The 144179-nt window shown below is 44.0% G+C and overlaps 2 protein-coding genes across 6 annotated transcripts; both read right to left on the bottom strand.

Annotated features, from left to right (window-relative positions):
• Window positions 1-10489: 10489 nt before the first annotated feature.
• Window positions 10490-11590, bottom strand: LOC130277431 (beta-1,3-galactosyltransferase 2-like). The gene has a single exon (XM_056528100.1). The coding sequence runs from the start codon at window positions 11588-11590 to the stop codon at window positions 10490-10492; it is 1101 nt and encodes a 366-aa protein (XP_056384075.1).
• Window positions 11591-40744: 29154 nt separating this feature from the next.
• On the bottom strand, window positions 40745-122769 carry LOC130275560 (beta-1,3-galactosyltransferase 2-like). Of its 5 annotated transcripts, none has more exons than XM_056523667.1 (4): window positions 122709-122769; window positions 122517-122618; window positions 115668-115824; window positions 40745-42645 (listed from the first exon to the last, which is right to left on the bottom strand). In XM_056523667.1, exon 4 carries the CDS (start codon window positions 42591-42593, stop codon window positions 41508-41510), a length of 1086 nt encoding a protein of 361 aa, XP_056379642.1. In that variant the 5' UTR covers window positions 42594-42645; window positions 115668-115824; window positions 122517-122618; window positions 122709-122769; the 3' UTR covers window positions 40745-41507. The 5 variants fall into 5 exon arrangements, with proteins under 5 accessions (XP_056379642.1, XP_056379641.1, XP_056379640.1 ...); XM_056523666.1 differs by having other exon boundaries at window positions 115720-115824; XM_056523665.1 differs by lacking the exon at window positions 115668-115824 and adding an exon at window positions 105594-105684.
• Window positions 122770-144179: the final 21410 nt, after the last annotated feature.

The following is a 144179-nucleotide window of genomic DNA, read 5'->3' as shown; positions in this document are numbered from 1 at the left end:
GGTCCGCAGGTTGAAGACCACTGCGGCCTTCGACATCATCCAGCCCCCTCTCACCCCCTTTAGTTCTGTACAGTACTCGCCTCCGCTCGGCGCTGGTCCGGTGCTGCAGGACTGTCCGGTGGGGAGGTGGTCCGGTGGGATAGTGGTTCCGGGCTGCTATCTTCACCGGGGAGGCCTCTTCTAAGCGCTTCGGGCCCGGCCCCAGAATAGTCACGTTGCCTTGACGACGACGCAGAGGTACGTTCATTACCAACGTACTTCTGCGTCATCGTCAAGGCAACGCCTCTATTCTGGGCCCGAAGCGCGGAGAAGAGGCCTCCCCGGTGAAGATAGCAGCCCGGAACCACTATCCCACCGGACGACCTCCTCACCGGACAGCCCTGCAGGACCGGACCAGCGCTGAGCGGAGGTGAGTACTGTACAGAACTAAAGGGGGTGAGAGGGGGCTGGATGATGTCGAAGGCCGCAGTGGTCTTCAACCTGCGGACCTCCGGAGGTTTCAAAACTACAACTCCCAGCAAGCCCGGACAGCCGATGGCTGCCCGGGCTTGCTGGGAGTTGTAGTTTTGAAACCTCTGGAGGTCCGCAGGTTGAAGACCACTGAGGGCGGATGATGACAAGAGGATGATGAAGGGGGGTGTGGGATGATGACAAGGGGATGATGAAGGGGGGTGGGGATGATGACAAGGGGATGATGAAGGGGGAGTGTGGGATGATGACAAGGGGATGATGAAGGGGGTTTGTGGGATGATGACAAGGGGATGATGACAGGTGATGATGAGGGTCTGGATGATGACAGGGTGATGATGATGAGGATGTTAATGACGGGGGTCTGGATGATGACAGGGGGGGATGATGTATTTCCCACCCTAGGCTTATACTCGAGTCAATAACTTTTCCTGGGATTTTGGGTTGAAATTAGGGGCCTCGGCTTATACTCGAGTATATACGGTATCACCAACTTTGCCCCTCATCCCATGATGATAACCAATATTTAAGAATGTTGGTACACCCTAACAATTAAAATAACTAAAAATAACACCTTAAAATAAATAAATAAAAAATACAATTGTATTTAGTTTAATACTTACCTTAATCTAATATCCTCTATATTACAAGTTGCTCCATTACATCTTTGCCTCATATTATCCTACATAAATTCTTGGATCCCCCCTGACTACCCTGAGCACTTGATTGGGTTATTCAGCTTGTTCTTCTGTGTAAGATTTTGGATATGAGCCGGTATTGCAGGGGTTAACCATGAGTGGAACGTGGAGGAGTGCGGACCTATGCGCTTGCGCACTCCGCATAATGAGAGCTGGTGACAAATTACATACACTAGCGCGGCCGAGCACGTGACCACAGTGACGGTCATGTGAGCAAAGTGCATCACATGACCGGCCGGATGCCTTACGAGCGGATGTAAACAGCTAGCAAATGGCTGTCAATCACACGTCCGGCTCGCAGATTGGCCCGCAAGATATCAATGCTGAATGGGCAATTACAAACTTGGCGTGTGACGCGCTATATACCTTCGACCAGTATTGGTCAATAAACATTCCTTGTAACAACAGAGTGAGTTATTGGTGTTATCCTTTGGGTGGTTTTAGATGTGGATTGGCTCGCAGTCTGAAATGCTGTGATTGGTTGCAAGCACCTTACACACATAGTGACATCATATAAATAGACTAATTTTGCCCTAACACTCAATGCTGTCAGCTGTCTCCTTTTTAAAGCCACACTAGTAGCAGCAAACATGTCGGGTGGGACAGTACTGTATTTTAACTAGCAACTCCACTGCAGTCTATGCTTAGTAATAGCCAATAAACAAGGTCCAGACTGAGCCGATCACACCTGCGGTGCACAGCAGGTTCGGGGTGCCAAGTGGTCATAACATCTCTGATACACAGCACATGTTTCAACACTGACTAGTGGTCACCCATATAAGTGGCAATATAGTAGAGAGTCACTATCTCAATTTGGGTAACAATACGCTTTCCCGGAATTTTCAAGTTATCCCTTCACTTATAAATCTAAAACAAGTCATTTGAGCTCAAGTGAATTGACTCATCAGTATGGAATGACCAATAGAGGACCTAGGCATAATCGCATATATCTATGACAGCAGTGGAATTGTAATTTTAATACTTTTTTTGTTTCCTCACCTATTATACATTTGGTTTGAATAAAAGTTACGTTTTAGTATGACACATGCTATACAGAGGCTATTTCTTTAACCCTTTGGGTTAATTCGTTGTAGCTACACTACCTCTGCATGTGTCATTGGGCCGAAAGCTAGTAGTTTTAGTGAGCCTTAACACCCCACAGCTGTTTGAAGAATTTTCATTCAAGTTGGACGTAAAAATAAAAAAAAATTATGTTTTCACAAAAATGCTGGTGTTATCCCATATTTTTCATTTTTCACAAGGGGTAATAGGAAAAAAAGCCCCCAAACTTTGTAACCCCATTTCTTCTGAGTGTATAAATACCCCATGTGTGGACGTAAAGTGCTCTGCTGGCGAACTACAATGCTCAGAAGAGAAAGAGCGCCATTGGGCTTTTTGAAAGATAATGTGTCTGGAATTGAACGCCACGTGTGTTTACAAAGCCCCCATGGTGCCAGAACAGTAGACACCCCCCCCCCCACATGTGGCCCCCATTTTGGAAACTACACTCCTCATGGAATGTAACAAGGGGTGCAGTTAGAATTTATTGAACCGTGGTCCATGAAAATGAAAAATTTAATTTTTCATTTGCACAGCCCACTGTTCCAAAGATCTGGCAAACACCAGTGGGGTGTAGATGCTCACTGCACCCCTTGATACGTTCCGTGAGGGGTGTAGTTTCTGAAATAGGGTCACATGTTGGGGGGGGGGTCCATTGTTCTGGTAGCAAGGGGGCTTTGTAGACACACATTGCCCCCTTCCTCACTTCCATTCCAAACAAATTCTCTCTCCAAAAGCCCAATGGCGCTCCTTCTCTTCTGAGCATTGTAGTTCACCCGCAGAGCACTTTACATTTAATTATGGGGTATTTCCATACTCAGAAGAAATGGTGTTTGTTACGCCGAGCGCTCCGGGTTCCCGCTCCTCCCCGGAGCGCTCGCTACACTCTCGCTCCCGCAGCGCCCCGGTCAGATCCACTGACCGGGTGCGCTGCGATACCGCCTCCAGCCGGGATGCGATTCGCGATGCGGGTGGCGCCCGCTCGCGATGCGCACCCCGGCTCCCGTACCTGACTCGCTCTCCGTCGGTCCTGTCCCGGCGCGCGCGGCCCCGCTCCCTAGGGCGCGCGCGCGCCGGGTCTCTGCGATTTAAAGGGCCACTGCGTCGCTGATTGGCGCAGTGGTTCTAATCATTGTGTTCACCTGTGCACTCCCTATGTATACCTCACTTCCCCTGCACTCCCTCGCCGGATCTTGTTGCCATTGTGCCAGTGAAAGCGTTCCCTTGTGTGTTCCTAGCCTGTGTTCCAGACCTCCTGCCGTTGCCCCTGACTACGATCCTTGCTGCCTGCCCCGACCTTCTGCTACGTCCGACCTTGCTTCTGTCTACTCCCTTGTACCGCGCCTATCTTCAGCAGTCAGAGAGGTTGAGCCGTTGCTAGTGGATACGACCTGGTCACTACCGCCGCAGCAAGACCATCCCGCTTTGCGGCGGGCTCTGGTGAATACCAGTAGTGACTTAGAACCGGTCCACTAGCACGGTCCACGCCAATCCCTCTCTGGCACAGAGGATCCACCTCCTGCCAGCCGGCATTGTGACAGTGTTAAACATTTTGGGAGGCTTTTTCTCCTATTACCCTTTGTGAAAATGAAAAATTTGGGGTAACACCAGCATTTTTGTGAATAAAAAATTAAAGTTTTTCATTTCCACGTCCAACTTTAACGGAAATTTGTCAAACACATGTGGGGTGTTAAGGCTCACTGTACCCCTTGTTACGTTCCTTGAGGGGTGTTGTTTCCCAAATAGTGTGCCATGTGGGGCTTTTTTTGCTGTTCACCATAGGGGCTTCCTAAATTCCCCCCAAAAACAATTTCAGCAAAATTTGCTTTCAAAAAGCCAAAATTTGACTCCTTCTCTTCTGAGCATTGTAGTGCACCTGCAGAGCACATGACGTCCACAGATGGGGTATTTCCATACTCAGAAGAGATGGGGTGACAACTTTTGAAGGGCATTTTCTCCTATTACCCCTTGTAAAAAATGGTAAATTTGGGGGAAAAACTGCATTTTTGTGAAAAATAAATAATTTTCATTTACACATCCGACTTTACCGAAAAGTCGTTAAAAACACTCTCCAAAATCCCATTGTCGCTCCTTCATTTCTGAGCCCTCTAGTGCACCCACATGAGGTATTTCCTTACTCGAGAAAAATTGGGTTACACATTTTGGGGGGCTTTTCTCCTTTTACCCCTTTTTACCCCCCAAGAAATGATGCAAGTATCAACGAAAATTTACCACTATGTTAAAGCAGAATATGTCACGAAAAAATTATCTCGGAATCAAATTCATAAGTAAAAGCATCCCAGAGTTATTAATGCTTAAAGTGACAGTGGTCAGATGTGCAAAAAGTGCTCTGGTCCTTAAGGGGAAAATGGGCTTGGTCCTTAAGGGGTTAAAGGGATACTCCGGTGAAAATCAAATTTTTTTTTAAATCAACTGGTGCCAGAATGTTAAACAGATTTGTAAATTTCTTCTATTTAAAAATCTTAATCCTTCCAGTACTTATCAGCTGCTGTATGTTCCACAGGAAGTTCTTTTCTTTTTAAATTTATTTTCTGTCTGACCACATTGCTCTCTGCTGTCACCTCTGTCTGTCTCAGGAACTGTCAAGAGTAGAAGCAAATCCCCATAGCAAACCTAACCTGCTCTTGACAGTTCCTGAGACAGACAGGGGTATCAGCAGAGAGCACTGTGGTCAGACAGAAAAGAAATTGAAAAAGAAAAGAACTTCCTCTGTTTAACGTTCTGGCACCAATTGATTTAAAAAAAAAATGTTTTTCACTGGAGTACCCCTTTAAGTTGTAATTACTTTTAAATGGTCTTACTAAGCAAAAGGGAATCTGTTATTATTTTTCCATGACAGTGCTAAATTTTTGCTGACTTAACATAACGTGGATTGTTTGAGGATTTTGATAATTTTATTTACAGAACATACCCACAACTTTGAAGGTGTTTTATTTTTTATTTATTGTGAAGCAAACAACAAATAGGACAAAATAACAGAAAAACTCAATGTGCATAACTATTCACCCCCCCCCCCCCCCTAAAGTCAATACTTTGTAGAGGCACCTTTTGCGGCAATCACAGCTACAAGTGGCTTTGGATAAGTCTCTATGAGCTTGCCAAACCTTACCATTGGGGTTCTTGTCCATTCCTCCTTGCAAAACTGCTCCAGCTCCTTCAAGTTGGATGGTTTGCTCTTGTGAACAGCAATCTTTAAGTCTGACCACAGATTTTCGATTGGATTGAGATCTGGGCTTTGATCAGGCCATTCCAACACATTTACATGTTTCCCCTTAAACCACTCAAGTGTTGTTTTAGTAGTGTGTTTGGGGTCATTGTCCAGCTGGAAGGTGAACCTCCGTCCTAGCCTCAAATCATGCACAGAGTGGTAAAGGTTTTGCTCAAGAATATCCCTTTAGCACAATCCATCTTTCCCTCAACTCTGACCAGTTTCCCTTTCCCGACTGCTGAAAAACGGTGTTCTTTGGGTGATGTGATGTGTTGGGTTTGTGCCAGACATGGTGTTTTCTTTGATGGCTGAAAAGTTCAATTTTAGTCTCATCAGACCAAAGCACCTTCCTCCATACATTTTGGGAGTCTCCCACGTGCCTGTTTGCAATGGCTTCCTTCTGGCCACTCTGCCATAAAGCCAAACTATATGACAGAGTGGCCATAGTGTAGGTCCAGCATAGGTGCCTGATCGCTAATGGGGATCCAGGACACTTGTACCAGATGCCCAAGCACACAAGTGTTTGAGCAGCCTACACAGAGAGTAGACGTGACCTCTACCCCCCCCGGAGCACGCATTGGCGCCTCAACTGTAAAGGGAGAAGAATGCGGCGAGCCTGCACTGGGGAGGTGACTGCTGCATGGGACATGGTAAGGTAAGCATAACTTTTTTTTTTTTTCTTCCTACCCTCTTGGGTTGGCTACCTGCCTGGCTGCCTACCTCTATAGCTCCTCTTGGCTACTCCTATAATAGCTACCTCCTGGCTACTTACCTACATAGCTACCTCCTGGCTACTTACCTACATAGCTACCTTCTAGCTACCCACCTACATAGCTACCTCCTGGCTACCTACCTATATATCTACCTCCTGGCTACCTACCTACATAGCTACATCCTGGCTACCTACCTATATAGCTACCTCCTGGCTACCTACCTATATAGCTACCTCCTGGCTACCCATGTACATAGCTACCTACCTATATAGCTACCTCTTGGCTACCTACCTACCTAGTTACCTCCTGGTTACCTACCTACATAGTTACCTCCTGACTACCGACCTACATAGTTAGCTACCTGGCTACCTACCTTCATAGCTATCTACCTGTCTACCTACCAATATAGCTACCTTTCTGGCTACCTATCCTACATAGCTACCTACCTATTCACATATTTACCTGCCTACCTATTTGATTACCTAGATTTTTACACAACTACTTGCCTGACTACCTGCCTACATAGCTGCCTACTTATTTACCACCTACCAACTTATTTACCTACCTTCCTACTTATGTATCAAGCTACCTACCTATCTACATAACTACTTACCTATCTACCTGGATACCTACCTACAAAGCTACATACCTATCTACCTAGCTACTCAGCTATCTAACTACCTACTCACCCACATATTTATTTATCTTCCAGCTAATTTACTTACCTTGGTGGGGTTGATCTACCTATCTAAGGACGTATTTACCTGCCTGCCTATATTCAATCCTATTAGGGGGGGGGGGGGGGAGCTAGGTGAAGAGGAAACTAACTGATGTGGGACATATCCACCTGCATACTAGGGGTATATACCTACTTCATTGGGGACCTACTTACCTAAGCACTTTTACTGTTCCGGACACCAAGGAGGGCATTATTAAAATTCAGGGCCTATTTTGTAGTGTCCAGTAGTGTAATAACCACGTAGTTAACTGACAGTTCCACTAACCACTACTTCAAATAAGCAGCTATCTGTATCAAAGCCCCAGGAAAATAACATCCTCAAAAGCCAGGAATTATGGATAATAGCTTGAACTTTACTTATGTTGCAGAATCCAATATTACAAAAAACAGTGGTAATGATACAGACTGGAGATGTCACACTTGGTAGAAACAATAGGTAGATATAGCCTGTAGCATGTCACTGTTGCAGTCCTTGTAGAATTTAGAATAATATAGACTATATAGGGAATTGTTTGACTTTAGTACTCCTGAATAGACTTGATTTTTGATTGACTTGACTTTAGACTGACTTAATTTAAGATTGACTTTAATGGGCACTCTCATAAAAAAATTTTTTGCTGTTGCACTCTATATGGTAAATCAAAAATCTTTCTAATGTACTTTGTTTAAAAAAAAAAAAAATGACGTTTTATATATTTTTTTGTGTTGCAGCCTTAGGCTGCATTCACACTATGGTTGCAGCGTATGGCTGCTGTATCCGGCTGGGGGAGGGGAAAACCGTGCGCTCCCGTACCCCAGCCGTCCCGGTGCTGAACTCCATTGACTTTATTGAGCCGACCGGAGTCACACAGTGACTCCAGTTGGCTCATTTCTGCCCCGTATCCGGTTTTGTGACTGGACCTAAAACCATAGTTTACTATGGTTTTAGGTTCGGTCACAAAACCGGATATGGGGCTGAAATGAGCCGACCGGAGTCACCGTGTGACTCCGGTCGGCTCATTAAAGTCAATGGAGTTCAGCACCTGGCCTGCTGGGGTACGGGAGCACACGGTTTTCCCCTCCCCCAGCTGGATCCGGCATCCGTATGCTGCAATCGTAGTGTCAATGCAGCCTCAGCCAATCATAGCTCATCTCACACTGGGCTGTGTGTAGCAGAGTGAGGGAGGAAGTTCTCCCCTGTATGGCTTCAGATGATGTCACGCCTGCTGGGGAACGCCCCTTCCCAGTTTGCGAATCTGACTGAGACTGAGCAGAAAATACAGAGCAATATCAAGGTAGAAAACTAAAATGATAAAAATAAAGGCGGGGGGGGGGGTTATCATGATGGGGGCAGTGAACCGGGAGGATGGGAAAATTTAACAAGTTCATGAGAGGTACTCTTTAACTGGTGACAGATTTAATTTTGGGATAGATTTAACTAGTTACTGACTTAGCTCAGCTTCTCCCTTGATGCACGATCCTGCGCAGAGGCTTGCGGTCCCGAAATCTACTGCTGTGAGTAACATCTGTGAGCTCCTGGACACCACAAACTCCCCCTCTTAAACAAAGCTGTCCTCGGCATAGCATTAGAGGGTGGATTTGGCTAAAAATAGTCCTTGTGGCATAAATACATTCATGTCTGGGACAAGCTTTGTAACATTGTAGCATAAGAAAATAGTTCATATGTATGAATACATTAATGTCTAACACACAATCTGTAGAATTGTAGCACAAAAAAAGAGTTCTTGGGGCATAAATACTTTAAAGTTCATAATAAGCCCTGTAGGGTCCCACTTGTAACTGGTCCACGCCACTGGAACAGATGTGAGGAAGAGTTTGGTTTTTGCAACAATAGGAACACAATATATAAAGCTCTTTTGTAGGAATAAATAGAGACTGAAGCGCAATACATTTTGTAGTATGTACTGACAAGGAAAATATGACAATGACAATACATTTTTCTGACAAGACACTTTTTGTGAGAGACAGACTCCATAAAGAAAGCATATTTCTAGTGCATACATATTATCTAAAGTGCATAAATAAGAATACAAGATACAGCTAATGTGGAAACTCATCATATACTTCTGTTGCGCCTAATGCACAATACAGAACACTTGACGTTGACGTTGTGTATACATTTTGAGACTCAAGGCATGAGGACGTCTTCCTTTACCTAGTACACATTTGGCATATTTTTTTTTTCAATAGACATGAAAAATAGACATGAATGTAGTGCAGGTTAAACTTTCAAGGTGTGGCACATATGTGTAGGGCCCCTCACCTAATGCATAGTAAAAAAGGCATAGAAGTGGCAACAAAGGAACATTTGAAGTGAACTCTGCAACACAGGACGTAAGAATGCTTAAAGGGATACTCTGGTGGGATAAAAAAAAATCACATCAACTGGCTCCAGAAAGTTAAACAGATTTGTAAATAACTTCTATTAAAAAATCCTAATCCTTCCAGTACTTATCAGCTGCTGTATGCTCCACAGGAAGTTGAGTTGTTCTTTTCTGTCTGACCACAGTGCTCTCTGCTGACTCCTCTGTCCATGTCAGGAATTGTCCAGAGTAGGAGCAAATCCCCATAGAAAACCTTTCCTGCCCCAGAGAGTTCCACAGCAAACAACTTGTGTTTTCCTTGCAATAAACATAGTTCTTTTTCACACTTGGGTCTTTTGAAAAAAAATAAAAAAAGGTGCCCAGCCGTAATCCTGTTTGTGATGCCAAAGTTGTGGTAAGTGAGATAGAGCGGTAGACAGTTAGTATGGATCCTTGGCTGGCAGGTTGTCAGGTTAGTGATGCCATAAGTAGGGTTGTAGCTTTATTCTTCATTTTCTTTTGCAGTGTACTGACATATACCATCAAGACAGAGGCTTCTAAGACAATATTTTTGCCTCTATAAGGCTATATACACTATAGGCACGCTTAGCGTATACAGTGGGAGCTTTCTTGATGAACAATTAATGTGAAAAAGGCCTTAGAATGATGTTGATAATGAGAAAAAACTATTGCCCTAATTTACGGGGTGTAGTTGTTAGTGTAAAGTCTAAAATACACCAGATTTGTTAATGTAGTTAGTGCTGTTAGATAAATATGTCTCATCCTTAGGATAGTATATATATATATATATATATATATATATATATACATACATATAGTATTTCGGTCAGTGTATCGGTCAGTATTTTTATCCAAAATCAGAAATGGGTCCACATAGAAAAAAGATGCAATTCTCTCCATTATAAATTTTCCCTGTATTGGTTCTACTCGTGGTTTTGGCTAAAATACTGACATAATTACTGTGCGAACCTAGCCTTAGACTGTCTAGTCTAGGTTTAGACCAACTACTAGGTGGCTTAAAAATGCGCACAAAAATTCTGATGCTTTTGTTTGGCACCTGAAGTTACAACAGGGCCACCCCCCCTTTCCAATAAGTCATGCCCCTTTCTGCTAGGCTCTGCCCCCCTTGCCAGGCATTGCACTAAATTTATCTAAAACACATAGGAAATGTGCAAAGAAAGTGCATCAGTTTTTGGTGCAAATTGCAACATAATTCTGGCACATTCTGCAATAGTAAATCTTGGCCTATGTGGGATGTTTTACGCACAAAGATGTTTAGTCCTTTCTAGTCTGTCCCAATAATGTTGTAGCATCCCAAGACTCGCGTAATGTGATGTAACAATATTGTGGAATTCGCAGTCTGAATACTCCACATACCAGATATTAAAATCAGATGTTTTAGGTGGAGCCACTGGCTGAACTCCTAACTTATCCAAGCACAAACCAATAAACACATCCTCCAGGTGTATCCATCTAACGCTTGGAGAGATTTTGACTATTTTGCGGGCCAGGTCTCCTGAGAGCACGTATCCGGTCCCGGAACAAAATGGAGGATACTTTTTGTAAGGATATAGATTTGGTGACACATACCACTTACTATCTCTGTCCCGAATGGGTAAATTGTTTAGCATTAAAAATCCTGTAATATAATTTGTTTTGGGTTCTTGATCTGGTTTCAGAAGCTTGTTGACCAAATACCCAATATTAACAAATACATCGCTGTCTATTTTCATTACATACAAGGCGTTGGGACAGTATGTGGTTATCCAGTTCATGGCCATAATTGTTTTAATTGTGAGGTTTTTGTACGAGTCCAAGTAATCTTGTTGGATAATGTCATGAAATTCCTCACTTTCCTGTAAAATGTCCTGTTGAGCTTCAGTATTCGGCTTCATTTCTTTACCTAAGAAAAATAACCTAAGTATCCTGACTCCTGGCAAGAGATCCTCTTTCGCCCATGTATTTCTTATCACTTGACGTACCTCTTGCTGCCATCTTTCTACAGTTATAAGCAGAACCAGAAATGGAACATTCTCCTTGCATTTATCAGGTTCATTGATAATATAGTCATATATGTGTAATGTATTGTAGAGATTATTAGATATTTTAGTCATAGGATTTTTTGAGTCATTTTGTGATTTTTCCATGTAGTAGTCATTTACTTTCACTGGATTATATTCCTGAAGTTTCCATGAGAAATTAGGAACCACATGTAAATTACTAACCGATCTTACTAAAAACAATAAAATCCATAGGGACTTGCTTAAAATCAGCAAAACAGGAGTCAGAAGAATAAAAAATAAGCACAATTTCTGTATTATAGTCAACTTGGGGAATTTTGACCTTTTAAAAGGAATCATTTTGGAATATGTTAGGATGCAGATCCTTGACTTCTATTCTTTTTTCACCACCTGAAAAACAAGGTTAAATCTTAAGAATTAAATCTGAATTAAACCAATGCACTGTGTTATGTCTAGGGTGTGATGCAAGAGACTAGGATTAAAAGGGCAGCAGAATGTAAGGAGTAGAGGAGACATACCTCATAGAGAAAGTTGAAGGCCACCGTAGTAAACTTATGCTGGGTGTGTATATACTGTTTATGCGTACCTTATGGACTTACGTTAACCAGCCTGACAGGTCAGGTAGACCAGAAGGGCAAGTATCCACTACAGCAATGTGTTGTATATAATTGTTAAACTTTATTTGACCCTTGGTATGGTACATGTGCTGCCATGTCAAATTAGACATTGGCCCTGATTTACCAAGATTGTTTGTTTTTTATTAGTGTAGAATGTTGTGTAAGACTTGCAGTATTCCACTCTATTTACTGTAGAAATTCACAGGTCGGAAAGTTCTGACCAGCTTTTTCTTGGTGTGAATTTCCAGTCATTTATTCACAGGATTTTGTATGAATTTAATAGTCACCCCCCTTTTTCAGGTTTGTAGGTTTATTTTGGCACACTATACTACAAACTCTGGCGCACAACCCGACAAAAGCAAATGACTCAAGGCTATTGTGTTCTGAAATTATTTTCTGTATTAAATTTCATATAATTGGAGGTATAAAATATTATGTTCCATGTCACGTTTTTGCAAATGCATAACTGTGTACTAAAAAGTTCAATGGTATATGTTTATATATATATATATATATATATATATATATATATATATATATATTGTGAGACTCAGGCAGCAAAGGGGTGTTTTCAATCACTGAGGCCGGCAGATTCACCTTCTACATGTTTAATGAAGTTATAAGTTCAGGAAGTGTGGTCTTAATGGGGTATTCTAGGATTTTCTTCATTTGACTATGCTACAGGGGGTTGTAAAGTTCATGTAGTCCAAAATATAGTGTCTGTACCTGTGTTTCATTTTGGTCTTGCAATTCTGTGATTTTTGCCCCAATGTTTATATTTAACTGCATAAAAATTGTCATCTCTGTTTTTCCAAGGTTTCAGTGGGGCCTGAGACATTACTTCACTAGTCACCTGTTCAGAGTGAGCCTGTCTTTGCTTCAATGGGAGGAGTGACCGCTGGGTGAGAGGGAGATCATTCTGCAAGGAACTGTAGTTTTGCAACAGCTGGAGGTCAACCTGGTTAGAAAACACTGGTCTATTGCATGGAAGGGATCACAGGTGTGTTTCAATGAGTGGGGTGGCTGATGTGTGGGAGGGAGTAAAATGACCTCACACTGACAAACAAGAAAGCATGGGACTTGTAGTTTAAATGGGCACTGTCATTAAAACATTTTTTGCTATTGCACTCCTTATGAAAAATAAAAAAAATCTTTCTAATTTATTTTGTTTAAAAAAAAAAAAAGTTTTCTATGTTTTATTTGTGTTTAAAAAAGCTGCCACTAGGTGTCTCCCTGCTTGTCCAGAGCGCATTTTCCCCCATCTTTTGCATAGACTTTGGACTCCTGCTGGCCTGGCAGAAGTCCAAAATCAGGCAATGCAGTCTGGAGAGCTTGGGTGTGTGTATGTGCAGTCTAAGCAAATCATAGCTCATCTCACACTGAACTGCTTGGGGCTGTGTGTAGCAGAGGGAGGGAGGAAGTTCTCCCCTGTATGGCTTCAGATGATGTCACACCTACTGGGGAACGCCCCTTCCCAGTCTGTGAATCTGACTGAGACTGAGCAGAAGATACAGAGCAATATCAAGGTAGAAAACTAAAAAATAATAAAAATAAAGTCAGGGGGTGGTTTATCATGATGGGGCAGTGAACTGTGAGGATTATAAAATTTAACAAGATCATGACAGCTACTCTTTAAGGGAACAAAACAAACTCCAACAGGAAATAGCCAGTTCAACATAGCCATTTAGCCCCAAGACAAGCGCAAATCCTTCCTAAACATGTCCATTACTGTCTGACAGTTAAGTACTAAAATCACCTTATGGTGGATAACCCCTTTAAGGAAGCCAGTGAGTCAGTTTAGTTGCTCTCCCCTAGATCGCAGACTGGTGCAAGGGGGGAAACACTGTCCCTTTGTGAGATGGATACACAGCAAGAGGCTGTGGTGGACACACAAAGAAACACCAGTGACTAAGTGAAGGACTGTGATCTTATGAGTAAGAGCTGTGGCTCTGAGGACACATGGCAGGCGGCTGTGTCTGAATGGGACTTTTTGTTTTTGTGAACTGTGCTTTATGTTACCGTGACAAGTTGTGGAAAGATGAGTGGCATACACTTTCTCCAGTAATGAGGCCCACATAGTCAGTCTGAGGAGTCCTATGAAAACCTAAGTGTGTCTTATAAAGTTGAAGGTCACATGTTTAAACTGGCAGGGAAAAGCTCTCCAGTTGATAGAGCATGCTATATGCATAGTAAGCGGCCTGACAGGCTTAGGAGTTTATTCATGGTTTTTGTTACAAAGTGGTCCCACGGCCAGACATGCTGGCCACGGGCACACTTATACCCCACCGCCCCGTGCTGTCTCTGGCACGGGCAGCAGTGCTACCTCCTTGCCTGTCCCTGTCTGCAGCCTCCCGGCCGGCGGACACGCTCCCGGCTCCGCTGCGTTCCTGGCTCCACTGTGCTCTCTCACTGCCGGCGTGAGAGTCCCCACTCTCTGAGATTTAAAGGGCCAGCGCACCAATAATTTGGTGCTGACCCTATAAGTAATTCTCACTTCCCCTTGACCCCTGCCAGATCTTTGTTGCCTAGTTGCCTTAGAGAAAGCGTCTTCCTGTGTCTTGCCTCGCCGTGTATCTGACCCTTGCTACGTATTCTGACCTTGCTCCTTTGCTGCCTGCCTTCTGACCTTCTTGCTACGTGACCAGACCTCGCTTCTTTGCCGCCTGCCCTGATCTCCTGCCAGTCCTGACTATGTCTGTGCCTTTACCTTCCTGTGCCATATTATTCCTCGGCTGCCTGAGGGGACGAGTCGTACCAGGGGTTGCGACCTGGGTGCCGCCTGCCGCAGCAAGTCCATCCCACTTTGCAGCGGGCACTGGTGAAAACCAGAAGCACCTTAGACTCCGCTCCCTGGTACGGCCCACACCATCATCCCCACAGGTCAGTGGATCGACCTTACCACAGCCGTTACAGTTTTGTTTATTTTGTAAATCTGCAACCTTTGTATGAAAAAAGCTGCCAGGGAGACAGAATTGCATGCAGAAGTTGGTATAAACCTGGTTTAATAAGGTAAAAACCTGTCCTTTTGGATGCGGCAAAGGACAATTCCAGAGCTAAGAAACTGTTTTGCGTAAAAGGATTTTACACTGACATATACATTTGGTGGAGTTGTGTGTATGCCTATTAGATGGGTATGAGTGAGTGCTAATAAGTATTGGGCCTTATTCAACAAAAAGTGAGCTAGGAAGCTATAAGTTGCAGGATGTCTATATTCAATGTGCAAAAATCAACTACCTATGATTTTAACTTATCTTTATTTTTGTAGTCCAAAGTGAACATGACAGCACCTCCAGAGAAGTTCAGTGTGGAAGAGCACTGGATCATAACCAAGTTCCTGTTTCTCCAAAGGAAAGGTGCAGAGCCGAATTATGATGAAATGTCACAAACTTTGGGTAACAGTAGCCCTTCATATGCAACAATCAAACATTGGGTTATCAATTTTAAAACTGTCCGTTTTGGTGTTGAAAGTGAGAAATCCAGTGGAAGACCTGTTTCTGTCTCTGTGCCTCCAAATGTGAAAGCCATCCATGACATGATCATGGAGGACCACCAAATATCAGACAAAAGTATTGCTACATCTCGGGGAATATAATGCGAGAGAGTTGGTGCCATTATCCACAACGACTTGAAAATTAGAAAACTTGCAGCAAAGTAGATCCCAAATCTTTTGAAAACTAAACAAAAGAGGACAGGTGAAACAATTGCAAAACTGACCTCCTTTGGCTTTCAAGTGATGACCCATCCACCCTTTTTACCCAACCTTGCTCCTTCTGCTTAAAATCTGTTCCCTAATGTCAAAAAACCTAAAAGGACAACAATTTGTGAGTGTTTTGGAGGCAACTAATGCTGAATATGAGTGGTTAAAAGGTAGGTTTAATGGATTAATCCAGTGGTGACTCAGTGGTTTAAAACTTATCCCCTATCTTAAGGATAGGGGATAAGTTGCAGATCGCGGGGGGTCCGACCCCTGGGGCCCCCCGCGATCTCCTGTACGGAGCCCCGACAGCCCGCGGGAAGGGGGCGTGTCGACCTCCGCACGAAGCGGCGGCCGACACGCCCCCTCAATACAACTCTATAGCAGAGCCGAAGCGCTGCCTTCGGCAATCTCCGGCTCTGCCATTGAGATGTATTGAGGGGGCGTGTCGGCCGCCGCCTCGTCCGGGGGTCGACACCCGCTATCTCGGCGGAGAGCCGGGGCCCCGTACAGAGAGATCGCGGGGGGCCCCAGCGGTCGGACCCCCTGCGATCTCAAACTTATCCCCTATCCTTAGGATAGGGGATAAGTTTTTCACCACTGGACTACCCCTTTAAAAAAACAAGGTAGGTTAAAATTATAGTAGTTAATTTTTGCACCATTGAATAAAGATAAATTAGCTGCAAACTACAGCAATTTGTTTTCTGGGTAAGGCTCAATACTTATCAGCACCCCCTAGTACATAAAAAGGTGGTAAACTAGTTTCTTTTTATATTCACCACACTTACCATTCCCATTTGCCTTCCACTAGGGTCACTTTCACTTTTGTTTATTATACATCATTCTAAACTAAGAGTGGAACCTACACAATACAATGAAAAAAGATGTGCACCAGCAAAATTAACAAAATACTGCAAAAGTAGTGTGAAGGTAGCTTTAGGACACTTTTGCACATCAGTATTTTTTTTTAATCAGTATTTGTAAGCCAAAAGTAGGAGTGGGACAAACACTGAAATAATATAATGGAAAGATTTTCACTTATTCTGTGATTTGAACCCAATCTTAGTTTTGACTCAAAAGTACTGATGACAAATGTTGCCCAAAATACTGTAGTTCCAGCCTTCCTGTATCCTCATTATAATGTGATACAGTCACATATTCGAGAGTTGGATTCTCTAAGCTATAATCCATTTGGCACTGACTAAATTAAGTTGTGTAGTGTTAAAGATCTTCGGGTCTTCACCCGTAACCCCCACAAAAATTTTGCTTCAGGGACACCCTTAGGTCGTAGTCTTAAGAAGTAAAAGAAGAACTGCAGCAATGGAGGCTGACTGCCCTTAATATAGATTGCTAGTCCTTAAAGGGGTATTCCGGCTTTATGCATTTTATCCCCTATCCAAAGGATAGAGGATAAAACATATGATCGCAGTGGTCCTGCTGCTGGGGACCCCCACGATCTCGTTGCAGCCCCCGGCATGCCGGGGGCTGCACCGAGATCGCGGGGGTCCCCAGCGGCGGTACCCTTGCAATCATACATCTTATCCCCTATCCTTTGGATAGGGGATAAGATGTATAAAGCCGGAATACCCCTTTCAAGTCATCAGCAAACAAACAGTGGAAGAAGTACCTGTCGCCATCAACCAGATGCAACTTTTAGGAGAAGACCCTTTCTCATTGTGATGCTGTGCTGGACCCCTGCAACGTCCATCCTAATACAGTGTTTGCCAAAAAGATTTCCATTAAAGAGGCAATCACAAAAGTTGTTGCCACAAAGCCTAAACTTGGTCAAGTCATTCTTTTTTTCCAATCTCAAACCAAGTAGACGAGGCTGAAACTTAAGATGTCACTTTACCTCTGGTGGTGTCATTTGAAGAAGCAGACAGACAAGAGAGTGTGGGAGCTCCATGCATAATGCCTGACGACTTACTCTACTCTCAGATTCTCAAGAAGATTACAGATTTTATAGATTAAGAAGCTCCCCATACCTTATATTTGATGAGCAGTGTGGTCCCCGCTGGCTCCGGGCTCGAAGACCAATGTGGGTGTGCTGGATTATTGTCTTAGTGAAGCTGCCGAGAAATGATCATATACCAACTGGAACTAATGAACAGCATGGTTTGAGATGACAGCACAGGTTAATAATCTTACTATATAAACAATGTTGGGCTCCATATCACCAGGGTGTCACCAGCAATGTGCAGTAAAATCATGGAATAACTATAATTATTCCCTACTTTAGTGTTTTATGAGTAGAACAAAAAACCTGCAAGTGAACTTTGACCATCCAGATAATCCACCGAGATAATCGTGGTGCTGAGTTCCGTCTCTCGACTGTATATATCTCTGAGACTACCTAAGACAGTCGGCTGAAGCCTCCCAAGGCAGCAGGTTTGGATGACTTTAGTAGAAGGTGTGTGGGCACCTTTACTGTCCAAGGTTCTTGAGGTGTTTGATATTTATCCCCAGTAAATCTGTAACTTGCAAACTGTACAGAACCGGCCCTTGATTGGAAGGTGCCCTACTGGGTACATTTTATTGATGTCTGCCTTCTTTATATTGGACCATTTTGTGCCAAAATAATATACTAATACAGTGTACAAATGATCATACCATATAGTGCTTGAAGGAAAACTGTCACATGTTCACTCCCACACTAACCACAGGTACTGACGGATAGTGCGGGGGACGTTGATTCATATGATCCCTACCTTGCCCGGATCCGTCCGCCCGCAATCTTAGTTTTTATATATGCAAATGTGGCTGTAACTGGCACGGGTGGGGTTTTCAGGAGCCTAGTGGCACTGTGATGTCAGCGCCGCCCATCTGCAGCACCGCCCGCTTATGAATATTCATCCCCCCTCCCTCCATCTCTCCCTCCCCCTGCCGCTCCTAACTGGTCTTTATTGTACATGTGCCGCTTCCTGACATGCACAGTGAAGATCAGTTAGGAGCGGCGGGGAGATGGAGAGATGGAGGGGGGATGAATATTCATAAGCGGGCGGCACTGACGTCACAGTGCCACTAGGCTCCTGAAAACCCTGCCCATGCCAGTTACAGCCACATTTGCATATAAATATAGAAAAACTAAGATTGCAGGTGAATGGCCAGACGGATCCGGGCAAGGTAGGGATCATATGAATTAACGTCCCCAGCACTATCCATACTATATATTGCTCAAAAAATATGATATACTGTATATGTAACCATATAATAACAGGATACATTGTACACATAGCCATACTATATAGTGCCCAAATGGGTTAATGCATTGTACAAGTGGCCATACTGTAAAGTGCTTAAATAATGTAATACGTTATTCAAGTTATCATTCTATATAGTGCTCAAATAATATAATACATTGTACAAGTAATCATAATATATAGTGCTCAAATAATAATAAATTATACAACTAATCATACTATACAGTGAAAAAAAAATAATGTATACAAGTAATAATCATACTTCATAGTGCCCAAATAATAATAAAGTATACAAGTAATCATACTATATAGTGCCCAAATAATAATAAAGTATACAAGTAATCATACTATATAGTGCTCAAATAATAATAAATTATACAAGTAATCATACTATATAGTGCTCAAATAATAATAAATTATACAAGTAATCATACTATATAGTGCTCAAATAATAATAATAAATTATACAAGTAATCATACTATATAGTGCTCAAATAATAATAATAAACTATACAAGTAATCATACTGTATATATATAGTGCTCAAATAATAATAAATTGTACAAGTAATCATACTGTGTATATATATATATATATATATATATATATAGTGCTCAAATAATACATTGTACAAGTAATCATACTGTATATATATGTGAATTCGGGTAGAAAACAGACATGGTGCACATCTACAATCTTGTATAATGATCTGATTGCTTCTCAGCATAATATCAAAAACTAACAGCTTGTTAGTATACATTTTTGATCAAAAAGTACAAGCCCACTCGCCACATCAAGGTCACCTATTTAGAATGGGTCCCTAACGTCCCTAGCATAAAATGGTGCAGCTCCGGGCGGCGACACCACCGCCGCGACACCAGTGCCCACAGGGGGAAAACGACCCACCGGCAGAGGGCCCCAATGCCACTCAAACCAGTCTATGGGTCACACCTCCCCGCAGACACGGCAGCAACAGACGCCGCACAGCACCACACCAGTGTGAACGAGGTATATATATATATATATATATATATATAGTGTATACTGTATATATATAGTGCCCAAATAATAATACATTGTACAAGTAATCATACTGTATATATATATATATATATATATATATATATATATATATATATATATAGTGTTCAAATAATAATACACTGTACAAGTAAACATACTGTATATATATATATATATATATATATATATATATATATATAGTGCTCAAATAATAATACACTGTACAAGTAAACATACTGTGTATATATATATATATATATATATATATAGACAAAGAATAAGTCAGCCAGCACTTTAGTTGATACCAAACTATTATATGGACCTGGCCTACAGGTGCACGCTACTAGGCTAGATATACAGCAACAGGAGAATACAGCAGCACGCTGCCAGCACAAAGATATAGTTGAAACATGAATATGCAGTTAAAACATGGAGAGCTATACAGCTATGGTGTAATAGATGCAAATGTGAAACTATGAAATAGTGAGGCACTTAGCTCGCAAATTTGTCCCCGCCGGCGGTCAAATAGCTTGGACCGTCCCACCGCGATAAGGTGGCCTCATTGGGGGAGTGGCTACCTCCATGTTGGCCTTGCACCCCACCCACCTCTATCAGGTGTGTATATAAGGTGGCTTGGATGTTCCAGATCCTGCCATGCTTACTGAACTGTTCACACAGAGGCATATTCAAAGTGTAGGGTCCATCCCAATGAGGCCACCTTATCGCGGTGGGACGGTCCAAGCTATTTGACCGCCGGTGGAGACAAATTTGCGAGCTAAGTGCCTCACTATTTCATAGTTTCACATTTGCATCTATTACACCATAGCTGTATAGCTCTCCATGTTTTAACTGCATTTTCATGTTTCACCTATATCCTTGTGCTGGCAGTGTGCTGCTGCATTCTTCTGTTACTGTGTATATATATATATATATATATATATATAGTGCTCAAATAATAAGACATTGTACAAGTAATCATACTGTATATATATATATAGTGTTCAAATAATAATACATTGTACAAGTAATCATACTGTATATATATATAGTGTTCAAATAATAATACACTGTACAAGTAAACATACTGTGTATATGTAGGAAGCCTTTTTGGCTGTATTTGTGCGAGGGGGCGTGAATTCCCACGCCCCCCCCCCCCCCGCACTTACAGGCGGGGACATGCAGGAGGCACCACTATAAAACGCCCCCGCTACAGATGGGCGGGGCGTACGTGGTTCCAGGCACCCTCCCAACCCTCCCTTATTTCATCAATTCACCATAGGGTATGCCCTCTATAGGCGTGCCCTTATACGCGGTTATGGGCACAACTCAACCGCCTCATTAGTCACTTATTTATAGGTACATAGGTTTGTATGTAGGTGCAATCTCAAGTAAGGAACAACTCTAACCGCTTGGTAAGTCAATGTATGGTTTGCATATTTGTGTATTCAGCGCTCGCTACCACAAGCTTGAATGTAAGCCCTGAGCACAATATATATATATATATATATATATATATATATATATATATATATATATATTGTGATGATCCGTCTTCGGGATTAGCTCTGGGATCGTCCTGGACCACGCCACAAACGCTTATAATGCAAATCTGGCACCTTGCCAGGTTTATTAAACGGGGTGCAGGATAAATAAAATAAACAAAAAAACATAAAAATAACTCCTAGGCCGTCTAGCCACTCACTACACATGTAGCATGCCCTGACTAATAACTGATGGGCTTTTCCCTGTCAGTTTAAACACAATAAGTCCTGCAGCCTTATAAGACACAGTTCACATTTGAACATAAAGTCCCATTCGTACAGCCACCTGCTATATGTTACAGGAGTCCACGCTTGTGTCCTCAGCAGCCCTTGCTGTGCCCGCCTGGCACTGGACACGGTGTCTCCCCCTCTAACAGTCACTTCTGTCTAGGGGAGAGCCCAGATTATTCTGTTTCTCTTGCTTTTAAGGACCCTTCCCCTTTCTGCTGCCTCATTGATTAGTCCACAGGTGGAGATTTCTGCAGGATCAGTGTGGGAAATGCACCCTTTCCTTGCCACACTGTCACAATATATATATATAGTGCTCAAATAATAATACATTGTACAAGTTATCATACTGGTTCCTTCTCACTTATGTTTGAAAATGTGAAAAGTGTGAAAAGAAATACAAAGTAAGGCTGTGTTCAAACTACGGATTTTACTATACGGGAACTGGCATGAACTAAAGAAAAGGAAAAATGGAGTCACTTGGATGCAATAAAATTATATGATTTATTGGTATGCATTAAAAACAATCACATTTCATGATAAAAAGGAGAAACATCATCACAAAAAACATAACAGTGACATCACCGATACATCTGCCGAAGAACAGAATGGTAGTGTGTGGGTAAATGTATCACTAATACACATTAAAGTGCAGAAAAAAAGAGCAGCAAATGGCACACTATATAGCAAAATGTAAACATAAATACACAGTAAACAGGTATAAAGTGCCATGCAAATAAAGTGCTAAGTTACATGAGACACATCAAACTATGATAATGTATAGATAATACCCACTAAATGGTAGTAAGGAGTTGCATGCCAGGGATCGGGATGGCGCCACTCCAACGCGCGTTTCGGCACGCAAACCTTCGTCCGCTAACCCTCGTTCCTCCCGGACGAAAGTTAGTGTGCCAAAACGTGCGTTGGAGTGGCGTCATCCCGGTCCCTGCTGTACAACTCCTTACTACCATTTAGTGGGTATTATTCACTGCATCCTATACATTGACAGCTGTCACGCCCCCTCCCATAGACTTGCATTGTGGGGGCAGGGCATTACATCATGAGGGGGCAGGGCTATGACATCGCAAGCTCCCGGCACCGGCTCCAGCGTTCAGAATAGTTTATTCCAAACACTGAGCAGAGGAGTACCCCTTTAAAGGGGTTGTACATAGAGAAATGTTGCTCCTTTGTTTTTCTTTTTCCAAAACAGCACCATTTTTGTCCATAGGTTGTGTGTAGCGCTTCAATGGAGCTGAGCTGTAATACAAGACAAAACATTGGGGGCAGAGGGGTGTTTGAATACTTATGCATTCAGCTGATGTCATTTTTTTGTTCTCATTTTTGTTTGTGTCACAATAAAAGGTATTTTCCACTTTCAAAGTATTATATATATTTTGTGTTGACCAAATGGTAATAGTTTCTAAAAGGAGCAAAATGGAGAAAAAGTCCAAAGGGGTGAATACTTATGCAAGGCACTGTAGATTCTGTTTGCCTGTAATTGTGACTTAAACAACAATCATACTATGTTTTATTAGTAAGTAATGCAGATATCCAAGTAAATCACCAACTGTGGCTGTAAAAATGTGAACTGTGTGAATTTTATTATTGCATTTGAAGCTTTTTTTTTTTGCGTACACTGGGCGCGCAAATGTTACACATGCGCCTACATGCTTGTTTTTGTGACGCAACTGTGACTTTTTTGTGCAGAAAAGCCGCAGAGAAGAGTAGGAAACATACAAAGTGGTGTTCTGAAGTGAGTTATTGCTTTTTGCTTATGTGCACCAAATTTATCAACCCCCATTGATAGTATGATAAATGTGTTGCACATAAGCAAAACCAATTATATGTGGATATGTGGACGGGATATGAGGACAAAATAGGACAGGATATAAGGACATAATATGAGGACAGTAAAGGAAAAAAGTATTTGATCTTGTACATTTGCCACTGGCTTAGCGCTAAGTTAGACTGAGCACTGACATGGGGAGTAAAGCTCACAGCTGTGCGCTTCACCTGGCTATATTTCATGATCGGAGGGGGTATTAGCATTGAGACCCTGACAAATCTAAACTTTTGACATGTCTGTGCAACTTGTCAAAGTTTTTTTTTTAAATGACAGTAACGCTTTAATGGTTCCTTGTACAACAAGCAAGGTCACACTTTACAGTAACATGCAGTTTGGATAAAGAATCACTTGCCCCATCTAGTGGTGCTATGTGGAATTGCGGCGTTTTCAGTCATGTTGTACTCTACATCAGTGGTTCTCAAACTTTTTTTGCTCAAACACCCCTTGGCAGTCATTTTCAAAAATTTTATTCCCCATGTTAGCGACATTTTATGTCATCCATTTATTGTTATTAATTTATTGTAATGGAGTGATCACAGTGCAGCAACATCCAGTGAATCATTGGTGACTTCTTCTCTGATCGTAGTCGTTCACTTTTCATTTTCTTCACTTACCTAAACCACCATTAAGATTTTTCAAAATGCTACCTCTTTGCAAACTCCCCATGTGTAATGCCCCACACAGTAATAGTGCCCACTTTGTGTCCCCAAATAGTTATTATTCCCCTCTTTGTGCCCCCATATAGTTGTAGGCCCCCCCATACTGCTTCCATATAGTCATAGGCCCCCATACTACCCTATATATAGTTGTAGGGCTCCCCATAATACCCCCATATAGTTGTAGTCCCCCATACTGCTTCCAAATAGTTGTAGGCTCACATACTGCCCCTATATAGTTTTAGGCCCCCATACTGCCCCCATATAGTTGTAGGCCCCCTTACTGCCCCCATATAGTTGTAGGCCCCCATACTGCTTCCATATAGTTGTAGGCCCCATACTGCCCTCTATATAGTTTTAGGCCTCCATACTGCCCCTATAGTTGTAAGACCCCTCTGTACCCCATATAGTTGTAGGCCCCTATGCTGCCCTCATATAGTTATAGGCCCCCTCTGTGCTCCCATATAGTTGTAAGCCCTTTTCATGCCCCCATATAAATGTAGGCAACCCTTGTGTCCCCCATATAGTTGTAGGTACCCTCTGTGCCCCCATATAGTTGTAGGCCCCCATACTGCCCTGCTTTGGTGCTCCACTACTCCTCCAGTGTTGGGATCCCGGTGTATGCATTCTCCTCTGCTGTTCACCTGCCCTGCACTTTTGGGCAGCAATGTCGGATAGTATGCAGAAGGACCTTGTGGGCACTACAAGATTTTACTTCTTCACAGAATAATGTGTTACCAATTGTTTTCTTGGTGACTATGGTCTCAGCTGCCTTCAGATCATTGACAAGATCCTCCTGTGTAGTTCTGGGCTGATTCCAAACAGTCTTCATGATCACCGAGACTCCCCGAGGTGAGATCCTTCATGAAGCTCCCGACTGAGGGAGATTGACTGTTTTTTTTGTGTTTTTTCCATTTGCAAATAATGGCACCAACTGTTGTAAACTCTCACCAAGCTGCTTAGTGATGGTCTTGTAGGCCATTCCAGCCTTGTGTAGGTCTATAATCTTGTTCTTGGACAGATCTTTGGACTTGGCCATGGTGGAGAGTTTGGAATCTGATTGATTGGTTCTGTGGACAGGTGTCTTCTATACAGATAACAAGCTGAGATTAGGAACACTCCCTTTAAGAGAGTCCTCCTAACTTTATACCAGTAAAAAGGACACTTGGAAGCCAGAAGTCTTGTTGATTGATAGGGGAACAAATACTTATTTTAGTAAATAAAATACAAATCAATTAATAACTTATTGGAAATGGATTTTTCTATATTTTTTGTTGTCATTCTGTCTCTCACTATTCAAATACACCGACCATTAAAATTATAGCGATCATTTCTTTGTCAGTGGCAAACGTACAATATTAGATCAAATACAGTGACCCCCCCAACCTACGATGGCCCCGACATACGATCATTTCAACATACGATGGTCTCTCAGAGGCCATTGCATGTTGAAGGCAGCATCAACATACGATGCTTTTCTATGTCGGGGCCATCGCATAAACGGCTATCCGGCAGCGCAGACTGCTTCAGCTGCCACCGGATAGCCGTTTATGGTGCCCCGTGTGCTTCCGTGATGGTCTCCTACCTGTCCTTGGGGCTCCGGCGCGTCCTCTTCGGGATCCCCTGCATCGTTGGCGCTCTCCATCGTCGTCACGTCATCACGTCGCGCGCATGCTGTCCCGTCATCCAATAGGAGCGGCATGCGTAACGACATGATGGCGGTAGCGACGGAGAGAGAAGATACCGGGGAAGCAGATGCCTTACCGGAGCGTCGGGGACACCCCGGGGACGCGGCAACAGCGATGGAGGGCGACATCCAGGGCAGCGGTGACGAGCGGTGACGGTCCGGAGCGGCGGGGACAGGTGAGTACAACTTCCTCTACCAGTGGTCTTCAACCTGCGGACCTCTAGATGTAGCAAAACTACAACTCCCAGCATGCCCGGACAGCCGTTGGCTGTCCAGGCATACTGGGTGTTGTAGTTTTGCAACATTTGGAGGTCCGCAGGTTGTAGACCACTGTCCTATACTCTACATTGCACGGATCCCTCAACATACGATGGTTTCAACAAACGATGGTCCATTTGGAACGGATTACCCTCGTATGTTGAGGGACCACTGTATTTTTTTCCTTTATTGTAAATCCAGCTCCTGATGCTTTGTAATATGCCGCCTGCAGATCAGACAGCAATGTGTCACATTCCCTTAAATGTCAACTGCATTGTGATCAGACAGGAAAATAATACTTAGAGGCCACTGTCCTGGCAATAACAACTAGCTGCTAGAGAAGAAAATGATTACCTCTTTGAAGACAACATCAATTAAAGGGAACCTGTCACATAAAAAATGCAGTCTGGCCTACAGGCAGATGGTTAGTTTTGTATGTATAGATTAAGTATAACATGTCATTTATTAATGTAAATCTGTGTCACCTGGAGTTTATGAGGTCAGTGGGAAGTCCTACTGCATTGCTGTTAGCCATCACTGCAGGCACACTCATAGAGGGCAGGCTGTCAATCACTGAGAAGGACCACCCGCCGGACTCATAAACTTAGAATGAGCAGTTTTTAAATCAATACATTTTATTTTATGTGAATTCGGGTAGAAGACAGACATGGTCGCACATCTACAATCTTGCACAATGATCTAATTGCTTCTCAGGATAATTTCAAAATCTAACAGGTTGTTAGTATATACGTTTTGATCAAAAAGTACAAAGCCCACTCGCCACGTCAAGGCCACCTATTTAGAGTGGGTTCCTAACGTCCCTAGCATAAAATGGCGTGGCGCTGTGCGGCATCTGTTGCTGGCGTGGCGCCGTGTCTGCGGGGAGGTGCGACCCATGGACTGGTTTGAGTGGCATTGGGGTCGTTCCCCCTGTGGGCACTGGAGTCGCGGCGGTGGTGGTCGCCGCCCAGTGCTACGCCATTTTATGCTAGGGACGTTAGGGACCCACTCTAAATAGGTGGCCTTGATGTGGCGAGTGGGCTTTGTACTTTTTGATCAAAACGTATATACTAACAACCTGTTAGTTTTTGAAATTATGCTGAGAAGCAATTAGATCATTGTGCAAGATTGTAGATGTGCGACCATGTCTGTCTTCTACCTGAATTCACATTGTGTTTTCTATCCCCTCTTTTATTTTTTTGAACATGTTATCTTCACTCTTCCCCACCCCCTCAGCCCAACCCTATATAAGTAGTAGTTAGCTACACATGGGCCATTTCTTTCCTAGCAGCCTCCCAGTCTGACTGGGAGAGCATGGTAAGTGAGCTGTAGCATCCTGTTCACACTGGTGTGGTGCTGTGCGGCGTCTGTTGCTGCCGTGGCGCCGTGTCTGCGGGGAGGTGCGACCCATGGACTGGTTTGAGTGGCATTGGGGCCGCTCTGCCAGTGGGTCGTTCCCCCTGTGGGCACTGGTGTCACGGTGGTGGTGGTCGCCGCCCAGTGCTACGCCATTTTATGCTAGGGACATTAGGGACCCACTCTAAATAGGTGGCCTTGACGTGGTGAGTGGGCTTTGTACTTTTTGATCAAAACGTATATACTAACAACCTGTTAGTTTTTTTAATTATGCTGAGAAGCAATTAGATCATTGTGCAAGATTGTAGATGTGCGACCATGTCTGTCTTCTACCTGAATTCACATTTTATTTTATGCTGAATCTTTTCCCACAAAACCATACAATATTCTGCTTCTGCTCTAAGTCATGATGCCTGCAGATGAGGCTGCATTTTCAATGTGTCAGGTGCTGTTTTAGCTTTGTTTGCATGGGCCTGCTTATTTACATGAGCCTGCCTGTTTAAAAGGGTAACTTTGTTCAGAACGCTCTGAGCCAGAGGCCGAGATCGTGATGTCACGGCCTCGCCCCTTGTGATGCCATGCCACCTCCGTTCATGTCTATGAGAGTGGGCGTGTCGGCTGGCAAGCCCACTCCCATAGACATGAATGAAGGAGCGTGGTCAAGACATCGGTTGCTGCAGGAGAACGTGGCGGCCCCAGCAACAGGACCCCCGTGATCAGACATTTCATCCCCTATCCTTTAAATAGGGGATAAGATGTCTAGCAGTGGAGTACCCCTTTAAGTGGTGACATCAGTCTGCTGAGCTAGTGTTTGCAAGTGTTCACAAAACAGGAAAGTATGTTTATTTTCTTAATAGATGTAATGTCGTCTACCATTTTCTGGGACTGGATCAGTCACTTTTACAGGATAAAAACACTATGGAAAATATTTATTATTGCCTGTGTAAGGCCCGTTTCACACGGCCATTGCGCCCCATCAAGAACGGCCGTAAACGTCTCTCTTTTTTCTTTCTTACTTGTGCCTTTAACGGCTGTTCTCGTCACGAGGCACAACTGGCAACAATGGCTTCCGATGTCTCCCATTTACTATTATGGCGTCCGTCAGGTGCTGTTTTTTTAATATGGGAATAGTGGGGGAATAAGACGGAGCAGGCAGTATTTTTTCTCCCGCTATTCTCCCCGGCTCCCCCAATGGATGTTACACTGCAGTGTCAGAACGGCAGTGTGAAAAAATCCTAAATCAAGTTTGTTTTATCCCCTTTTGCCTAGGTGTACATCATGTGTACTTTCTCTACATTTATAACAAAGGTTTCTTCATTAAAGGGGTAATCCGGCGCTTAGACATCATATCACCTATCCAAAGGATAGGGGATAAGATGCCTGATCGCGGGGGTCCCACCGCTGGGGACCCCCATGATCTTGCACGCCACCCCTGTTAAAATCAGTCCCCGGAGCGTGTTTGCTCCGGGTCTGATTACTGTCGATCACGTGGCCGGAGCATTGTGACATCACGGCTCCGCCCCTGTGTGACGACACGCTCCGCCCCGTGTGACGTCACGCCCCCTCAATGCAAGCCTATGGGAAGGGGCGTGATGTCACACGGGGGCGGAGTTGTGACGTTACAGTCTCACGTCACCGTGGTCGGGAGCTGAAGCCACCAGCGTTTCCTTAAGCCGCAACAGGTGGGTCCTTCAGCCGAGATCCCGGGGGTCCCCAGCGGCGGGACCCCCGCGATCTGACATCTTATGCCCTCTCCTTTGGATAGGGGATAAGATGTCTAGGGGCGGAGTACCCCTTTAATATCTAAGTAGCTATTGTGGACAAGGGGTGGACAAGTACTAAAGTGTCCTGAGCTTTATCACCTCTCCCTGTTCCTTTTGCACTGCCCTCTATGCCCCTCAAACCATGATTGACAGGCCTGTCTCCCTGAGCTCTGATGAAATCCCTTGCAGGTGCCATTCATCCAGCAGCAATTTCACTGCCCACAGTCCTGATGAATGGCATTTGCCTGATATTTCAACAGAGCTCGGAGCTGGGAGAGGCGATACAGCCCAGTGCACTACAGCAGTGCCTTGACCAAGCCTCTGTGACTCTTTACACGGCCAGACAAAAGCCACGTACATATATCACTCTGTGATTAAAAACTTGTTGGATATTTGCTATCCACTTGTTCATTACAGTCAGTTTGGAACTACACATCACATAAGGAAATAAAAAAATAAACATGGGAACAGAAAAATGTGATTACCGTAGTTAATGTTTTTTAAAATGATAAATATCATTAAATAATTTCTGTCATTTCGGGCCACTTGGAACCAGTGTATTTAATTCATACATCAAGACGATTTCCCTTTCTCTTTAAAGGGGTACTCCGGGGGAAAACAAATTTTTTCAAATCAATTAGTGCCAGAAATTTAAAGGGGTACTGCCGTGGAAAACTTTTTTTTTAAATCAACTGGTGCCAGAAAGTTAAACAGATTTGTAAATCACTTCTATAAAAAAATCGCAATCCTTCCAGTACTTTTTAGGGGCTGTATACTAAAGAGAAATCCAAAAAAGAAATGCATTTCCTCTGATGTCTTGACCACAGTGCTCTCTGCTGACCTCTGCTGTCCATTTCATGAACTGTCCAGAGCAGGAGATAATCCCCATAGAGGTCAGCAGTGAGCATCAGAGGAAATGCATTTCTTTTTTGGATTTCTCTTTAGTATACAGCCCCTAAAAAGTACTGGAAGGATTACGATTTTTTTATTAGAAGTGATTTAAAAATCTGTTTAATTTTCTGGCACCAGTTGATAAAAAAAAAAAAAAAAGTTTTCCACAGGAGTACCCCCTTTAAAGGGGTACTCCGCTGCTCAACAGGAACAAACTGTTCCGAACTCTGGAGCCGGCACCGGAAGCTCATGACATCATAGCCCTGCCCCTACATGATGTCACGCCCCGCCCCCTCAATGCAAGTGTATGGGAGGGGGCGTGGCGGCCATCACGCCCCCATCCATAGACTTGCATTGAGGGGGTGGGGCGTGGCATCATGAGGGGGCTGGGCTATGACGTCACGAGCTCCTGGTGCCGGCTCCAGAGTACGGAACAGTTTGTTCCAAACGCTGAGCAGCGGAGTACCTCTTTAACCCCTTAAGGACCCGGTCTTTCTGGTTTTTCATTTTCAATTTTTCCTCCTTCACTCTAAAAAATCTTGTTCTTGTCTCCAAGGGTGGGTGCCAGATGGTTCCGAGTAGGAGGATACTCAGGGACCCGTTCTTGGTATTATGGCAGCAAGAAATGAGGATGATTTTTCCAAATTCAAGACAATGCAGTACCCCGTCATTTTAAATTGTTTCACTATTGCAACAGGATTTTTATGATATATATTATGCACATTGGGTTAACATACTTGTGTGTGTGTGTGTATATATATATATATATATATATATATATATATATATATAGATAGATACACACACACACACACATATATACAGTGGGGCAAAAAAGTATTTAGTCAGCCACCAATTGTGCAAGTTCTCCCACTTAAAAAGATGATAGGTATACCTCAACTATGGGAGACATAATGAGGAAAAAAAAGCCATAAAATCACATTGTCTGATTTTTAAATAATTTATTTGCAATTTATGGTGGAAAATAAGTATTTGGTCACCTACAAACAAGCAAGATTTCTGGCTCTCACAGACCTGTAACTTCTTCTTTAAGAGTCGCCTCTGTCCTCCACTCATCACCTGTATTAATGGCACCTGTTTGAACTTGTTAACAATATAAAAGACACCTGTCCACAACCTCAAACAGTCACACTCCAAACTCCACTTTTGCCAAGACCAAAGAGCTGTCCAAGGACACCAGAAACAAAATTGTAGATCTGCATCAGGCTGGGAAGACTGAATCTGCAATAGGCAAGCAGCTTAGTGTGAAGAAATCAACTGTGAGAGCAAGACCACTGTTAATCTCCCTCGATCTGAGGCTCCACGCAAGATCTCACCCCGTGGTTTCAAAATTATCACAGGAACGGTGAGAAAAAATCCCAGAACCACACGGGGGACCTAGTGAATGACCTGCAGAGAGCTGGGACCAAAGTAACAAAGGCTACCATCAGTAACACACTATGCCGCCAGGGACTCAAATCATGCAGTGCCAGACTTGTCCCCCTGCTTAAGCCAGTACATGTCTGGGCCCATCTGAAGTTTGCTAGAGAGCATTTGGATGATCCGGAAGAGGATTGGGAGAATGTCATATGGTCAGATTAAACCAAAGTAGAACTTTTTGGTAAAAACTCAACTCGTCATGTTTGGAGGAGAAAGAATGCTGAGTTGCATCCAAAGAACACAATACCTACTGTGAAGCATGGGGGTGGAAACATCATGCTTTGGGACTGTTTTTCTTTTCTTTTTTTTTACTGTACATTTAGATATACATTTTTATTAAGGAAAGTTTTCAATACAGAGAAAAAACATAATACAGACATTCCAAGAGTAGCAACATAACCAATAAGGTTTAAACAACTGAGCAAAATAAACCTAGACTCCAGACATACTAATGAGTAATAACAAAGCAGGCCTCTAAAAGAGACAGGATGGGGAGCAGAACTACAGCAGGGAAATAAACAACAGGACAGCCAAACAGGACATCCGTAGACAAAACATTAAACAGACCACATACACACAAATTACAAAGACAACACATAAAAAAAGGGGAAAAGAAACAAACATGGGAACAAGAAAAGAGGGAAAGAAAGAAAAAAAGAGAGGCCAGAGAAGAGGAAAGAAAAGGGGGAATAAATCAAGGAGGCTGCCGATCAGAAAAGAGGTCCCAGTGTTCCCACACAGAAAGAAACAGCCGTATAGAGTTATTCAGGGAAGCAGTAAGAGATTCAAGCAAACAAATCTCTATTACGGGCAAGAAGATCATCCTCAGAGGGAGGAAGAGGCCTCTTCCAATACTTTGCAATCAACGTCTTGGCCGCTAAAACTACATGCATAAAATTATGAAAGGGACACTTGGGTAAGGCTCTGTGAGAAAGATGCAGGAGAAAGATTAAGGGATCAAGAGGGACCAACACCCCCAGAACAGCAACAATCAGATGTTGTACCACCTGCCAGAATGGCACAATGTGATGGAAAGACCAAAATATGTGAAAGACAGTCCCCAGCCCCACTTCACATAGCCAACACTGAGGAGGAATTGATGGGTTCAATCTATTGAGCAGTTCTGGCGTGTGGTACCATCCCATGAGCATCTTATACTGAGTTTCCTTATAGGCAGTGCATATGGAGGCCTTAGAAGACTGCTCCCAGATTATTTTATATTGGGGAAAAGTAATAAAAGTATTCAAAGCCTCCTCCCAGTGACTTTTATAAGGGTGGGTCAGAACGGCGCCATCAAGGGGAGCATTAAGAATGGAATAAATGTCAGAAAGGAGCCCCTTTGTAAATGGTCCACCACGTCATAATCGCTCAAAACCAGTAGACAAGGAAACAGTCATAGACCCCAATGTAGAGGACATGAGATGGCTAAGTTGGATATAGTGGAGTTGCTCGGAGGAGGGAAGGCCATTTCTATATACCAAATGATCAAATGGTAAGAGAGAACAGGAGCAAGGGTCTACAATGTCAGCCCAACAGAAAAGACCCCAGAAAAGAGGAAGAAAAAACGAAACCTCCTAGAACAGTACTCCCAAACAGAGCGAGAAAAGGACATAGGACCTAGTAGGGGACCAAAGGAGGCAGTGAGAGGAAGGACAGACCAAAGAAAAGTGTTCGGATGAATCGGCGTCATGCACAGTTTTTCCAGTTCCATCCATCTGCTGTATGCGGGATAAGTGGACCAAGCAGCTAGGTGGCATAAATGAGCAGCCCAGTAGTACTTAGTGAAATCAGGCACACCCAGCCCACCAGACAACCTACCAGCCATCATCACAGACATGGGCAGAGGGTGCCGCTTGGGATCCAAATAAAACGTAAAAACAGCAGACTGGAAGGAACGAAGAGCAGACAGGGGAACACAGACAGGTAAAGTCTCAAAAAAGTATAGCAGTTTAGGAAGGACAGTCATCTTAACCGCCACTATACAGTCAAAGAACGAGATATAGTGAGATGTCCACTTCTCTAAAAGAGCCCGAAGGCCCCGAAAGAAAAAACGATAGCTGGATAAAGTAAAGAATAGCTTGGAGTAAGCAACACACCGAGGTATTTAATAGAACAAGAGGGCCATTTAAAAGAGTAATCAAGAGTAAGAAGAGCGGTCATCGATGGGGGGAGGTTCAAGGGCATCGCCTCAGTCTTAGAGAGATTAAAGGGGTACTCCGGTGTTTACACATCTTATCCCCTATCCAAAGGATAGGGGATAAGATGCCTGATTGCGGGAGTTCCGCTGCTGGGGACGCCCGTGATCATGCACGCGGCACCCCGTTTGTAATCAGTCCCCGGAGCGTGTTCGCTCCGGGACTGATTACCCGCGACCGCAGGGCCGGCGGCGTGTGACGTCACGCCCCCCGCCCCCATGTAACATCACGCTCCGCCCCTCAATGCAAGCCTACGGGAGGCGGCGTGACAGCTATCACACCCCTCCCATAGGCTTGCATTGAGGGGCGGAGCATGTCGACCGTAATTAGACCCGGAGCGAACACGCTCCGGGGGCTGATTACAAACGGGGTGCCGCGTGCATGATCACAGGCGTCCCCAGCTGCGGGACTCCCGCGATCAGGCATCTTATCCCCTATCCTTTGGATAGGGGATAAGATGTGTAAGCACCGGAGAACCCCTTTAACCTTGTAGCCCGACACCACGCCATAAGAATTCAGAACCCTGTAGAGATTAGGAAGAGAGAGCAAAGGGCGGGAGAGAGAAAGAATAACATCATCAGCAAAGAGACAAATCTTAAAGGGGTATTCCAGGAATTTTTTTTATTTGACTATGCTACAGGGGCATGTAGTATGTAGTTCATAATATAGTGTCTGTACCTGTGTGTGACGGTTTTCTCACAATTCTTCTGTGATTTTCACCCCACTATTTATTTTTACCAGCATACAAAATGACTGTTATCTTGGATTTTTACCAAGCTTGCAATGCGGCCAAGACCTGACTCACTAGTCAGCTGATGACAGGGAGCCTGTCTGCTTCAATGGGTGGAGGGATCAATCTGCAACTAATGCAACAGCTGTAGGCACCCTGATTGAAAACCACAGATCTTTTGTTTCAATTGGTGGGGTTGCTGATGTGTGGGAGGGAGGAAAATGGCATTATGGGATTTGTAGTCAAAAAAACATTAGTCAAACAGAAAATACAAGTTCACAAAAAGCTAGCCACAGTGTTATGGTAATCTCATGACTTTTAGCCCCAAGACAAGCGCAGATCCTTCCTAAGCATGTCCATTACTGTCTGCCAGATATGTACTAAAATCACCTTATGGTGGATAACCCCTTTAAACTCCCGGTCATGCAGCCGAATCACAGAGACGTCCGGATCCCCCGGATCAAAGCAGCCAAGGGCTCTATACATAGGGCAAAGATCAAGGGGGACAGCGGACATCCCTGTCTAGGGCATGAAACAAAGGAAATGTTGGGGAGGAAACGTGAGAAATTTTGAGAGAAGCAGTAGGTGAGGAGTAAAGACCCCGCAGTGCAGTGATCAAATTGCCCGTGATGCCAAATTTCTGAAGGGTGGCAAAAAGAAATGGCCAACTCAATCAAAGGCCTTTTCTGCATCAAGGCTAAGCACAAGAGCCTGCTCAGACCACCTATTAACCAAATCAATGAGGTCAACAGCTCGTCTTGTGTTATCACCCTCTTGGCCACACGGAATGAAACCAACTTGATCCTTATGGACCAAAGAGGGGAGAAAAAAACAAAGACGATTGGCCAGCACCTTGGAAAACAATTTCAAATCAGAATTAAGAAGGGCTATGGGACGATAGCTAGAGCAATCATGCGGGTCCTTACCCGATTTGGGTATAAGAGTAATCAGGGAGTGTAAGAAAGACTGCAGGATCTCCTCCCCACCCCCAGAGAAGAATTAAAAAGAGATAGAAGTTGGGGGAGAAGAAGAGAGGAATACGTTTTGTAGCATAAATTGAAGCCGTTCGGGCCTTGGGAGCCCACCCACAGGAAGGAATTTAAGGACCTCCTCCAACTCTTCAGCCGTAATAGGGGCATTCAGGGTAGCACTAGAATCAGAAGCCGTGAGACACGGCAAATGACAATTCGATAAAAAGGAGTCTAAGACAGCAGCACGCTCCCCAGAGTCAGAAAGAAGTTGGGACAGCAGGGAATAAAGCTTAGAGTAATAATCAAGAAAAAGGCGGGAGATAGCATCTGGGTGGTAATGAAGAGTAGTGTTGAGCGGCATAGGCCATATTCGAATTCGCGAATATTCGCGAATATATGGACGAATATTCGTTATATATTCGCTAAATTCGCATATTCGTAATATTCTCGTTTTATTTTCGCATATGCGAACATATGCGAAAATTAGCATATACAAAAATTAGCATAAGCAAAAATTCACCTTCTTTACACCACACAAGCTGGAAGCAGAAAGGGGTGATCACTGTGATGTGTACGGTGAAAAAAACCCCAAAAAATACGAATATTCGTAATTACGAATATATAGTGCTATATTCGCGAATATTCACGAATTCGCGAATATGCGATATTCGGTAATAAAACTTGCATTGCGAATATTCGCGAGCAACACTAATGAAGAGTACAAAAAGGATCTTTCAGAGCCGAGGGAGAAAGAGCAGCGGCACGATCACGTAAACGTCTGGCTAGCAAGGTTTGTGCCTTGTTGCCCTTTTCGTAAAACCTTTGTTTAGCATATAGTAACTGGCGCTCAACCTTACAGAGGGCTAGATCACCTAATTGAGTATGTGCTGCAACCAGATTATCAACATCGAAAGAAAAGACCGCAGGAGAGTTTCTAGCCGAGCAATCTCCGAATGGGGCTCCCGAGCCCGGGCATCGCGTTTTAAGCGTGAGCCAAGGGCAATGCAGTGACCCCTGACCACTGACTTGTGGGCCTCCCAGAGGATGGCCTGGGAAGAAACCGACACATCATTAGTGTAGAAGTACTCATTAATACATGACTGGATTGAGTCTTGGCAGGGCGGAGATTTAAGTAAGTAGTCATTAAGGTGCCAGTGACAGCGTCGGGAGAAAGAAGAAAGAGGGAAGAAGGAAAGCAAGATCGGGCTATGGTCCATCCAGGAAATGGGCTCCAAAGAAGCATCAGAAAGCATACGAACTATGGGGATATTACCAAAAAATTTGTTAAAGGGTTACTCTGCTCCCCAGCGTCCGGAACATTGAGTTCCTTAACGGTGTGTGCGGGCTTCCGTGTTCATGCCCACCCCCTTGTGACGTCACGCCCCCTCCTATAGACTTGCATTGAGGGGGCAGGACGAGACGTCACATGATGGGGTGTGACGTCACAAGGGGGCGGGCATGAACACGGAAGCCTGTACACAGCGTTCAGGAACTCATTGTTCCGGACGCTGGGGACCCTTTAATGCGTGTATGTAGTTTATGAGGATGGGAATAAAAAGTAAAAGACCTGGTTGTCAGATTATCCTCCAGAGATCATAAAGAGAAGAAGAGTGGACCATGCCACGGAAGAGAGAGGCAAGAAGTAACTGGGCAGAAGAGGGAGGACAGGCAGCAGGAGAGTGGCGATCCATAGAAGGAGAGAAAACAAGATTAAAGTCCCTACCAAGAAGCCTGGCAGGAGGAGAATATTTATGAAGCCAAGAGAGGACTCTATGGAGAAAGGGAATCTAAGAGGTGTTAGGGGCATAGACATTGCAGAGAAGGAGAGACTTACACCCCCCCCCCCCCCCCCGAGAACCCTCAACAATAACAAAGCAACCCATAGGATCAGAGTAGGAAGAACGGACCTGAAGTGAGCAGGACTGGGATATCAGAATCGATACACCCACCACCTTTCTATCAGAAGAAGCCAAGAAGGACTGAGGGTAGAGGTGCCAAAGAAAGTGAAAGGAGCCCAAATGGTCAAACTGTGTCTCCTGAAGAAAAGCAATATCGGCACGCAGCATCATCAACTCCTGCTGAAGAAGACGCCGTTTAGAGGGGGAGTTGAGGCCCTTCATTTTCAAGGAAACACACTTCGCCATGGCGGGCGAGGAGAGGAAGGAAAAGCAAATAATAAGAGTCACTCACCAATGCCCAGAAGATGACCCCGAGACACCAAAAAAGCAGCCAGAGAGTCCAGACCAGAGGAGTAGCAAAATCCTGGGACTTAAAAGGGAGAAAAAGAAGAGGAAAGGGCAACAGATGGGAAAGAAAGACAGACCAGACACTATAAGACTCAACAGGACAAACAAAGACAGGACAAACCAATTAAAGGGATAACATGACAAAAAACAAAAAGAGGAGGCAACAAAAAGTGGCAGAAACTTAGAAAACATAGTGCCCAAAGGCACCGTTTCCAATTGACCAAGCCTCAAAGGGGAGATGGAAGACTGTCAACGAGGAATAAATGGACCGAACAAGGAGAGGTCTGCACCTGAGGCCAAGTCAAGGTAAGCCCCTTGAAACAAAGTGACCGTCTGAAATACAAAATATCAACAGCAAAGAAATGCAATACAGTAATACAATAGAAAGTATATCAGCATGTTGTAGAACACAGGAGAGAATTAGGCCCCCAGCAATAACTAGCCTAGACCATGAGGACTACACAGTCCCTCCAGGAGTCCATCATGGAGGAGCAGACGCAGGGCTCCATGGACCAGCAGAAGGAGACTTCCATCCCACACCAGACTGCCGATTGCGAACTGGTTGCCACATCGGAGGAAGAGGGTGCGGAGGGGGAGCTAGACCCCAATTCACAATCTGAGCAACAGGGACATCCAAAGTAGAGCAAAAGGTAGGAAGATCTGAAAAGGACCAGAGGACAACAGAGCGTCCATCTTTGCGGACATGAAGGGCAAACGGAAAGCTCTATACGGCACTTGGTGACTCCGGAGGACAGCAAGGAGAGGCTTGAGTAACCGTCGTTTCCTAAAGGTGATCCAGGATAAATCATGAAGCAGCTGGATAGGAGCACCACAAAGTCAAAGTTCTGCAAGGATCGGGCCTTTACCATAATAGCTTCCTTAAGCTAAAAGTCATTCACACAATAGATAATGTCCCTGGGAGGACATGTAGAAGACCTAGGACGAAGGGCCCGATGAGCCCTATCCAATTTAATTTTATGGGAAGAGAGTTTACCCAGAATGATGTTACAGATAGCCTCCAAAGTCACCTGACACCACCCACTGGAGGGGGAAAAAGCAGTAGAGACGTGCGAGGGGGGTGGGTGCCTCTGAGACTGAGGGCCCGGGGGCCCACACCAGACTTGCCCGCAAGTGAGTCTCTTTGGGGTTTGGGAGCACAAGAGGAAGGGCCCTGTGACATCTTAGCAGGCACACAGGCAGTCCACCAGGGGACAGAGTAGACAATGGGCCCAGAGGTATTGACTGGGGCAAGGCAGCAGGTTCAGTAGCTGCAGGAGGGCTTCCAGAGGAAGGGTCAGAAGGAGGTGCAGGGCCTTTGACCAGGGAGGCCCAAGATGTTGGCGAAGAGACCCAGGTGGAGGAAACAGGGGATGCCTGTGGAGCAGAGGGTCCCTTATCTGCAGGAGAGCTCACCTGAGAGTGGAGCAGGAGAGGTGATCGGGGCAGCGGAGAGCACAGGAGGACCAGAGAAGAGATACCGCCAGTGCATGCAAAAGCCAGCGTCCCCAAGGCTTCTGAGGAAATGGCCGGAAATGGGGAAGATGGCGGCTGCACAGGATCCAGGCCGGGAGTCACAGCAGCGTCAGGAAGATCATTCAGCGGGAGCGTTGCCCGCACAGGTACTGGAGGTTGCCGCAGCACTGACAAGGAGCCAGCAGCCCGGGAAGAGAAGGCGCCCACAGACCGGGACCTGAAGCCGGACACTGGACCAGCAGTGGCGGGCAGGCAGTCTGTGGCCTGCACTGCAGGTGGCCGAAGGTAGCGGGAGATGCCTCTGGTGGATGAAGAAGCCTGGCTGAGGGAGGACAAGCGTCTAGGCTGCTTGCGGCAGGTTCGCCCCATATTTAGGGGCCTCAGGGAGCGGGAGCAGTCGCACTACACGGCCATCTTGTTTGGATCCTCGCCACGCCCCCTTTGGGACTGTTTTTCAGCAAAGGGACCAGGACGACTGATCCATGTAAAGAAAAGATGGAATGGGGCCATGTAGCATGAAATTTTTAGTGAAAACCTCCTTCCATCAGCAAGAGTATTGAATATGAAACATGGTTGGGTCTTTCAGCATGACACTGATCCCAAACACACTGCCCGGGCAACGAAGGAGTGGCTTTGTAAGAAGCATTTCAAGGTCCTAGAGTGACCTAGCCAGTCTCCTGATCTCATGACCCATGGAAAACCTTTGGAGAGAATTGAAAGTCTGTGTTGCCCAGCGACAGCCCCAAAACATCACCGCTCTAGAGGAGATCTGCATGGAGGAATGGGCCAAAATACCACCAACAGTATGTGAAAACCTTGTGAAGCCTTACAGAAAATGTTTGACCTCTATCATTGCCAACAAAGTGTATATAACAAAGTATTGAGATTAACTTTTTTTATTGACCAAATACTTATATTCCACCATAATTTGCAAATAAATTCTTTACAAATCAGACAATACGATTTAATGGATTTTTTTCTATCATTATGTCTCTCATAGTTGAGATATACCTATGATAAAAATTACAGGTCTTTCTCATATTTTTAAGCGGGAGAACATGCACGATTGGTGCCTCACTAAATACTTTTTTGCCCCACTGTATGAAATAATATATCAGGTAGGATTTTTATCCACTTTTTAAGACCTATTTATATGTATATAGAGTCTGTCAATTACTATAGATTAATTGTTTACGTCATATATATTATTTCTAAATTGATACACTTTATTATGGCTGCGCTTTTTTTATTTTTTCAGTTTTTGCATGCATCACTTTTATTGAGCAATGTGTGTCACGTCAAGCTCTTTCCTTGACATTATGATTACCTATATCAATAAATTGTCCTATTTGTTATATTTATTTTCTGTGATTTGCTGGGTTTTCTGTCTCTGTAGGAAGGCCCGCTTTTACTTTTGGCTTCCACTATCTGTGCATGCACCGGAGCGGCGTTCTGATATGGGTCACTTGATAATGCACATACGACGCACAGCGAGACATTCATGCTTGCACAGTACCCCCTCCAAAATGAGAAGTCTTGTTATGTACCCGGTATCTACTCCTTCCAGGTACTCACTTATTACTCTTTTTGGTTGGTTATGATATAAAATGACTCTCTGTTCACTTACTAAGACGTAGGGGCCAGTTCTTTACTGTTTTCACGGGGTATGCAGATGTCTGTATTGGCCTTGTTATGGACCACTTTCTCTGTACTGTCGCAGGCAGCGACAGTTTCTGGTGCACCCCGTAGCGACCGCATGTGTGCATAGGCAGTCTCTTTAACGATCTATGTGCATCCCTTATTCCTGTTGTCCTCCAATCTATGCCAGGCACCACCTATAAGAGAGCAATCCTTCCTTCCTGTGGTACCTGAGCAATAGTGTAGTTAGTCTACAATGAAGGTGTCTCTCCTGTTTCTGACCAATGTTCCTGTATTTGACCACAGCCTGTTACCTGACTCAGCCCCTAGGCTGATCCCTTTGTTCTACCCTGCTTCTCTTGTTCATGTCCCGGATTGTCGACTATGTCTCTCCTCAGCTCTGCCGTTCTTACCAGCTCTCTCCTCAGCTCTGCTATATACCTAGTCAGCTCTGCTTCATCTGACATTATTCCATCTAAGTGCCTCACCTGCCTGTATATCTAGTGCTTAGCCAGCTGCCACTTAACTGGGACCAGTCTTTCCTGCAGCTAAAACCAGCTTTTGCATCCTTTAGCAGGATAAATGGTGAAAACCATGGGAACACTTATACGCAACTCACAAGTTTGGCCCAAAGCAAGTAAAACAACCACACCTGTTGGAGCATTACAGTCAGACAATCAAAACACAATACATTCAAAAAGTGTCTGTATTTGTACCCCTGTAACCCATCTGGCACACAACATATACAAAAATAACTGAACATTTTGCACAAATCAATGTAAAAATATTAACAGAGCAAGGTCTTTAGACACAGGTATGTTTGTTTTTCTGTAAACTCTTCCAGGTGCTGATCAGTTCAGCAGGCTCAAATTGGTGGGTGGTGACTATTTGGTTGTAATAGCAGTCAGAATAAGAAACTTTCCAGTGGTTAAAATCAGATTCCTTAGGTGGTGGTACAGGTGAGACCCCTATTTTGTCCAGACAAACCCCAACAAAAACATCTTCCAAGTGAAGGAACGTGACACTGGCGGACACCTTAAAAATCTTCTCTGCCAGGTCCCCTGAGAACACATAGCCAGTTCCTGAGCAGAATGTAGGATAACGTTCACCTGGATACAATGATGGTGCCATGTACCATTTACTGTCTGTATTGCGATTGGGCAAGAAGCCTCTCATTAAATAACCGGTGAAGTAATTTTTTTGAGGTGGTTGGTCCGGTATCAGAAGTTTATTTATTAAATACTCTGTATTGACAAACATGTCACTGTCCGTCTTCATGACGTAAGGAATTTGCGGACAGTATGTTGCCACCCATCTTAAACCCATTAAAGTCTTCAGTGTTAGGTTGTTGTAGGTATCCAGATACTCCTGCTGTATGATGTCATGGTACTTTCGACTTTCATTTACAAGCGCTTGTTGTACATCTATATTGGATGTAGCATCTTTCCCTAATAAAAATAACCTCACTATCTGAATACCGGGCACAAAGTCTTCATTTCCCCACGTCTGCCTAATTGCTTGACGCGCTTCGCTCTGCCATGCTTGCACTGCTATAAGCAGAATAAGGAAAGGACTGTTCTTCTGGCATTTCTTGGGTTCATTTATAATATATTTAAAGTGGTACAGGCCAGGAAACATATTGTCAGGTTCTCTATCTTGTTCTGAATCAAGTTCCTCTTGCTGTATTAAATGCATTTTTTGACCTTTCAGGTAATTCAGGATATCTGTATTTCCAAATTTGTTTGGAAGCCAATTATAATTGTTTACAGACAACAACATGAGAAACAGGAAAGCCACGGTTACAAATCCCGACACGATGCCATGGAACACTAAGCGTTTGGTGTTCCCCTTCAGCAATGAACAGCGGCAGAGTCTTTTACTCAGAATCATTGCTGAAATGTCAAGTATTTCTGCTTTTCACAACGATGCCTGGAGACCCATACTGAAAATTACAAAGAAAAAATTAATTAGTATTGAACATACAGATATGTATTTGATGCAGGTTGTTATTGATGCATTGTACTTATTATAACAGGTCTTATTTAAATGTTGCTCAGTTTTTTTTTTTTTTTTACATACAGTCCTCACTGCTCTGTCTCATTCAGAGTAAAAATCCACCATAGGACCTGCCTGACAGGCTCAGTCTCCAGATCTTATCTCTCCTCTTCTGAATGACATTCTCAGCTGAATTAAAGGGGTAGTCCAGTGGTGAAAAACGTATCCCCTATCCTAAGGATAGGGGATAAGTTTGAGATCGTGGGGGGTCTGACCGCTGGGGCCCCCTGCGATCTCTCTGTACGGGGCCCCGGCTCTCCAGCCAGATAGCAGGTGTCGACGCCCGCACGAAGCGGCGGCCGACACGCCCCCTCAACTCTGCCATAGAGTTGTATTGAGGGGGCGTGTCGGCCGCCGCTTCGTGCGGAGGTCGACACGCCCCCTTCCCGCGGGCTGTTGGGGCTCCGTACAGGAGATCGCAGGGGGCCCCAGCAGTCGGACCCCCCGTGATCTGCAACTTATCCCCTATCCTTAAGATAGGGGATAAGTTGTTCACCACTGAGTCACCACTGGACTACTCCTTTAATGTAATCCACAGTTTTTGGCAAATTCACATGATATGGAAGGGTTTTATGAACTGTGCCTTTTCGTGAAAACGCGCAAAAAAGGTGCAAAGCCACTGAAAAGTCTCTAAAACTCCACCATCCCCAACTTAGCTTAGCTTTTTGGTGTGAAGAGAGAAATTTCAGAAAATGTTTATTCCCACAAAATGTATTAAATGCTCTGCGACCATTTAATACATTTGGTTCTCCTACACATTACCAGCACACAAAAAAAGGTGCAGAAAAATGCTTCACTTACACCTACAATGATAAATGCCGGCCTATGTGTATTTGCATAAAACAATAAGTGAACCCTGGCGTTTCCTAGATTTCTGCATTTATAACGAAAATGAAAACATATAACTACAGTGGTGCAAAAAAGCGGCGGACAGGAGTGGTTAGGAGCAGTGGCAGCAGCAGGAGCAGTGGCGGCAGTGCAGGCGGCAGGAAACAGCAGGAGGTGAGGCCTGTTTACCTCCTGCTGTTGCTTAGCAACAACTCTCAGCATGCACAGCCAAAGGGCATGCTGGGAGTTGTAGTTTTGCAACAGCTGGAGGCACATTTTTTTCCTATGAAAAAGTGTGCATCCAGCTGTTGCATAACTACAACTCCCAGCATACACGGACTACCAAAGGGCATGCTGGGAGTTGTAGCAGTGTGCCCCCAGCTGTTGCAAAATTACAACTCTCAGCATGCCCTTCGGCTGTCAATGCATGCTGAGAGTTTTAGTTTTGCAACAGCTGTAGGCACACTGGTTGTGTATCACTGAGAGTTTATGACCTAACTCAGTGTTTTGCAACCAGTGTACCCCAGCTCCAGCATGCACTGAGAGACCGAAAAACACAAAACAATATAAGTTTGGTATTTTTTACTGCATGATGAACAGTGTAAAAATAAATCACAAAATACAATGGCATAATTTCCTTTCCAAAATCAATCAACCAATAAGTTTATAAATAAATGTTATTTAATACATTAAATATACACCAGGATGGTGCCATTAAAAAAAACACAACTCAACAATGCAAAAAAACAAGTCCTCCTATATTGACAGTATGTGGAGAGAGAGAATAAAAAAAAGTTATGCATTTCAGGTAAAAGGCATCTCAAGTCTCCCACTAGAATGAAGATGCAGATGCACATGCTCTCCATTCATTCTCTATGGGGGCTACCAGACATAGCCAAACACTGTACTCGGCTATTTCCAGCAGTTCCCATACAGATATAATGGAGAGGCTGCGCACATGTGCGACCCACCACCCATTCTGAAACCATAGACAGATAGTCCGGCACTGCTGCTGCACAATCCGGCACTGTAATAGTGTTATGCACTGACTGAACAGGTGTGGGAAGTCTTCACCAGCTGAGCTATTTGTGGTGCTCTGGCAACCAACAACAGATCTCTCCAAAAGGTATGTATGAGAAAATAAGATAGCCGGCACTCACCATATATCTTCAGCTTCTTCTTTTATTGATAATATACTCACATATAGCAAAAGGGGGTAGGCGCAAACTGGGAGTACCACAAGGCTACAGCAGCCATTTTGCACCTCTTGGTGCTCTAAGAGGTGGGAAACGACTGCTGTAGCCTTGTGGTACCGGAGGAGGCCAGATGAGACACTAAGCGGTGCGAAACGGCTGCTATAGCCTTGTGGTACTCCCCTGTTTGTGTCTACTGCAAATGGACAGAAATGCCATGTTACCCTATAGTTCTGTCATGGGTACCCTGTGATACAGGCTGATATGGTACGCGCCCGTGTGTGTGAGTTTTTTTTCTTTTTTTTTTTTTTTTCTTTTATTCAATAAAAGAAGAAGCTGAAGATATATGGTGAGTGCCGGCTATCTTATTTTCTCATAAATACCACCACCCATTCTTGTTCTCGAGATCAGCAGATGGATGGACCCCCTCTATCTTTTGCTAGTTGGGGCAATCTCTTTATTTAAATGTATGGTGCTTCAGGTGTAATGTAATATCTAAGTTTATTTTCAGTCTTTGCAATAAATACGAAAGATATGTTCACAGCCTCTCCCATATCAGATGTCACTATATACAGTCCCATACAATGTGCTATGTTATCACAAAAGAGAAACCCTTTGAAATATTATACGATCGGCCATATGGTATTCTTGGTATTACTCACTGTATTATAACTAATGTATGTAATTCTATCTTTCATTATGCCTGTTGTATTTACTGCACCTCTATTGTAATATACGGTAATAAATGGTTCTACCAGATCTAATCTTTCTAGCAAAAACAAACTACTCCTTTTACATCTTCCTTCTCTTATGTTACTGATTTAGCACAACACAAGTCGTTCATTACTGGAAATAAGGCATAGTATAGTGGTTCCTCTTTTATATGCTTAGAGATAGCACATTTCTTCTTCGTGGGACAAAAATATACAGCATTGTTGATACAGCAAGATTAAATCACTATTGCTCATTGTCGCTCTCAGAGATTGAGCTAAATTTGCTCTGAATTTTCCAATTACATTTTTTGGGTAATTTGTTTTAGGAAAATCGTAAGTATGTTCTGGTATGGGAGCAGGGACAACTGTCAGGTGCCCCTGCTCCTGTATAGTGAGTGTTAAAGCATAAAATAAATGCCTCTCTGCTCAGTTAACATTCCATGAGCCAGGCCGCATAGAGAGGGGGGATTTATCATTGGTCCTTGTGTATAACTCATTTTCTCTGTGTTTTTTGCTTTGAATTTTGTGGAGTTGAGAGAGATTTATTAAAAGTTCTCATGATGTTAACAAATTTTGCCTAAAAACGGAAGCTATGGAGAGTCTTTCCTCTATGTATGATTAAGGGTGGAAACACCTGAAACGCGTCACATGACTTCCACTGGATTTTACCTGATGACTGTTTTTACTTCAATAAAGAACCGAGAACGCATGCACGGCTCCGAGCTGGAATCATTCTACTTGTTACTTATGCTTTGGGTGCTTGCCCAGCACCATCTGAGTCTCAGACTGGATATCGAGCAGGACACACAGTGCTTGTATATTACAGGACAGGTCTGCTCTTTTTTGTAAGGACAGTATATTACAGCACACAGGGCCGGACTGGGGATAAAAACCAGCCCTGGAAATTACTGCATACCAGCCCCACTTGTCAATGGCCGCAGCCACAATGTAAATGACAGAAGGAATGGACCCATTTATTACTCTTAACCCCTTAAGGACCAGGCGTTTTTCTGTTTTTGCACTTTTGTTTTTTCCTCCTTACCTTTAAAAAAATGATAATTCTTTCAATTTTGCACCTAAAAATCCATATAATGGCTTATTTTTGTGCCACCAATTCTACTTTGTAATGACATCAGTAATTTTACCCAGAAATTTACATTTTTTGTGCCGTGATCTGATGTTTTTATTGGTACCACTTTTTGTTTTGATCAAACTTTTTGATCGCTTTTTATAAAAATTTTTATGGTTTATGTTTTTTATGTTTTTTTATGGTCTATGTTTCTATGACCAAAACTTTGCTATTTTTTGTGAACAACACTCCATACAATGGTTGAATAACACTTATACCAGAAAAGAACAATACCACTATACCATGACTGAAAAACAACAGCGTGCCAGAACAGAACAATACCGCCATACAATGATTGAATAACACCGCCATACCAGAACAATACCACCATACAATGATTGAATAACACCCCCATACCAGAACAGAACAATACTGCCATACAATGACTGGATAACACCGCCATACCAGAACAATACCGCCATACAATGACTGAATAAAACCGCCATACCAGAACAGAACAATACCGCCATACAATGATTGAATAACACCCCCATACCAGAACAGAACAATACTGCCATACAATGACTGGATAACACTGCCATACCAGAACAATACCGCCATACAATGACTGAATAAAACCGCCATACCAGAACAGAACAATACCCCATACAATAAATGAATATTACCGCCATACCAGAACAGAACAATACCCCATACAATAAATGAATATTACCGCCATACCAGAACAGAACAATACCCCATACAATAAATGAATATTACCGCCATACCAGAACAGAACAATACCCCATACAATAAATGAATATTACCGCCATACCAGAACAGAACAATACCCCATACAATAAATGAATATTACCGCCATACCAGAACAGAACAATACCCCATACAATAAATGAATATTACCGCCATACCAGAACAGAACAATACCCCATACAATAAATGAATATTACCGCCATACCAGAACAGAACAATACCCCATACAATAAATGAATATTACCGCCATACCAGAACAGAACAATACCCCATACAATAAATTAATAACATCGCCATACCAGAACAGAACAATACCCCCATACAATAAATGAATATTACTTCCATATCAGAACAGAACAATACCCCATACAATAAATGAATATTACCTCCATACCAGAACAATACCACCATACAAAATATATATATATTCACAACAATGGCGCAGCATTCCAGTGCAAAAAACTTGAATTTATTTTCTCATGTCACACGAAAAACAGCAATGTTTCAGCTCCTCAATGGAGCCTTTTTCAATCATGCTTGAAAAAGGCTCCATTGAGGAGCTGAAACATTGCTGTTTTTGTGTGACATGAGAAAATAAATGCACATTTTTTGCACTGGAATGTTGCGCCAATTTTGTGAATGTCTGCTTGGAAGAACAGAGTGGTAAAGAAGTGCTGAATTTCTTTGAGAAACTACATATATATATTCTCCATGAATGGGGGGGGGGGGGGGTTATAATATATATATATATATATATATATATATATATATATATATATATATACATACACTGTGTGTGTAGAGATATATATGTGTATGTATTGTATATTTACACACACACACACATCAGCATTTCCCAACCAGGGTCCCTCCAACTCCCAGCATGCCCTTACAACAGCTGGAGGCACCCTGGTTGGGAAATGCTGATGTGTGTAAATATATACATACATACACACACATATATATCTCCACACACACACTGTGTATATATATATATACACAGCCACAGTATGTACATGTATGTGTATATTTACACACACACACATCAGCATTTCCCAACCAGGGTGCCTCCAGCTGTTGTGAAACTACAACTCTCAGCATGGCTAACTGTAGTTTTGCAGCTGGAGGCACTCTGCAAAACACTGGTGTGTGTGTTTATAAATATATTATAATATAATATATATATATATATATATATATATATATAATACAAACACTGCCCCCCTTCCCTTACATACAAGAGCACTTACAGAGTGAAGATATCTTCAGTGCCCGGGTCTGACTCCCCCACGCCACCTCACAGGAGAGTTCAGCTTTCCCAGGATCACCATCAATAACACAGGTTTGTGACTGGGGTCCTGCGCGCCTGTTATCAGAAGCTAGCAGGCCAATGTGGGGGGGGGGGGGAGGATTATCGCACTGAAGCACCAGTCACCCGGCCATCCCCACACGCAATAAGGCTGCTTTCACACTATGAAGTTCACCCGTTAATAAACGTATGTTATTATGTATTATCAACAGACATTTAATAACGGGTGAATTAAGGAATGCTACAAAACATCCGTCATGTACCGGACGTTTTTACACCTCTGCCTACAGACTCCCACAGCCAGGACTACTACTACTCCCATCATGGAACAGACTTGGGAGCAGTAAATCCCTAGCGGAAGTCTGCAGACAGCTGGGGAGGCTACATTAGTGTTTGTACTACTACTCCCATCATTGAACAGAGTCTGTTCCATGATGGGGGTTGTAGTACAGGGGCTGAGGCATTGATCGCTCCGGGTCTCACTTTTGACACCCGATGCAATCAGAAGTTATTAAGCAGGGGAGCGGGCGGCATGGTCCTCAACCCTGCTATCACCAATGTATTTTTTACTTTCATTTTTAAATTCCCTGCGGGGATCCCTGAATGGCCGGTACTGAGGAGCCAATCAGGGATCCCCCTGGGGTTTTAAAAATGGACAATGTGAGGGGACATATGTATTATGTATAATAAAAGTGTTTATTGGGGGGGGCATAGAGCGCTATATATCTAGCCCCTGCCAGCGCATTAATAAAAATATGACCCCTGCCAGCCCATATAGAAGTATATATCTGTGACCCCGCCAGCGTGTTTATAAGTATATATCTATAGCCCGCCAGCGCATACTGTGACCCCGCCAGCGTGTTTATAAGTATATATCTATAGCCCCGCCAGCGCATACTGTGACCCCGCCAGCGCATATAAGTATATATCTAGCCCCTGCCAGCGCATACTGTGACCCCGCCAGCGCATATAAGTATATATCTAGCCCCTGCCAGCCCATACTGTGACCCCGCCAGCGCATTTAAGTATATATCTAGCCCCTGCCAGCGCATACTGTGACCCCGCCAGCGCATTTAAGTATATATCTATACCCCCCACCAGCGCATACTGAGACCCCGCCAGCGCATTTAAGTATATATCTATACCCCCCACCAGCGCATACTGTGACCCTGCCAGCTCATTTATAAGTATATATCTATACCCCCGCCAGCGCATACTGTGACCCCGCCAGCGCATTTGTCCTAATTTTCTATTGCAGCGCAGCTATAAGTGACAACCATACCAGAACGTATTCAGCAGCGCCCCGCCAGATGATCCTGACAGATAGACTATTCATTCATATAACGCTGTACAAATGCGCTATATATGACAAGTGTATATGTCAGCAGCGCATCCAGCAGCCGCTCGGCCGATGATCCTCACAGGTATACAATTCATTCACATCGCGGCAGCTGCATATGTATATAGAAGCGCTGTGGGGGGCAGATAACGCTATATGTCTGCCCCCCCCCCAGCACATCTATATACATATACAGTTGCCGGCGCTACGAATGAATAGTCTATCTGTCAGGATCATCTGGCGGGGCGCTGCTGAATACGTTCTGGTATGGTTGTCACTTATAGCTGCGCTGCAATAGAAAATTAGGACAACTGCGCTGGCGGGGTCACAGTATGTGCTGCCGGGGGATATAGATATATACTTAAATGCGCTGGCGGGGTCACAGTATGCGCTGGCGGGGGTATAGATATATACTTATATGCGCTGGCGGGGTCACAGTATGCGCTGGTGGGGGGTATAGATATATACTTATAAATGCGCTGGCGGGGTCACAGTATGCGCTGGCAGGGGTATAGATACACACTTATAAATGGGCTGGCGGGGGTTATATTTTTATTAATTAATGCGCTGGCAGGGGCTAGATATATAGCGCTCTATGCCCCCCCCCCCCCCCAATAAACACTTTTATTATATATATTACCCCTCACATTGTCCATTTTTAAAACCCCAGGGGGATCCCTGATTGGCTCCTCAGTACCGGCCATTCAGGGATCCCCGCGGGGAATTTAAAAATGAAAGTAAAAAATACATTGGTGATAGCAGGGTTGCAGACCATGCCGCCCGCTCCCCTGCTTAATAACTTCTGATCGCATCGGGTTTCAGAAGTGAGACCCGGAGCGATCAATGCCTCAGCCCCTGTACTACAACCCCCATCATGGAACAGAGTCTGTTCCATAATGGGGGTAGTATTACAAACACTAATGTAACCTCCCCAGCTGTCGGCAGACTCCCGCAGTGGGGAATTACTACTCCCAGCATGGAAACAAGTCTGTTCCATGATGGGAGTATTAGTAGTCCCTCAGCACTGCAGGAGTCTGCTGATGTCACCTCTTCTGAGCATGCTCAGTAAAAATAATGTCCGTTATAATAACGGGCATTAACGGGTGTATTTTCTAACGTATGTCGGCCATAGACTTCAATGTTAAAAATAACATACGTTAATATACCCGTTACTTGTGACGTGCAAAAAATGAGTGCATGTCACGTTATTTCTCCCGTCACAACTAACGTACGTTAGTCATGACGGGCTATAATGTGTGACAAAGGGTAAACGAAAAAACCCATTGACTTTAATGGGGTTGTTTAACGTGTGTTAATAATTATGTTTCAAACGTACGTGTATTAACGGGAGAACCTCATAGTGTGAAAGCAGCCTAACAGGAAAATTTCCTTTCTCCGGCGCCGGTCTGAGTAAGGGCTGCACGGTGCAGCACACAGCGCCCCAGCCTTTCAAGCAGCAAGTGATTTTCCTGCCCTCCTCAGTGGCAGGCCTGCGCAGTGACGCCAGCCCCGTTATTATGCGGCCACCGTAACTCTAAGGAAGCCGCATTGCTCGTCATCTGGGGGAGGGGCCTCTGGCCGGCAGACCGAGGTGTGCAAAATTATGTAAACAGCCGGGTCAGCGCATTGCATCAAAGCCGGAGGCAGAGCAGCTTTTTCTGCCTCCAGCTCCTACATAGGCCCCAAGTTACTTACACAGCACTGCTGGCCGGCCCATGGGGGGAGCAGCCTACCAGGAATTTTCCCAGTGTCCCGGTAGGCCAGTCTGGCCCTGACAGCACATATCAGCTCTCTTATGTAAGAACAGTATATTACAGCACATATCAGCTCTCTTATGTAAGGACAGTATATTACAGCACATATCAGCTCTCTTATGTAAGGACAGTATATTACAGCACATATCAGCTCTCTTATGTAAGGACAGTATATTACAGCACATATCAGCTCTCTTATGTAAGGACAGTATATTACAGCACATATCAGCTCTCTTATGTAAGGACAGTATATTACAGGACATATCAGCTCTCTTATGTAAGGACAGTATATTACAGCACATATCAGCTCTCTTATGTAAGGACAGTATATTATAGGACATATCAGCTCTCTTATGTAAGGACAGTATATTACAGCACATATCAGCTCTCTTATGTAAGAACAGTATATTACAGCACATATCAGCTCTCTTATGTAAGGACAGTATATTACAGCACATATCAGCTCTCTTATGTAAGGACAGTATATTATAGGACATATCAGCTCTCTTATGTAAGGACAGTATATTACAGCACATATCAGCTCTCTTATGTAAGGACAGTATATTATAGGACATATCAGCTCTCTTATGTAAGGACAGTATATTACAGCACATATCAGCTCTCTTATGTAAGAACAGTATATTACAGCACATATCAGCTCTCTTATGTAAGAACAGTATATTACAGCACATATCAGCTCTCTTATGTAAGGACAGTATATTACAGCACATATCAGCTCTCTTATGTAAGGACAGTATATTACAGCACATATCAGCTCTCTTATGTAAGGACAGTATATTACGGCACAGATCTGCTCTCTTATGTAAGGACAGTATATTACAGGACATATCAGCTCTCTTATGTAAGGACAGTATATTACAGCACATATCAGCTCTCTTATGTAAGGACAGTATATTACAGCACATATCAGCTCTCTTATGTAAGGACAGTATATTATAGGACATATCAGCTCTCTTATGTAAGGACAGTATATTACAGCACATATCAGCTCTCTTATGTAAGAACAGTATATTACAGCACATATCAGCTCTCTTATGTAAGAACAGTATATTACAGCACATATCAGCTCTCTTATGTAAGGACAGTATATTACAGCACATATCAGCTCTCTTATGTAAGGACAGTATATTACAGCACAGATCTGCTCTATTATGTAAGGACAGTATATTACAGGACATATCAGCTCTCTTATGTAAGGACAGTATATTACAGCACATATCAGCTCTCTTATGTAAAGACAGTATATTACAGGACATATCAGCTCTCTTATGTAAGGACAGTATATTACAGGACATATCAGTTCTCTTATGTAAGGACAGTATATTACAGCACATATCAGCTCTCTTATGTAAGGACAGTATATTACAGCACATATCAGCTCTCTTATGTAAAGACAGTATATTACAGGACATATCAGCTCTCTTATGTAAGGACAGTATATTACAGGACATATCAGCTCTCTTATGTAAGGACAGTATATTACAGCACATATCAGCTCTCTTATGTAAGGACAGTATATTACAGCACATATCAGCTCTCTTATGTAAGGACAGTATATTACAGGACATATCAGCTCTCTTATGTAAGAACAGTATATTACAGGACATATCAGCTCTCTTATGTAAGGACAGTATATTACAGCACATATCAGCTGTCTTATGTAAGGACAGTATATTACAGGACAGATCTGCTCTCTTATGTAAGGACAGTATATTACAGCACATATCAGCTCTCTTATGTAAGGACAGTATATTATAGGACATATCAGCTCTCTTATGTAAGGACAGTATATTACAGGACAGATCTGCTCTCTTATGTAAGGACAGTATATTACAGCACATATCAGCTCTCTTATGTAAAGACAGTATATTACAGCACATATCAGTTCTCTTATGTAAGGACAGTATATTACAGGACATAACAGCTCTCTTATGTAAGGACAGTATATTACAGGACAGATCTGCTCTCTCATGTAAGGGCAGTATATTACAGGACAGATCTGCTCTCCTATGTAAAGACAGTATATTACAGCACATATCAGCTCTCTTATGTAAGGACAGTATATTACGGCACATATCAGTTCTCTTATGTAAGGACAGTATATTACGGCACAGATCTGCTTTTTTATGTAAGGACAGTATATTACAGGACAGATCTGCTCTATTATGTAAGAGCAGTATATTACAGCACATATCAGCTCTCTTATGTAAGGACAGTATATTACAGCACATATCAGCTCTCTTATGTAAAGACAGTATATTACAGCACATATCAGCTATCTTATGTAAGGACAGTATATTACAGCACATATCAGCTCTCTTATGTAAGGACAGTATATTACAGGACATATCAGCTCTCTTATGTAAGGACAGTATATTACAGCACATATCAGCTGTCTTATGTAAGGACAGTATATTACAGGACAGATCTGCTCTCTTATGTAAGGACAGTATATTACAGCACATATCAGCTCTCTTATGTAAGGACAGTATATTACAGGACAGATCTGCTCTCTTATGTAAGGACAGTATATTACAGCACATATCAGCTCTCTTATGTAAAGACAGTATATTACAGCACATATCAGTTCTCTTATGTAAGGACAGTATATTACAGGACAGATCTGCTCTCTCATGTAAGGGCAGTATATTACAGGACAGATCTGCTCTCCTATGTAAAGACAGTATATTACAGCACATATCAGCTCTCTTATGTAAGGACAGTATATTACGGCACATATCAGTTCTCTTATGTAAGGACAGTATATTACGGCACAGATCTGCTTTTTTATGTAAGGACAGTATATTACAGGACAGATCTGCTCTATTATGTAAGAGCAGTATATTACAGCACATATCAGCTCTCTTATGTAAGGACAGTATATTACAGCACATATCAGCTCTCTTATGTAAAGACAGTATATTACAGCACATATCAGCTATCTTATGTAAGGACAGTATATTACAGCACATATCAGCTCTCTTATGTAAGGACAGTATATTACAGGACATATCAGCTCTCTTATGTAAGGACAGTATATTACAGCACATATCAGCTCTCTTATGTAAGTACAGTATATTACAGCACATATCAGCTCTCTTATGTAAGAACAGTATATTACAGCACATATCAGCTCTCTTATGTAAGAACAGTATATAACAGCACATATCAGCTCTCTTATGTAAGGACAGTATATTACAGCACATATCAGCTCTCTTATGTAAGGACAGTATATTACAGCACATATCAGCTCTCTTATGTAAGGACAGTATATTACGGCACAGATCTGCTTTTTTATGTAAGGACAGTATATTACAGGACAGATCTGCTCTCTTATGTAAGGACAGTATATTACAGGACAGATCTGCTCTCTTATGTAAGGGCAGTATATTACAGCACATATCAGCTCTCTCATGTAAGGACAGTATATTACAGGACACATCTCTCTCATGTAAGGACAGTATATTACAGCACATATCAGCTCTCTTATGTAAAGACAGTATATTACAGCACAGATCTGCTTTTTTATGTAAGGACAGTATATTACAGGACAGATCTGCTCTCCTATGTAAAGACAGTATATTACGGCACATATCAGTTCTCTTATGTAAGGACAGTATATTACGGCACAGATCTGCTTTTTTATGTAAGGACAGTATATTACAGGACAGATCTGCTCTCTTATGTAAGGACAGTATATTACAGGACAGATCTGCTCTCTTATGTAAGGGCAGTATATTACAGCACATATCAGCTCTCTCATGTAAGGACAGTATATTACAGGACACATCTCTCTCATGTAAGGACAGTATATTACAGCACATATCAGCTCTCTTATGTAAGGACAGTATATTACAGCACATATCAGCTCTCTTATGTAAGGACAGTATATTACAGCACATATCAGCTCTCTTATGTAAGGACAGTATATTACAGCACATATCAGCTCTCTTATGTAAAGACAGTATATTACAGCACAGATCTGCTCTCTTATGTAAGGACAGTATATTACAGGACAGATCTGCTCTCCTATGTAAAGACAGTATATTACAGCACATATCAGCTCTCTTATGTAAGGACAGTATATTACAGCACATATCAGCTCTCTTATGTAAAGACAGTATATTACAGCACAGATCTGCTTTTTTATGTAAGGACAGTATATTACAGCACATATCAGCTCTCTTATGTAAGAACAGTATATTACAGCACATATCAGCTCTCTTATGTAAAGACAGTATATTACAGCACATATCAGCTCTCTTATGTAAGGAAAGTATATTACAGCACATATCAGCTCTCTTATGTAAGAACAGTATATTACAGCACATATCAGCTCTCTTATGTAAGGACAGTATATTACAGGACATAACAGCTCTCTTATGTAAGGACAGTATATTACAGCACATATCAGCTCTCTTATGTAAGGACAGTATATTACAGGACAGATCTGCTCTCTCATGTATGGGCAGTATATTACAGGACAGATCTGCTCTCCTATGTAAAGACAGTATATTACAGCACATATCAGCTCTCTTATGTAAGGACAGTATATTACGGCACATATCAGTTCTCTTATGTAAGGACAGTATATTACGGCACAGATCTGCTTTTTTATGTAAGGACAGTATATTACAGGACAGATCTGCTCTATTATGTAAGAGCAGTATATTACAGCACATATCAGCTCTCTTATGTAAGGACAGTATATTACAGCACATATCAGCTCTCTTATGTAAAGACAGTATATTACAGCACATATCAGCTATCTTATGTAAGGACAGTATATTACAGCACATATCAGCTCTCTTATGTAAGGACAGTATATTACAGGACATATCAGCTCTCTTATGTAAGGACAGTATATTACAGCACATATCAGCTGTCTTATGTAAGGACAGTATATTACAGGACAGATCTGCTCTCTTATGTAAGGACAGTATATTACAGCACATATCAGCTCTCTTATGTAAGGACAGTATATTACAGGACAGATCTGCTCTCTTATGTAAGGACAGTATATTACAGCACATATCAGCTCTCTTATGTAAAGACAGTATATTACAGCACATATCAGTTCTCTTATGTAAGGACAGTATATTACAGGACAGATCTGCTCTCTCATGTAAGGGCAGTATATTACAGGACAGATCTGCTCTCCTATGTAAAGACAGTATATTACAGCACATATCAGCTCTCTTATGTAAGGACAGTATATTACGGCACATATCAGTTCTCTTATGTAAGGACAGTATATTACGGCACAGATCTGCTTTTTTATGTAAGGACAGTATATTACAGGACAGATCTGCTCTATTATGTAAGAGCAGTATATTACAGCACATATCAGCTCTCTTATGTAAGGACAGTATATTACAGCACATATCAGCTCTCTTATGTAAAGACAGTATATTACAGCACATATCAGCTATCTTATGTAAGGACAGTATATTACAGCACATATCAGCTCTCTTATGTAAGGACAGTATATTACAGGACATATCAGCTCTCTTATGTAAGGACAGTATATTACAGCACATATCAGCTCTCTTATGTAAGTACAGTATATTACAGCACATATCAGCTCTCTTATGTAAGAACAGTATATTACAGCACATATCAGCTCTCTTATGTAAGAACAGTATATAACAGCACATATCAGCTCTCTTATGTAAGGACAGTATATTACAGCACATATCAGCTCTCTTATGTAAGGACAGTATATTACAGCACATATCAGCTCTCTTATGTAAGGACAGTATATTACGGCACAGATCTGCTTTTTTATGTAAGGACAGTATATTACAGGACAGATCTGCTCTCTTATGTAAGGACAGTATATTACAGGACAGATCTGCTCTCTTATGTAAGGGCAGTATATTACAGCACATATCAGCTCTCTCATGTAAGGACAGTATATTACAGGACACATCTCTCTCATGTAAGGACAGTATATTACAGCACATATCAGCTCTCTTATGTAAAGACAGTATATTACAGCACAGATCTGCTTTTTTATGTAAGGACAGTATATTACAGGACAGATCTGCTCTCCTATGTAAAGACAGTATATTACGGCACATATCAGTTCTCTTATGTAAGGACAGTATATTACGGCACAGATCTGCTTTTTTATGTAAGGACAGTATATTACAGGACAGATCTGCTCTCTTATGTAAGGACAGTATATTACAGGACAGATCTGCTCTCTTATGTAAGGGCAGTATATTACAGCACATATCAGCTCTCTCATGTAAGGACAGTATATTACAGGACACATCTCTCTCATGTAAGGACAGTATATTACAGCACATATCAGCTCTCTTATGTAAGGACAGTATATTACAGCACATATCAGCTCTCTTATGTAAGGACAGTATATTACAGCACATATCAGCTCTCTTATGTAAGGACAGTATATTACAGCACATATCAGCTCTCTTATGTAAAGACAGTATATTACAGCACAGATCTGCTCTCTTATGTAAGGACAGTATATTACAGGACAGATCTGCTCTCCTATGTAAAGACAGTATATTACAGCACATATCAGCTCTCTTATGTAAGGACAGTATATTACAGCACATATCAGCTCTCTTATGTAAAGACAGTATATTACAGCACAGATCTGCTTTTTTATGTAAGGACAGTATATTACAGCACATATCAGCTCTCTTATGTAAGAACAGTATATTACAGCACATATCAGCTCTCTTATGTAAAGACAGTATATTACAGCACATATCAGCTCTCTTATGTAAAGACAGTATATTACAGCACAGATCTGCTTTTTTATGTAAGGACAGTATATTACAGCACATATCAGCTCTCTTATGTAAGGACAGTATATTACAGCACATATCAGCTCTCTTATGTAAGGAAAGTATATTACAGCACATATCAGCTCTCTTATGTAAGAACAGTATATTACAGCACATATCAGCTCTCTTATGTAAGGACAGTATATTACAGGACATAACAGCTCTCTTATGTAAGGACAGTATATTACAGCACATATCAGCTCTCTTATGTAAGGACAGTATATTACAGGACAGATCTGCTCTCTCATGTATGGGCAGTATATTACAGGACAGATCTGCTCTCCTATGTAAAGACAGTATATTACAGCACATATCAGCTCTCTTATGTAAGGACAGTATATTACGGCACATATCAGTTCTCTTATGTAAGGACAGTATATTACGGCACAGATCTGCTTTTTTATGTAAGGACAGTATATTACAGGACAGATCTGCTCTATTATGTAAGAGCAGTATATTACAGCACATATCAGCTCTCTTATGTAAGGACAGTATATTACAGCACATATCAGCTCTCTTATGTAAAGACAGTATATAACAGCACATATCAGCTCTCTTATGTAAGGACAGTATATTACAGGACAGATCTGCTCTCTTATGTAAAGACAGTATATTACAGGACAGATCTGCTCTCTTATGTAAGGACAGTATATTACAGGACAGATCTGCTCTCTTATGTAAGGACAGTATATTACAGGACAGATCTGCTCTCTTATGTAAGGACAGTATATTACAGGACAGATCTGCTCTCTTATGTAAGGACAGTATATTACAGGACAGATCTGCTCTCTTATGTAAGGACAGTATATTACAGGACAGATCTGCTCTCTTATGTAAGGACAGTATATTACAGGACAGATCTGCTCTCTTATGTAAGGACAGTATATTACAGCACATATCAGCTCTCTTATGTAAGGACAGTATATTACAGGACACATCTCTCTCATGTAAGGGCAGTATACTACAGGACACATCTCTCTCATGTAAGGGCAGTATATTACAGGACACATCTCTCTCATGTAAGGGCAGTATATTACAGGACACATCTCTCTCATGTAAGGGCAGTATACTACAGGACACATCTCTCTCATGTAAGGGCAGTATATTACAGGACACATCTCTCTCATGTAAGGGCAGTATATATTACAGCACACATCTCTCTCATGTAAGGACAGTAAATTACAGGACACATCTCTCTCATGTAAGGGCAGCATACTACAGGACACATCTCTCTCATGTAAGGACAGTATATTACAGGACACATCTCTCTCATGTAAGGACAGTAAATTACAGGACACATCTCTCTCATGTAAGGGCAGTATATATTACAGGACACATCTCTCTCATGTAAGGACAGTATGTATTACAGGACACATCTCTCTCATGTAAGTGCAGTATACTACAGGACACATCTCTCTCATGTAAGGGCAGTATATTACAGGACACATCTTTCTCATGTAAGGGCAGTATATTACAGGACACATCTCTCTCATGTAAGGACAGTATATTACAGGACACATCTCTCTCATGTAAGGGCAGTATATTACAGGACACATCTCTCATGTAAGGGCAGTATACTACAGGACACATCTCTCTCATATAAGGACAGTATATATTACAGGACACATCTCTCTCATGTAAGGGCAGTATATATTACAGGACACATCTCTCTCATGTAAGGACAGTATATATTACAGGACACATCTCTCATGTAAGGGCAGTATATATTACAGGACACATCTCTCTCATGTAAGGACAGTATACTACAGGACACATCTCTCTCATGTAAGGACAGTATATTACAGGACACATCTCTCTCATGTAAGGGCAGTATATTACAGGACACATCTCTCATGTAAGGGCAGTATATATTACAGGACACATCTCTCTCATGTAAGGACAGTATATTACAGGACACATCTCTCTCATGTAAGGACAGTATACTACAGGACACATCTCTCTCGTAAGGGCAGTATACTACAGGACACATCTCTCTCATGTAAGGGCAGTATATTACAGGACACATCTCTCTCATGTAAGGGCAGTATATATTACAGGACACATCTCTCTCATGTAAGGGCAGTATATTACAGGACACATCTCTCTCATGTAAGGACAGTATATTACAGGACACATCTCTCTCATGTAAGGACAGTAAATTACAGGACACATCTCTCTCATGTAAGGGCAGCATACTACAGGACACATCTCTCTCATGTAAGGACAGTATATTACAGGACACATCTCTCTCATGTAAGGGCAGTATATTACAGGACACATCTCTCTCATGTAAGGGCAGTATATATTACAGGACACATCTCTCTCATGTAAGGACAGTATATTACAGGACACATCTCTCTCATGTAAGGACAGTATACTACAGGACACATCTCTCTCATGTAAGGGCAGTATACTACAGGACACATCTCTCTCATGTAAGGGCAGTATATTACAGGACACATCTCTCTCATGTAAGGGCAGTATATATTACAGGACACATCTCTCTCATGTAAGGGCAGTATATTACAGGACACATCTCTCTCATGTAAGGACAGTATATTACAGGACACATCTCTCTCATGTAAGGACAGTAAATTACAGGACACATCTCTCTCATGTAAGGGCAGCATACTACAGGACACATCTCTCTCATGTAAGGACAGTAAATTACAGGACACATCTCTCTCATGTAAGGGCAGTATACTACAGGACACATCTCTCTCATGTAAGGGCAGTATATATTACAGGACACATCTCTCTCATGTAAGGACAGTATATATTACAGGACACATCTCTCTCATGTAAGGGCAGTATATTACAGGACACATCTTTCTCATGTAAGGGCAGTATATTACAGGACACATCTCTCTCATGTAAGGACAGTATATTACAGGACACATCTCTCTCATGTAAGGACAGTATATTACAGGACACATCTCTCATGTAAGGGCAGTATACTACAGGACACATCTCTCTCATATAAGGACAGTATATATTACAGGACACATCTCTCTCATGTAAGGGCAGTATATTACAGGACACATCTCTCTCATGTAAGGGCAGTATATATTACAGGACACATCTCTCTCATGTAAGGGCAGTATATATTACAGGACACATCTCTCTCATGTAAGGGCAGTATACTACAGGACACATCTCTCTCATGTAAGGGCAGTATATTACAGGACACATCTTTCTCATGTAAGGGCAGTATATTACAGGACACATCTCTCATATAAGGACAGTATATATTACAGGACACATCTCTCTCATGTAAGGGCAGTATACTACAGGACACATCTCTCTCATGTAAGGGCAGTATATTACAGGACACATCTTTCTCATGTAAGGACAGTATATTACAGGACACATCTCTCTCATGTAAGGACAGTATATTACAGGACACATCTCTCTCATGTAAGGACAGTATATTACAGGACACATCTCTCATGTAAGGACAGTATATATTACAGGACACATCTCTCTCATGTAAGGGCAGTATACTACAGGACACATCTCTCTCATGTAAGGGCAGTATATTACAGGACACATCTCTCTCATGTAAGGACAGTATATTACAGGACACATCTCTCATGTAAGGACAGTATATATTACAGGACACATCTCTCTCATGTAAGGGCAGTATATTACAGGACACATCTTTCTCATGTAAGGGCAGTATATTACAGGACACATCTCTCATATAAGGACAGTATATATTACAGGACACATCTCTCTCATGTAAGGGCAGTATACTACAGGACACATCTCTCTCATGTAAGGGCAGTATATTACAGGACACATCTTTCTCATGTAAGGACAGTATATTACAGGACACATCTCTCTCATGTAAGGGCAGTATATTACAGGACACATCTCTCTCATGTAAGGGCAGTATATATTACAGGACACATCTTTCTCATGTAAGGGCAGTATATTACAGGACACATCTCTCTCATGTAAGGGCAGTATATATTACAGGACACATCTTTCTCATGTAAGGGCAGTATATTACAGGACACATCTCTCTCATGTAAGGACAGTATATTACAGGACACATCTCTCTCATGTAAGGACAGTATATTACAGGACACATCTCTCATGTAAGGGCAGTATATATTACAGGACACATCTCTCTCATGTAAGGACAGTATATATTACAGGACACATCTCTCTCATGTAAGGGCAGTATATTACAGGACACATCTCTCTCATGTAAGGGCAGTATATATTACAGGACACATCTCTCTCATGTAAGGACAGTATATATTACAGGACACATCTCTCATGTAAGGGCAGTATACTACAGGACACATCTCTCTCATGTAAGGACAGTATATATTACAGGACACATCTCTCATGTAAGGGCAGTATACTACAGGACACATCTCTCTCATGTAAGGACAGTATATATTACAGGACACATCTCTCTCATGTAAGGACAGTATATACTACAGGACACATCTCTCTCATGTAAGGACAGTATATTACAGGACACATCTCTCTCATGTAAGGGCAGTATATATTACAGGACACATCTCTCTCATGTAAGGGCAGTATATTACAGGACACATCTCTCTCATGTAAGGACAGTATATATTACAGGACACATCTCTCTCATGTAAGGACAGTATATATTACAGGACACATCTCTCTCATGTAAGGGCAGTATACTACAGGACACATCTCTCTCATGTAAGGACAGTATATATTACAGGACACATCTCTCTCATGTAAGGGCAGTATACTACAGGACACATCTCTCTCATGTAAGGGCAGTATATTACAGGACACATCTCTCTCATGTAAGGACAGTATATATTACAGGACACATCTCTCTCATATAAGGACAGTATATATTACAGGACACATCTCTCTCATGTAAGGACAGTATATATTACAGGACACATCTCTCTCATGTAAGGACAGTATATATTACAGGACACATCTCTCTCATGTAAGGACAGTATATATTACAGGACACATCTCTCTCATGTAAGGACAGTATATTACAGGACACATCTCTCATGTAAGGGCAGTATATTACAGGACACATCTCTCTCATGTAAGGACAGTATATTACAGGACACATCTCTCTCATGTAAGGACAGTATATTACAGGACACATCTCTCATGTAAGGGCAGTATACTACAGGACACATCTCTCTCATATAAGGACAGTATATATTACAGGACACATCTCTCTCATGTAAGGGCAGTATATTACAGGACACATCTCTCTCATGTAAGGACAGTATATATTACAGGACACATCTCTCATGTAAGGGCAGTATACTACAGGACACATCTCTCTCATGTAAGGACAGTATATTACAGGACACATCTCTCTCATGTAAGGGCAGTATACTACAGGACACATCTCTCTCATGTAAGGACAGTATACTACAGGACACATCTCTCTCATGTAAGGACAGTAAATTACAGGACACATCTCTCATGTAAGGGCAGTATATATTACAGGACACATCTCTCTCATGTAAGGACAGTATATATTACAGGACACATCTCTCTCATGTAAGGACAGTATATATTACAGGACACATCTCTCTCATGTAAGGGCAGTATATTACAGGACACATCTCTCTCATGTAAGGGCAGTATATTACAGGACACATCTCTCTCATGTAAGGGCAGTATATATTACAGGACACATCTCTCTCATGTAAGGACAGTATATTACAGGACACATCTCTCTCATGTAAGGACAGTATATTACAGGACACATCTCTCTCATGTAAGGGCAGTATATTACAGGACACATCTCTCATGTAAGGGCAGTATATATTACAGGACACATCTCTCTCATGTAAGGACAGTATACTACAGGACACATCTCTCTCATGTAAGGGCAGTATATTACAGGACACATCTCTCTCGTAAGGGCAGTATATTACAGGACACATCTCTCTCATGTAAGGGCAGTATATTACAGGACACATCTCTCATGTAAGGGCAGTATATATTACAGGACACATCTCTCTCATGTAAGGACAGTATATATTACAGGACACATCTCTCATGTAAGGGCAGTATATATTACAGGACACATCTCTCTCATGTAAGGACAGTATATTACAGGACACATCTCTCTCATGTAAGGGCAGTATATTACAGGACACATCTCTCTCATGTAAGGGCAGTATATATTACAGGACACATCTCTCTCATGTAAGGGCAGTATATTACAGGACACATCTCTCTCATGTAAGGGCAGTATATTACAGGACACATCTCTCTCATGTAAGGGCAGTATATATTACAGGACACATCTCTCATGTAAGGGCAGTATATATTACAGGACACATCTCTCTCATGTAAGGACAGTATATTACAGGACACATCTCTCTCATGTAAGGGCAGTATATTACAGGACACATCTCTCTCATGTAAGGGCAGTATATTACAGGACACATCTCTCATGTAAGGGCAGTATATATTACAGGACACATCTCTCTCATGTAAGGGCAGTATATTACAGGACACATCTCTCTCATGTAAGGGCAGTATATTACAGGACACATCTCTCTCATGTAAGGGCAGTATATTACAGGACACATCTCTCTCATGTAAGGGCAGTATATTACAGGACACATCTCTCTCATGTAAGGGCAGTATACTACAGGACACATCTCTCTCATGTAAGGGCAGTATATTACAGGACAGATCTGCCCTCTTATGTAAGGACAGTATATTACAGGACACATCTCTCTCATGTAAGGGCAGTATATTACAGGACACATCTCTCTCATGTAAGGGCAGTATATTACAGGACACATCTCTCTCATGTAAGGGCAGTATATTACAGGACACATCTCTCTCATGTAAGGACAGTATATTACAGGACACATCTCTCTCATGTAAGGACAGTATATATTACAGGACACATCTCTCTCGTAAGGGCAGTATACTACAGGACACATCTCTCTCATGTAAGGACAGTATATTACAGGACACATCTCTCTCATGTAAGGACAGTATATATTACAGGACACATCTCTCTCGTAAGGACAGTATACTACAGGACACATCTCTCTCGTAAGGGCAGTATATATTACAGGACACATCTCTCTCGTAAGGGCAGTATATTACAGGACACATCTCTCTCATGTAAGGGCAGTATACTACAGGACACATCTCTCTCATGTAAGGGCAGTATACTACAGGACACATCTCTCTCATGTAAGGACAGTATATTACAGGACAGATCTGCCCTCTTATGTAAGGACAGTATATTACAGGACAGATCTGCCCTCTTATGTAAGGACAGTCTATATTACTGGACACATCTCTCTCGTAAGGACAGTATACTACAGGACACATCTGTTCTTTTTTTGGGCAGTATATTACAGGACAGATTTGCTAAGTCTTTGCAGCACATGCACATGAAGGACAGATGAAATAATACTTATTCATCATAGGAATGTATGTCCTGCCCTATAACAGGAGGACACAGCTGCCTGTATCTGCAGAAGGGGCAGAAATCAGGTACATTTGATCCTGCAGAACTTGTATACCCCTATCTCAACTCCAAGGAGTAAGGCTGTAGGCACATGGCAGAATTTCAGCTTGTGGATCCTGCATCAAATTAAAGCCCAATAGACTTTAAAGGGGTACTCCTGTGGAAAACTTTTTTTTTTTAAATCAACTGGTGCCAGAAAGTTAAACAGATTTGTAAATTACTTCTATTAAAAAAATCTTAATCCTTCCAGTACTTTTTAGGAGCTGTGTACTACAGAGGAAATGCTTTTCTTTTTGGATATCTCTTCAGTCATGACCACAGTGCTCTCTGCTGATTTTTGCTGTCCATTTTAGGAATTGTCCAGAGCAGCATATGTTGGCTATGGGGATTTTCTCCTGCTCTGGACAGTTCCTAAAATGGACAGCAGAGGTCAGCAGAGAGCACTGTGGTCGTAACAGAAGAGAAATCCAAAAAGAAAAGCATTTCCTCTGTAGTAAACAGCCCCTAAAAAGTACTGGAAGGATTAAGATTTTTTAATATAAGTAATTTACAAATCTGTTTAACTTTCTGGCACCAGTTGATTAAAAAAAAGGAGTACCCCTTTAATGGGTGGAATTTCTGTGCCAGATGTGTCTATAAGACAGCACATTTCTGTGCGGTCCTAACACAGACATATGCCAGCGCCCTGCTGTGTTCGGAATGTCCGCATGGAGATTCTTTGTGCGGATATTCCATCGAATGAACATAGCCTAAGAGCACAACTTTTAATTTCTCCACACCCCACAAGAGGGGGACATAATGAGAGAGACAAACAGAGAATGAGAGCAAGGGAAATTAAAGTGTACCTGTCATAACAAAAACTTTTTTTATATAGTGTAGATAATACTATTATATGTATATTTGTAATATGCATTGGTTAAAAAAAATGTGTATATTTTTGTCCGTGCAGCTACTGCCTCTGTGTCTCTGTGAGGAGTCCAAATACAGGAGGTATACAAACAGGGCTCTGTACACTGAGGACAAGCAGGGCTCTGTACACTGGGGACAAGCAGGGCTCTGTACACTGAGGACAAGCAGGGCTCTGTGCAGTGAGGACAAGCAGGGCTCTGTACACTGAGGACAAGCAGGGCTCTGTACACTGAGGACAAGCAGGGCTCTGTACACTGAGGGCAAGCAGGGCTCTGTGTACTGGGAACAAGCAGGGCTCTGTGTACTGGGAACAAGCAGGGCTCTGTGCACTGAGGACAAGCAGGGCTCTGTACACTGAGGACAAGCAGGGCTCTGTGTACTGGGAACAAGCAGGGGTCTGTGCACTGAGGACAAGCAGGTCTCTGTACACTGAGGACAAGCAGGGCTCTGTGTACTGAGGACAAGCAGGGCTCTGTGTACTGGGAACAAGCAGGGCTCTGTGCACTGAGGACAAGCAGGGCGCTGTACACTGAGGACAAGCAGGGCTCTGTACACTGAGGAACAAGCATGGCTCTGTACACTGAGGACAAGCAGGGCTGTGTACACTGGGGACAAGCAGGGCTCTGTGCAGTGAGGTTCTGTGACATGCTATAGGCTCACACAGCAGGATGATTGACAAGCCAGGAGCCTGCACAGAGCCCTGCTTGTCCTGCACTCACTTCCTGTATCTGGACTCCCCATAGAGACACACAGGCAATAGCTGCAGGGACAGCATTTTTTCACCCAAAAATATAAAAAAAATATGAACAATTGTATATTACATATATTCATATAATGGTATTATCTACATTATCATTGGTGTAATGAAGTGTGGCTGAGCTGTGGACAAGCCCCCTGTAACCTCTGGACCCCTTATCAATCACAACACATACCCAGCCTTGTTAGGACCTGTGAGAGAGCTGCCAATCAGAGGAGAGGAATCTGTGACTTATAATACAGCCTCAGCATAAAGATCCACAACGATGCAAGCTGTCTGTTGGCGGCTGACCTCATGTAGCAGGCACAACCAGGAGGCAAAGTACTACAGGTGAGGGAGTAGCTACTACTCTGCAGCACGTAGTCCAAGAATATACTGTACATCACTTGTCTTCAAACTGTGGACCTGCAGATGTTGCCGTTGGCTGTCTGGGCATGTTTTGCAACATCTTGAGGTCAACAGTTTGAAGGCCACTAATGTACAAGTTGTGCAGAGTAATATGTGTTAATACTGACGGCACGGTGATACCAGCAGCAACCAGCGGGACCAGGACATAGGTTAGACTGTGCAGGACAGTGACTTTAATCTGGGACTGTCCCACTGGATCTGGGACAGTTGGAAGGCCTGCAGCTAGACTCTGTACACATTGGATCACTGGGTGGTACTTAGGACAACTGTCACGATTCGGCTAGCTGGATGTGGATCCTCTGTGTCAGCGAGGGATTGGCGTGGACCGTGTCGGTGGACCGGTTCTAAGATGCTACTGGTATTCACCAGAGCCCGCCGCAAAGCGGGATGGTCTTGCTGCGGCGGTAGCAACCAGGTCGCATCCACCGGCAACGGCTCAACCTCGCTGACTGCTGAGAAGGCATGGGACAGAAGGACTAGGCAGAGGCAAGGTCAGACGTAGCAGAAGGTCGGGGCAGGTGGCAAGGATCGTAGTCAGGGGCAACGGCAGGAGGTCTGGAACACAGGCTAGGAACACACAAGGAAACGCTTTCACTGGCACAATGGCAACAAGATCCGGCAAGGAAGTGCAGGGGAAGTGAGGTAATATAGCCAGGGAGCAGGTGGAAGCTAATTAGGCTAATTGGGCCAGGCACCAATCATTGGTGCACTGGCCCTTTAAATCTTAGAGAGCTGGCACGCGCCCTAAGGAGTGGAGCCGCGCGCACCAGGACATGACAGCCGGGGGCCGGGACAGGTGAGTGACTTGGGATGCGATTCGCGAGCGGGCGCGTCCCGCAATGCGAATCGCATCCCCGCCGGCAATGTCAGTGCAGCGCTCCCGGTCAGCGGGTCTGACCGGGGCGCTGCAGAGAGAGGAACGCTGCGAGCGCTCCGGGGAGGAGCAGGGACCCGGAGCGCTCGGCGTAACAACAACTATCCATGTGTCCAGTTAGATTCTCAGCTGGTACAGACAGGGATGACATCTCTCCTTTTTTATTTATATCACTAATAAACAAACATACAATCAGAAAATCAAATCAAGAGACTGTCAAATGAAACCGGAAAAATTAACAATTAACATCACTGCAGTATCAAGCATCAGAAAAGGCACCATATGTGAGCACCCGAACATTATCCCGAATGCAATCTATTTGTAAAAGAAAGATGAACAACACTGCGGCAATAGGTCTGTTGGGTAGTAAAGTCCAAGAAGATGAAGGAATGTCCACCACTATACCTAACTTGCAGAGATAAATAACATATTCATCAACTGAGGCAATACCATAAATATGGCAGTATCCCATTAGCTTAGGAGAAAACATTCTGAATCACTACGATAACTCAGGTCAGAAGAGGCCAGCACTCAGAGTGGCCAAGGAAACTAAGAAGAAAAAGGCACCCATCGCTTGTACAATGAGCATGTACACAAATAAATCCACTGGATTAAACTAATAAGCAAACACACAGACAGTTACAGACACAGACGCCAACACTGAAGAACACATGAGATCATATGAAAACAGCTAGCGCACAGACCACCAAAAGACAAACAGAGAAGCCCCGAGGTTTGTACTTAAAACAATCTAGTAGAAGAAAAATAAAGCGGATATGTGAGGGAGACTTCATCTCGAAGTTAAGGTACCTTTAATGCCCCCAAAGACCCTGCTAGTGAGGCCATGGTATACCACTGTGTAGAGGTAAAGGGACGTATGAGAGGGGACATCTGGTTCATTCAAGATTTTGGCCCACTGAGCACCCACTTTTTTTTGGAGAAGAGGGAATTAACCATTTATATAATCTGGCATAAATATTAGAAATAGACGTTTTGTCTAGGAGGACAGAATCGGATCAAACTCATTTAACGTGAGTTCCCCAGAGAGATCCTTCAATTTAGAGATGGAGTAGGACCTGAGTTGCCTATATTGTAGATAATGAGATTGGGAAATACCAAATTTAGAACCAAACTCAGGTAATGTACACCACCGTTTATTTTTGGTATCCAACAAGTCGCCAAGAGTATTGATTCCGCCCTGCCTCCACATCCGAAAGAGAGCACTATCAGTACCTGCCAAAAAATCAGGTGTTCCCCAATTCGGTAAATGTTTAGAACACTTATGAGAAAGACCCAGGTGGCGCCTGATATCCCTAAATAATAAAGAGCGTTTGATGACCGGTGGCAGGGAGGGAAGAGGACTATGAAGTAGGGCCATTTGGTGCCAAGGAACTGCATTTGCCAAAGAACTAGTATTGATTCAAACACATATTTGGACCTAGGTGTGCACATATAGGGTGGCTTCCCAATGTCTCTCTCAGGGCTCCATCACCTGAGCATATTCAACCGTATTAATCACAAAAAAGACATATAGCCGGGAATTGCACTTAAAAGTTGCTTTTTATCTCAATTTTCATTCAATACAACAATGTTGTGAGAATTAGAACATATTCACCCAGTGCATAGAAAGTGTCCAGAGATCCATCATACGGTGTCTTCAGAACTATCCATCCGGAGCTTGCTGTCTGTAGGACGGTATGTTCCTGGCCGCATGACGGCTGATTCTGAGGGGGTGAAGACAAGCTCGCTGGCGTGCGAGCCGCTGGAGAATGTTTCAGGAGTCTCCTCCCTTTCTCAACTCAATCTCTGTGAACCCATCACCACATACTAATACAGGTATTTCTCTCGCGAGATTTCTTACTTCTATATACAGAATGACATAAAATCATTAAAACAGGTTCCTGACCGGACAGTACATATAGAAAAACATAAAAATTACAGTTCTCATTAATCCCTTTTGGTGCCAAAGAATCAAGACAATGTATCCAAAATACTTCCCTTTGATCTAGTCTCTTCTTTATTTGTTCGGTGTTAGTGCCCTCAATCTCTTCCAATATTTGCCACCTTAATTCATTAATTTGATGTCTATTTTCTATAAAGTGTCTAGCTAAGCTGGTTTCACCATATTTTTCTCTGGATACATTGTCTTCTTCTTCGACTTTCTTTTGTCCTAATCGTACTTCTGTGTTCATTCAATCTCATTTTTATTGCACGAACTGTCTGCCCGACATATGACATTCCGCAGGGACATTTTAACATGTAAATAACCTGTTTTGAATCACAGGTATGAAATCCTTTTAACCTAATTTTATTGCCACGTGTAGGATGGATGACGTTGTCGCCTTTAATTATACTGCTACAATTTTGGCAAGATCTGCATGGGAATGTCCCTATTTTTTGTGTTTTTAGTAAAGACTGTCTAGATTCTTTTTTCTCTGCAATGTCTGCCCGAATCAAGTGATTAATACGGTTGAATATGCTCAGGTGATGGAGCCCTGAGACAGACATTGGGAAGCCACCCTATATGTGCACACCTAGGTCCAAATATGTGTTTGAATCAATACTAGTTGCTGCAGCTCCTAGGACCTGAAGGTGTAATAATTTTTGGACTGTGTGTTATACAAAAATGTCCTTTGAAACGATTGCAAGATCGACAGATAAAACTGCAGAGACATTTGCTTTTTCTGAGGGGGACCGTGACAGTATTTTAAAAGCAGCAGATAATGCTGGACTTAACTTAAAACAAACAAGTGTGAACATAAAGCTAAATCATGCCAAGAAGTTGAATCAGCTGAGTAAGAAAGAGGTTAGTTTAACCCTTCATGCCTCGACATTAACAGAGTACCTTAAAGTGCAAAGGATACCGCGCGGACTTAGGAGCCCAATCACACCAGTATTGCTACAAGATGATTTGACTTACCAACAAAAGTGGTTTGCATTGTGTAATCAGCACTCTCTGGATTTGATGTACCTCACAGTACAACATTTACAACAGGCTATTAAAGAGGTGAAAAAGGAAATAAGCGCAGTACAGGAGGAGTATAAAAAACAAGAGAAACAAGAAATTATTGAAAAAACGCAACAAGAAATTAAAAATAATGTGGATAAGTTAAAATCATCCATTCTACAAGTAAAATTATCAAAATTTGAAAGGGATACTAAGGATTTAATGATGGACAGAGTTTACACCTGGGCGGATGAAAGGAGAAAATATCGCCGCACACAAAGAGAACAACGAGGAGAGTTTAACGCATTTGACTACGGATCAACAGATAGTGAGCTCAATAATACATCTGAACAAGAGGCTAGACAAGATTTTTTAGGAATGCAACAAAAAATACAAAGAAAAGAAAAAAGAGATACTGGAAATATAGAAGGGGTATATACCAGAGCCCGCAAACAAGAAACAATACCAGAAAATGGTGAGCTATTAGTTAACATCTCATCCGTAGAATTGACCACTGCCCAACAGAATGTTATCAACAAAGGACTTGGGTTTGTTCGTTATGAAAATCAATCAAAAAATCAAAATGATTAGTATTTTCAGAAGTTTTGCAGGTTACTTCGGCTCAGAATGTACTTTGGTATTAATGAAAAAGAGAGTTAAATACGACTGATGTTTTGAAAAGTAAATTGAATAAGAGAAGTACATTCGACCCGAATATATAATCTGCAATACTTTAGACACATTTCAAAAGGTGGTAATTATAGAGATTACAGAGGAATGGAATAAAGAAAAATATAAAGTAAAATTCAATATGTCTAAAGAGGAAAAAAACGCACTACAAGAGCTGAAAAAAGAAACTGCGATAGTAATTAAGAAAGCGGATGTTAGGATTCGGCTAGCTGGATGTGGATCCTCTGTGTCAGCGAGGGATTGGCGTGGACCGTAGAGTTGCTACTGGTTTTCACCAGAGCCCGCCGCAAAGCGGGATGGTCTTGCTGCGGCAGTAGCAACCAGGTCGTATCCACCGGCAACGGCTCAAACTCGCTGACTGCTGAGAAGGCGTGGGACAGAAGGACTAGGCAGAGGCAAGGTCAGACGTAGCAGAAGGTCAGGGCAGGCAGCAAGGATCGTAGTCAGGGGCAACGGCAAGAGGTCTGCAACACTGGCTAGGGATACACAAGGAATGCTTTCACTGGCACAAGGCAACAAGATCCGGCAAGGAAGTGCAGGGGAAGTGAGGTAATATGGACAGGGAGCAGGTGGAAGCTAATTAGGCTGATTGGGCCAGGCACCAATCATTGGTGCACTGGCCCTTTAAATCTTAGAGAGCTGGCGCGCGCGCGCCCTAAGGAGCGGAGCCGCGCGCGCCAGGACATGACAGCCGGGGGCCGGGACAGGTGAGTGACTTGGGATGCGATTCGCGAGCGGGCGCGTCCCGCTATGCGAATCGCATCCCCGCCGACAGTGTCAGTGCAGCGCTCCCGGTCAGCAGGTCTGACCGGGGCGCTGCAGAGAGAGGGACGCCGCGAACGCTCCGGGGAGGAGCAGGGACTCGGAGCGCTCGGCGTAACAGCGGATAAAGGAGGGGCAACGGTTGTGCAGGATAAAGATATGTATATGTCAGAAGCGTGGAACCAACTTAGTGTTGATACGGTGTACAAAAAGTTACATAATGATCCAACAAGGGAGATTAAAAAAGAAGTTGATAGTGTGATAGATGAAGCATTTAATGAAGGTATAATAACTAAGGAAATTAAAGATCTGTTGATAAATAACTATCCCCGTGTACCCCTTATGTACTTGCTACCAAAAATTCACAAAGACATGAGTGGACCCCCGGGACGACCTATCGTCTCGGGGGTCGACTCAGTCTTATACCAACTAGCAGTATATGTTGATACATTTCTTCAAAAGATTGTTAAAAAATTGCCGAACTGTCTAGAGGACACAAATGAGCTCCTAGATCATATCAATGAGGATATAATGGAAGAAAAAATTCTATTGTGTACATTGGATATTAAAAGTCTATATACGAATATTCCCACAGATGAGGGGATATTAGCCATAAAAGAAGAATTAATTAAAGATGTCTCGCTAAGCAATGCCCAAATACAATTTATAGTGGATCTGCTGGAGTTAATTTTGTATAAAAATTGTTTTAGGTTCGGACAAGAATTTTTTTTTTGCAACAACAGGGGACTTCGATGGGGTCCCCTTTCGCACCCAGTCTAGCAAATATATTTATGAGCAAGTTTGAAGAAAAATATGTTCCAGCACATCCACTATCAATTTATGTAAAAAAATGGTTGAGATATGTCGATGACTGCTTTGTTATATGGACAGGGACCCCTGAAGAGTTAATGACATATATTCAATATCTTAACAGTTGTCATCCTCTGATTGAGTTCACATGTGAACATAGCCCTAGTTTGATCCATTATTTGGACGTGGAAGTACGTTATGAAAATGGAAGGTTTGAAACTACTTTATACTCTAAGGAAAGTGACAGGAATAACCTGCTACACAAAAATAGTGGGCACAAGTATTCAGAGGAATAAGGAAAGGGCAGATAATAAGAGCCAAAAGGATTTGTAGCTCAGAAAATGAGTATATTAAGAACAAAGAGAAGATAATTCAAAAATGTGTTCAAAGGGGTTATGATAAAAAAGAATTGATAAAAGTAGCAGAAGAAGTAGATCAAATTCCAAGGGAAGAGGTAAGGAAGAAAAATAAAATGAAAAAGAAGGAGAAAGACAGAGGTTTTACATATCTGTCTACATATGATGGTCATGCGAAATTAATAAGAAAAGTAGTCAGTGACTATTGGGGCTTGCTTAAGGCTGATGAAAAGTATGGGAAATTATTTAAACAGAAACCAAGATTTATTTATCGGAAAAATAGGTCTATTGCTAATCACTTGATTCGGGCAGACATTGCAGAGAAAAAAGCATTCCCATGCAGATCTTGCCAAAATTGTAGCAGTATAATTAAAGGCGACAACGTCATCCATCCTACACGTGGCAATAAAATTAGGTTAAAAGGATTTCATACCTGTGATTCAAAACAGGTTATTTACATGTTAACCCCTTAACGACGCAGGACGTATATTTACGTCCTGCGCCGGCTCCCGCGATATGAAGCGGGATCATATCGCGTCAGTCCCGGCGGTAATCAACGGCCGGGACCCGCGGCTAATACCACACATCGCCAATCGCGGCGATGTGCGGTATTAACCCTTTAGAAGCGGCGGTCAAAGCTGACCGCCGCTTCTAAAGTGAAACTGAAAGTGACCCGGCTGCTCAGTCGGGCTGTTCGGGACCGCCGCGGTGAAATCGCGGCGTCCCGAACAGCTGATCGGACACCGGGAGGGCCCTTACCTGCCTCCCCGGTGTCCGATCGGCGAATGACTGCTCCGTGCCTGAGATCCAGGCAGGAGCAGTCAAGCGCCGATAATGCTGATCACAGGCGTGTTAATACACGCCAGTGATCAGCATAGGAGATCAGTGTGTGCAGTGTTATAGGTCCCTATGGGACCTATAACACTGCAAAAAAAATGTAAAAAAAAAGTGTTAATAAAGGTCATTTAACCCCTTCCCTAATAAAAGTTTGAATCACCCCCCTTTTCCCATAAAAAAAAATAAAACAGTGTAAAAAAAAATAAAAAATAAACATATGTGGTATCGCCCCATGCGTAAATCGCCCAATGCATTTTAACCGTATGGACCTACAGAATAATGATGAGGTGTAATTTTCACCGAAATATGCACTGGGTAGAAACGGAAGCCCCCAAAATTGACAAAATGGCGTTTTTTTTTCGATTTTGTCGCACAATGATTTTTTTTTCCGTTTCGCCGTGCATTTTTGGGTAAAATGACTAATGTCACTGCAAAGTAGAATTGACGACGCAAAAAATAAGCCATAATATGGATTTTTAGGTGGAAAATTGAAAGGGTTATGATTTTTAAAAGGTAAGGAGGAAAAAATAAAAGTGCAAAAACGGAAAAACCCTGAGTCCTTAAGGGGTTAAAATGTCCCTGCGGAATGTCATATATCGGGCAGACAGAGATAAGATAAGACAAAAAATGCAAAAAACAAACAAAAAAGAACGTTTTTTGTTACTACATATAGTGCACAATTTGCCCAGATCAAAAACATAATCAAAAAAGTATACACCAGTCTTAGAGGGAGATACAATTTTGAGAGAAGTGGTCAAAGAAGGCATAATGGCGGTCTCGAGAAAAGCACCTTCATTGGGCTCCTCTTTGTCACCAAGTTTATTTAATTCGAAAGAAGCAGAAAATATGACCAAGGATAAAACAAAACATCGGAACTGGCTTAATATTGCAGGGAATTGGGGCTGTGGTCACAATCGATGTATCACATGCAAATACATGCACCACTCTAAAGAAATAGTGTCCTGTGTAACCAAGAAATCATACCAACTACGGGAATACATTAATTGTAACACCACCATGTTAGTTTATGTGGCCACATGCACCAAGTGCAACATGCAATATGTAGGGTGCACTACTAATACCCTCAAAACAAGAATTAGGAGACATATCTCTGACAGCCGGAGTGAAGGAGTGGGCATTTCTATGTTATCACGCCACTTTTGGGACGTGCACGCGGGGGAGTTGGATTCCCTGCGGGTGTCTGGTATAGAAAGGGTGAAAATAGGCATCAGAGGGGGAGATGTGAAAAAACGCCATCTCAATAGAGAAACATACTGGATGTTCCTCCTGGATACCAGATACCCGCGGGGAATGAACAAACGTTTAGATTTCATTATGACTTGTACATAGAAATATAGTTAATTTTCATGCCCCCTCGTGTAGCCTTATATTGTAGTTTCAGATCTAATGAAGAGGCTTTGGTATAATACACATTATGTCTGGAGTATTAGGAGAGCGATCCCACTAAGTGTGTTTTGATACCTATTGGAGTGTAAACACCCATAGTAACGGTATTAATATACAATGGGTAAGAAAAGTGCAAGAATAGATTGAGTAAGATGTACAGAAAATTGAATTGTGGTCAAGTTATTACTATGTATCGTCTAATAGATAACATACCTATAAATCTAAAGCGTGTTTATCATCTTTTAGTGGATCGATGTACGTAAGGCTCTAAGGTATAATATTCAATATAGACAATACTTTTTTTTTTTTGAGCATTTCATCTCAATATTGACCTTCGCAGGTATTACACCTGTACATCATAATCTCATAATTTCATAATCTTATCATTATTAGTCTATCATATATATTATTTTATATATGTATTTATTTATTCTTGTATGTAACGCTTGCACTCTATTCACACTCATTAGGTAATCACACAAAAAGTGAGTAAAAAACGCAATAGTGGAGGGGTCCAGTCCATGCTGTAATACTAGCAGATGATATCCATGCCGGGTTTTTATATTGCCTACCTATGTTAGGTAATCTTATCATGTGACCATTGAGTCTCTATTTTAACTGCATGTTTGGCTGTTGAACTTAGTCTACGTTTAAGCTCAAGAGAGAGCGAAACGCGTCAGATTATTACAGTCCTGTGATGTCTGTTTCCTTGCTATGGCATGAATAAAGAAGTGATCTTTTAGAACATACCTGGTGCCGGACAATCCTTCCTTTCTATGTCGGGCAGACAGTTCGTGCAATAAAAATGGGATTGAGTGAACACAGAAGTACGATTAGGACATATAAAAAGAAAGTCGAAGAAGAAGACAATGTATCCAGAGAAAAATATGGCGAAACCAGCTTAGCTAGACACTTTATAGAAAATAGACATCAAATTAATGAATTAAGGTGGCAAATATTGGAAGAGATTGAGGGCACTAACAGCGAACAAATAAAGAAGAGACTAGATCAAAGGGAAGTATTTTGGATACATTGTCTTGATTCTTTGGCACTAGAGATGAGCGAACTTACAGTAAATTCGATTCGTCACAAACTTCTCGGCTCGGCAGTTGATGACTTATCCTGCGTAAATTAGTTCAGCCTTCAGGTGCTCCGGTGGGCTGGAAAAGGTGGATACATTCCTAGGAAAGAGTCTCCTAGGACTGTATCCACCTTTTCCAGCCCATCGGAGCACCTGAAAGCTGAACTAATTTATGCAGGAAAAGTCATCAACTGCCGAGCCGAGAAGTTTGTGACGGATCGAATTTACTGTAAGTTCGCTCATCTCTATTTGGCACCAAAAGGGATTAATGAGAGCTGTAATTTTAATGTTTTTCTATAAGTACTGTCCGGTCAGGAACCTGTTTTAATGATTTTATGTCATTCTGTATATAGAAGTAAGAAATCTCGCGAGAGAAATACCTGTATTAGTATGTGGTGATGGGTTCACGGAGATTGAGTTGAGAAAGGGAGGAGACTCCTGAAACGTTCTCCAGCGGCTCGCACGCCAGCGAGCTTGTCTTCACCCCTCAGAATCAGCCGTCATGCGGCCAGGAACATACCGTCCTACAGACAGCAAGCTCCGGATGGATAGTTCTGAAGACACCATATGATGGATCTCTGGACACTTTCTATGCACTGGGTGAATATGTTCCATTTCTCACAACATTGTTGTATTGAATGAAAATTGAGATAAAAAGGAACTTTTAAGTGCAATTCCCGGCTATATGTCTTTTTTGTGATTAATACATTTGCCAAACACCACCAAGATTGGTAAATTCGCCACTGGCGCCCTGTGCTCTTCACAGATGAAAGCAGGTTCACACTGAGAGTGACAGACGTGACAGAGTCTGGAGACACTGTGGAAAACTTTCAGCTGCCTGCAAAATCCTCCAGCATGACCGGTTTGGCGGTGGGTCAGTAATGGTGTGGGGTGGCATTTCTTTGTGGGGCCGCACAGGCCTTCATATGCTTGCCAGAGGTAGCCTGACTGCCATTAGGTACCGAGATGAGATCCTCAGACCCCTTGTGAGACCATATGCTGGTGGGGTTGGCCCTGGGTTCCTCCTAATGCAAGAGGAGGAACCAAGGGCCACTCCTCATGTGGCTGGAGTGTGTCAGCAGTTCCTCAAGAGGAAGGCATTGATGCTATGGATTGGCCCGCCCGTTCCCCAGACCTGAATCCGATTGAGCACATCTGGGACATCATGTCTCGCTCCATCCACCAACACCATATTGCACCACAGACTGTCCAGGAGTTGGCAGATGCTTTAGTCCAGGTCTGAGAGGACATCCCTCAGGAGACCATCCACCACCTCATCAGGAGCATGCCCAGGCTTTGTAGGGAGGTCATACGGGCACGTGGAGGCCACACACACTACTGAGCCTCATTATGACTTGTTTTAAGGACATTACATAAAGTTGGATCATCCTGTAGTGTGGTTTTCCACTGTGATTTTGAGTGTGACTCCATATCCAGACCTCCATGGGTTGATAAATTTGATTTCCATTGATAATTTTTGTGTGATTTTGTTGTCAGCACATTCAACTATGTAAAGACGAAAGTATTTCATACGCTTAGTTCATTCATTCAGATCTAGGATGTGTTATCTTAGTGTTCCCTTTATTTTTTTGAGCAGTGTACATTTTTAGGCTAAGGGAATGCCCAAAGAGTGTAACCGAGTGAGGTATGAGGTGGGGGGGTCGCCTAAGGAGCAGCAATTCAGATTTATGGGCATTCATTGTCTTGATTCGGCTTACGGGTTGTGGATCCGCTGTGTCAGCGAGGGATTGGCGTGGACCGTGCTAGTGGACCGGTTCTAAGAGGCTACTGGTATTCACCAGAGCCCGCCGCAAAGCGGGATGGTCTTGCTGCGGCAGTAGCAACCAGGTCGTATCCACTAGCAACGGCTCAACCTCGCTGACTGCTGAGAAGGCGTGGGACAGAAGGACTAGGCAGAGGAAGGTCAGACGTAGCAGAAGGTCGGGGGCAGGCGGCAAGGTTCGTAGTCAGGATGGATAGCAGAAGTTCAGGTACACAGGCTTTGGACACACTAAACGCTTTCACTGGCACAAGGCAACAAGATCCGGCAAGGGAGTGCAAGGGAGGAGATCAGATATAGCCAGGGAGCAGATGGAAGCCAATTAAGCTAATTGGGCCAGGCACCAATCATTGGTGCACTGGCCCTTTAAGTCTCAGAGAGCTGGCGCGCGCGCGCCCTAGAGAGCGGAGCCGCGCGCGCCAGCACAAGACAGCAGGGGACCGGGACGGGTAAGTGACCTGGGATGCGATTCGCGAGCGGGCGCGTCACGCTGTGCGAATCGCATCCCCGACGGCCATGACAGTGCAGCGCTCCCGGTCAGCGGGACTGACCGGGGCGCTGCAGGGAGAAAGACGCCGTGAGCGCTCCGGGGAGGAGCGGGGACCCGGAGCGCTAGGCGTAACATTCATTTTATATCCAGAGTAGGATCTGAAGGAGGAAAGTATGTCCAATATGGGGGGTATGGCTGAAAACGGATCAGTAAGATATAATATGAGGTCATCTGCGAACCGGGGAGCCCGCATCTCACCCAACATCTCTCCTTTTGTTTCAGTGTTCCATTTGTAACTAAAGTTATCTCACAAGTTGTAAAGAATATCCTGAGGCTCATATCAGGGGTGCAAGCCAATAAACATAGCAATAAAACAACCTTTAGAGGCTTGGATACAGACTTTTCCTCTGCACAGGATTTATGAATTTTCCGTATTGTCCCTGTATATTATTTTATTATGAAATCTATGCCCATACGTGCATCTGCCCTGCCCCAAATAATTTGCCACCTATATCTGCCACAAATACCAATATAACCTAGAATATCACATTCAGGGCCGATACAGTGGTCACATGTCAGCACTGCACAGGCACTATGCAGAGTATAATCCCACTGTGGGCCTTATTTATGATCACAGTACAGTTACATCCAGTGTTTCACATGATATGTCTTCTTCAGACTGCCATGACATATTTTCCGAGACACAATTTACTGCCATTTTAGTGCTGTGCTGCCCTTACAAACATAGTCGCTCCTTAGTGCTCCCCAGAGTAGTAGTTCCTTCTTTTTGCCCTACACAGAAATACTGATTTTCCTAATCCATGTTATGTTTCCTGAAGAATAAAACAAAGATTTTTTTACATTAAGCTTGTTCCTCTGACTCACATATCAATGTTTCAGTAATAAAACTCATAATCTTGCAGAATAAAGTTATATAGCTAACAAGGCCTGGATAAAGTGAAACACTTACAGTGGGGATCAAAAGTTTTGGGCACCCCAGGTAAAAATCTGTATTAATGTGCATAAAGAAGCAAAAGAAAGATGGAAAAATCTCTAAAAGGCATCAATTAGACATTCTTATAATATGTCAACAAAAGTTAGATTTTATTTCCATCATTTACACTTTCAAAATAACAGAAAACAAAAAAAAATGGCGTCTGCAAAAGTTTGGGCACCCTGCAGAATTTATAGCATGCACTGCCCCCTTTGCAAAGCTGAGACCTGCCAGTGTTATGGATTGTTCTCAATCATCATCTGGGAAGACCAGGTGATGTCAATCTCTAAGGTTTTAAATGCCCAGACTCATCTGACCTTGCCCCAACAATCAGCACCATGGGTTCTTCTAAGCAGTTGTCTAGAAATCTGAAACTGAAAATAGTTGACGCTCACAAAGCTGGAGAAGGCTATAAGAAGATAGCAAAACGTTTTTGGATGTCAATATCCTCTGTTCGGAATGTAATTAAGAAATGGCAGTCATCAGGAACAGTGGAAGTTAAAGCAAGATCTGGAAGACCAAGAAAAATCTCAGACAGAACAGATCGCAGGATTGTGAAAAAAACTATTCAAAACCCACGCTTGACTGCACAATCCCTCCAGAAAGATCTGGCAGACACTGCAGTTGTGGTACACTATTCCACTATAAAGAGATACTTGAACAATTATGGTCTTCATGGAAAATTCATCAGAAGAAAACCTCTTCTACGTCCTCACCACAAAAATCAGCGTTTGAACTTTGCAAATGAACATATAGACAAGCCTGATGCATTTTGGAAACAAGTTCTGTGGACCGATGAGGTTAAAATTGAACTTTTTGGCCGGAATGAGCAAAGGTACGTTTGGAGAAGAAGGGGAACAGAATTTAATGAAAAGGACCTCTGTCCAACTGTTAAGCATGGGGGTGGATAAATCATGCTTTGGGGTTGCATTGCAGCCAGTGGCACAGGGAACATCTCACGAGTAGAAGGAAAAATGGATTCAATAAAATTTCAGCAAATTTTGGATGCTAACTTGATGCCATCTGTGAAAAAGCTGAAGTTACAGAGAGGATGGCTTCTACAAATGGATAATGATCCTAAACACACCTCTAAATACACGGGGGATTACATCAAGAGGCGTAAACTGAAGGTTTTGCCATGGCCTTCACAATCTCCTGACCTCAACATAATTGAAAATCTATGGATAGACCTTAAAAGAGCAGTGCGTGACAGACAGCCCAGAAATCTCAAAGAACTGGAAGACTTTTGTAAGGAAGAATGGGCAAAGATACCTCAAACAAGAATTGAAAGACTCTTGGCTGGCTACAAAAAGCATTTACAAGCTGTGATACTTGCCAAAGGGGGCAGTACAAGATATTAACTCTGCAGGGTGCCCAAACTTTAGCAGATGCCATTTTTTTGTTTTCCGTTATTTTGAAAGTGTAAATGATGGAAATAAAATCTAACTTTTGTTGAAATATTATAAGAATGTCTAATCTGTAATTTGATGTCTTTTGGAGATTTTTCCATCTTTTTCTTGGTTTCTTTATGCACATTAATACAAATTTTTACCTGGGGTGCCCAAACTTTTGATCCCCACTGGAGTTCTGAGCGCTGTGTGCACGTTGCCGGGGTCGGTCACGCCCTCTTGTGACATCAGGTCACGCCCCCTCAATGCAAGTCTATGGGAGGGGGCGTGACGGCCGTCACGTCCCCTCCCATAGACTTCCATTGAGGGGGCGTGGCCGACCCCCGCACCAAGCACAAAGCTTTCGGAACTGGCCAGTGGAGTACCCCCTTTAAATCTTTCCCTTGTCTTCCTTAGCGGCTCTAGACAAGCCACAATTGTTTGTACAATGATAACGTATACCAGTATTTTCCAAACTGTGTCTCCAGCTGTTGCAAATCTACAACTCCCAACATGCCCGGACAGCAAAATGTTGCTTTTATAGAAATGTCGTATAAAAAAAAAAATTTGGGTATTGCTCTAATCGTACCGATCAACAGAATAAAGCCATAATGTTATTTTTACTGTACGGTGAACAGTGTAAATTTAAGATGCAAAAAATGAATGACAATATCACATTTACATTTAAAAAGAGTTACAGTGGATCAACAGCGGAAGGTTTATAGAGTGAGTCTTTACACCAGTGTTTCCCAACCAGGGTGCCTCCAGATGTTGCAAAACTACAACTCCCAGCATGCCTGGACAGCCAAAGGCTGTCCAGGCATGCTGGGAGTTGTAGTTTTGCAACATCTGGAGGCACCCTGGTTGGGTTACACTGCTTTACACTCACCTTTTCATCACCTTTTCTATATGTTTTGCTGATGTATCATTTCTCTTCTACCTTTTATATTTTAACCACTGGCTTGGGTTAATGTTTATACAAATACCTAATGGAATGGAATATCTCCTAAAATACCATAAACTTCTAAGCAGTTGTATTAAAGTGGTACATTTTTTATTAACTGGTGCCAGAAAGTTAAACAGATTTGTAAATGACTTCTATAAAAAAATAAAAAATCTTTTCCCCTTCAGTACTTATCAGCAGCTGTAGGCTACAGAGGAAATTCTTTTCTTTTTTAAAATTTCTTTTTTGTCTTGTCCACAGTGCTCTCTGCTGACACCTCTGTCCATGTCAGGAACTGTCCAGAGCAGCATAGGTTTGCAATGGGGATTTTCTCCTGCTCTGGACAGTTCCTGATACGGGCATCAGGTGTCAGCAGAGAGCACTGTGACCAAGACAAAAAAGAAATTCAAAAAGAAAAGAATTTCCTCTGTAGCATACAGCTGCTAAGAAGTACTGGAAGGGTAAAGATTTTTTTAATAGAAGTCATTTACAAATCTGTTTAACTTTCTGGCACCAGTTGATTTAATAAAAAATGTTTTCCACCGGAGTACCCCTTTAATGTTCGATGCTATCTTTTCTGTTCTTTAGATCTGATTGCCCTAGATGCCCTAGAACCAGGAGGACGTTATCATTCTAGAAGTTACTGAGAACATAGACAATCTGTTTAGTTTGACAGCTATATGATCTGGTACCACTATGTAAATGAGCAGAAGGGTACATTAACCCCTTAAAGACAGGGCCTATTTTGGCCTTAAAGGGGTACTCTGGAAGAAAATTTTTTTTTCATATCAACTGGTACCAGAAAGTTATACAGATTTGTAAATTATTTCTATTTTAGAATCTTAATCCTTCCAGTACTTATCAGCTGCTGTATGCTTCAGAAGGAGTTCTGTAGTTCTTTCCATTGTGACCACAGTGCTCTCTGCTGCCACCTCTGTAAGTGTCAGGAACTGACACAAATAATAATAAACTTTTTTTTGTGTTGCCATTTTTCTTACAGTCATGACATTTTTGTTTATTGGCCGAAAAAGTTGCGTGAGAGCTTATTTTTTGCAGAACTAGATGTACTTTTTATCGGTACCAATTTTGCGACACATGGTTCCTTTTGATCACTGTATTCTGCTTTTCTGGAGGCAATTTGACCTAACTTGGCAATTATGTTTTTTTTTTTTTTTTTTACAGTGTTCACCGTGTAGGATAAATAACACTATCTAATAACAAACAATCAAGAAAACGATAGCATGCACTCACCGCTCAAACAGTGTCTAGGCGTCCGGAGGTTCGGGATCACGGGCGGCATGGAAGGAAATAGCAGAAAAGAAATAGCAGAAAAATAGCAGAAAGACTACCAGTAGTAACATATAGAAAAAATCTTGAACGCATGACACCTACAGTATTTTTCGCCATATAAGACGCACCCAATTTTAAAGGAGGAAAATCGAGAAAAAAAATTATTCTGAACCAAATACAATGTAAAGTATAGGACAGTGATCTTCAACCTGCGGACCTCCAGATGTTGCAAAACTACAACTCCCGGCATGCCCGGACAGCCGTTGGCTGTCCGGGCATGCCAGGAGTTGTAGTTTTGCAACATCTGGAGGTCCGCAGGTTGAAGACCACTGGTATAGGAGGTAATACTCACGTGTCCCTGCCGCTCCGGACCCGTCACTGCTCGTCACCGCTGCCCTGGATGTCACCCTCCATCGCTGTCGCCGCGTCCCAGGGGTGTCCCCATGGCTCCAGAACGTCTCTGCTGCCCAGTATCCATGCTCTCCATCTCTATTGGATGACGGGACGGCGTGCGCGACGACCTCATGACGCCGAAGGAGAGCGCGGGCCATGCAGGGGATCCCAGCACGGAGCAGACACCGAGGAGGCAGGTAAGGTCCCGCCCGGTGTCCTGTAAGCTGTTCGGGACACCGCGATTTCACCGCGGCGGTCCCGAACATGCCGACTGAGCAGCCGGGTAAGTGTCACTTTCGCTTTCGACGCGGCGGTCAGCTTTGATCGCCACGTCTGAAGGGTTAATACAGGGCATCACCGTGATCGGTGATGTCCTGTATTAGCCGCGGGTCCCGGTCGTTGATGGCCACAGGGACCACCGCGATAGGACAGGTTTTTAATTTGTATTTGCCGTATAAGACGCACCAACTTTTCCCCAAATAGTGCGTCTTATACGGCGAAAAATACGGTAAATATCAAGGGGGTGATAGGCAACCCGGTGGATTTTAAAATGTAATGCCCAGGGTCCCATTGGTTTCAATGACCGCACCAATATGTCCCCGTTCTTATATGCTACATAAATACCCAGCTCCGTACTATGTTAATATAGTCTTTCTCTTATCCTTATTTAGCCGTCTTGCTTCTTAGTTGTTTTTAATCTCACCTCTATTTTTCTCAGTTTTCACTACTGGATTTGCTGTGTATAATCCAAGCGTCATTGTTTATTTGTTGCCATGGTTACCTTTCTAGTCACATGACATAAAAGACGCAGCGCAATGACATAGTTGGAGAGGCCGTAAGAAGCTTGCACTGTCGCGTGAAACGACCGGCGTAGCCTCTGAGTGCTTCGGCGATTCCTTCCATGCCGCCTCGTGATCCCAGATCTCCGGTCACCTAGACACTGTTTGAGCGGTGAGTGCATACTATTGTTTTCTTTTTTGTTTGTTATTTGATACTTCAGCTGTATTGCGTGCACCCCGCTGGTGTCAATTGTTTCACTGGATCCATATACAGCTCTGTAGACGTATCCTTTGGTCCAAGTTGTGTTTATACAGGAGTGCTCTTCCCTATCTTCTTTTCTCCATTGTATAAATAACACTATCTGTTCTATAAGTCGTTACAAATGCGGCGATGCCTAAAACGTATGTTGTTTTTATGGTAATATAGGGCTCTCTTGGGAATTTTTATTTTTATTTTTTTTACACTTTATTTGTTGAAAACCATTGCATTTTGACACTTACTTTTTTTCATCCCCTTAAGGAGACTTGAAGCTGCGATCTTTGATTGCTGTTATACTAAACTGCAGTACATCTGTACTACAGCCTAGTATTAGGCTATGTTTACACGGTTGGAAAATGTGTGGAATATCTGGGCAGAAAACACGTGCGGACATTCCACACATTTGCCCAATGCTAGCACCACAGACTTCGCAGGAAAAATAGACTTGTCTATTCTTTCTGCGGTGCTGAAATCAGAATTTCCGCAGCAGAAACATCTGACACGGAAATTCTGCAGTGTGAACAATGAAGCAGAATCCCATTAAAATCAATGGGGCTCTGCTGCAGAAGTACCACCCATGTGAAGCATAGCCTAACTGTCAAATTACACTAATATTCAGCCTGTGAAACCCAGCCAAAGCAACCATCGGAACCCCGCAATTGCATCACAGGTGACAGGTATACATGTTATATAGCAGGAAGGGGTTATTGTATGCTCAGGACTGCATTTCTGAAATTGTATCTGTTGTTTCAAGTGACATTTTTAGTTCACTTATGGTGATCCAATCAGTTAAGACTATAGTTTGGCAGCAGGGATATTTATTGGGCACTTTGTATGTAGGTTCTGGAGTCTAAGGGAGATTTACCACCATGACAAATTCAATTTGTATTAGATAGAATTCAATTTATTTATTATCTCACAATTATTTTATATTTGGCACTGTTTTTTATTTACAGACCACAGGCACAGCCATGGGTACCAGATTCGCCCCCAGCTATGCAAATGTATTGCCCACTGGGAGAGGGCTACCATCGCACATAGGCTGGGGGAGAACCTGGTATCCTGGCATCGGTATATTGATGATATATTTTTTTTTAGTTTGGGACGGCACTATTTCTTCACTTCAAGAATTTATTTCTACTTTAAACACTAATACTTCTAATTTACAGTTCACTCCACATATTAGGGAACAATCAGTAACATTTTTAGATTTGCTTATTTCAGTTGAGGAGAGGGGCCTTAAATGTAACACATTTAGGAAACCTGTTTCCAAAAATGGGTTTATTTTACATAGCAGTTGCCACTTGCTGAGGTGGCCGCTCATTGTTCCGGAAAGCCAATTTCGACGTCTTAAAAGAAATTGTACAGATAGTCAGAAATTTGAAAAAGAAGCGCAGACACATACCCAACAATTTATAGATAAAGAATACCCAATTGAATTATTAAATAGATCCTTGGACAATGTCCGAAATATTGATAGAAGTACTTTTTTTTTGAACAAGAAAGATCTGTAGGAACAAGTATGAAAATACAATAGAGGATACAGCTAAGTTGATTCTGCCCTTCGATGTTCAACACAGACAAATTGAGCGTACATTACAAAAATATTGGTATCTATTGAAGCAAGACAAAATAGTAGCACATACGCTTCCAGATAAACCTCCTGTTGTCAATACCCGAGAGCAGAAGCGGACATATAGCCTGTGCAGCCGATTCAGCTGCACAGGGGCCCAGCATGTGAGGGGACCCGCCGCCCTTTCCAGGGCCGGCCCTACCATGGGACCCAGTGGGACCATTGGTCCCAGGCGGCACTTTTCAGGGGCGGCACTTTGCTGCCCCTTTTTTTTGTGCCTAGTAGGTTCATGGTAGGGCCGCCCCGGCTGCTCCGCCGCCACTGCTCACTATTCTAAAGCGGCCGTGCATAATCGTACAGTGGGCACTTTAGACAGTGTGTCTGCAGCAGGCCGACCCGGATCTGACGAGGGACGTCACGCAAGTGACGTACCTCCGCAGACCCGCGCAGGAGGACGTCAGTGACGTTACTCGTCAGGCTGCTGCCAGAGAGAAGAAGCGCTGCGCAGGCCAGGTAAGTGTGTTTATGTGTGCGTCTCTGTGTGCGTGTATCTGTGTATGTGTATGTCTGTGTGTGGGGGGGCGTTATGCTACCTAATGTGGGGAAACTGCTACCTAATGTGGGGAATATATGCTACCTAATGTGGAGAAACTGCTACCTAGTGTGGGGAATCTATGCTACCTAATGTGAGGAAACTGCTACCTAATGTAGGGAAACTATGCTACCTAATGTGGGAAAACTATGCTACTTAATGTGGGGGAACTATGCTACCTAATGTAGGGAATCTATGTTACCTAATGTAGGGAAACTGCTACCTAATGTAGGGAATCTACGCTACCTAATGTGGGGAAACTGCTACCTGATGTGGGGAATCTATGCTACCTAATGTGGGGGGGACAGAATGAGCTGCGGCATATGGACGGTTCCTAAAATGAACAGAGGTGTCAGCAGCGAGCACTGTGGTCAGACAGAAAGGAAATTCAGAAAGAAAATAATGTGGAGTATACAGCAACTGATAAGTACTGGATGGATTAAGATTTTTAAATAGAAGTAATTTACAAATCTGTTTAACTCTCTGGCACCAGTTGATTAAAAAAAAATGTTTTCCAGTGGAGTACCCCTTTAACATGTTACCTGGTGTGTAATAAAGATGTTTCTACATCAAAGTCTGTGCAAAGTTCCTGGTTGAATTACTCCTATAAAAACGACTGTGGCCTCTCCTTACACGCCTATTTAAGTAAATACTTATCCACAACAAATGAATAATTCTAGAACATGTTGTCCTCTATCTCTGTGTTGTACCGTTTCTTCTTTATTCTTATTAGGGTGCGTTCACACTAAGTAATTCCTCTTGAATTCTCCGCCCCAAATTAATTCACATCTCCTCTGCCCATTGACTTTAATGTTATTTCCGCTGTCCTGTTCACACTGCGGAAATTCTGCTAGCAGAATTCTGACCCTGAATTCCTTTCCGCTTGAAGAAAGAACATCCGCGAGCAGAATCCAATAGAATTCAATGGTAAAAAAAATTCTGCCCGACATCGTTTTCAAGCGGAATTCGAGCGGAATTCAGAAAAGTAGATTAAATAGCCTCCTCCTTCATTCCTCTTCATTTCTGCATGGAATTTCCACTTGAATTCCGCTCGAATTCCGCTTGATGGAGAAGGCAACAATTTCCTGACCAAAATTATTCCTCGTGAATTCCTCTGAATACCCCAGTGTGAACGCACCCTTAGAAACGTATGATAAAATAGTCAACAGGGAGTTACCGTCAGTGGGCGCGTCCCTACATTGTCCGAGACTATTCAATCAGACCTGACAGTATGAGACAGTGAAGAGAAATACTAATAACTTTAAAGGGGTACTCCGCCCCTGGCATCTTATCCCCTATCCAAAGGATAGGGGATAAGATGTCAGATCGCCTTGGTCCCGCTGCTGGGGACCCATGGGATCGCTGCTGCGGCACCCCGCTATCATTACTGCACAGAGCGAGTTCGATATGTGCGTAATGACGGGCGATACAGGGGCCGGAGCAGCGTGACGTCAATGCTCCGCCCCTCATGACATCACGGCCTGTCCCCTTAATGCAAGTCTATGGCAGGGGGTGTGACGACCGCCACGCCCCCTCCCATAGACTTGTATTGATGGGGGCGGGCCGTGACATCACGAGGGGCGGAGCCGTGACGTCACGATGCTCCGGCCCCTGTATTACCCGTCATTACGTGCAGAGCGATCTCGCTCTGCGCAGTAATGATAGCGGGGTGCTGCAGCAGCGATCCCCGGGGTCCCCAGCAGCGGGACCCCGGCGATCTGACATCTTATCCCCTATCCTTTGGATAGGGGATAAGAAGCCTAGGGGCGGAGTACCCCTTTAATGACTAATAATTTTTGAGGAATTTCCCCAAGTTATAATCCTACTGTCTATAGACAGGGTTTGGGATTTTAATCTTCTATATCCACTCTATTTCTAATTTTAATAGCACAATAAAGTTATGTTTTAGTGGATAAGGCTAAACATCACGTTTTCTCCCATACGGGAGCGCATACGGCAGGGGGAAGCTAAAACCTCGCACTCCCGTATGCCTTCGTATGCGCTCCCATATGTAATTCATTTCGATGAGCCCGCCGGAGTGAAACGTTCGGTCCGGTCGGCTCATTTTTGCGCCGTATGCGCTTTTACAACCGGACCTAAAACCGTGGTTGACCACAGTTTTAGGTCTGGGGAAAAAGCGCATAAGGCGCAAAAATGAGCCGACCGGACCGACTGTTTCACTCCAGGGGGCTCATCGAAATGAATTACATACGCGAGCGCATAGAAAAGCATTCGGGAGCGCGAGGTTTTAGCTCCTCCCTGCCGTATGCGCTCCCGTATGGGAGAAAACATGATGTGAACCCAGCCCTAAGGGGAAAAAAACAAAGGTATTAGTGCCCTCTGGGAACGTAGTTGTGTTGTCCCTTGACACCCCTCCCTTATCTATGGGCTATATTTTTTGGGTTGTTTCTAGACATTGAAGGGAAACGCCCCCAACCAGTTACACCCAGTTGACTATTTAAAGATGTGGAATGGTGCAAAGAAGATTGCAAAAAAATGGTCTGCGGTGGCGCTGCCTTGTAGAGATCGGAATGAAGCTTCAGTCTTATAATTGAAATCTCATTTATTGTAACATAAACTGAGATATGGACATGCAAAACGCGTTTCGAGGGTAAGTTCCCCCTTTCTCAATTGCAAGAATTACAGTATAAAGTGCATGCAGTGAGGCGCCATTTATACAAGAAAAAAGGCGCAAAAAACAAAAACTCAGTACTGCCCACAAAGGGGCGTTTCAAATAAAATTCACATTGACTGTTAAAATTGCATATGATCAATTTTCTACACATATTATACAAAGACATATATAAAAACCTATATAAAAACCAATACGGGTATAAAAAACATGTGGTTGCGCAAAATTATGTTAATATTGTATAGATTTGTAATCTTTTATGAGCGTGCAATGTATTACAGTGTATAGGTCCAGAAAACAGGGTTGGACTTTGGATTAACCAAAACAGGGTTGTAAAAGTCGCTCCTTGTATGATAAATACGCCGACCAATCACTATGAAGTACAGAGCAAGGTGGCCAATCAGAATCACTTGTATTCTGTCAATGGAAAGAGACACGAGCTGATCCGCGATCTCCTAAATGGTGCAAAATTCAAAATGGTCCAGAGAGGGGCTATTGAGCCAATCAGATTTTTGTGCCGGATTACTTGGCGCCATTGGTTCGGGCGATTGGCCTATCAGTGACAGGCCGGTATCTGTGTAGCTTTTCAATGGGTGAGTGCATAGTAATGTTGTGATGATTCCCGCTGGGAGTTTCATAAGTCCGGTGACCAATCCCTGACCTGCTCCCTGACTATTTAGTCATTCTCTAGTAAGAAAAACAGAGAAATGGCACAACACAGCGGAAAAGATTGGACATAATACATGAGTGGCGGTCCGATTTTGAGTCAAATATGCTTATACACTATGGGGGAGATTTATCAAAACCTGTCCAGAGGAAAAGTTGTTGAGTTGCCCATAGCAACCAATCAGATCGCTTCTTTCATTTTACAGAGGACTTTTTTAAAAGTGAACGTAGAGAACTGATTGGTTGCTATGGGCAACTCAGCAACTTTTCCTCTGGACAGGTTTTGATAAATCTCCCCTTATATCATTGTTTCCCAACCAGGGTGCCTACAGCTGTTGCAAAACTACAACTCCCAGCATGCCCGGACAGCCAAAGGCTGTCCGGGCATTCTGGGAGTTGTAGTTTTGCAACAGCTGGAGGCACCCTGGTTGGGAAACACTGTACTATAAGGACAGAAGTATTGGGCCCCAGATATTAATCATTGAATTCAGGTGTTTTATTCAGTCCTATTGCCACAGGTATAGAGTCCAAGCTGTCGCCTTTACAAACATATAAAGGGCGCGTTCCCACCTGGCGTATATGCAGCGTATTTGACGCTGCGCAAAATTTACGTCAGCAGCGGGAAATACGCTGCGTATCCCTTGCTCACTATACACACAGGGCTTTCCGGCGGCAGGCCTATGCGTGTAGTGAGTTTTGGAGGCGGAGCCGTGTGACGGCGTGACTGTGGCGCGCGGCTCCGCCTCCAAAACTCACTACACACATAGGCCTGCCCCAGCGGAAAGCCCTGTGTGCATAGTGAGCAAGGAATACGCAGCGTATTTCCCGCTGCTGCCGTAAATTTTGCGCAGCGGGAAATATGCTGCGTATACGCCAGGTGGGAACGCACCCAAAGGGAGATTTGTCAACAGATGTGTAAAGGAAGAGAGGAAGAGTGGTGCAGTTGCCCACAGCAACTGCACCACTCTTCCTCTACACAGCTTTTGATAAATCTCCCCCATAGAACTCAGGCTATGTTCAGACGGCGGAATTTCCACAATTTCGCATCCCGTTCAACATAGCACAAATTCCATTCTAATAGCCGAAAATTCAAGCTCCATTGACTTTAATTGGACTCTGCTACGGAATTCCGCTAAATTCCGTCGAATGCGGAAATTCGGCTGTGTGAATGAGACAATCCCATTGTACGGTGTCCATTTTAGGACATCGCCAGTCATCAGCCGCAACTCCTTCCCGCGTCAGGTGAAACACCGTCCAGCCTCCTCCCTCAGACCAATCTCCGTCGGTTATCAGCCACAACTCCCTTCTCCCTCATCCAAAACTCCGTCAACTCCGTATAGCAGAGCCGACACTGCACAGCATATAAAGCACAGTAGGAACTATGAAACTTGCACATGTACTACAGACACTACGGCGGGGGCTGGGATTTATAAAAGCTGCTCTATGTCCCGCATCAATATAGACCAACCTACAGAGGGTATAGGCCGGTCTATTGTGCGCCCAATTTATCAAAAGTCGCACGGCTCTTGATAAATTCTGTGCACAGACTTCGGGATCTATGCTTTAGACTGTATTTACTGTGTTTTTGCAACCCAGAGAAACTACCCGGACTGCCCCTCCCCCAAAGAACAGGACAAGGGGGTAGACTAACCCGACCTCTCAGCAGCAGAAGAGACCATGGCAGAAGAGTGGGTGATACCCCCCAAGCAGCACCTCCACTTCGGGGACGAGCTTGATCTTGGGCCCTGGACAGCCCACACTCTGTCACACCAGCAGTTCGGGGCCCGGAACCCCCACCAACCTACACCTCACTGAGATGCATGACAGGGCTCCCCTGCCATAGAGCCCAAATCCCCCTCTACATCACTGTCCTGGAAGCCGGAGGTGGGGCTAAGGGACCCCCCCGCATGGCTGCAGGTCATCATCCCAGCTCATAGGCAGCTGCCGGCCCCCCCTCGGAGAGGCCCCAGGAGCTCCGCTTACAGGCCTGGCCCGGGTATCATGCGCCGGACCAGCACACTCAGTCCTCCCTCCTGGGAGACGGGAACAGCTGCGGCTGCAGTCTGAGTCGGCCGGGCACGCCCCCCCCACCGTTTGAAGTTATCTCCCGGGGATGGGCTGCATCAGCAACAAGCTCCCTACCGGAAAGGAGGGCAGGGGAAGCTCCCAGCCCTGCCCTACCCCCTGCACAGCCACACCAGCATGCCAGCGTGCTGACCCCCCAGACCTCCCCAACCGCTCACTTCCAGCCTCATCAGCAGAGGTCGAGGGGCAGACACTAGGACTACGCTGGCGGCGTCTAGATTGTGGGACAGGGCTCAGACTCAGCCGGGCCAGAGGGCGGGAGCAGCGCAAACTCACCCATGACTCCTGTCACACCACTGGCCCTGCTGCCACAGGCACCGCCACCGGGGAAGGCACGATATCTCGCACTTGGTCCACCAGCCACCCGGGGAGCCTCCTCCCGCATCTGTGACAGAATCTCTACAATAGCTGCCATGAGGGAGCTGCTTCAAGCCACAGGTACAATGTTCCCTTGTGGCTTCTTTTCCGCAGACTGGTCCCCCCCTCAGTGCCCCGTTCTTAAAAATCCCCTTTATTACTCCTCCCCATTTTCTCATCATCTGAGCCCTTAACCCCTTAGATGCCGCACAGACACCCTTGTCATGTGCCCCTCCCATCCAATGCTTTCCTGTCCAGGGCTTTCTGGAAATCAGTTCCCATGCATTTCTGCAGAACTTGAGCCCTGGGATAAGAAGTTAAAGGGGTACTACCGTGGAAAACTTATTTTTTTTTAAATCAACTGGTGCCAGAAAGTTAAACAGATTTGTAAATTACTTCTATTTAAAAATCTTAATCCTTCCAGTACTTTTTAGGGGCTATATACTACAGAGGAAATGCTTATCTTTTTAGATTTCTCTGATGTCATGACCACAGTGCTCTCTGCTGACCTCTGCTGTCTTTTTTTAGGTACTGTCCGGAGCAGCATATGTTTGCTATGAGGATTTTCTCCTGTTCTGGACAGTTCTTAAAATGGACAGCAGAGGTCAGTAGAGAGCACTGTTGTCACGATGCCGGCTGGCGGGTAGTGGATCCTCTGTGCCAGAGAGGGATTGGCGTGGACCGTGCTAGTGGATCGGTTCTAAGTCACTACTGGTTTTCACCAGAGCCCGCCGCAAAGCGGGATGGTCTTGCTGCGGCGGTAGTGACCAGGTCGTATCCACTAGCAATGGCTCAACCTCTCTGGCTGCTGAAGATAGGCGCGGTACAAGGGAGTAGACAGAAGCAAGGTCGGACGTAGCAGAAGGTCGGGGCAGGCAGCAAGGATCGTAGTCAGGGGCAACGGCAGGAGGTCTGGAACACAGGCTAGGAACATACAAGGAACGCTTTCACTGGCACAATGGCAACAAGATCCGGCAGGGAAGTGCAGGGGAAGTGAGGTGATATAGGGAAGTGCACAGGTGAAGACACTAATTGGAATCACTGCGCCAATCAGCGGCGCAGTGGCCCTTTAAATCGCAAAGACCCGGCGCGCGCGCGCCCTAGGGAGCGGGGCCGCGCGCGCCGGGACAGGACCGAGGGAGAGCGAGTCAGGTACGGGAGCCGGGGTGCGCATCGCGAGCGGGCGCTACCCGCATCGCGAATCGCATCCCGGCTGGAAGCAGAATCGCAGCGCCCCGGGTCAGTGGATCTGACCGGAGCGCTGCAGCGGAGAGAGTGTAGCGAGCGCTCCGGGGAGGAGCGGGGACCCGGAGCGCTCGGCGTAACAGTACCCCCCCCCTTGGGTCTCCCCCTCTTTTTAGGGCCTGAGAACCTGAGGAGCAGACTTTTATCTAGGATGTTGTCCTCAGGTTCCCAGGATCTCTCTTCAGGACCACAACCCTCCCAGTCCACTAGAAAAAAAGTTTTCCCTCTGACCTTTTTAGAGGCTAAGATCTCTTTGACAGAGAAGATGTCCGAGGAGCCGGAAACAGGAGTGGGAGGAACAGATTTGGGAGAAAAACGGTTGAGGATGAGTGGTTTAAGAAGAGAGACGTGAAAGGCATTAGGGATACGAAGAGAAGGAGGAAGAAGAAGTTTGTAAGAGACAGGATTAATTTGACACAAAATTTTGAAAGGACCAAGATAGCGTGGGCCCAACTTGTAGCTAGGGACACGGAAGCGGACATATTTAGCGGAGAGCCATACCTTGTCTCCAGGGGAAAAAACGGGAGGAGCTCTTCTTTTCTTATCCGCGAACCTCTTCATGCGTGATGAAGCCTGTAGGAGAGAATTTTGGGTCTCTCTCCATATAATGGAAAGGTCACGAGAAATTTCATCCACAGCGGGCAGACCAGAGGGCAAGGGGGTAGGGAGGGGGGGAAGAGGGTGACGGCCGTACACCACGAAAAATGGGGATTTGGAGGAAGATTCAGAGACTCTGAAGTTATACGAGAATTCGGCCCATGGAAGGAGATCTGCCCAGTCATCCTGGCGGGAGGAAACAAAATGTCGCAAATAATCACCCAAGACTTGGTTAATTCTTTCTACTTGTCCATTGGACTGGGGATGATATGCAGAAGAAAAATTTAATTTAATCTTGAGTTGTTTACAGAGAGCCCTCCAGAATTTAGACACGAATTGGACGCCTCTATCCGAGACGATCTGCGTAGGCAATCCGTGAAGACGAAAAATGTGTACAAAAAATTGTTTAGCCAACTGAGGCGCTGAAGGAAGACCAGGAAGAGGGATGAAATGTGCCATTTTGGAGAATCGATCAACGACCACCCAAATAACAGTGTTGCCACGGGAAGGGGGTAAATCAGTAATAAAATCCATACCAATCAGAGACCAAGGCTGTTCGGGGACAGGCAGGGGATGAAGAAAACCAGCGGGCTTCTGGCGAGGAGTCTTATCCCGGGCACAGATAGTGCAGGCTCGCACAAAGTCCACAACATCCGTCTCCAGAGTCGGCCACCAATAGAAGCGGGAGATGAGTTGCACAGATTTCTTGATGCCCACATGACCAGCGAGATGGGAGGAGTGACCCCATTTGAGGATTCCGAGGCGTTGGCGTGGAGAAACAAAGGTCTTTCCTGGAGGAGTTTGCCTGATGGAGGCTGGAGAAGTGGAGATCAGGCAGTCAGGTGGAATGATGTGTTGCGGAGAGAGTTCAACTTCTGAGGCATCCGAGGAACGAGAGAGAGCATCGGCCCTAATGTTCTTATCGGCAGGACGAAAGTGAATCTCAAAATTAAATCGGGCAAAGAACAGAGACCACCGGGCCTGGCGAGGATTCAGCCGTTGGGCAGACTGGAGGTAGGAGAGGTTCTTGTGGTCGGTGTAAATAATAACTGGAAATCTTGATCCCTCCAGCAGATGCCTCCATTCCTCAAGTGCTAATTTAATGGCTAGAAGCTCTCGATCCCCGATGGAGTAGTTCCTCTCCGCCGGAGAGAAGGTCCTAGAAAAAAAACCACAAGTGACAGCATGCCCGGAAGAATTTTTTTGTAAAAGAACAGCTCCAGCTCCCACTGAGGAGGCATCAACCTCCAATAGGAAGGGTTTGGAAGGGTCAGGTCTGGAGAGCACGGGAGCCGAAGAAAAGGCAGACTTGAGTCGTTTAAAGGCGTCTTCCGCTTGAGGAGGCCACGACTTGGGATCGGCATTTTTTTTGGTTAAAGCCACGATAGGAGCCACAACGGTAGAAAAATGTGGAATAAATTGCCTGTAATAATTGGCGAACCCCAAAAAGCGTTGGATAGCACGGAGTCCGGAGGGGCGTGGCCAATCTAAGACGGCAGAGAGTTTGTCTGGATCCATTTGTAGTCCCTGGCCAGAGACCAAATATCCTAGAAAAGGAAGAGATTGGCATTCAAACAGACATTTCTCAATTTTGGCATAGAGTTGATTGTCACGAAGTCTCTGAAGAACCATACGGACATGCTGGCGGTGTTCTTCTAGATTGGCAGAGAAAATTAGGATATCGTCCAGATATACAACAACACAGGAGTATAGCAGATCACGAAAAATTTCATTGACAAAGTCTTGGAAGACAGCAGGGGCGTTGCACAGGCCAAAGGGCATGACCAGATACTCAAAGTGTCCATCTCTGGTGTTAAACGCCGTTTTCCACTCATCCCCCTCTCTGATGCGGATGAGGTTATAGGCGCCTCTTAAGTCCAATTTAGTAAAGATGTGGGCACCTTGGAGGCGATCAAAGAGTTCAGAGATGAGGGGTAGGGGGTAGCGGTTCTTAACCGTGATTTTATTAAGACCGCGGTAGTCAATGCAAGGACGTAGGGAGCCATCTTTTTTGGACACAAAGAAAAATCCAGCTCCGGCAGGAGAGGAGGATTTACGGATAAAGCCCTTTTTTAAATTTTCCTGGACATACTCAGACATGGCAAGAGTCTCTGGGGCAGAGAGAGGATAAATTCTGCCCCGGGGTGGAGTAGTACCCGGGAGGAGGTCGATAGGGCAATCATAAGGCCTGTGAGGAGGTAGAGTCTCAGCTTGTTTTTTGCAGAAAACATCCGCGAAGTCCATATAGGCCTTAGGGAGACCGGTTACTGAGGGAACCACAGAGTCACGGCAAGGGTTACTGGGAACCGGTCTTAGACAGTCCTTGGAACAAGAGGGCCCCCAACTCTTGATCTCCCCAGTGGACCAATCCAGGGTTGGGGAATGGAGTTGAAGCCAGGGAAGTCCAAGGAGAATTTCCGAGGTGCAATTGGGGAGGACCAAAAGTTCAATCCTCTCGTGATGAGATCCGATGCTCATTAGAAGGGGCTCCGTGCGGAAGCGTATGGTACAGTCCAATCTTTCATTGTTTACACAATTGATGTAAAGGGGTCTGGCGAGACTGGTCACTGGGATGTTGAACCTGTTGACGAGAGAGGCCAAAATAAAATTTCCTGCAGATCCAGAGTCCAAGAAGGCCACGGTAGAGAAGGAGAAGGCAGAGGCAGACATCCGCACAGGCACAGTAAGACGTGGAGAAGCAGAGTAGACATCAAGGACTGTCTCACCTTTGTGCGGAGTCAGCGTACGTCTTTCCAGGCGGGGAGGACGGATAGGACAATCCCTCAGGAAGTGTTCGGTACTAGCACAGTACAGGCAGAGGTTCTCCATGCGGCGTCGTGTCCTCTCTTGAGGTGTCAGGCGAGACCGGTCGACCTGCATAGCCTCCACGGCGGGAGGCACAGGAACAGATTGCAGGGGACCAGAGGAGAGAGGAGCCGAGGAGAAGAAACGCCTCGTGCGAACAGAGTCCATATCTTGGCGGAGCTCCTGACGCCTTTCGGAAAAACGCATGTCAATGCGAGTGGCTAGGTGAATAAGTTCATGTAGATTAGCAGGAATTTCTCGTGCGGCCAGAACATCTTTAATGTTGCTGGATAGGCCTTTTTTAAAGGTCGCGCAGAGGGCCTCATTATTCCAGGACAATTCTGAAGCAAGAGTACGGAATTGTACGGCATACTCGCCAACGGAAGAATTACCCTGGACCAGGTTCAACAGGGCAGTCTCAGCAGAAGAGGCTCGGGCAGGTTCCTCAAAGACACTTCGGATTTCCGAGAAGAAGGAGTGTACAGAGGCAGTGACGGGGTCATTGCGGTCCCAGAGCGGTGTGGCCCATGACAGGGCTTTTCCGGACAGAAGGCTGACTACGAAAGCCACCTTAGACCTTTCAGTGGGAAACAGGTCCGACATCATCTCCAGATGCAGGGAACATTGGGAAAGAAAGCCACGGCAAAACTTAGAGTCCCCATCAAATTTATCCGGCAAGGATAGGCGTAGCCCAGGAGCGGCCACTCGCTGCGGAGGAGGTGCAGGAGCTGGCGGAGGAGATGACTGCTGAAGCTGTGGTAGTAACTGTTGTAGCATAACGGTCAGTTGAGACAGCTGTTGGCCTTGTTGCGCTATCTGTTGTGACTGCTGGGCGACCACCGTGGTGAGGTCAGCGACAACTGGCAGAGGAACTTCAGCGGGATCCATGGCCGGATCTACTGTCACGATGCCGGCTGGCGGGTAGTGGATCCTCTGTGCCAGAGAGGGATTGGCGTGGACCGTGCTAGTGGATCGGTTCTAAGTCACTACTGGTTTTCACCAGAGCCCGCCGCAAAGCGGGATGGTCTTGCTGCGGCGGTAGTGACCAGGTCGTATCCACTAGCAACGGCTCAACCTCTCTGGCTGCTGAAGATAGGCGCGGTACAAGGGAGTAGACAGAAGCAAGGTCGGACGTAGCAGAAGGTCGGGGCAGGCAGCAAGGATCGTAGTCAGGGGCAACGGCAGGAGGTCTGGAACACAGGCTAGGAACATACAAGGAACGCTTTCACTGGCACAATGGCAACAAGATCCGGCAGGGAAGTGCAGGGGAAGTGAGGTGATATAGGGAAGTGCACAGGTGAAGACACTAATTGGAATCACTGCGCCAATCAGCGGCGCAGTGGCCCTTTAAATCGCAAAGACCCGGCGCGCGCGCGCCCTAGGGAGCGGGGCCGCGCGCGCCGGGACAGGACCGAGGGAGAGCGAGTCAGGTACGGGAGCCGGGGTGCGCATCGCGAGCGGGCGCTACCCGCATCGCGAATCGCATCCCGGCTGGAAGCAGAATCGCAGCGCCCCGGGTCAGTGGATCTGACCGGAGCGCTGCAGCGGAGAGAGTGTAGCGAGCGCTCCGGGGAGGAGCGGGGACCCGGAGCGCTCGGCGTAACAACTGTGGACATGACATCAGAGAAATCTAAAAAGATAAGCATTTCCTCTGTAGTATATAGCACCTAAAAAGTACTGGAAGGATTAAGATTTTTAAATAGAAGTAATTTACAAGTCTGATTAACTTTCTGGCACCAGTTAATTAAAAAAAAAAAAGAAAGTTTTCCACAGTAGTACCCCTTTAAGTCCCGGAGTTCCCCTTTAAGGGGATTTTGTGGACTTTTAGATCTACAGCATTTATTTTCTTCATTTGTTAAGAATTTGCAGCATATGACATAAAGGAGAAGAGATTCAGAGATGAAGCACCGCATTCAGATCTAGCCTTTCAGATCTGTCTGGAGGTGTGGTGCAGTATTACAGGAGAATTATAAAATATTAGTGGTGAAAGAGTATTAAACGGGGAGGCGTGGTCTGGCCGCTGGAGGTGATGGCCGCCTAAACACACAGCTCCGCAGCCATTTCTCAGATTAGTGCCTCTATACCCTGCCAGTGACTCTGTGAGTGACTTGTTTGTACTTGGGAAGTACCATGGCATCATCGGGCAGGAAGAGAGCTAGTAAGCTGGGGGACAACAGGACCTTAATGCAATTTTTCAGCCCGGGGTCCCAGACGGCGCGCGTGAGCAAAGATGGCGCCGCCTCATTCCTGATTCAACGTTCCGCTGCTAGCCCTATCTCTCACCGCTCCACTGCCTCGGGACCTCCGATCCTTGCTGCCGATCATTCGGAGCCCTCACAACATCGCTCCAGAGCGGGTGCAGCCTGTTACTTACCTGCAGACTGGGCCTCCCCGGACCGCGACACCGCGTCCCACATGGAGCCTGATGAGGATGCAGACGATACTATCCTGTTGCCGCCGGGCGAGATCACCGGGCTTCTGGGTGAGTGCACTGAACTATCGCACTGCTGCTCTGCCTCATCTCCCCATACCAGCCCCGTAAAACAAAGACCGAGACTACCTGAAGAAGTGACTGATTCCTGGGATGCGGATCCTGTTGGGGCTGGAGGAGATGGGGTTGAAGAACGCGACCTGTTTGTCTCTTACCAGACCCCTGACAAGGCTGTGTCAGAGACAGCATTGAAAGACATGCTCCTGCTGCTCCATTCTTCATTGCATAAAGACTTTTCCACATTGCTGTATCCTGTTTGGTCCTCTGTTGGGGCCCTGGGGAAAAAGGTCCATCATATAGAGTCTAAGATGGCCTCCTTTGCTGCCTCCCATAACAGCCTTGTTGATGCTCACAATGCTCTGGAGGACAGAGTCTCCGCTATACAAGACAAGATGGTGGACTCTGAAGACCGCAACAGGAGAAATAATATAAAATTCTGAGGCATTCCAGAGGCAATCCCTAATTCGCAGCTGCTGAAATATGTGAGGGAACTGACTAAACACTTGTATAGAATTGATCGTGCCCACAGGGTAGCGAAACCCAAATCTGTACCTGACACTCTCCCCAGAGATGTACTGGCTAGGTACACTTTCTACAAGACAAAAGATCTGTTACTTCAGTTTTTGAGGCAACGTAAATCTCTGCCGGCCCCTTATGAGGACATTCCACTCTATGTCGGTTTATCGGCTGCGACTCTCCAGGCTAGGAGAGCCTTCCATCCTGTGACTCAGGAACTGAGACGTAATGGCATTCCCTACCACTGGGGATTCCCCACAAAATTACTGGTGACTTATCGCAACAAGCTGCATGTTCTTTCTTCAGTTCCAGATGGCCTAACCGTGCTACAAGGCACTCACCTGCTGGACGTAGAAGCCCGTCTGATCGTCCGCTGGATTCAGGCTCCCCGGCACCGACTTGACTCCGGTTGTTTTCATCTTTGAAAATATATTTAAAAAAATAGCCAATGACACCCATGTGGCCTTTCTTGAGAAAGTCCTCACTGTGACACTGAATACTTTACTTTGAACACCACTGCAGATGATAGTCCTATGACTGTCTGGTTGGCACACAAGGCGGTGGTGAGAGGACCTTAAATACAACTGGGAGCTACCCTGAAAAAGCGCAAAACGCTGGCTCTCACGGAGTCCCTTAATAAAGTAGCCGCCTTGGAGGCCATTCAGAAGAGTCGTTTCTCACCTGACACAGACAAACATCTTCGCTTAGAAAGACTGCATTTGAGACGGTTGTTGTTGCAAGACTACGAGAAATCCCTCAGAAGGTCTAAGTTGTCATATTATCTCCACGATAATAGAGTAAGCTCACTCCTCGCTAGGAAATTGAAACCCCCTTACTATAGACAACGCATTTCCCTTCTGCATCACCTACGGACTGCCCAGCCCCAGAGAACGCCCCGCCAGATAACGGAAGCGTTCAAAGAGTACTATGCTGACTTGTATAATCTACATAGAGACCCTTTGTGTCCCCAGCCGTCCCAAGAGACCATTGATGCCTTTCTTTCTTTTCTTAACCTTCCGAAACTCTCCTCCTCCGCTTTTTCCGCTCTTAACGCTCCGATTTGGTCGCTGCTCTGCCTAATAAGAAGGCCCCTGGACCAGACGGTCTCCCTGCGGAATATTATAAGCGCTTTTTTCAGATATTATCCTCACACTATCGTCCTATCTCCCTGCTTAATTGTGATGCTAAGCTTTATGCTAAGACTCTTACCCTGCGCTTGCAATCATACTTGCCATCGTTGCTGAGTAGAGATCAGGTGGGCTTTACATTAGGTCGGCAGGCCACGTATAATACTAGGAGAGTGATTTCCTTATTGCAGCACTGTGAGAGTAGACGGGTCCCCGCAATCTTTCTGACTCTGGATGCTGAAAAGGCGTTCGACAGAGTGAGTTGGCCCTACGCTTTTTCGGCCTTGCGAGCCTTTGGCTTTGACAGCCCGATTGCCCGACAGCAATACAAGCACTCTATTCGAACCCGGTTGCGAAAGTCTTTACTAATGGTGCATTGTCGGGCAGACTCGCTCTGTCGAATGGCACCAGACAGGGTTGTCCCCTTTCACCCTTGACCTTTTTACTTACAATAGAACCCTTAGCCCAAGCAATTCGTCTGCGGCACGGCATATCTGGCATCTCCATTGGGGGAAGAGAACATAAATTGGCCCTTTTTGCTGATGATATTATCCTTACCCTGACCAACCCTTTAGTTTCTCTTGGCTCCCTCTTCTCTCTTCTCGAATTCCTTCAGTCGTGTTTCTTACTATAAATGAAATGTTACAAAATCTCAGGCTTTACCGGTGGGGATCTCTCCCTCAGAGCTGGACTCCTTGGGGCCCAATTTCCCCTTGGACTGGCAGCAGCAATCAATCTCCTACCTTGGTATTCAGCTTACCTATCCTTCCTCCTCTCTTTCTCAATCAAATTTTCTGCCGCTTTTAACCACGCTCTCTACTTCCCTTTCTGCTTTTGAGAAACAGATGCTCTCTTGGTTTGGAAGGCTGGCGGCATTTAAGATGTTATTGCTACCGAAGCTACTTTATCTCTTTAGAACCCTGCCCATTGGCATACCTGCCTCATTCTTTAAAGTGGCTGACTCACTGATGGATACCTTCATTTGGAATAACAAGAAACCATGAGTCTCCAGGAGAGTGATGACTAGGAGTAGGGGGGGCCGGAGGGCTAGGGAGACCTAGTGCAGAAGATTATTACAGGGCGGCCATCTTGGACCAGATGAGACATTGGTGGTCGGAGTACTCCAGTAAATTATGGGTGGCCCTGGAATCTAGCTATAGCGCTGACTGTTCCTTGAAGGCTGGGATGTTGGCACCTCTCGCGGGTAAAAAATTATCTCCAACCTCTCTATCCGCTATCAATGTTATACATAACATATGGCAGATTAGCCTTAAACGATTTACGAGACTAATTAAGTGCTCTCCGAGACATATCCCACTTGAACTTTTATCTCTATCTATCCCGGACATTGACCTCTCAGCTTGGGTGGCTGCTGGAATTTCTACGGTGGGTGACCTGTTAGACAACGCAGGGACGGTTCATTTCCCGTATCTTAGGGACAGGTATAACTTGCCCCATAGGGAATTCTATAAAAGCCTACAGATGAGAAGTCTCATGCAAAAGGGATGGTTGGAATCTTTCAAATTGCCTCCAAGATTGTTGGGTACTTTTTCTTTGACGAACTCCTCAACGGGGGCATATCGTTATTTTATGACCTCCTTGACGATAAGTCTGCATTAGTACCGACTCCCTACATGGAGAGGTGGGAGAGGGACCTTCAGATTGAGATTACCTCTGAACAATGGAAGGACTCCTTTCGACTCATAAGGGAGACGTTTAGGTGTGCAAATCCCCAAGAGCTGATTACCAAGACCGTGCACAGGGGGTATTTTACCCCTCATAGACTCCGATGTGCTGGAGGAGCTGTGGCCACAGAGGTACGTTGCTACATATTCTGTGGACCTGTCCGATGTTGCAGGAGATGTGGAGGGGAATTGAATTAGTCATTTCTAGATTACTGGGGAGGTGATTTACCTTGACTCCGGTCTTGGCTTTATTTTTAATAGGCTTCGCTGACTATCCTTTCGAGTCCAGGACAGTTATTGCGCATATTCTTATGACCACTAAATTGTGTATCACTAGAAAATGGAAATCTTTGGTGGTTCCAACCCTATCAGAGATTCTGTCCCAGGTGAATCTGTTGTGCGACTATGAGAGAGTATTCGCCCTGTCCAATCATGGTGAGGCCAGATTTAGAAAGCGGTGGGAGTTGTGGACTGGTAGTGTTCACTATGCCTCACTTGAGCCTGTCACTCACTCACTGGGAACATAGGACTGGTTTAGCCTGTTTTCACCTTTGCTGGCTTGTCCTTTGTCCTCTCCCCCCTTCACTTCCTTCTCTTTCCCCCATTCCTGTCTTTCCTCTCTTGTTTTTTTTTCTATACTCAGTTTCTGGAGAGCACACTCACATACTTTCACACTAGATCTTAACCTTGCAGGTTTCATTTTTGGTTTCTTTTTGACATTTCTGTGGTTTTTGATTGTATTTGCTTGTTACTCCTAATTTGTACCCATTTGCTGTATGGGGACTACTTGTACCATTATTGCCTTTTTCTCTCATTGTGCCCCTGCGTGGCCCCTCCCCCCCCCCCTGACCCTAACCATCGGGTCTGTTCCTTTTCCAATACTCTGTTACTATTGTTTGATACTTACCTGTATCTGTTTAATTTGAAAAATTCAATAAAACGTTTGAAATAAAAAATAAAAAAATAATATTAAACGGATATCTGGTTACAGTATGATTGCCAATATACTTACATGTAGCTCCTATATGATAGTGGTTTTCAAATAAGTTTACAGTGCAATGGGAAATCCTGATACCCTCTCATTGGAAATCCATCAATGGAAGCTGGGAAGAGACAGAGGGGCTTCTGTTGCTCTAACACAATTCAGTAGCAGTTTTGCAGCAGATACAATTATAATACATTGGCTATGTTCACACCCCAGAATGTCCTCACGTAAAATCTCCTGCGGCTCCAGCATGACATGCCGGCGCTAGGACAGCACAGGAATGCGCCCACTCATAGACAATAATACATTCCGTGCGGAGTCCACAGAAAGAATGGACATGGTTCATTCTTCCTGCGAACACTGGAATCCAAATGTTTCTGGCGTGGAAAGTCTGCCGTGTCCATAGTGCAGCAGAATCCCACTAAAATCATTGAAATGCTGCTGCAGAATTCTGCACATAAATTCTAGTGTGTGAACATAGCCTCACTATTGTCAGCCCATTTTGGACTTAAAGGAGTACTCTGGTGGAAAAATGTTTTTTTCAAATCAACTGGCTTCAGAAAGTTAAACAGATTTGTAAATTACTTCTATTAAAACATCTTAATCCTTCCAGTACTTATCAGCTGCTGTATACTCCAGAGGAAGTTGTGCAGTTCTTTTCTGTCTGACCACAGTGCTCTTTATCGACACATCTGTCCATGTCAGGAACTGTACAGAGCAGGAGAGGTTTGCTATGGGGATTTGCTCCTACTCTGGACAGTTCCTGACATGGACAGAGGTGTCAGCAGAGAGTACTGGTCAGACTGGAAAGAACTACACAACTTCCTCCGGAGCATACAGCAGCAGATAAGTACTGGAAGGATTAAGATTTTTTTTTATAGAACTAATTTACAAATTAAAGGGGTTCTTCTCCACTGCCCTGCCTTCCGGAGCTCCGCTCGCAGCGTCCGGAAGTTTATTACTCCAAACGCTGTGTGCGGGCTTCCGTGTTCGAGGCCGCCCCCTCGTGATGTCACGCCCGCCCCTCGTGACGTCACGCCCACCCCCTCAATGAAAGTCTATGGGAAGGGGGCGCAATCGCTGTCACGCCCCCTTCCCATAGACTTTCATTGAGGGGGCGGGCGTGACGTCACGAGGGGACGGCCTCGAACATGGAAGCCCGCACACAGCGTTTGGAGTAATAAACTTCCGGACGCTGTGAGCGGAGGTCAGGAAGGCAGGGCAGTGGAGAACCCCTTTAACTTTCTAGCACCAGTTGATTTAAAAAACAAAAATTTCCACCGGAGTACCTCTTTCAGAACACAGTCAATTTCATTTTTGCATTTTCACTTTTTCCTCCTCGTCTTCTAAGCAGCATAACTTTTCCATTTTTCCATCTACAGACTCATATAAGGGATTGTTTTTTGCAGAATCGATTGTCCTTCGTAATCACACCTGTCATTTTATCATAAAATGTATGGAACAACCAAAAAAATATAATCCATAAAGTGTTTCCATAGCCCTTGCTGCACTTAAATGGCTGCCCGTTCGCTCCTGTAACAACCCCCCATCATGAATACTGTGGCCTTGAGTTACATCACTGTAAGGGTCTATTCACACGTACAGTGTTCTGCGCAGATTTGATGCGCAGGATTTCAAGCTGTGCTCAGTCATTCAGTTTACATTGAAATCTGCAGCAGAAAATCCTGCGCATCAAATCTGCGCTAGATACTGTACGTGTGAATAGACCCTAAAGGGGCAGCTCAGTATTCATGAGGAAGTGTTGTTAGAGGAGCGGGCAGGAATAGTGGGGGGTTTACATATCAATAAAATGGAATGACAAAGACACGAAACACAGGAAAGCCTAATAAAAAAATTATAATTACCGTATTTTTCGCCGTATAAGACGCACTTTTTCTTCCCCAAAACTGGGGGGAAAAAGTCGGTGCGTCTTATACGGCGAATACACCCCTATCACGGCGGTCCCTGCGGCCATCAACGGCCGGGACCCGCGGCTAATACAGGACATCACCGATCGCAGTGATGCCCTATATTAACCATTCAGACGCGGCGATCAAAGCTGACCGCCGCGTCTGAAGGGAAAGGGACACCAACCCGGCTGTTCAGTCGGGCTGTTCGGGACCGCCGCAGTCCCTAACAGCCCGACTGAATAGCCGGGTTAGTGCTTACAGGACACCGGGAGGGACCTTACCTGCCTCCTCGGTGTCTTCTCCGTTCAGGGATCCCCTGTATGGCCGGCGCTCTCCTTCCTTGTCATCACGTTGTCGCGTACGTGCGTTGGCGTGCGTAACGACGTGATGGCGGCGACGGAGAGCGAGGATACCCGGCCGGCAGCAGAGACGTTCCAGAGCGACGGGGACACAGCGACAACGATGGAGCGACATCCAGGGCAGCGGTAACGGGTCCGGAGCAGCGGGGACACGTGAGTATTAGCTCCTCCTGCAGTGGTCTTCAATCTGCAGACCTCCAGATGTTGCAAAACTACAACTCCCAGCATGCCCGGACAGCATGCTGGGAGTTGTAGTTTTGCAACATCTGGAGGTCCGCAGGTTGAAGACCACTATTGGGTTCAAAATCTTTATTTTTTTTGATTTTGCCCCTAAAAATTGAGTGTGTCTTATACGCCGGTGCATCCTATAGGACGAAAAATACGGTAATAATTCTCAGTGTAAACTCCCATTAGCCTCTACCAGCAGGTTAGGATGCTCTTTAATATGACATCACACTGAATATCACAGCATACATTGGAGGTATATATCAGGAGACTCCCCCATGTATATCAGGAGACTCCCCCATGTATACTTATAACAGAAGCCATTTAAGACATCAATCATATCATGATAAAAAAAATTTGACTGTGTGGTATACGTTTTGTTTTTTAGTTCAGTGAAGCATACGCTTATTTTACAAGACTGAAAAACGTGGCTGTCTGTGTATACGTGATGCTTTTATCATTCAGCATTGCCCAGTTTTCCTACTTAAACTTTGTGGGAGAGGAAAAGCAACAGAAAAATATATACATATACACATAAATAGTTTTCTGGAATACAGTAGTGCCCATTATCCTAACTGGCTGAAATGCGTTCCTTATGGGCAATACCTCAGAATACGCACAAATTGCACATTGGATCCAGATTTTTCTATCCAGGCGGTCATTTTGAGGAAAGGCTTTTCAACCAAGGGCTATCCGGAGAGGTTACTATAATTGTGGGGCAAAGGAAATAAAAATGATTCTTAAACGTAACTGGCATATTATTCGGAGCTAATTCTGTTTGGCGTCCAGGCTGGGCTACACTATATCTTCAATAAAGAAGATTTTCTACTGTACCGGTGAGTGCTGCCATCTTCTTCTACAATATTGGATTATTATGTCATTTTGTAACTTTTGGAGCTTCCGATTCTATGCAGTGCACTTTTCGGTAAAATTGACACCATACCATTATTCTGTAGGTCCATACGGTTACAAGGATACCTAATTTATATAGGTTTTATTTTAGTACTTTAAAAAAATCATAACTACATGCACCAAAATTAGAAGCTGTCAGAGACCATGCCGGGTGTTTGTGGTAATGTTATGGGGTGCAGGTGATTGACATCCTCAGGAGCTTTGCTCGGTCCCTTAATGACTGCCCCTAATATCGAGTCCTTTAGGTATTGACTTGCCACCCCACTAGACGCTTTCAGAGTTCCTCTTGCTACCTCGCCCGTTCGTGGACCATATTTTTATCTATTTTTGTGTCCTGTAGATGTTGTAACAGTGGGATCCCCTCATTCCCGATGAATTCTCGTTGTTACAAGGATATCAATATGAATTGCCACTAAAAATGCCACTAGAAATGCCACTAAATTGCATAGATGTTCTCTTCCCTCTATGTTTCTCTCGGTATACCTGTTTTTCTCTGCCCCTCACTCTCTACCTCCGCACCCTTTTCCGATCACTCTTTTCTTTCCACTCTCACTCTTACCCTCTCTCTTTACTGTCCTCCTCCCCTCGGCTTTACTCCTTTCCCATTTCTGTTACTCCTCCCTTCCACCTCCGCCGCCCCCCATCGCTTTGTTATTCTCCCCGTTGCTCTGTCTTTCCTAAGTCTTCTCCCTCTTTCCCCTTCTTCCCCCCCCTCCTTTCCTCCTCCACATTCACCCCGACTACTTCTACTTCTGCCCCTCCTGCCCACTCAGCCTGGCTATCCTCTTCCTTCTCTGATCTGGCTAATCCTCTTGTTCTTTGAAGAAGTGCCTCCAGATTCTAGCTGTACTCTCTGCTACACTAACATACTTCTGTTCCTGACTCTTTCTGTTCTCATGTACTTAGTCTTATTTTCATTGTCTTGTTGTTCATTACATTATTTCTTTATTTGCTCAACCCTACCAGCCCTGTAGGAGGGTGTTCAGAGTGTGTTCCGCGGGCTGAGATTTCTAAATATCTCACTTTCTAAATCCCTGGAGTCTAAAGTATCCTCTGCCGTTCCTTTGGGCTGCCCACTCCTTGAAATATCTTGGGGTACACATACCGAAATCTATTACTGATATCTTTGAGCTCAATTATAAGCCCCTACTGAAAACGATATCCACTATGTTGAGGGAATATAACTTACCTGTGATTTCCTGGCTAGGTAGGAAGAATGTCCTCAACTGTTATGTTCTCCCAAAACTTATGTACACCCTACGCATGTTGCCAATCTCACTCCCCCAATCCTTCTTTAAGCATGTTAGAGTTATTTTCTCCAGATATGTATAGAAAGGACAGAAGCCTAGACTCGCACATAGCCTTCTGACTAGGAAACCTAAGGAGGGGGGGGGGGGGGGGGGGATAGGCCTACCAGATGTCAGAGAACTCTATAGAGCTGTTCAGCTTCAGAGATGGCTGGACCTGGTTTCCCCGTCCAGAGAATTAATGCCAGTTTTACACAGGGAGGATGGGACCTTGGAACAAGATCTTTTACATGATCTTTGGCTTCCCCGTAAAGTGAGATACCTGCCTAGTTCTCCTAATCTGCTCTTCCTTGGACTCATGTCTACTTGGTCTGACCTCTCTCCAAGCCTTGCTCCAGCTATTTCTCCCTTATTACCCGCTAGTCTAGTGGCAGCAGCTGTGGGGAGGAGATCCCCAGTTTATGGACCTATGTGGAATAGGCTCAGTAAAATTACGGTATCACAGTTGTTCGGGGATGGAGGAGCACCAACAGCTAACACACTTCGAGACCTGTTGCCCCATCAACGGTAATCTTTTTTGCATGTCGCTAACTTTGTTTCATTCTGTTCAGATCTCTGGCGCTAATTTGGCCCACTGAGAGATCTAAACTAATTTGAGAATCTGATCCTTGACTCTCGTCCCAAACAGAGACGGTTATCTAAATGCTCTACCCTCTTACGTTCTAAGATGACTAGCACTGCACCCCATTTTGTAGCCTCATGGGTGGCAGAACTGGGTTTATCCTTGTCCACTGCTGATATCGACCTCATACTTAGTCACTCTCAGGGATTGTCGAGGTGTGTGAGATTACAAGAATCACACTACAAACTAGTCTCTAGGTGGTACAAGACCCCGCAGTTTTTGTACACACAGAAGTTGGCTGAGTCAGATCTATGTTGGCGCTGTCAAAGGCACAAGGGTACTCATGCACACATATGGTGGACTTGACCTGTAATACAACAATACTGGAACGCTGTTAATCGCATAGAGGTAATGGGTGCTTTGGTTCCACTGTCGCCTGCGGCAGTTCTGCTAAGCATGCCTTGCCTGGGATATTCACCTTGTAAACAGTCCCTGATATCGCACATGCTAGCTGCTGCTAAATCCATTATCCCTATACACTGGTTAAGCTCTGAATCACCCACAGTAGAGGAATGGCTCAAAAAAGTTCACCAAATATGCAGGTTCGAGGAATTGCATCATAGGGCTCTCAGATCTCATGATAAATTTGTCAAGATATGGAACCCATGGTTGCACTCCAAATACTGTAATGATCGTACCTCGTGAAATCTCAGCTGTGTTATATGTGATGTATGTGATTTATGCTACCCTTAATGCACCCAGATTTCACCCTTTTTTTCCCCCCTTCCCTCTGGACACCTCCTCCTATTCCCTGCTATTGGTCGGTCAGTTAATTTCCCCAGCTCTGGGAGGAGCAAGGCCGGCTTACCGGGCAACATCGGAGCAGTGGCCGCGGTGGCATGGAGCAGGAGGAGTGCGGCCAGAAGGTGCTGTGGTGGAGGAGGCTGCAGTGAAGATTGCCGATAAGTGATCTTCACTGTGGCCTTCTAAAAAATGCTAAACTACAACTCCCAGCATGCCCAGACAGCCAAAAGCTGTCTGGGCATTTTGGGAGTTGTAATGATTTGCAACATCTGGAGGGCCACAGTTTGGACCACTGTGGTCTTCCAGATGTGGCAAAACTAAAATTTTTAGCATGCACTGACTGTTTGCAACATCTGAAGTGGCACAGTTTGGAAACTACTATACAGTGGTCTCCAAACTGCAGCCCTCCGGATGTTGCAACATTACAATTCCCAGCATGCCCAGAGTCAGGAATGCTGGGCGTGTAGTTCTGCAATATCTGGCCCTTCATATGTTGCAGAACTACAACTCCCAGCATGCCTGGACAGTCTGGGCATGCTTGGAGTTGTAGTTTTGCAAAATCTGAAGGGCCACAGTTTGGAGACCACTAATTAGTGGTCTCCAAACTGTTCTTCCCCAGTTGTTGCATAACTACAACTACAAGAATGCCCAGACTGTCAAAAAATATTTTTATGTCCCAATTTAACAAAAGTTCGTCAATCACCTGTGGGGCGTTAAGGCTCACTGTACCCTTTGTTACATTCCTTGAGGGGTGTAGTTTCCAAAATAGTATGCCATGAGTTTTTTTTACTGTTCTGGCATCATAGGGCCTTCCTAAATGGGACAAGCCCCCCGAAAACCATTTCAGCAAAATTCGCTCTCCAAAATCCCACCGTTGCTCCTTCCCTTCTGAGCCCTCTAGTGCACCTGCAGATCACTTTACATCCACATATGAGGTATTTCCTTACTCAAGAGAAAATTAATTACAAGTTTTGGGGGCCTTTTTACCTTTTACCCCTTGTAAAAATGAAAAAAAAATGGGGTTACAATAACATTTTAGTGTAAAAAATTGAGATTTAGATTTTTCTCCTCCATTTTGCTGCTATTCCTGTGAAACACCTAAAGGGTTAACAAACTTTTTGAATGTCATTTTGAATACTTTGAGGGGTGCAGTTTTCATAATTAGGTCCATTGCAGGGGATTTCCAACATAAAGACCATCAAATTCACTTCTAAACTTAACTAGTCCCTGAAAAATTCTGATTTTCACATTTTTGGGAAAAATTTGAAAATTTATGCTATACTTTGAAGCCCTCTGATGTCTTCAAAAAGTAAAAACATGACAACTTTATGATGCCAATATAAAGTTAACATATTGTATATTTGAATCAATATGTAATTTATTTGACATGTCCCTTTTTCCTTACAAGCAGAGTGCTTCAAAGTTAGAAAAATGCAAAATTTTCAAAATTTTCCTTAAATTTTTGAATTTTTCACCAAGAAATGATGCAAGTATCGACGTAAATTTACCACTAACATAAAGTAGAATATTTCACGATAACAACTATCTCGGGGTCAAATTTATAAGTAAAAGCATCCCAGAGTTATTAATGCATAAAGTGATAGAGGTCAGATTTGCAAAAAAAAATGCTCCGTCCTTAGGGTTATAATGGGCTCCGTCCCCAAGGGCTTAATGTATTTTTTTAAATAAATTTTGTGTTCTTTTCTTTTAGGCCTCATTCCATTTTCGGTAAACAGTAGAATGCTGTGCTTTACCAAAAAGCTCTATCTTGGTCTAGACTGTCCACAAGACATTTTCCCAGAAGGATTTTGGCTTACTCAAGTTCATTTATGCAAAATGTAGTCTTGCCTTTTTATGTCTCTGTGTCAGTAGTGGGTCCTCCTGGGTCTCCAGCCATAGTGTTTCATTTCATTTAAATGTCGACGGATAGATCGTGCTGACACTGATGCTCCCTGAGCCTGCAGGACAGCTTGATTATCTTTGGAACTTGTTTGGGGCTGCTTATCCACCATCCGGACTATCCTGCGTTGACACCTTTCATCAATTTTTCTCTTCCATCCACACCCAGGGAGATTAGCTACAGTGCCATGGGTTGCAAACTTCTTGATAATGTTGCGCACTGTGGACAAAGGTAAATCTAGATCTCTGGAGATGGACTTGTAACCTTGAGAGTGTTGATATTTTTCCACAATTTTGGTTCTCAAGTCCTCAGACAGTTCCTTTCTCCTCTTTCTGTTGTTCATGCTTAGTGTGGCACACAGACACACAATGGAAAGACTAAGTGAACTCTTTTTATCTTTTTATCTCTCCTTTTTATCTGCTTTCAGGGGTGATTTTTATATCCACACCTGTTACTTGTCCCAGGTGAGTTTAAAGGAGCATCACATGCTTGAAACAATCTTGTTTTTCCACAATTTTGAAAGTGTGCCAATAATTTTGTCCAGCCCATTTTTGGAGTTCGGTGTGACATTATGTCCAATTTGCTTTTTTTATTCCCTTTTTTTGGTTAAGTTCCAATACACACAAAGGGAATAAACACGTGTATAGCAAAACATGTGTTACTGCAATCCTTTTCTGTAAGGTGCCAACATTTACGTCCATGACTGTATTTTCATGCATCTAATTTAGTGTATTCTTCTGTGCCATGTGTCACACTGGGTTGATGGGGGAAGAAAGTTAAACAAACTGTTCTCATTTGTTTCAAGCTTTGAACGTGGTTCACAATGAACATTATTTGTTTGGTGTATGATACCTCTTAACAATAAAACTAAAAAAGCGTTATATACGAGCTTTGCATTCTTAAATATGTCTTGCTCTTTGTCTGAGAAAAAACGAAACTTTTTGATTTGTATACCATTACGGATTTCATATACTTGTTATACCTGGTTTGTGTCTACGGCGTGCGATAATTGAATGAAATGTCTTATCTATATATGTTTATCTTTTCATATGGATCATTGACATACATAAATTATACACAGGGTTCTGGATCATATAATGCGGTTCCATGAGTATATGCATATATTCCACCCTCTGTTGTTTCAATAGTAAGAAAGCAGGTGTGGATACGATTACACCGCAAATGTGAAGCAATCTTGGTGTCTCTTCACACTGTGCGGCAAGCATTTTTTGAATACACAAGTGTTGGCTTTCGGCATTACAATGGCAAGTAAGAAGGTGTGATTACGCCGCACCGGTGTAGTGAACTTGACGTCTGATGAATCATTGCGTCAGTTCCGGTTCTGAAGGCCAGTGGGCGCATCTGAAATGAGGTCTGCCTCATTTGTACCTGTGTATTTAAACCCCTAAGTAAGGTGATATTATTACCATGACTAAGAGCTTATGTTCGAAACGCGTCAGAGTTTCACTCCTATTTTTATGAGTGACAGATCGCTTCCCATCACTGGAATGTTTTTTTAACCTTGGATTTATTAAACGTTAAGTCTTCAACAGGGAAGAACAGCATCTGTGCTTCCGAACCACATTATACCAGTGCTTGGCTGTTTCATCTAAAGTCGGTGACCGGATCTATGCTTTTCTTTATTCATGTACTACAAATCATTACCAATTACTCATCAGTCGTGAGTCATTTTGGATATTTAAGATGTCTACATTAGTGCCGCATGGTCTGAATGAGACCACAGAGATTGTTCCCTGAATTCTGAAGCGCCAGATGCGATATTACAGCTTATTGCCTTTTTCGCATCGGGTGCTTCGCATTTTGATGTTTGTTAGATTTACATGCTTGTGGTTATTTATACATGACCCTTATATATTTTATTAAGACTATTTTCATATTTTTTATATAATATATTTTATGCAGATATTTTTATGTGTATATGTACCGGTATACATTTTTCTGTTGGTTATTTAATTTGTCAATTTGTTGCATGTGCAGGTTTATTGCAAATTGAAGCTATGTGCAAGAATTATATATCTCAGTAATGTTTTAATGATAAGGTTCCCCTCACCACTTTGGTAGTGAGAGGGTTAATTTTTATCCCTATAAATAAGCACCTTACCTTTCCTTGTCATGCCTGATGAAGCTGAGCAATAAATCTTCTTTTGTTTTACCTGACTGTTCCAAGAGTCCATCCTGCGCCTCGCTGAGCCGGCGTTCTGTTTGAAGCCATCGCATGCTCTAAGTCGGCCCCGCAACGCAGATATGGAGGAAGATAGCTGGAGAACGGGAGCACGGAGCGAGGACAGTTAAGTATCGTTGTCATCAGTTTCACCTGTACTATCTGTCTGTACAGACAGGTTAGTGCAGGTGACACTGATGACAGATTTTCTTTAAAGATGTACACAGGTGGAAAACTTTTTTTTTTTTTTTTTATAATGAACTGGTGACAGAAAGTTAAATAGATTTGCAAATTACTTCTATTAAAAAATCTTAATCCTTTCAGTACTTTTTAGTAGCTGTATGCTACAGAGGAAAATCTTTATTTTTTGAATTTCTTTTTTGTGTCGTCCACAGTGCTCTCTGCTGACACCTGATGCCCATATCAAAAACTGTCCAGAGCAGGAGAAAATCCTCATAGCAAACCTATTGTCAGGACCCGGACTGGTATGCAGGAAGTACACAGGTGGTGGATCCTCTGTGTCAGTGAGGTGATGGCGTGGGCCGTACCAGGGGAACGGAATCTAAGAGGTTATTGGTTTTCACCAGAGCCCGCCGCAAAGCGGGATGGACTTGCTGCGGCAGGTAACCCCCAGGTCGTTCCACCCGATAGTGACTCAACCTCACTGACTGCTGAGTCAGGCGCGGTACACAAGGATTAGGCAAAGGCAAGGTCAGACGTAGCAGAAGGTCAGGACAGGCGGCAACGGTTCGTAGTCAAGGGCAACGGCAAGGGTCTGGATACACAGGCAATGGACACAAGGGAACGCTTTCACTGGCACAAGGCAACAAGATCCAGCAGGGACAGGAAGGGGAAGTGGACATTTATAATGTAGGGAGTGCTTGGAACTAATTGGGCCAGGCACCAATCAATGGTGCACTGGCCCTTTAAATCTGAGAGACCCGGCGCGCGGGCGCCCTAGAGAGCGGGGCCGCACGCGCCGGGACTGAGCAGGAGGATGGGGCAGGTGAGAAACATGGGGTGCAATCCGAGAGCGGGCACGTCCCGTGCCTCGGATCGCGTCCCCTCCGGTGACATGGGAGCAGCGCTCGCGGTCAGCTGTGCTGACCGGAGCGCTGCATGCAGAGGCAGCGGGACCCGGAGCGCTCGGCGTGACACCTATGCTACTCTGGACAGTTCCTGACACGGACAGAGGTGTCAGCAGAGAGCACTGTGGACAACACAAGAAAGAAATTCAAAAAGTAAAGAATTCCCTCTGTAGCATACAGCTGCTAAAAAGTACTAAAAGGATTATGATTTTTTAACAGAAGTAATTTACAAATCTGTTTAACTTTCTGGCAACAGTTCATTTAAAAAAAAAAAAAAAAGTTTTCCACTGGAGTACCCCTTTAACGACGCAGGACGTAAATGTACATCCTGGTGAGCTGGTACTTAACGCACCAGGACGTACATTTACGTCCTATGCATAACCGCGAGCATCAGAGCGATGCTCACGTCATGCGCGGCAGGTCCCGGCTGCTGATAGCAGCCAGGGACCCGCCCGTAATGGCGGACATCCGCGATCGTGCGGATGTCCGCCATTAACCCCTCAGATGCCGTGATCAATACAGATCACAGCATCTGCAGCATTGCGGACACTAGAATGGATGATCGGATTGCCCACAGTGCTGCCGCGGTGATCCGATCATCCAGCATGGCAGGCGGAGGTCCCCTCACCTGCCTCCGCTGCCTTCCATGGATCTTCTGCTCTGGTCTGCGATCGAGCAGACCAAAGCAGAAGATGACCGATAATACTGATCAGTGCTATGTCCTATGCATAGCACTGAACAGTATTAGCAATCGAATGATTGCTCCAAATAGTCCCCTATGGGGACTATTTAAGTGTAAAAATAAAAGTAAAAAATTAAAGTAAAAAAAAATGTGAAAAACCCCCTTCCCCAATAAAAACGTAAATTGTCCCATTTTCCTTATTTCACCCCCAAAAAGTGTAAAACTAATATTAGTGTAACATAATATACATATTTGGTATCACCGCGTGCGTGAATATCCCAACTATTAAAATAAAATATTGATGAAACCGTACGGTGAACGGCGTGAACGTAAAAAAAAGTCCAAAATAGCTGCTTTTTTTTATAACATTTTATTCCCAAAAAATGTATAAAAAAAGTATTAAAAGTTTTATATAAGCAAATATGGTATCAAAAAACAAGTAAAAATCATGGTGCAAAAAATGAGCCCTCATACCGCCGCTTATACGGAAAAATGAAAAAGTTATAGGTCTAATTTGGTTAAACAGTTTGCGATTTTTTTAAAGCACAACAGTAATAGAAAAGTATGTTATCATGGTATCACATGTCATTTTATTCCGTAAATTGTACGGCTTGAAAACGAAACCATCCAAAATTTGCAAAATTGCGGTTTTCTTTTTCATTTTCCCACACAAATAGTATTTTTTTGGGTTGCGCCTTACATTTTATGGTAAAGTGAGTGATGGCATTACAATGGACAACTGGTCACGCAAAAAACAAGCCCTCATACTAGTCTGTGGATGGAAATATAAAAGAGTTATGATTTTTTGAAGGCGAGGAGGAAAAAACGAAAACGTAAAAATAAAATTGTCTCAGTCCTTAAGGCCCAAATGACCTGCGTCCTTAAATAACATAATCGCTGTATGGCTTTTTTTGGTGCCAAAAATGCTGTGGCCAGGTGTTAGCTGGGAGTAGGTAGGAAATATTGAAAGCCATACCAGCATTTATTCATTTTTAATTTTTTTCGGTTTTCATCCTTTAGCAGAACTTTCCCACATAATGAATGCTTGCCATTTTGGGGGGGGGGGGGGGGGGGGGGGGCACAAAAAAATACCCCCCCCCTCAAATTCTTATTCTCAAGATGCTGTTTTTGTAGCATTTTTCCAAAAATAATGTGTATAAGGCTATGTTCACACACCAGACTTTCCAAGTGAAATTTGGCATAAAAATTCTGCTTGAGAATTTGGTTGCAGAGTCCAAGTGTTTTCACTGGGATTGTGCTGGACCGTGCACACTGAGGGATTTCTGTAAATTCTGATTCTGCACAGAAATACTTTACATGTCAGTTCTTTCTGCGGAATGTGTTCAGAAATGCATTGGAATCTATAGAGACACCGCATTACCCAGGGGTATGGCATGTTTTTTCGGCACCCGCCGTCTGTGAAATGTGTGTCGGAGACATTCCACCGGGTGAACCTTAGCCTTAGTGGGTTTATCCCTTTATTCATTACAAGTCATGTGATTTTTTATTATCGTGTGACTCAAGGATTTCCGTTTAACAATCTGGGGAAAAAAAAACTCCAGAAAAAATGTGAATTAAATACACGCTGCAAATTTTCTGTCATTTTTTTTTCTCCCATTGAAGTCAATGGGAGGAAAAAAATGCCAAAATTTAAATTTAGCATGTTGCAATTTACTAAAGAGAAAAAAAAAGCAAAACAAAGCCCGTCTAGATGTGGCATTTCATATTTCCTGCAGCATTTTTTAAACAAAAAATAAAAATAAATAAAAATAAAAAAGCCAGGCAACCAGTATGGCTTTTTTTGGGGACCACTGGTCACCAAACTGTGGACCTTCAGATGTTGCAAAACGACATGCCCGGACATGCTGGGAGATGTAGTTATTAGTGTTGCTCGCGAATATTCGCAATGCGAATTTTATTCGCGAATATCGCATATTCGCGAATTTGCGAATATTCGCGAATATAGCACTATATATTCATAATTACGAATATTGTATTTTTTTTCACAGTACACATCACAGTGATCACCCCTCTCTGCTTCCAGCTTGTGTGGTGTAAAGAAGGCTCTAATACTACTGTGTGAGACTGGCGAACGAATTTTCGCATGTAGGAAAATTTGCATATGCACATTTTCGTATATGCGAATTTTCGCATATGCTAATTTCCGCACATGCGATTTTTCGTTTACGCTAATTTTTGCATAGGCAAATTTTCGCATATGAGAAAATATAATGCCAATATTACGAATATGCGAATGTAGCGAATATATGACGAATATTCGTCCATATATTCGCGAAATATCACGAATTCGAATATGGCCTATGCTGCTCAACACTAGTTAGTTATGCAACATCTGGAGGTCAACAATTTGGAGACTACTGGCCTATACTAAGGCAGTCCACTTTGTGAAAAATAAAACACAAAAAACGCACAAGTGGAAAATGTTGGCGGACAGGTTTCCCCCTCCCCCCCTTTCCATAAAAAACGCCGTACAAACGTTATGTCTGTTCCTAGCCTTAGACACTTCTAATTTATTTCCCACAATGTGTGAAACTACCCCGGAAGCCACAAAACCTGTTCTTCTACAGAATAATACTAAGGTTCTGTTGCCCTTAACCCCTTAAGGACCAAGGACGTACAGGTACGTTCCTTGGTCCTGCTCCCGTGATATAACGCGGGGTTACACGGTAACCCCGCATCATATCACGGCGGGCCCGGCGTCATAGTGAAGCCGGGACCCGCTGCTAATAGCGCGCAACGCCGATCGCGGCGCCACGCGCTATTAACCCTTTAGCCGCGCGCTCAGAGCTGAGCTGCGCGGCTAAAAGTGAAAGTAAAAGCTGCCGGTTAACTCAGCGGGCTGTTCGGGATAGCCGCGGCTAAATCGCGGCATCCCGAACAGCTTACAGGACAGCGGGAGGGCCCCTACCTGCCTCCTCGCTGTCCGATCGCCGAATGACTGCTCAGTGCCTGAGATCCAGGCATGAGCAGTCATGCGGCAGAATCGCTGATCACTGGTTTCTTATGAGAAACGAGTGATCAGCATAGAAGATCAGTGTGTGCAGTGTTATAGGTCCCTATGGGATAACAATGATCAGTGTGTGCAGTGTTATAGGTCCCTATGGGATAACAATGATCAGTGTGTGCAGTGTTATAGGTCCCTATGGGATAACAATGATCAGTGTGTGCAGTGTTATAGGTCCCTATGGGAGCTATAACACTGCAAAAAAAAGTGGAAAAAAAAGTGAATAAAGATCATTTAACTCCTCCCCTATTAAAAGTTTGAATCAACCCCCTTTTCCCATAAAAAAAAAACACAGTGTAAATAAAAATAAAAATAAACATATATGGTATCACCGTGTGCGGAAATGTCCGAATTATAAAAATATATCGTTAATTAAACCACTTGGTCAATGGCGTGAGCGCAAAAAAAATCCAAATTCCAAAATAGTGCATTTTTGGTCACTTTTTATATCATTTAAAAATGAATAAAAAGCGATCAATAAGTCCTATCAATGCAAAAATGGGACCGTTAAAAACTTCAGATCACGGCGCAAAAAATGAGCCCTCATACCGCCCCATACACGGAAAAATAAAAAAGTTATAGGGGTCAGAAATGACAATTTTAAACGTATTAATTTACCTGCATGAAGTTATGATTTTTTTCCAGAAGTGCGACAAAATCAAACCTATATAAGTAGGGAATCATTTTAACCGTATGGACCTACAGAATAAATATCAGGTGTCATTTTTACCGAAACATGTACTACGTAGAAACGGAAGCCCTCAAAATTTACAAAACAGCGGGTTTTTTTTTTTCAATTTTGTCGCACAATGATTTTTTTTCCCGTTTCACCGTAGATTTTTGGGCACAATGACTGACGTCATTACAAAGTAGAATTGGTGGCGCAAAAAATAAGGCATCATATGGATTTTTAGGTGCAAAATTGAAAGAGTTATGATTTTTTAAAGGCAAGGAGCAAAAAACGAAAATGCAAAAACGGAAAAAAACCCGGTCCTTAAGGGGTTAAACATAGAAACGTACAGAACCCCCACCCCCAGGGAAAAAGCTACAGCAGCTATATCACACATGCTACAATGTATATGCATTATGACTGTCTGGCGGAATTACTGCAAAAAATCTCTGCAAATAAAGAACTATTCCATACAACAGTGGTCTTCAACCTGCGGACCTCCAGATGTTGCAAAACTACAACTCCCAGCATGCCCGGACAGCCAACGGCTGTCCGGGCATGCTGGGAGTTGTAGTTTTGCAACATCTGGAGGTCCGCAGGTTGAAGACCACTGCCGTACAATATAAATCTACTTATTGATCCTTTGCCTGGATCTTTACAAATGTTACACAGATGAACAGGAGAATGAAATCAATTTCTGTGTGAACAAGTCCCAAAGCAAAGAATAACTTCAGCCATTCCTCCAACTTCTCTATTTGTTGTCATTCTAACCTTACAGATAATACATTGTCACATCTTTAACAATAATATTTTGGCAACAAGAATTGTTTTGTACAGGGCTCGAGTCCTGCAGGAACGTGTGGGAACTGAGTTCCTGCACTTTTTCCACTGTTCCCATTAGCAGAAGTCCGGCCAGACCAGCCCTTGAGTGGAAATCTTGGGTGAGTTCCTGTACTTTTGTATATTATTTCATTTTCATCCGATCAGCTAAAGTTACTTTTCCTTTATAGATCAATAGGATGATTTTCTTTTTCTTTTTTTTTTATTATAATAATAAAATAAATAAATAAATAAAATAAAATAAAAAATAAATAAATACATATATATATATATATTTTATTATTATAATAATAATAATAAAATAAATCCTATTGATCTATAAAAGAAAAAGTTACTTTCGCTAATCGGATGAACATGAAACAATAATAAGTATCTAAGAACTGATACAAAACAATTCAATGTTTCCAAAATATTATTGTTATAAATTTGACTATTTATTATCTATAATAACCAGAAAAATGTATAAAGAAATTCATGGGCTTACCTAGTATCCAGGTCCCTTAGTATGTGGATCGATCGTCCGGACAGGAGAGGAGTCTGCAGAGGATGAGACTTGTTTGCTTCCTCCTTTCCATGGGAATCGCAACTAACGTTTGTGAAACAATGTATCTCATTATACAGCATCATAATGACACTACACAATACAACACCTAATGACACGGAAGGAGCTGCTCACTATAGTCAGTGTGTGCTGCCAGCTTCACCCTCTCTGCCCTCTTCAGGCAGCTTCGTCCAACTTTCCAGCCCAGCGAGCTCCAGGCGCGTGGCCACCGCAGGGCGCGTAACCCCTCCGCGTGCACTCCGCGGGGCGCATAGCCGCGCGCTCTCGCCCTTCCAATGTCCTCCGCGGACAACTTTCTACTTTTTGTGATAAAGGTTTAAAAGGAAACCGAGCAAGTCCAGAAAAGCAGGCAGAGCAATGCTCCCAATGGTCTCCATCCACAATGCAAACAGCAGTGCCCGTCCCTTCTATGGAATGTTGTCCCAGACAAGGCCACTTACCCGCAGCTGCAGTGGCGATCCCTGCACCATCTGCACAGTTTTGCTCTCCTCTCCCTGGCATTCAGACCTCACCCATTTTTTCTCTCTCTTATTACTCCCCATAACCATCCCTGCTCATGTACTTTGCCCGACAATTTTCCATACAGCTGCATATACACAGGTCTCTGCCAAGGGCGCCCACACATAGTGTCAGAAGTCATCTGATATAGACTTTACAGCAGTGTTTCCCAACCAGTGTGCCTTCAGCTGTTGCATAAGGCTGTCCGGGCATGCTGGGAGTTGTAGTTTCGCAACAGCTGGAGGCACACTGGTTGGGAAACCCTGGTTTACACCTTAGTGCTGTCATAGTGGCAAGTTGTCTAGCCAGGGCCACCATCAGGGGGGTACAACCAGTACCCCAATAAGGGGCTCGGATCCCCAGAGGGCCCCACTGGGCCCGACTCTTGTTCATTATTTTTTTTCATGGCTCCAGTGGAGCAGCCGCTAGTCAGTCAATCACACTGTCACCCTGGGGCCGGCGGCCACACATACCTCTCTAGCGGCCGCTGCCACTTTAACCCCTTAAGGACCCGGGGGTTTTACATTTTTGCATTTTCGTTTTTTCCTCCTTACCTTTAAAAAATTATAACTCTTTAAATTTTGCACCTAAAAATCCATATGATGGTTTATTTTTTGCGCCACCAATTCTACTTTGCAATGATGTCAGTCATTTTGCCCAAAAATCTACAGCGAAACGGAAAAAAATATCATTGTGAGACAAAATTGAAAAAAAAACAAAACGCCATTTTGTAACTTTTGGGGGCTTCCGTTTCTACGTAGTATATTTTTCGGTAACAATGACACCTTCTCTTTATTCTGTAGGTCCATACGATTAAAATGATTCCCTACTTATATAGGTTTGATTTTGTCGCACTTCTGAAAAAAATCATAACTACTAAAATTGTCATCTTCTGACCCCTATAACTTTTTTATTTTTTTGCGTATGGGGCGGTATGAGGGCTCATTTTTTGCACCATGATGTGCAGTTTTTAGCGGTACCATTTTTGCATTGATACAACTTTTTGATCGCTTTTATTCATTTTTTCATGATATAAAAAGTGACCAAAAATACACTATTTTGGACTTTGGAATTTTTTTGCGCGTACGCCATTGACCGTACAGTTTAATTAATTATACATTTTAATAATTTGGACATTTCCGCACGCGGTGATACCACATATGTTTATTTTTATTTACACTGGTTTTTTTTTTTTTTAATGGGAAAATGATTCAATGGGAGGTGGTTCAAATAAATGGGGGGTGATTCAAACTTTTTTTTTTTTTTTTTCACTTTTTTTTTACAGTGTTATAGCTCCCATAGGGACCTATAACACTGCACACACTGATCTCTTACATTGATAAATGGTTTCTCATAGGAAACCAGTGATCAATGATTCGGCCGCTTGATTGCTCATGCCTGGATCTCAGGCACTGAGCAGTCATTCGGCGATCGGACACCAGGAGGCAGGTAGGGATCCTCCTGCTGTGTCTCAGCTGTTCGAGATGCCGCGATTTCGCTAACCAGCAATGTTTTAGTTTCATTTTAGACGCGGCGATCAACTTTGACACGTCACAGAACGGGAGTGGACTCATGACGTACCGGTACGTCATGGATCCTTAACAGGTTAAAACACAGTGGCCGTCAGGAGTTAGCATAATGAAGGTGCCGTGCGCAGGCATGTCCGCTGCGCTATAATCAGCATGCCCCATCATCTCAGTAGCGCTGCCTGCTGGGGAGGAGCTGAAGCGTATCAGATAAAGAGGCCTGGAGACCTTGGAGGAGAGCCTGCCCTGAGCTGAAGGCACGCGGCTGGCCGTGAGGGTACTTAGTAGTAAAAGCATGGGAGGGGTGGGGTGGGTTGCGTAGGAGTGTTGGAGTAAATATGGAATGACAGTGGCAGACAGCTGGGGCAATATGTCTGGGGACTGAGGTCTGCAATTATATTGGGCCACTGTTAGCATGTGGTTATATGGGGGTATAGTTGTTTTAGGGCCCCTCTTTGCAGACAGTTACTCCCATACACACTGCTCAAAAAAATAAAGGGAACACTTAACACAACACACAATGTAACTCCAAGTCAATGACACTTCTGTGAAATCACACTGTCCACTCAGGAAGCAACACTGATTGACAATCAATTTCACATGCTGTTGTGCAAATGGAACAGACAACAGGTGGAAATTATAGGCAATTAGCAAGACACCCCCAATAAAGGAGTAGTTCTGCAAGTGGTGACCACAGACCACTTCTCAGTTCCTATGCTTCCTGGCTGATGTTTTGGTCACTTTTGAATGCTGGCGGTGCTTTCGCTCTAGTGGTAGCATGAGACGGAGTGTACAACCCACACAAGATGCTCAGGTAGTGCAGCTCATCCAGGATGGCACATCAATGCGAGCTGTGGCAAGAAGGTTTGCTGTGTCTGTCAGCGTAGTGTCCAGAGCATGGAGGCGTTACCAGGAAACAGGCCAGTACATCAGGAGACGTGGAGGAGGCCGTAGGAGGGCAACAACCCTGCAGCAGGACCGCTACCTCCGCCTTTGTGTAAGGAGGAGCAGGAGGAGCACTGCCAGAGCCCTGCAAAATGACCTCCAGCAGGCCACAAATGTGCATGTGTCCACTCAAACGGTCATAAACAGACTCAATGAGGGTGGTATGAGGGCCCGGTGTCCACAGGTGGGGGTTGGGCTTACAGCCCAACACCGTGCAGGACGTTTGGCATTTGCCAGAGAACACGAAGATTGGCAAATTCACCACTGGCACCCTGTGCTCTTCACAGATGAAAGCAGGTTCACACTGAGCACGTGACAGAGTCTGGAGACGCCGAGGAGAACGTTCAGCTGCCTCCAACATCCTCCAGCATGACCGGTTTGGTGGTCTGTCAGTAATGCTGTGGGGTGGCATTTCTTTGGGGGGCCGCACAGCCCTCCATGTGCTTTTCAAAGGTAGCCTGACTGCCATTAGGTACCGAGATGAGATCCTCAGACCCCTTGTGAGACCATATGCTGGTGCGGTTGTCCCTGGGTTCCTCCTAATGTAAGACAATGCTAGACCTCATGTGGCTGGAGTGTGTCAGCAGTTCCTGCAAGAGGAAGGCATTGATGCTATGGACTGGTCCGCCCGTTCCCCTGAATCCGATTGAGCACATCTGGGACATCATGTCTCGCTCCATCCACCAACACCACATTGCACCATAGACTGTCGAGGAGCCACCTCATCAGGATCATGCCCAGGCATTGTAGGGAGGTCATACGGGCACGTGGAGGCCACACACACTACTGAGCCTCATTGTCACTTGTTTTAAGGACATTACATAAAGTTGGATCAGCCTGTAGTGTGGTTTTCCACTGTGATTTTGAGTGTGACTCCATATCCAGACCTCCATGGGTTGATAAATTTGATTTCCATTGATAATTTTTGTGTGATTTTGTTGTCAGCTCATTCAACTATGTAAAGACGAAAGTATTTCATACGATTAGTTCATTAATTCAGAGCTAGGATGTGTTATCTCAGTGTTCCCTTTATTCTTTTGAGCAGTGTATTTGTAGGTCTCAGTCCCCAAGTAAATTGCCCTATGAGAGGGGCTTACAACAACTATATTAACGGGGGGGCCTACCCAGACTAAATGAACTAACTCGTATACATTGAGTGTACCTGTAAAGCAGTGTTTCCCAACCAGGGTGTCTCCAGCTGTTGCAAAACTACAACTCCCAGCATGCCTGGACTGCCTTTGGCTGTCCAGGCATGCTGGGAGTTGTAGTTTTGCAACAGCTGGAGGCACCCTGGTTGGGAAACACTGCTGTACACCCTAGTCCCTAGACTGTTATATGAAAAAAATATGGGGAAAAAATTTATGTAAAAAAAATAAAATAAAATAAAACATTACGTGCATAAATGTCTGAATTATTAAAATATAATGTTAATTAACCAAAACGGTCAATAGTGTAAATGTAAAAATCCAGATTTTTTTTTCCAGGAAATAATATCCTTATTTTTGGTCAAAAAAATGCCCCTCATACATCCCTGTATACAGAAAAAGAAAATTAAAAGCAAGGAGTAGGATCCAGCTCTTAAATGCAAATAAAACTTCTTTATTCAACAGACATAGTCAGGAATAGAAGGCACTAGCACTTGCCAAAAAATAAAAGTTATAGGAGTCAGAAGAGGATGATTATAAGCATATATTGTCTTACAAAATGTTATAATTTTTTACAAGTAGTAACATAAAACAACCTATAAATTGGATATCATTGTACTTGTATGTACCTTTATAATTTAATACCCTTAACCACTTAAAGGGGTACTCCAGCCCAAAACATCCGCCCCAAACATACGATGTTAGATCACGGGGTACGGCCGCTGGGGACCCCCGCGATCCCCGTACCAGCAGCGGTGACGTTAGGAACGTCACATTACGCCCCCTCCATTCATGTCAATGGAAGGAGGCGTGATGGCTATGACGTAGCCATCACGCCTCCTTCCATAGAAATGAATGGAGGGGGCACGGCGGCCGCATCAACAGTCATCGGCCATGGAGCAGAATTCGCTCTGTGCACCGAATAACTGAGTGCAGCGCCGGAGATCGCAGGGTCCCCAGCAGCGGGACCCCTGCGATCTAACATCTTATCCCCTATCCTTTTGATAGGGGATAAGATGTTTGGGGCAGAGTACCCCTTTAAGGACATATTTTTTAAAACTTATTTTATTTTTTGCATTTTCCTTTCCTTCTAAGAGAAATAACACTTTCAATTTTCCACTTACAGACCCGTTTGAGGCTTTTTTGCACCACCAATGGTACTTTTTAATGACATCACTCATTTTAAATCTATGGAAAAAAATGTTTTGTGAGGTAAAATTAAATAAAAACCATCATTTTGCAACTTTTGGGGGTTCATACGATTAAAATGGTATCCAATTTATAATAAAGTTTTACTTTCTTTGTAGTTAAAAAAAAAAATATATAGATCCTAGGGTTTGGGAGGACTTGGGTGGGGCCCTGGGGTGGGGGACCTAGGCCTTGATCCATGTAAGGGGCCCCAAAATTTCTGATGGCAGCCCTGTTCATATATGACCTCCTGACTAAATCAATGCACACAAGAATGCTATGGAGTCATTTAGACTGAATTATAAAATGGTAATTTTCTTAAATCTTTTAAAATCAAATAGTGTTGCTCGCGAATATTCGCAATTCGAATATTATTCGCGAATATCGCATATTCGCGAATTCGCGAATTTCGCGAATATAGCGCTATATATTCGTAATTACGAATATTCTTTTTTTTTTTTTTCTTCACAGTACACATGACAGTGATCACCCCTCTCTGCTTCCAGCTTGTGTGGTGTAAAGAAGGCTGTAATACTACTGTGTGAGACTGGCGTGCGAAAAATCGCATATGCGAAAATTAGAATATGCTAATATTCGCATATGTGAATTTTCACGTATGCTGATTTTGCATATGCGAATTTTCGCATGTGTTAATTTTCGCATACGCGAATTTTCACGTATGCGAAAATAAAACAAGGATATAACGGATATGCGAATATTCGCGAATATATGACGAATATTCGTCCATATATTCGCGAATATTCGCGAATTCGAATATGGCCTATGCCGCTCAACACTAAAATCAAATACCTGGCATAATAGTTAAAATACAAAAGGGAGAAGCTCCCACTGGGGAGACTAAACAAAGGGGTGACACTGCCTGGTCATGCATGTAACAATACACAGAGAAGAAATTTATATACAGTTGCAAGAAAAAGTATGTGAACCCTTAGGAATTATATGGATTTCTGCACAAAGTGGTCATAAAATGTGACCTGATCTTCATCTAAGTCACAACAATAGACAATCACAGTCTGCTTAAACTAATAACACACAAATAATTAAATCGTACCATGTTTTTATTGAACACACCATGTAAACATTCACAGTGCAGGTGGAAAAAGTATGTGAACCCTTTGGAATTATATGGATTTCTGCACAAATTGGTCATAAAATGTGACCTGATCTTCATCTAAGTCACAACAATAGACAATCACAGTCTGCTTAAACTAATAACACACAAATAATTAAATCTTACCATGTTTTTATTGAACACACCATGTAAACATTCACAGTGCAGGTGGAAAAAGTATGTGAACCCTTGGATTTAATAACTGGTTGAACCTCCTTTGGCAGCAATAACTTCAACCAAACGTTTCCTGTAGTTGCAGATCAGACGTGCACAACGGTCAGGAGTAATTTTTGACCATTCCTCTTTACAGAACAGTTTCAGTTCAGCAATATTCTTGGGATGTCTGGTGTGAATCGCTTTCTTGAGGCCATGCCACAGCATCTCAATTGGGTTGAGGTCAGGACTCTGACTGGGCCAATCCAGAAGGCGTATTTTCTTCTGTTTAAGCCATTCTGTTGTTGATTTACTTCTATGCTTTGGGTCGTTGTCCTGTTGCAACACCCATCTTGTGTTGAGCTTCAGCTGGTGGACAGATGGCCTTAAGTTCTCCTGCAAAATGTCTTGATAAACTTGGGAATTCATTTTTCCTTCGATGATAGCAATCCGTCCAGGCCCTGACGCAGCAAAGCAGCCCCAAACCATGATGCCCCCATCACCATACTTCACAGGTTGGATGAGGTTGTGATGTGCTGTGCCTCTTTTTATTGTGTGTGTGTTTCTTCCAAATAACTCAACTTTGGTTTTATCTGTCCACAGAATATTTTGCCAGTACTTCTGTGGAACATCCAGGTGCTCTTGTGCAAACTGTAAACGTGCAGCAATATTTTTTTTGGACAGCTGTGGCTTCCTCTGTGGTTTCCTCCCATGAAATCTATTCTTGTTTAGTGTTTTACGTATCGTAGATTCGCTAACAGAGATGTAAGCATATTGCAGAGACTTTTGTAAGTCTTTAACAGACACTCCAGGATTCTTCTTCACCTCATTGAGCAGTCTGCGCTGTGCTGTTACAGTCATCTTTACAGGACGTCCACTCCTAGGGAGAGTAGCAACAGTGCTTAACTCTCTCCATTTATAGACAATTTGATTTACCGTGGACAGATGAACACCAAGGCTTTTGGAGATACTTTTATAACCCTTTCCATTGCTATGCAAGTCAACAATTCTTAATCGTAGGTCTTCTGAGAGCTCTTTTGTGCGAGGCATCGTTCACATCAGGCAATGCTTCTTGTCAAAAGCAATCCCAGAACTGGTGGGTGTTTATTTTATAGGGCGGCTGTAACCAACACCTCCAATCTCATCTCATTGATTGGACTCCAGTTGGATGACACCTCACTCCAATTAGTTCTTGGAGATGTCATTAGTCAAGGGGTTCCCATACTTTTTCCACCTGCACTGTGAATGTTTACATGGTGTGTTCAATAGAAACATGGTAAGATTTAATTCTTTGTATGTTATTAGTTTAAGCAGACTGTGATTGTCTATTGTTCTCCACTAGTATATTGTTCTCCACTAGTTGCCTTTGGTGTAACACTCTACCTTATTCAACATAGTTGTTAGTTAGCTAGGTGTTTTATAACCCCTGCATTCCTGTATATATGAACACATTATTTCTATATATATATATATATATATATATATATATATATATATATTTATATTTTTTTTATACATGTCCCCTTCTATATGTATTGTTCATATGTGAAATTCTCCCCCTTTTCTGTTTATTCGTATGTGTATCTTTGTATACTGGGTGGTTCCCCTCCAGTGGAGCCTTGAGGGTCAATTCCCTTCTTGGCTCACCTGGAGGGCTAACCACCCAGTTCCCTATATATAGTATGCTTTTAATCACCTGAGTATGCCTGATGAAGCAGATAATCTGTGAAACGCGTTGCATGATGGGTGATTAAAGTTGATTTTACCCTCCGAGTGTGTCCGGCGCCTCCTGATGTCCGCCACCTCTTTGGAGGCTCCTTGTTTCTTTGTGTCTATTGTTGTGACTTAGATGACGATCAGATCACCTTTTTATGACCAATTTGTGCAGAAATCCATTTAATTCCAAAGGGTTCACATACATTTACTTTCAACTGTAAGGTGCAAAGGATGCCTTGAGTCTTTAATATTTATAACCCTGAGTAATACAGCCTCAAGGGGTACAAAAAAAAAAAGGACAAGCATAACAATACATACCAAATAATAAATAATTGGTAGCTTGCAGAGCAGGAGTTTCGGTACAATCCTTCGTCCTGGGGGTGGCGTCCTCACAGCTCAGTAGACTATTTATATTAAAGCCATCCAATCAGAACTTCACTGTAAACATCATTACACACCTGGCTATAGGATGTGTCTTCCATGTGTCGGCGCAGGGAAGGGGTTATTTGTCCCCATTTTTATATTACATTCCGCAGGTGCACTGTAGGAGGAAAAAAGCCTCTTTTGTGGTATTAAGACTCCATGTTCCCTTATGTACTGCCTCCACCCAGAAATTATATTATAATTAAGGGTTTGGCAGGCCACACATAAGCCACAGGAAAACAAGCCAGGATATTTATTTTTATTAGTAGGACCACATCTAACAAAATGACTCCTCACAATCTGATTTTCTGTGGTTTCTTCAAACATCAAAGTAAATCATAGCGCTGACACATAACTTTTTATGTCGTACCTTTAAAAAACTGTTTTTATACTTAAACATCCAATATTTTCATGACCATATTAAACAGTTAAATACATTGTCCTATCAATTCAAGATAAAAACCTGTTCAAATCTGTCCCATTGTAACAAACTCATCTAGCCACCGGTAGAGTCCCTCACTGTCCCTGTTGACCAGTCCTGCTCAGTGCACTTAACTAGTGTAATGACTGTCACCCAGTTGGATGCCACCATTTAGGGTGGATTGTCTTAGTTTGGGACACTGGTTGGGGTGGGTTCAGGTCTGCACTGCTCTGTACCAAATTTGACATGCATATCTAAACCTGTTTACCTGTATCACATGCATCAAAATATACTGGCATTTGCTCATTATTTCTCTAAGCTTATCCTATTACACTCTTCCTGGTGAGTAGGGTGATCACACTGAAAAGGGTGGACTCATGCTTGAACCTTTCCCTGGTGAGCCCTAACTTTCATTAACTGCCCTACGTGTTTCTTCCTAGGTTGATAGCATTCATCAGGGGATGACACAATTCATTTCTCTGACTGTGGCACGAATTCCAAATCCTCTGCCTGTGGTATTGGCTGTTGTTTCTCTCAGATAAAGGTATATTTGGTCGGTACTGTAGTATGTAGGTGCCCATGGATAGCGTACTTCCTATAGAGGTTAAAAGAATACCGGCACACAAATGCTGATAAGTAGCTTCTTTATTTAAGCATATACTGCAGCTCATATAGCAGCACACGTTTTTTCTCAACTGTCAGAATATACGTCATCACAAATCCCAGAAGTACCCGCCCCCCACACCATGTAATTCACAACAAAACACATGTGACCAACTTTATGAATGAAGCCATGGAGATACTATACAACATTGGAGGCGGCATCTCATGTTGGGCGCTGCAACTGCAGAGCGAAAAATAAGTAAGTAAAGAGAGTCATTCATGCAAAATACCTAAACAGTATACGGTAGATACCGTTCTAATGTAGCAATTTAGCCAGTAGTCCCAGTGAGATAAATAATATTTAGTGAAAATACCATGTGAGTTTAATAATAATAATAATTTATAATAATGCTCCTTAGTCTGCACAATGAAGGCTGTAGTTACTGGTGCTAATACCAATCTGAAATTCTCCAAGAAGTATTCATGGAAATTGTCAGACAGCAGTGTAATATAGTAACAAGGCAATAGCCTCTGAATCCTTGTGATGATGAGAAACTCGCCATGCTTGGCTAATAATATGTCAACAAAAGTTTGATTTTATTTCCATCATTTACACTTTCAAAATAACAGAAAACAAAAAAATGGCGTCTGCAAAAGTTTGGGCCCCCTGCAGAGTTAATATCTTGTACTGCCCCCTTTGGCAAGTATCACAGCTTGTAAACGCTTTTTGTAGCCAGCCAAGAGTCTTTCAATTCTTGATTGAGGCATCTTTGCCCATTCTTCCTTACAAAAGTCTTCCAGTTCTTTGAGATTTCTGGGCTGTCTGTCACGCACTGCTCTTTTAAGGTCTATCCATAGATTTTCAATTATGTTGAGGTCAGGAGATTGTGAAGGCCATGGCAAAACCTTCAGTTTACGCCTCTTGATGTAATCCCTCGTGGATTTCGAGGTGTGTGTAGGATCATTTTCCATTTGTAGAAGCCATCCTCTCTGTAACTTCAGCTTTTTCACAGATGGCATCAAGTTAGCATCCAAAATTTGCTGAAATTTTATTGAATCCATTTTTCCTTCTACTTGTTAGATGTTCCATGTGCCACTGGCTGCAATACAACCCCAAAGCATGATTGATCCGCCCCCATGCTTAACAGTTGGACAGAGGTTCTTTTCATTAAATTCCGTCCCCCTTCTTCTCCAAACGTACCTTTGCTCATTCCGGCCAAAAAGTTCAATTTTAACCTCATCGGTCCACAGAACATGTTTCCAAAACGCATCAGGCTTATCTATATGTTCATTTGCAAAGTTCAAACGCTGATTTTTGTGGTGAGGACGTAGAAGAGGTTTTCTTCTAATGACTCTTCCATGAAGACCATATTTGTACAAGTATCTCTTTATAGTGGAATAGTGTACCACAACTCCAGTGTCTGCCAGATCTTTCTGGAGGGATTGTGCAGTCAAACGTGGGTTTTGAATAGTTTTTCTCACAGTTCTGCGAGCTGTTCTGTCTGATATTTTAACTTTCACTGCTCCTGATGATGGCCATTTCTTAATTACATTCCGAACAGAGGATATTGACATCTGAAAACGTTTTGCTATCTTCTTATAGCCTTCTCCAGTTTTGTGAGCGTCAACTATTTTCAGTTTCAGATTTCTAGACAACTGCTTAGAAGAACCCATGGTGCTGATTGCTGGGGCAAGGTCAGATGAGTCTGGGCATTTAATCTGGGCTTTGAGATTGACATCACCTGGTCTTCCCAGATGATGATTGAGAACAATCCATGACACTGGCAATTCTCAGCTTTGCAAAGGAGGCAGTGCATGCTATAAATTCTGCAGGGTGCCCAAACTTTTGCAGATGCCATTTTTTTAGTTTGAAAGTGTAAATGATGGAACTAAAATCTAACTTTTGTTGACATATTATAAGAATGTCTAATCTGTAATTTGATACCTTTTGGAGATTTTTCCATCTTTCCTTGGCTTCTTTATGCACAGGGCTGCCCTGCACCTGAAATTACCCCTTGCGCTCCTGTCAAGTCCCTAAGTATACAGGAATAGGTGGCTTATTGTCTCACTAAATATGTGCCTATCTAAACATTTTCCATAGGATAAGGAGATGATAAGCTTTGCGGCGGGCTCTGGTGAAAACCAGTAACCCCTTAGATTCCGTTCCCCTGGTATGGCCCACGCCATCACCTCACTGACACAGAGGATCCACCACCCGTGTCCTCCCCGCATACCAGTCCGGATCCTGACAGTAGAGACGGCCATGGATCCCGCTGCCCAGTGTCGCTGACCCAACCTCTGTGGTCACCCAGCAATCACAGCAGATCGCGCAACAAGGACAACAGCTGACTCAGTTGACTGCTATGCTGCAACAGCTTCTGCCGCAACAACAGCAACCATCTCCTCCGCTAGCTCCTACATCTCCTCCGCAGCGAGTGGCTGCTCCCAGTTTCCGCCTGTCTCTTCCAGACAAGTTTGATATGGACTCTAAACTGTGCCGTGGATTCCTGTCCCAGTGTTCCCTACACCTGGAGATGATGTCAGACCAATTTCCTACAGAACGGTCTAAGGTGGCATTCGTGGTCAGCCTCCTGTCTGGAAAGGCCTTGTCATGGGCCACACCGCTTTGGGACCGCAACGACCCTGCCACTGCTACAATCCAGTCCTTCTTCTCAGAAGTACGTAGTGTCTTTGAAGGGCCAGCCCGGGCTTCCTCAGCCGAGACTGCTTTGCTGAATCTTGTCCAAGGGAGTTCTTCAGTGGGCGAATACGTCATCCTGTTCCGCTCCCTCGCCTCTGAGCTTTCCTGGAATAATGAGGCCCTCTGTGCGACCTTCAAGAAAGGTCGCACGAGAAATTCCTGTTAACCTGTCTGAACTCATCCATTTGGCCACCTGCATCGACATGCGTTTCACGGAAAAACGCCAGGAGCTTCGTCAGTTTTCCTCCCAGGCTCCTCTCCTCCAACGTCCTTTGCAATCTGTTCCTGTGCATCCTGCCGAGGAGGCTATGCAAGTGGATCGGTCTCGCCTGACCCAACAAGAGTGGACTTGCCGTAGGAATGAAAACCTGTGTCTATACTGTGCAAGCACCGAACATTTCTTAAAAGACTGTCCTGTTCGTCCTCCGCGTCTGAGAAACGCACCCACTCACCTAGTCAAAGTAGGAGAGTCGTTGCTAGGAGTGAATTCTACCTCTCCACGATTGACTTTACCTGTGCGGATTGCTATACCCGCTAATGCTACTTCCTTCGCTGTGACCTTCTTGGACTCGGGTTCAGCAGGAAGTTTCATTGAAGCCTCCCTAGACAACAGATTCAACATTCCAGTCACCCATCTTGTCAAACCTCTCTTCATTTCATCCGTCAATGGAGAGAGACTGGTCTGCACCGTGCATTACCGCACTCAACCGCTACTCATGTCTGTTGAAGTTCACCATCATGAACATATTGAATTTTTTGTGCTACCCAACTGCACTTCTGAAATTCTTCTGGGCTTGCCCTGGCTCCAACGTCATTCAACTAGCCTCGACTGGGTCACCGGGGACATTAAGAGCTGGGGATCTTCTTGCCACAAGCGATGTCTCCACCCAGTTTCTTCCTGCCAAGTCTCCATGGCTACTCCATTGCCAGGTCTTCCTAAGGCCTATCTGGACTTTTCAGACGTCTTTTGTAAAAAACAAGCAGAGGTTTTACCTCCGCATAGACCCTATGGCTGCCCTATCGACCTGCTCCCTGGTACCACACCGCCCCGTGCTAGGATTTACCCACTTTCTGTCCCGGAATCACAAGCTATGTCTGAGTACATACAAGAAAACCTCAAAAGAGGTTTTATCCGGAAATATTCTTCCCCGGCTGGAGCTGGATTCTTCTTTGTCGCTAAAAAAGATGGATCTCTCCGCCCTTGTATTGATTACCGCGGCCTCAATAAAATTACCATAAAAAATCGCTATCCTCTGTCTCTCATCTCCGAACTCTTCGACTGACTGCGAGGTGCCAAGATTTTCACCAAACTTGATTTAAGGGGCGCATAAAACCTTATCCGTATTCGAGCAGGCGACGAATGGAAAACCGCCTTCAGTAGCAGAGATGGTCACTTTGAATACTTAGTCATGCCCTTTGGTCTATGCACCGCCCCAGCAGTCTTTCAGGACTTTGTTAATGAGATTTTTCGGGACATGCTGTACTCCTGTGTGGTAGTCTACCTTGATGACATCCTCATTTTTTACTCCAACCTAGAGGAACATCGCCTTTATGTTCGTCAAGTGCTCCAACGATTACGTCAAAATCAACTTTACGCTAAAATTGAGAAGTGTCTATTCGAACGCAGCAGTCTTCCCTTCCTGGGATACATTGTGTTCGGACAACGTCTTCAAATGGAATCTGATAAACTTTCTGCGGTAATGGATTGGCCTCGTCCCACTGGTCTGCGAGCAATCGAAAGATTTCTCGGATTTGCAAATTATTATCGTCAATTCATTCCCCACTTCTCCACCATCGTTGCTCCTATTGTAGCACTGACTAAGAAAAATGCTAATCCGAAATCCTGGCAGCCACTGGTGGAGAAAGCCTTTAACCACCTCAAAGCCGCCTTCTCCTCTGCTCCAGTCTTGTCCAGACCAGATCCTCTGAAGCCCTTCTTCCTCGAGGTTGACGCCTCCTCTGTTGGAGCCGGAGCTGTTCTCCTTCAAAAATCCGCTAAAGGAAAAAATGTCACTTGCGGATTTTTCTCCAAAACTTTTTCTCCTCCAGAAAAAAACTATTCCATTGGAGGCCGTGAACTATTGGCGATTAAGTTGGCCCTTGAGGAGTGGAGACATCTTCTGGAAGGATCTCTTCACCCCATCACCATTTATACAGATCACAAAAATCTGTCTTCTCTCCAATCCGCCCAGCGGCTAAATCCTCGCCAGGCTAGGTGGTCGTTGTTTTTTGCCCGTTTTAACTTTCAGATCCATTTTCGTCCCACAGACAAGAATGTCAGAGCTGATGCTCTATCTCGTACCACCGATGCCTCTGAAGCCGAGACCCTTCCTCAGCACATCATTCCCCCTGAGTGTCTGATCTCTTCTGCTCCTGCTTCTCTGGTGCCTACCCCTCCAGGAAAGACTTATGTACCTCCCCGTCTTCGCCTCCGGATTCTCAAATGGGGCCAATCCTCCCTTCTGGCTGGTCACGCTGGAATCAAAAAGACTTTACAGTTGATTGCCAGACACTATTGGTGGTCCTCCTTGGAAAAGGATGTGACCGATTTCGTACGAGCCTGTACAGTATGTGCACGTGACAAGACCCCTCGTCAGAAGCCTTCAGGTCTTCTCCATCCGCTGCCGGTGCCTGAACAGCCTTGGTCCCACATAGCCATGGACTTCATCACTGATCTTCCTGTATGCCATGGCAACACTGTCATCTGGGTGGTCGTTGATCGTTTTTCCAAAATTACTCACTTTATTCCGCTTCCAGGCCTTCCTTCTGCGCCACAGTTGGCGAAGGAATTTTTTCTGCAGATTTTCCGTCTTCACGGGCTTCCCACACATATCGTCTCGGATAGAGGCGTTCAATTTGTGTCTAAATTTTGGAGAGCTCTCTGTAATCAATTAAAGATCAAATTAAATGTCTCGTCCTCCTACCACCCACAGTCCAATGGACAAGTGGAGAGAGTGAACCAGATCCTTGGTGACTACCTGTGACATTTTGTCTCCGCCCGCCAAGATGATTGGGTCGACCTGTTACCCTGGGCTGAATTCTCGTACAATTTCAAAAACTCTGAGTCATCCGCCAAGTCTCCGTTCTTTGTTGTGTACGGCCGTCACCCGCTTCCCCCCTCCCCATCCCCACTTCATCTGGAGTTCCTGCTGTAGATGAATTGACCCGGGACTTCTCCACTATCTGGAAGGAGACTCAAAAGTCGCTCTCACTGGCCTCTTCTCGCATGAAGAAACATACGGATAAGAAGAGAAGAACTCCTCCTGTCTTTGCCCCTGGTGACAAAGTGTGGCTCTCTGCCAAATATATTCGGTTTCTTGTCCCTAGCTACAAGCTGAGTCCTCGCTACCTCGGGCCATTTAGAGTCAAAAGTCAAATCAACCCTGTCTCCTACAAGCTCCATCTTCCTTCTTCTCTTCGTATTCCTAACTCCTTTCATGTATCCCTTCTCAAACCTCTCGTTCTTATCTGCTTTTCCCCCAAGGTCACCGTTCCTGCTCCTGTCACTGGGTCCTCTGACGTCTTCTCAGTAAAAGAAATCCTCGCCTCCAAGGTCGTCAGAGGTAAAAAAAAAATTTCTTGTTGACTGGGAGAATTGTGGCCCCGAAGAGAGGTCTTGGGAGCCCGAGGACCATATCCTGGACAAGGAGCTCATCTATAGGTTCCTGGGCTCCAAAAAGAGGGGGAGACCAAAGGGGGGGGTACTGTAACGCCGAGCGCTCCGGGCCCCGCTTCCCCTCCGGAGCGCTCGCGGCGTCACTCCCCTGCTTGCAGCGCCCTGGTCAGCGAGTCTGACCGGGAGCGCTGCTCTGTGTCCCTCGGCGGGATGCGCAGTAATGTGGGGGACTATACTGCCAACCTATTGTAGGGAACTATACTGTACCTAATGTAGGGGACTATACTGCACCTAATGTGGGGAACTATACTGCACCTAATGTGGGGGACTATACTGCACCTAATGTGGGGAACTATACTGCACCTAATGTGAGGAACTATACTGCACCTTATGTGGGGGAACTGTACTGCACCTAATGTGGTTGAACTGTGCTGTACACCTAATGTGGGGGAACTGTGCTGCACACCTAATGTGGGGGAACTGTTCTGCACACCTAATGTGGGGGTACTGTACTGCACACCTAATGTGGGGGAACTGTACTGCACACCTAATGTAGGGGAACTGTACTGCACACCTAATGTGGGGGAACTGTCCTGCACACCTAATGTGGGGGAACTGTACTGCACACCTTATGTGCGGGGAACTGTACTGCACACCTAATGTGCGGGGACTTGTACTGCCAACCTAATGTGCAGGGACTTGTACTGCCAACCTAATGTGCGGGGGCTTGTACTGCCAACCTAATGTGCGGGGACTTGTACTGCCAATCTAATGTCCGGGGATTTGTACTGCCAACCTAATGTGCAGGGACTTGTACTGCCAACCTAATGTGCGGGGACATGTACTGCACCTAATCTGGGGGAACTATACTGCACCTAATGTGGGGGAACTGTCGGGGGGGGGGGGGCATCATAGTAAAGTGCTCCGTCTTCCAGGCAGCCTTAATCTGGCCCTGCTCATGGCTGCCTAAATCGTGGTATTAGAGAGCTGTTGTAATTAAAAATATGTCAGCAGCCTTTCCCGGCCAAAATTTTTAATTGTTTAGCCCCTTTCTCGCCGCCCGATCACATCCGCAGTATATTACTGTTCATTTCATAATGATGCTGGAGTGAGTCCCCTCCCATCCGCCTTCTCACCTGGCAATCCACCAATCCGCATTCCGCAATGTTGATTACTTCATGATGCAACGTAACCCCTCCCTGCATTCCCCCCGCCCGCGGTACCAAGAAGAAGAGAAGAGGAAGAAAGAAGACTAGCTGCTGCTGCAGGAAAGCGAGCACGAGCAGATCACAAAAGAGAAAAAGGTAAGCAGAACAGAGAAAAGAGGAGAGGAGTAGAGGACAGGGGAAGGTTGAGCAAAGAAAGGGGATATTAGAGCAGCAGATAAGAGGAAGGAGAACAAATAAAATGGGAAGAAGAGACAACAAAATGGGACAGAGCAGAAAAAAGGGGAAGAGGAGCAGAGAAGGAAAGCAAAAGGTAAGGGAGCAGAAGGAGAGCAAAGAAAAGGGATATTAGAGCAGCAGATAAGAGGAAGGAGAGCAGCAGAAGAGCAAATACAATGGGAAGAAGAGACAACAAAATGGGATGGAGAGCAGAAAAAATTGGAAGAGAATCAGAGGAAGGATAGCCAAGGAAAGGGGAGCAGAAGGAGAGCAAAGAAAAGGGAAGGAGAGCAAAAAAAGGGGGAAGAGGAGCAGAGAAAAGGGGGAAGAGGAGCAGAGAAAAGGGGAAGGAGAGCAAAGAAAAGTGGGAAGAGGAGCAGAGAAATAGGGAAGGAGAGCAAAGAAAAGGGAAGGAGAGCAAAAAAAAGGGGGAAGAGGAGCAGAGAAAAGGGGAAGGAGAGCAAAGAAAAGGGGAAGGAGAGCAAAGAAAAGGGGAATAAGAGCAGAAAAAAGGGAAGGAGAGCAATAAAAAGTTGACTCCTTGGCTGACATCAGAGTTGATGGGAAAGCACTGTGATTGACTGAGATTATCAATTTTGATTATGTCAGCCAATTTGGCGCATCCAGCGCTGGCGGACTTGTGCAACTCTAGAATTAAGGTACCTTTTTTTCTAAATTTAAAGGGGATGTGGGGTGCTAAATAGTTTACCACTATAGGGTCAGAAATACACATTTGTCTTCCTGATTCTATAGTGTTCTTTGAATACCCTGTTGACAACTTTATTTCAGTTTTAGGAGACACCAACAAGAATAACTGAGTAGTCAGACATTTTTTTTTAATCTATACCCAATGTTTGTGTATAGATATTTTGCAGAAAAATTTAATTAGAAAAATAAGATTTCAAGAGCTGTGAATAGCGAGGTTATGATATATATTAAAGTTTGCCTTAAAATATGCAATTTATACAGTTAATTTTAATATAGCCTGATTACTTTTTTTTTCTTTTTTTCTTTTTATCAAGCTTGGAGGGCCTCAGATTTATTTTCGCCTAAGGCCTCAAAAAGTCTAGAGCCGCCTCTGTGCATATTGTTCAGTGTATATAAAGTTGTACAAATGTATAGCACCTTCCTGGGTCATGTGATCTACTGTCCTGTGATGTACCCAGAGTTCACTGGGTACAGGACCCACAGGCTTTGCAACCAATGGCTTTAGTCCAGCCTCCTAGTATATAAGGGGCTGTAGTCTCTAAATTCACTCTCTTGACTTCTGGATTTCAGCCAAGCACAATACCTGTACTGTCTAATAATTTCATCTCATCCAGGCCAAAGCCTAAAGAACCTGCAGCCACTTCAAAATGTGAGTTATCAAGCTCTATCTACAATTCTAGTCACTACTTACTCAACTCAAGTATACAATTAATAGCACAGTGGCCTGCATAAATCGCAATACTGCAAGTCCCAGCAAGCCTGTGAGGTATCCTGCATCCCGGTTGCCTCTAGAGAAACTGCATAATTCTAAAGACTGTTTCATAAGAAGTTTAAGTAAAAGTTCCAGTTATCTCACAATTCCTGCTGTGGACATTCCTTTATTGCCTGCCCTTTTTAGGTTAGTTGTCGGCAGGGCCTTATACAGAAAACAACCACATCCTGGCGTCATTACAAATCCGGGGTTAATAACACCTTAACCCACAGGGTTAATACTGCCAGACCCTGCTACACCGTTGCAACACCCCAGACACCACAAGTCTTTTGGCATCCTACAAACAGGATACGGGTGTGTGCCTTTAATATGCGGGGCGCAAGAAAAAGTCAGGGGGAGTTGAAGAATATCATATTGTGGCCAAAATGTCCCGCGCTGGTCTGCGTCCTGCCTCTTGGCGTGGGCATCATGTAGCTGTTCCTATGCCAAAGTGGAACTGTTATCTTTTGCTTGTGTTTGCCGGGGGACAGGAAGTCTGAGCTGCACCGATGACATCCTTCCGGCTGGCGGCCATTTTGTTGAAGCCTCATATAAAAGCAGCCACGTGGCCAGACCTCTACAGTCCGGAGATGGCAGCAAGGTGTGCAGAGATGGCGGAGCCCACCGCAACATGTGAGGAGAGCAGCAAGATGGTCCCGGAGAAGTGGGAAGTTGCCGCGGCTGCATCGCAACTTTTCCAAGAACTTGCTGACCTCTTGCAGCAGTTGTCCCTTGGGGCCGAGGAGGCCTGCAACCTGCCCCCGCTTCCAGAGGATGACGAGTGGACAGCCACCCAGAGAGGGGAATCACCACAGATTTCAGGACCTGCATCACAGGTGAGACTGTCCCCTCACTACAGATCCTGGGGATCCTGGGCGGAGATCACAACCGAGGAGTCGGATGTAAGTACTCCGGCCGAAGCCGCTTTTTCTACTCCTTTATCCTCCTCCTGCCCTGATAGGGAACCCCTAGCACAGAAGTCTGCACCTGTTAGCGCACGTCCGCAGTCACCCCCCCCCACCTTCCACAGTGGGTGTTCGTCGACGAGCCTGCACTCATGCAGTACATGCGGGACCACGTCCTTCCCCAGCCAGGGAAGCCACATCCACCAGTCCCCATAGCTGGGGCAGAAAGGGCCCGCAGGGAGACTGAAAATGCCCAGCATCATTGAAAAGTTAAGGGCTCAGCATTGAGAGAGATATGGGTCGAAACGCCTCCCTTATGAAGTCCAGGCAGAGCAACAGAGGGACACTAAAATTTGGAAGCTCTATACATTCGCATGCTGGGCTATCCTCAAGAGGGTGAGCCACCCTTAGAGCGCTGACACGCCACAATTGTAAAATTTGACAAAGCAAGAGGCTATGGTACCCTCCAGGACTGCCGGCATGGAGGGGCCATATTAGTCAATAGAAGGGGTTCAGTGGTACTACCTGCCTAGAAGATATCACTCCCTAGAGCGAGGGGAGATAGTAAAGTACACCCCAGTCAAGAGTCTGCGTGGTGAATGGGCTGCAGCCAACTAGGCCCAAAAGACCAACTCAGATACCATTCATATACTTCCCATGGGACGACTGGGACGCAGATCACCACGGGATTCGGCCGATGAGGTTGCCAGATACAGCCTGTGAAGAAGAAGTGTACAAGGTGCCCATCATGCATCCCAAGCACATCTCAAGGTCCAGTTCAGCATCATCTTTAACAAAGAACGTGCCCAGTCCTACTCCCCCTGAGGAGGTGAGGCCTAACCACCGGGCACCAACATATGTGCCTAGGCCTACTCCGGAGCCGGAGGTGTGGCCTAATCAGCAGGCACCAACTGATGTGCCGTGGCCTACTCCACCCAAGGAGGTGTGGCCGAACCAACCGGCACCAACTGTAGTACCAGTGGCCTCAGCCGCTGCCATTAATGTTGTTGTGAGCGTGAACCCATGAGTGGCACGGTCCCAGCTCACAAATGTTTCTTGGGACATTATTGTAAACCCCATGAGGGAAGCCCAACCTCGTGCTCCTCGCTATATGTCGCAAAGTAGGAAGCACGCTGATAGGCGAGGTTGGGAGGAAAGAAGATCCAACTTCTGAAATTGTTTTTCATTCACTGACTGTGTGGTACACTAGTACCTTCTTGTTGTTACATGTTTTCTTCAGTTCTGCAACAAGTTCAAGATAAAGTGCCTGGCAGGACTATTCCAAGAATTACTCCTGTTTGCAACATAACCACCTTCATAAGTTTGTGCCCGGCCCCTGGCCGAGAGACTACTTGCCTGAGGAGATCCTAGTAAGTTTGTGCCCGGCATAGCCGTGTTTTCATTTAGGATTCCATAATGTAGGTGGACTGTAGAGCCTTACAAGACCGTTAATGTAAATGTTATAATTTTTGTGCACAAAATTTAGCACTCAAACAGCAGGTAAATGTAACTGTTACGCCGAGCGCTCCGGGTCCCCGCTCCTCCCCGGAGCGCTCGCTACACTCTCGCTACTGCAGCGCTCCGGTCAGATCCACTGACCCGGGGCGCTGCGATACCACCTCCAGCCGGGATGCGATTCGCGATGCGGGTGGCGCCCGCTCGCGATGCGCACCCCGGCTCCCGTACCTGACTCGCTCTCCGTCGGTCCTGTCCCGGCGCGCGCGGCCCCGCTCCCTAGGGCGCGCGCGCGCCGGGTCTCTGCGATTTAA

This window comes from Hyla sarda, chromosome 6 (assembly GCF_029499605.1).
Source record: "Hyla sarda isolate aHylSar1 chromosome 6, aHylSar1.hap1, whole genome shotgun sequence".
Taxonomy (NCBI): domain Eukaryota; kingdom Metazoa; phylum Chordata; class Amphibia; order Anura; family Hylidae; genus Hyla; species Hyla sarda.
The sequence above is the reverse complement of the archived record's forward strand: the minus strand, read 5'-3'. Positions and strand labels throughout refer to the sequence as shown.

Bases quoted from the DNA above. Each gene is read 5' to 3' on its own strand.
- LOC130275560 (XM_056523667.1), bottom strand. From the start codon at position 42,593: ATGATTCTGAGTAAAAGACTCTGCCGCTGTTCATTGCTGAAGGGGAAC.
- LOC130277431 (XM_056528100.1), bottom strand. From the start codon at position 11,590: ATGATTCCTTTTAAAAGGTCAAAATTCCCCAAGTTGACTATAATACAG.